At 45.2% G+C, this 134,344-nt stretch overlaps 9 protein-coding genes, 1 long non-coding RNA gene and 1 other non-coding gene across 12 annotated transcripts; 8 read left to right on the forward strand and 3 right to left on the reverse strand.

Moving 5' to 3' along the window:
* The first annotated feature begins 4,507 nt into the window (after positions 1-4,507).
* txn2 (thioredoxin 2) lies at positions 4,508-9,769 on the forward strand. The gene is made up of 4 exons (XM_061089927.1): positions 4,508-4,577; positions 8,408-8,688; positions 9,270-9,393; positions 9,588-9,769. Exons 2-4 carry the CDS (start codon positions 8,408-8,410, stop codon positions 9,702-9,704), a joined length of 522 nt encoding a protein of 173 aa, XP_060945910.1. The 5' UTR covers positions 4,508-4,577; the 3' UTR covers positions 9,705-9,769.
* A 7,001-nt stretch (positions 9,770-16,770) lies between these two features.
* Positions 16,771-45,050, forward strand: LOC133022552 (myosin-9-like). Of its 2 annotated transcripts, XM_061089373.1 has the most exons (41): positions 16,771-16,924; positions 27,599-27,930; positions 29,506-29,662; positions 30,477-30,504; positions 30,634-30,727; positions 31,404-31,424; positions 33,297-33,389; positions 33,500-33,563; positions 33,670-33,768; positions 33,873-34,016; positions 34,102-34,197; positions 34,684-34,955; positions 35,034-35,207; positions 35,348-35,521; positions 35,639-35,753; positions 36,725-36,912; positions 37,003-37,124; positions 37,222-37,291; positions 37,397-37,557; positions 37,703-37,811; positions 37,905-38,036; positions 38,163-38,369; positions 38,454-38,591; positions 38,700-38,823; positions 38,935-39,106; positions 39,249-39,461; positions 39,557-39,701; positions 39,786-39,992; positions 40,086-40,190; positions 40,364-40,516; positions 40,664-40,912; positions 41,030-41,242; positions 41,323-41,535; positions 41,650-41,811; positions 41,906-42,034; positions 42,139-42,227; positions 42,319-42,442; positions 42,544-42,752; positions 42,973-43,081; positions 43,277-43,449; positions 43,576-45,050. In XM_061089373.1, the coding sequence occupies exons 2-41, from the start codon at positions 27,604-27,606 to the stop codon at positions 43,682-43,684; spliced, it is 5,883 nt and encodes a 1,960-aa protein (XP_060945356.1). In that variant the 5' UTR covers positions 16,771-16,924; positions 27,599-27,603; the 3' UTR covers positions 43,685-45,050. The 2 variants fall into 2 exon arrangements, with proteins under 2 accessions (XP_060945356.1, XP_060945357.1); XM_061089374.1 differs by lacking the exon at positions 31,404-31,424.
* A 171-nt stretch (positions 45,051-45,221) lies between these two features.
* Positions 45,222-49,566, forward strand: LOC133022554 (mitochondrial glycine transporter A-like). Its single transcript, XM_061089376.1, has 9 exons — positions 45,222-45,330; positions 46,260-46,322; positions 46,841-46,942; positions 47,210-47,334; positions 47,562-47,646; positions 47,754-47,933; positions 48,085-48,253; positions 48,331-48,491; positions 48,605-49,566. Exons 3-9 carry the CDS (start codon positions 46,928-46,930, stop codon positions 48,725-48,727), a joined length of 858 nt encoding a protein of 285 aa, XP_060945359.1. The 5' UTR covers positions 45,222-45,330; positions 46,260-46,322; positions 46,841-46,927; the 3' UTR covers positions 48,728-49,566.
* Positions 49,567-50,776: 1,210 nt separating this feature from the next.
* rpsa (ribosomal protein SA) lies at positions 50,777-53,657 on the forward strand. Its single transcript, XM_061090113.1, has 8 exons — positions 50,777-50,824; positions 51,738-51,908; positions 51,985-52,103; positions 52,366-52,611; positions 52,888-53,016; positions 53,107-53,266; positions 53,364-53,423; positions 53,520-53,657. Exons 2-8 carry the CDS (start codon positions 51,776-51,778, stop codon positions 53,612-53,614), a joined length of 942 nt encoding a protein of 313 aa, XP_060946096.1. The 5' UTR covers positions 50,777-50,824; positions 51,738-51,775; the 3' UTR covers positions 53,615-53,657.
* LOC133023872 (small nucleolar RNA SNORA62/SNORA6 family) lies at positions 52,149-52,289 on the forward strand. The gene has a single exon (XR_009683095.1). It is a non-coding gene; the product is annotated as a small nucleolar RNA SNORA62/SNORA6 family (small nucleolar RNA).
* Positions 53,658-55,574: 1,917 nt separating the features above from the next.
* On the forward strand, positions 55,575-64,744 carry ubn2b (ubinuclein 2b). Its single transcript, XM_061089375.1, has 16 exons — positions 55,575-56,203; positions 57,419-57,547; positions 57,666-57,767; positions 58,040-58,171; positions 58,395-58,498; positions 58,774-59,272; positions 59,500-59,570; positions 59,655-59,784; positions 60,065-60,171; positions 60,298-60,408; positions 60,636-60,830; positions 60,915-60,957; positions 61,052-62,302; positions 63,086-63,290; positions 63,735-63,803; positions 64,008-64,744. Exons 1-16 carry the CDS (start codon positions 55,883-55,885, stop codon positions 64,052-64,054), a joined length of 3,516 nt encoding a protein of 1,171 aa, XP_060945358.1. The 5' UTR covers positions 55,575-55,882; the 3' UTR covers positions 64,055-64,744.
* trir (telomerase RNA component interacting RNase) lies at positions 64,707-66,412 on the reverse strand. The gene is made up of 4 exons (XM_061089377.1): positions 66,337-66,412; positions 65,614-65,941; positions 65,262-65,333; positions 64,707-65,174 (listed from the first exon to the last, which is right to left on the reverse strand). Exons 2-4 carry the CDS (start codon positions 65,902-65,904, stop codon positions 65,067-65,069), a joined length of 471 nt encoding a protein of 156 aa, XP_060945360.1. The 5' UTR covers positions 65,905-65,941; positions 66,337-66,412; the 3' UTR covers positions 64,707-65,066.
* Positions 66,413-67,178: 766 nt separating this feature from the next.
* Positions 67,179-81,256, reverse strand: hook2 (hook microtubule-tethering protein 2). Its single transcript, XM_061089570.1, has 23 exons — positions 81,175-81,256; positions 80,325-80,582; positions 78,666-78,748; positions 78,139-78,211; positions 77,964-78,014; positions 77,518-77,650; positions 77,361-77,428; positions 77,155-77,220; positions 76,351-76,431; positions 74,581-74,747; positions 74,185-74,325; positions 73,488-73,689; positions 73,235-73,345; positions 72,010-72,097; positions 71,642-71,708; positions 71,187-71,324; positions 70,587-70,674; positions 70,026-70,060; positions 69,862-69,944; positions 69,654-69,757; positions 69,296-69,397; positions 68,926-68,997; positions 67,179-68,818 (listed from the first exon to the last, which is right to left on the reverse strand). Exons 2-23 carry the CDS (start codon positions 80,367-80,369, stop codon positions 68,690-68,692), a joined length of 2,127 nt encoding a protein of 708 aa, XP_060945553.1. The 5' UTR covers positions 80,370-80,582; positions 81,175-81,256; the 3' UTR covers positions 67,179-68,689.
* LOC133022699 (uncharacterized) lies at positions 71,176-73,683 on the forward strand. Its single transcript, XR_009683025.1, has 3 exons — positions 71,176-71,333; positions 71,988-72,136; positions 73,250-73,683. It is a non-coding gene; the product is annotated as an uncharacterized LOC133022699 (long non-coding RNA).
* A 31,372-nt stretch (positions 81,257-112,628) lies between the features above and the next one.
* junbb (JunB proto-oncogene, AP-1 transcription factor subunit b) lies at positions 112,629-114,402 on the forward strand. The gene has a single exon (XM_061090177.1). The coding sequence runs from the start codon at positions 112,956-112,958 to the stop codon at positions 113,955-113,957; it is 1,002 nt and encodes a 333-aa protein (XP_060946160.1). The 5' UTR covers positions 112,629-112,955; the 3' UTR covers positions 113,958-114,402.
* Positions 114,403-126,185: 11,783 nt separating this feature from the next.
* On the reverse strand, positions 126,186-132,808 carry rtbdn (retbindin). The gene is made up of 5 exons (XM_061090913.1): positions 132,649-132,808; positions 132,463-132,562; positions 131,552-131,680; positions 130,825-130,921; positions 126,186-126,536 (listed from the first exon to the last, which is right to left on the reverse strand). Exons 1-5 carry the CDS (start codon positions 132,806-132,808, stop codon positions 126,186-126,188), a joined length of 837 nt encoding a protein of 278 aa, XP_060946896.1.
* Between the last annotated feature and the right edge of the window lie 1,536 nt (positions 132,809-134,344).

Below are 134,344 nucleotides of genomic sequence, written 5' to 3' on the forward strand. Positions count from 1 at the left end.
GGATTCACACTTCACAGGACGTGCGGCTCCTTCATCACAGCTTCAAAGCTTTATTGCGACAATCCTGTTTTTCCCATATGTTTTTATATAAATGTATATATGTCTGTACACATATAGCATTTGGTCTGACTGACTATAATCAAGACATAGTGTACATATGAGGAACAGTCAATTACAGGCCGAGTGGAGGAGTCACAACATTTAAAGATGATGACAGAGCAGCAGAAATACACAGAGAATACAGTCCTACACAAACTAAAATAAATACAAGGTCATTATGAAATCAAGTCACATCGGCCACTAATATTTTTGTGCTTGTGAAATAATGTTGTAGTTGTATGTCAACTTTTGTAACTGTAGATGTGTATTGTACATATGTGAACGTTTTGTAGCTGTAGAATTGTTCTAAACGTGTTTCAAATGTTTTTTTAGATGTGTAAAAAAAGATTTTTAGCAGGAGAAATATTTCTGTAGCTGTAGAAATGTTTTGTACACGTTTAATTTTAGGTTTACAGCCCAAAAGGCTTTTTACACAAAGCAGGTCTCAGTGACCCTGACCCGACTGTGAGGATCTCCCGGCTCAATCCGCTCAGCAGCAGCCACCTTGTGCCACCTCCGCTGTTATCAGCAAATAAAGACATCTGGGTTTAGGAAGAGAGTGAACAAAACTCTCCCACAAAGACAGAGCGGGGCAGAGAACCCACACCCTGCCATTCATGCTGGCTTTGTCAGGGCCGGTTATGAAACCTCAGCTTCCTCAATGGCTTTTGTTTTCCCAACAGCTGCCAGGAAAAGAAGCGAGGTGCGGGAACACCGCAGGAGGTGAACGGTCAGGTGCAGCGGTCCCGGCCATCCTGAGAGGTGAGTCAGGAAACTCTCGGTACGGTGTCCCTGCGTCACACAGTATAGCTTCCTCTTGACCTTTGACCCCTGACCACCCTCGGCTCCCTCGGTGACAGGAGGGGTCAACGTTGGCACGCACTCCCGATGGGGTCAAGGGAAACTGGGTCACCTGTACCTGTTTGTCAGTGAATATGCATCTTGCTAATGGCGCCCACCAACCAACCAAGGCCAGGTCACGCCCTCCGTGCGGGATCCCCCCCCCTGCTCCCTCCCTCCTTGCGTCCTCGCCCTCCCTTCACCTCCGAGGTGTCACAGAGAGCAGCCTTGTTCCCGGCCCTCTCCTCCTTTCCACCGGGACCCCTCAAAAATCCCAGATATCCCTGCAATTTCCGGTGCAATGTTTATTTGGCATAAAGACGGAGGGGAGGGGGGGCGGGGGGGCTGACTGCCTTGAAAAAAGAGCCTCACTCACAAACAGTTTGAGGGTAAACATGTGGGGAGCGGTAAGAAGCACTGAGGCCCGTGTGTTCAGGTCCCGACACACAGATCCCACCTCAGCAGGGACACAGAGTGCAGCTCTGTTCAGGCCCCAACGGCCTCCATCTAATAAACCACCACCCAGACCCTCCCCTCTACCCCCCACTGTCTGTCCTCGGGACAGCGCCCCCAGCTGGAGAGACGAGGGCACGGCAAGAAAATAACAGGAGCTAAGAAGTAAACCCAAAGAGCCTGAAATAAAGATCTCACTCAACACATGGTTATTTCATGCGCCGCTGAAAAAGGAATTGGACACAACATCACAACAATATTTGTATTTTATCTAATGTGCTACAACTATATACATTTCTCTCTTTAGCAGGATTACGTAAAACTTCTGAACAGATTAGCACGAAACTTGGTGGAAGGGTCAGGAAATAACATTTTTTATGTGGATCAGGATCAGGGAGCAGATCCAGATGTTTACTTTTTAATTATTTAATTATATTTCTTGAAACTTCTATACGAAACGATACCATTTCATTTTTCCAAATGTGTTATTATTTTTAAGTGAATGCTCTATTTTTAAAATAATTTACCTGTTATTGTTTTGATTGTAAAGTTAGAAATCGTAATAATAACCAGCAGAACATAAATTATGTATCAAAAACTAATATCAAATTCTTCTACAATTTATCCATTAAAAATGTTCAACTCATTATCTATTACCTCAACCATTCATCTATTTTAATCATTTATAACTAACTATCATCACCAATAACTATCAATTTAGCCAACTTATGTTTAGCTATTCTGCTACTTTTCACACTTAAAGATATATTTATATTATATTTTGTGAGCAAAATAAAATAAATATCCACTAAAACTAAATAATACATTTATTAAACTAATGAAACAAACACATTTAATAGCTCCATCAACAACAGACCAAAACCTTTTACATATCAAATTGTTCTATGTTGATGTTCTTCTCACTTTCAGTCTTCATTTGAATGAAAATACAGATGTGTATTTACATATTGAACAATCAAGATACATGAAAATAATGTATTAGAATAAACCTCACAGATTTCCAAACATATCTGTTATTTAATTCTTTAAATAAATCGTTTGAGAGCAACTGAGAACATAAAAAAATTGTGAAACACGGTCGGTACCAAGAGCCACGAGACCCAAGGAGGTTCAGCGGTCGCTCTTCATTGGCTGCGTCTCACTTCCTCCTCGATGTGATTGGCCGCAGCGGTGGTACAGGTAGGGAGAGGACGGGGGCTTCTGGGAAGGTGCAGGGTGAGGGTGGGGGGGAGTTTTCTGGAAGCAGGAGGGGCACATGCAGGAGGTGGTCGGACTGACGGATGGGAGGCAGGAAGTGGGGGCGTCTGTCTCTCCTGTGACTCTCTGCTGGGTCAGTCCGTCTGAGGCCTGTCTCTCCACTGCACCCGGACCACAGCTGCTTGCTTGAGTCCTTCTCTCTATCATCTGCCAGGTCCAGACTCTGAAGACAATCACTGAGCCCGGCGTCTGTCTCAGTGAGCGATGCCGCTGCACAGTCCACCTTCACCCTGTAGCTCCTCTTCCTCCTCTTCTGATGCTGCTTCTCTTTGATCGCAGGGTCCTGTGATGTCTGAAGTGGAGTCACCGATCTGCCCTGCCGGCCCACGCTCCTGCCACTGACTCCTGCAGGTGGACAGATGTGAGAAAACAGCGGTGTGTCCTGCTTCCCAGACCAGGTACCAGCTCTCCTGTGTGGATCATCCAACACCGTGCTGGACTGAAGATCCTCTGACCCCAGTGGGCACAGAGTTGTTGCTGGGACACGGTTGCTTGTCAGTATGTCTGTAAAAGTGTGAACCTCTGAAGCTGCAGAGTTGTGTGTGTTTGCAGGCAACACGGCCAAGGACCTGCAGAACAGAGAGCGCAGTCGTCTGTGGGGGGGGACGCCGCGCCCAAAAGGTCCCATGCTGGGAAACAGAGGAGGAGGGCGAAGGGGGGAAGAGGGTGTTGAATCTGCAGCTTTCCTCTGAAGTTTTTTATCCATATTAATATCTGGAAATGTACTTCACGTGTCCCTCAGATGTCCTCAAAGTATACGTCTCATTCCACTGATCAAAAGTGCATAAAAATACACCACAGTCCAAAGTGAAGTCTTCTTTAAAGTTGTACTTGTTTAAAACCTCAGAAAACATACAAGTGTCCATATGGAGGTAGTAGGTTTTTGGCAAAAATAAAAAAAATGCCTGAAGAAGATAATATGACAACAGCGATAACAGTCAGACTCTTCATCTTTACAAGAAGATGCTTGTGGTCTTCATGACAAATTACAAAGGCTTCAAATGACTTAAAGCACCTAGACTCATCCTCCTCCATTAATGTCAGCTCCTCTGCCTCAGCTCATCTGTTCCTCTCTGTCGGATGTTCAGTCTGTTTGAATCTGACTTTTTTCACTCAGCCATGGACGACACACATCCCTGTTTGGAACGACGCACCCACCTTCTCTCTTTCATCGCGCTGCCCTACGGGACATGAGACTCCGTCCCTCCACCACACAACTCCACCTCTATGGATTATGAACATGAAAGAAGAGAGGTTGTTTATTTACATAAGAAAATAAGAGCCGCACATAGGTTATTGCTGATATATTGTTTATACACACAATAACACATGAAGGCTTCACCCAATGCTCATTATCTAAAATGATATTCTCCCGGGCAGTTCCTGACTTAAAAGAAATGATCGACTGAATGACTCAATTAGATTTTGTCCTTTGAAGATCAAAGGTCAAGGTTACGATGACCTCATGTTCTTAGGAATGGGATCCAACAGGTACACGCACAATCACATAGTTCAACGGCTCTTATCCGATAAACACATTTCATTTACCTTCATTGATTCTTGCTGGACGTGCTTCTTTTAGTAAGGTGATGCAAAACAAACATTCTATAGTCTTCTTAAATGTTCTTTATATTATAATTTAGCCAAAATTTAAGACCCTTCAGTTATCTATTGTATTAATTTATTTTACTTTAGCTAAAGTTTGTATTTGAGTATTTTCAGTAGAATAAGAAAACATTTGACCGACATATAGTTCCGGACCTGGCCGGAGGTGGCGCTGCTCACTGCACTGAAGAGGATCAACCTCCTCTCGGTCTCCTCTTGTTAAATCTACGGCATCAGACCGGAAGTGATCGTTTGTTCCGTGAGGTGAAGATCAGCAGTAGAAGACAAACGTAAACATTAAGGTAAAATCACGCGTTATTTCTCCGGTGTGCGTGAGTGTGCGTGAGTGCGGGGCTCAGGGCGCGTGTTCGTCAAACTGTGCGGGAGCGTGTGCGTGAGTGTGCGGGTCACAGCGGGAGGGGGGGCGGGGTGAGGTCAGGACGAGGAGGGCAAAGTCACACGTAACAGATGGTAATGGAGGAACCAGGCTTCCGGTAGAGAGACAGGGGGACACCGGGGGAGAGACAGGGGGACACCGGAGTGAGAGGGACAGAGAGTCCGGTAGAGAGACAGGGGGACACCGGGGGAAGAGGGACCAGGCTGCTGGTAGAGAGGCAAGGGACACCGGGGGAAGAGGGACCAGGCTGCCGGTAGAGAGACAGGGGGACACCGGGAGAAGAGGAGCAGAGAGTCCGGTAGAGAGACAGGGGGACACCAGGGGGAAGACGAGCAGAGAGTCCGGTAGAGAGACAGGGGGAGAGGGACAGAGAGTCCGGTAGAGAGAAAGGGGGACACCGGGGGGAGAGAGACACAGAGTCCGGTAGAGAGACAGGGGGACACCGGGGAAGAGAGGGACAGAGAGTCCGGTAGAGAGACAGGGGGACACCGGGGAAGAGAGGGACACAGAGTCCGGTAGAGAGATAGGGGGACACCGGGGGGAGAGGGACAGAGAGTCCGGTAGAGAGACGGGGGGACACCGGGGAAGAGAGGGACACAGAGTCCGGTAGAGAGACAGGGGGACACCGGGGGAAGAGGGACACAGAGTCCGGTAGAGAGACAGGGGGACACCGGGGAAGAGAGGGACACAGAGTCCGGTAGAGAGACAGGGGGACACCGGGGGAAGAGGGACACAGAGTCCGGTAGAGAGACAGGGGGACACCGGGGAAGAGAGGGACACAGAGTCCGGTAGAGAGACTTCAATTTTTAAAGTTTACTTAAAACTGTGCAGGACACACAAACACATGGAATCACATAGACTCAGATGAATCCATGAAAGAAATATAAAAGCATATCTAAGATAAAGTGGAAAATAAAAGAGTAGTAATCGAACATAATTAAATAGGAAATAATCTAGTGAGTGATTCACCTAGAGCTGGTGTCACCAACCTTTTTTAGACTGAGAGCTACTTCAAAGGTACTGAGTAGTACGAAGGGCTACTTGTTTCCAGTGGTGGGAAGTAACAAAGTAGAAGTACTTCGTTACTAGTAGAAAGTAGAAATACTTCGTTACTGTACTTAAGTAGATTTTTCACATATCTGTACTTTACTTGAGTATTTATTTTCCTGACGACTTTTAACTCGTTACATTTGAGCACAAATATCTGTACTTTCTACTTCTTACATTCTCAAAACTGGCTCGTTATGCAGCGGAGGTTGGCGGAACGTGCACCTTTACACACGGCGCACCTCTCTCTCGCTCTCTCGCTCCTGCAGGAGCTCGGTTCAGTCTTTATTATTAGGGCCCAGGCACTGACAGACATGAGGCCCTATTGAAATTGTAAGGATTATTATTCAGGCAAATGAATTGGCTTTTTGAGGGCTTTTATTAGGTGACTTTACATAATTTTTTGAAGGTATTCCTTTTTCGATTCACATTCGTTTTCCCTTTCCTGCTTCGTGTCAACATCTGCACATAAATACATAGCTCGAAGCAGCAAGTGGTTAACTTTTCTTAAAGAAAATATTGGAACAACTTCAAGCAGGGTTGTGTCTTCACTTTGTCGTCCCTACAGGCAAGATACCCTACAGGTGTATTGTCACCCTGCTTCCAACAAATGCAAACACAAACACAGGCCCATTCAATGAAGATAGTCTAATGATAAATAAACAGGCTTACATGTAGATGTGTGGACAACCTGGCGGGCAGGATTACAGGCAGGTAAACATCCAGGCAGTTACACAATACAGCTAATAGACACAAAAGGTTCATTTGGTCTATTAATGTTCTTAGGTAGAATCAAGAGGCACTTCTTTATTCTGTTGTGTTGATTCTTTGTTGTCTCTAGAAGTTCAGATGCACTTGTCCAATACTTTTTTAACCTCAGCATCTCAGGTTCAAAATTTGTAAAATTATACAATATATATATAGTGTTGTTATAATTTTTCAGTCAGTCGAAATAAATCCTGAACTGAACAAGGCCTACTATAAAAAGCACTTAGCATTTTTAATTTTGGTACTTGTACTTTTACTTTTGGTACTTAAGTACATTTCAACACCAGATACTTTGGATACTTAAGTACATTTAATATGAGCAACTCTAAGACTTTTACTCAAGTCATTTTCTGACAGGTGACTTTTACTTTTACCGGAGTCACTTTCAAGTAAGATATCTGTACTTTTACTCAAGTATGGCTTTCAAGTACTTGATACACCACTGCTTGTTTTATACAAACGTCCTGAATAATAGAGTTGCACAGATCACCTTTTAATATTATTAATAATATATGTGAAGAGACTGTCTGATCAAGTTAATGTTAATTATTCCTCGGAATAATTATTAACAATGATTTCCACAACAATGATTGTAGGAAGCAGATATATTAATACATGCAAAATGTATTTCTGTTAAACTGTTTCAACTTTGCTTTAATTCAACTTAATTTAAGTACTTTTGGTGACATTTATCACTACATGCCTCCATCAGTCTGTTCTTTTTCAAAAGTAGATAAAAAATAACCAAATAACCACTTATAAGCACTTTGTTACAAGATGATAAAGCTCAACCAAAAATAACACATTCATATGACTGGGGTGTAATGTTTCTAAGTGTCTTCTTCATTTTTTGGGTCTCATACTGTCAGCTGCCAGAGTTTTCAGACCTAAAATCCATACAAGTCTCTCCTCATGTCCTCCTTCATTCACTGTGAACCCAAGAGCAAGACAGGCTTCATCTTACTTTCTTTTCAACTTGGTGACATTTATCACTACATTCCTCCATCAGTCTGTACTTTTTAAAAAATAGAGAAAAAATTAATTCAATTAAAATCACTTTGTCACAAAGATGATAAAGCTCAACCAAAAAGAACACATGCATGTAACAGGGTGTAATGTTTCTTAGTGTCTTCTTAATTTGTTTGGTCTCATAGAGTTTTCAGACATAAAATACACACTTGTCTCTCCTCATGTCCTACCACATTGACTGTGAACCCAAGAGCAAGAAAGGCTTCATCTTACTTTCTTTTCAACTTGGTTTTTGAACACTGTCTCTTGTTTGTCCCTGACCGGCTGCCTCACGTGAACGATGCTCTCCACTGTGTGTGTCTCTGAGCGAGTGGGTGGGGGCGGGGCGGAGCCCCGGGGCCTGAGTGTGTGCGCGACGTGCACGTCACTGCACAGGGAGCCGCTGCAGAGGAGCTGAAGCCGCGGGCTGCTGACCACTGGCTACTGCGAAAGAGCGATTTGTTTACTGCTCCGCCGTTAAAGAGATGCAGACGTCAAAACATTAGTTCGGCTCTAATAATAGTTGCGCCTCACATTTCCTCCTAACGGTCGCGCGCCCCACACAGTTTGAGAATGTGCTGTCTGGACACACACACACACACACACACATGTCCCCCTCCCGGTCGCGCGCCCTAGCTGTTTGAGAATCACTGGCATAGAGTGAGATGGCGGTTTGACTATTTTTTAAATTTCAAATTTAATTATTTTTTGGTTGTTTTTTTTAAAAATTTTTAGGCTTTTAATTTAGAGCATGCCTTGCGGGCGACCAGGTGCCCATGGGCACCGTGTTGGTGACCCCTGACCTAGAGACATAAGATAAGAAAAGTTATTATTATAATTATGACAAGCCAGTGAATGAGCTAACAATGAGCTAACGATCACTAATCCTTCTCCTCTCATGTCTTGTTACAGATGGCTCACAGGCTCCTGCTCCGTAGAATTTGGACGCTGTCTTCGAAAGAGATCCGCTGCCTCCCGTCCTCCACTGCCTCCGTCGCCTCCTCCTCTTTCTCCTCCTCCTCTTTCTCCACCTCCCTGCAGTCCAACACACCCCGGGGGCTCCTCCTCTCTCCATCACGCACCCTTCCTCACACCTTCAGCCGGGCCGTCTCCTTCAATGTCCAGGACCACGACGACTTCACAGAGAGGGTCATCAACAGCGAGCTGCCCGTGCTCGTCGACTTCCACGCACAGTGAGTAAAGTCACGTGTGAATCTTTTTAGTCTTTTAGTTTGAGAGCAGGACGTATTGATTTCACGTTCAGACTTTATAATACGGTCTTTGAAAACTCTTATATTGAACTTTAACCTGCAGAAACCCTGATTCATGCTCTTTCTAAAGACCTTTGATTTACAGATCTCTTTTCTCTCGACTCTCGGGGACTTGAACCTCATGACTACACATGTTACAGTGTGTGTTTGTGTTTCGCTGTTTAAAAATACACATGCATGTACGTACACATGAGAACCACTGTGAGGGATTCCCCTGACAAGTCGTGCAAGGTTACACAACAGCTCCAGTTACAGTCACTGGTTGGACTGGGAACTGTAGAGGGGTCTTCACCTCACTGAAGGGTCTGGATTTGTTATTGCAGATTCTATTTCTGGTGCTTTCTGACGACAGGAGTGAACCTCAGTGTGTTTTACGTGGATCTAGTCACAGTTGTATTCCTCCTGAACAGCTTTCACAAAATAATATTTTTATTGTTGTATATTTGTAGCAGTCTAACTCCATTCTGTTGTAACGTTTGTCGTGTTTGTGTGTTGTTCATCAGGTGGTGTGGTCCCTGTAAGATCCTCGGGCCGAGGCTGGAGAAGGCGATAGCGAACCAGAAAGGCCGCGTTGCCATGGCGAAAGTTGACATCGACGATCACACAGACCTCGCTATTGAATACGGGGTGAGAGTTGTTTTTATTATGTTAGCGTCTAAACTTTGAGGTTTGTAGTTTGTGTAGAGAACAAATTGTTAGTTGCCGTGAATGAAATTGTGCTAAAATTACACTAGCTGTCAAAAGTGTATGATTTAAAATTGTTATAGTTGCATAACTTAAAGTTGTTGGTTGTATGTCACATGACTTCCTGCGTCCTCCAGGTGTCTGCTGTCCCGACAGTCATCGCCATACGCGGGGGGGACGTCGTCGGCCAGTTTGTCGGGATCAAAGACGACGACGAGCTGGAGTCGTTTGTCAGCAAAGTCCTTGAAAAGTGAAGCATCCGTCCCCGCCCCCCCCCCACTCACCAACATACTTCTTCTTTCTTTTGTACGACTCCAACATGGCCGGCAGCCCTGCGCCGCCATCTTGAACCTGTTTAGCAGGCGCCAACAATAATTACAGCCACGCCACCATCACAGCTGGCAAACTCTCAAACTCTCAACCGCTCACACCCACAGATAGACACACTGCCTCAGCTGCTCCCGTCTCGCTCTGCTTCCTCTTGTCTAGCGCTGGGTGTGCGCCTCCATTAGCCTTTTAGTTCACGCTGTGCTCCATTTTGGAGCGGCTCCATTTCTCTTGAATAATGTGACGGCTCCTCGGCTCCTTTCCATAACCCTGGAGCTGCCGAGCTGGTGTGGTGTAACAGTTTCATGTTAAAGTCTGTAGAAGGGAACGTACACAGCTGTTACGCACTTATACTGTTTCACATGAGGGACGAGCATTTGTAGTTTTAACGTTGAACAGGATTTAACTTAAAACCAGACGATACTGAATGAGAATCGTGACAGTGTTAACTGTAGTTCCTGCTTTTCTCCAGGAGAGGGTGGCATTTCTTTAACATGGCAAAGCCACACATGGTCATTTTACACCATTATGCCTAATACTGTGAGAGGAAGGTGTGTTTGTGTGTGTGTGTGCGTGTGTGTCTGTGTGTGTGTTTGTCTTTAGGTCCTGACTGTGAAGCTGACGTCGAGCAGGAATTGCAAATTCTGACTTTTATTTAGTTTATTACTGAAATGAACTCTATGTACAGAAAGCATGTGATAAAAGTCAATAATAAAGAAAACGAAAGATGTTCTGTATTCAACTTGTGTTTTTTCCTGCGTTTGAAAAAAGAAGATGGTGGTTTTACTTTGATCACCTCCGCCCAGGATTTGATGTTTCTTTACCGTTTGTCTGTGTGTTTGTCAGCAGGATTTACTAAAAACTACTGAACCGGTTTTCTTGAAACGAGCTGGAAGGTTTGAGTTTGTTCCAACGATAACAAATTAACTTTTGGAGTAGATTCAATTAAAGGGGCACAGACAGGAATGTGAAATGTAGTGTGTCTCCACATTGTTGTGGATTCGTATAGAAATAACCAGATATCGTTAGGTAAAAGAAATTGAATGTAAGAAGCCTGCTGGGCTTTGGTAGAGGTCAGTGCTCTCACTGTTATTATAGTAAGTTCATGTTTATTGTTTTCAGCCCATTACTTATGCGCTGAAAGTTACTATTTGTGCTCAAGATAATTAAAATGCATAAGAAATATAGTATAGGGGTAAGTACCTTGAGTTTTTGTAGCATCACCATAAGTTCAGTTTATGTTTTCTGTTGTAGTTGTGGTGAAATTCTCAGCCTATAACTCAAACCCTTGAAGTTTCTGGAAACATCCGAGGTAGGAGATGAAATGTCTTAGATCCAAAAAGGGCGTTGGTCAACTTTGCAGCAATGGAAATTAAGTTTATTGACAGAAGGCTGATTCAAATCTGTTGTATTTCATCTGCTGGTTTTTTGTGCATCAGATGGTGAACTTGCTTTTTAATCATAGGAATGTCAAATGTTGTAATGTTTTCACCCTTTCTGTTTGTTTGTAAGCCAGATTACACAAAAACTCCCGAATGTGTTCACAAGAAACTTGTTGGAAGGAAGTGTTCTGTGTGTATTTATTGAATTCAAGGGTCCTTGGCAGAGGAATGTGCTCCACTGACAATCTCGTTTGCTTCGGATTTCACTTTTAGTCATTCAGACATCATTTTATAGTCATTCAGCTACTTTTTATTACTCTGTCTCTTCAGTGGATTCGCCCCTTTGTTTTCTCTTTTAATTGAATTGTGTCCAACTTGTTCATTTGCTGCACTTTTAATATATATTTATATATATAATAAACTAATAATAATAAGGCCAGATTTGAAGAGCCTTGAGTAAACAAGGTGAAATGGGGCTGAAGCAGACAGCAGCCAACCTGCAGTCAGACAGTTATTACATCATCATTCCCTCCTCTCTCAAAAAATCATTATCCTTCCCATCCTGGTGCATGAAGTCATCCCCAGCTGACAGAATCATGCACCGACCTGCAGACGCCTCTGAAGAGAGATCATCAGTTGACATGTTCCCTCTGCACGTTCACTGGTCCTGGCTCCGAGTCGCCAGGGGACAGAATCCTCAGCAGCAGCCAGAAGCACAGACCCGGTGGTATTTGTTTTTTTGCAAAGAGGGAATTCCACTGGCATTACAAAGGCAGGTGATGAGAGAGGGAGGTGATCCAGATGTACAGACATGGCTGTTGTGAGCCGGATGAAAGACATTCTTGCAGAGTGTGTGGGTCTGTACCACAGCACCTCGGTAAATGATCTCCCATTTTAACCAGCGTCGACCTTCTTCTTCTTGTCAGCTCGTGTGCGTTCCAGTAATCACTGACTGGTCTGCAGGCCGCAGGGCTCATGACTCAATCTGCCCCCCCGCCCCAGGACACACATATCTGTCTCATCCTCATTGTCTGACCTCAGACACACAAGCGAGGTGAGTGTGGAGATGACGACAAGCTCCAAAGGTTCAAGAGCAGCAGTAACTCTACACCTTTTGTGTAAAAAACAATAGACCACACCTCCACCCTGGCTCCCGCTGTCTCTCTCTCTTACTCAACCACTCTTATGACCATATAAGGCAAAAAAAAAGACAGGGGAAGCCAGTGGCTGCTGCTGCTGCTGCTGAGCAAACCGCCTGAGAGACGCTGAGGGGCAGAGTTGCAGAATTTTTCTGGTGCCTCCGTCCTAATCTGCTTCGCCGCTCTCTGCGCCTGAAACTGTGAATGTTTGCTGAGAGTTTGTTTGAAAATTAAAGTGCCTGATGACACGGAGGCCAAATGCTCTGGCTGCGAGGTCGAGACATGGCCGTGGTCCTTTCTGTGTGTGTGGGAGAAACTCTGCAACAACAGATCTGCTGCAGCCTGAGAGAAATCTGTGTTTATAGTAAATATGTTGCTGTATTTGTGTTAGAAACACACGCTGCCCTCCAACTTGTTCGGCCTCGGCTCTGCTCCAGACTAAAACCAGCCTGAGACAAAACAACCTCTGCTGCTTGGTAGCCCTCCATCTTTCTCCCATGCATCATAACAGCACTCAGGGCTCACGATGACGTGTAGGCGTGCATTGGCCAGGTTGTGAAAGCAGTTCAGATGATGAAGGAGGAAAGAGACGGGTTAACAAAAGAGGGGAAGCTTTGCGTAGTTTCCCTTGACTTCACATTCCTCAGTTCTGTGAGTCAACATGTGTGTTATCGCTGCTTTTAGTGAGCTGATGACTGTGGAAATGAAGAGGAGGATGGAGGGGGGAGCAGACAGAATAAATGGCTGAAGTCTTATTGTTGCATAAACTTAGAAGCTGAAGTCGATCCTGATTATTCTTTGTGGTTCTCGACTGTTCGGGACACACACACACCAGCATTATCATGTCAACAGAATAAGTGGTTTGAGCAGGAGGGCGTTGCACATGCTGGGGAAGGATGTTGAACAAAACACAAGTTGTTGGAATGAGCGGCGACATGTTTTCCCGGGGATCCCATTAAAAGCATGTGTGTGTTGGATTGTGTCTCAGTGCAAGTCAGGTAAGAGGTTACAGCTGGAAGGTCTCAGATCTGAGCCTCTGTATATTTATACACATTTCCATGTTCATGGATGAGGGCACGCACACACACAGACACACACAATCACACAGTCATATTCTCACAGAGACACTGGAGCATGAACGTCCACACACATGAATTCACACAAGTAATTACACGGCGGGAGCGGTCAGTGAGTTAACATGGCACCCTTTTAATGTGCTGACACTGAATGGGTCCTTTTTCCCCCGACTGGATGATAAAATGGCTTTGCACACCCTGAATTACAGACACACCCTGCTGCTATTACAACCGACTGAAGGAAAGAGAGAGAGAGAGACTAGGTCACAGTGAAAAGGAGGGCGTGAGGTAGATAGAGGGAGGGAGGGAGGGAGGGAGGGAGGGAGGGAGGGAGGGAGGGAGGGAGGTCAGAAGTGTCCATATTTGGTCATTTATCCCAGCGTTTATGCCTTTTTTAAGCCCCATTCTGTGTCTACATGTGTGAACTTTCTCTCAGTTTAACCTTAAATCCACAATTGTTTACTTTTTATTTATTTGTTCTGTGCACACAGTCTCCCTCTGTCTCCCCCCCCCCCCCCTCTCTCCTCCGCTCGGCCCTCTCTCTCCTCTCTCAGCATCTGGTCCTGCTCAAGTAACAGGCCACGGCGTGATCTTTGACCCCTGAGCTGAAATTTCAGATATTTCCCATCCGTCCCGAACCCAGAGAGTGTGTGTGAGATTTATAGATTCCTCCAGCTCGGCAGGTCGAGACGTCAAATGTTTTGCCTTACATGCTCACATGTGATGCCCGGCTGCTAAACCTACAGGAGCTCACATTCCTGTCATAGTGACTCACAATGTGCACGTAAATCACACGTGTCACAGAAAATGTGATTTTCCTGCGTTTATGAATGGACGCCTGCCACGACTGAGGCGCCATTATACTGCCGGTGTTGTTTTGTGCGACGTGAGGAATGTGTAGTGGACGTCACCAACGGAGAACAGATTCCCTCCAGGTCGTGTTACAGGTTTGTCTGTTTCGTGTTCTGGCCTCTTGTCTGGCCTCAGCCTCCAGGTACAGAGAGGAAGATGGAGCAGAAAGAGGTCACTTCCTTCCTCTGAACCCTTTATACCCACAGACACATCTGTTCATGAACAACATCAATCCTGTGACGTGTTATTTTGACCTAATTTTGAAGTATAGATGAATACAATTATGGTGGGTCCATTACTTTGAGCTATTTCAACTGTTTATGTACTTTAGCTACATTAATAATCACCAATTATGCATAAGATGTTGTTGTTAGTGTTTAGTTTAGTTTAGCGTGAATCTTTTCAATCAAATCTTATTATTTCTTCCAACAATCTTTCCCATGGAGGAAGCAGATGCACGATAAGCCCTGGATAGGAGTCGCTGCTTTAAATTATCTTCTGGCCTCAGTTTGTTCTGATCAAAGCTGCTTAATTTTCAAATATGTTTCATTTGTACAAAGTGCTAAACCTTTTATTTTCCATTGCTAACGTCTCCCTGCTGGTTGTGGCATGTGAATTGGCTCCGTGCCTCCAGTTCCACTCCACAAACTGGGTTTCAGATCGATCCCAGAGGAGAGTTGAAGTAAACAGGTTCTCATTGTATTATTTCCTTCTCCTGCAAGGATTTTGGCAGTTGCCCCTCTGAACCATCGCCTCCAACACCCAGAGAGACCCGTCCTCTTTTCACACTGGTCTCCTATGATTCCTCTTCTTTCTACATCCAATTAACAACTGTCTTTACAGACATCTCTTGCTTTTTAACTCGAGTTCACCTCCATTGTTTATCTTTTCATCATCTCCTTCACTCTCATTTAATAAGGACGAGTTTAAGCCAAGTAAAACAAACGTCAGGGTTGATTTGTTGGACTGAAAAAGAGTTTCTCCCACTCGTAGTAATTAGATCATCACCTGCAGCGGTTCCCAGGTAATGTGAACGTGTCTCGTCATGAACCTGGTCTGACTTGCTTCTATGATGGGAACCCGTGTAAATCAAATACCTGTCATGTGCTTTATCTTTATCTCTGACAGGTTAACTGTTCAATAACATAACAGCACAACATCACTGTAAAATTTAAGAGTGAGAGTCCTGACAGGACATTATGGGAAATCCAGACGTTTTTACACTTGGATCCAAGAGCTCAGGCAACTTTTATGAGGTAGATAATAAAAATATTTCAATTCCCTTGGTGTGAAACAGAGACCAATGGAGTGAAGTTACATTTTTAACAAGAACATGCTCATGTTTTAAATTGTTCAACCATTTTCAGGCCAGAGTCTGAGGAGCCAAAGTGTCAGACTCAGGCCTAATTAGGTTGAATGGTCCATTTAACCTCTGACTTCTGACCTCTGACCTTTTCAACGGAGGGGAGAGAAACCATAATAATAAACTTAATTTGTATAGCACCTTTCATTAAACTAACATGTATGAATATATGATCTTCATTCCAACATTGGACTGAGGAAAGTGTACAACTGTTTTGTAAGTTTTATTCTAACTCTTATATAGTTTTGTTATAACAACCAGTCTGACTGAGTTTAAATATGAAAGTATAAATATTTATTTATTCCAAGTGCTTGCTCGTTCTGGGAAATGTTGGGTTCCTCTATAATTTTGTCGGGTCTCTATGTGATCTGCGGCAATGCAAATATAATTTAATTGAGTCAAGTTACAAACACAGCAACGTAATATGAATTCCTGCTTCTAATTTCAAATGACATTTAATGCATAGAGATGTTCTATTTTCACGTACAGATCAGAGAGAAACTGCATTTCAACCCTGTCTACGTCCTGCAGAATTGACAATAAAGTTGACTTTGACTCCTTGTTTTCTCAATGGTCAGACCTGGTTACACATGATGGAGGCCCTGGGTGATGGAGTCCATCCTGAGAGCGGCTGCTACGTGTCTCTCATGTTTTTGTGTACTTATATATTCTGTCTACACAGAGAAACTGCATTTCACTCCTCTTTATGTCCTGTGCATGAGGCAGAATTGACATTAAGAAGACTTTATCTCCTTGTATCGCCGGTGGTCGGACACATAATGGAGGTCCTGGATGATGGAGTCCATCCTGAGAGGAGCTGCTACTTATAAGGGCATAAACCCCCTTGCTGTGCACATACCTCGTCCAGTAAGCAGCTTCATGTGGGACCCTCTCCTCTGCACCTCCTCGACTTCCGCTGCTCCCTCAGCGGCTGTCACCCTTTCAAACCCTCAGAGCCCGCCCCCGGGACCCGCTGATTGGTCCCAGGGGGAGTCGATCAGCTGAGCGAGGCCTCTGATTGGTCCGGAGGAGGGAGCGGATCCGGGCCGGGACCCGCCTCGGAGCTGGACCGCACCCCGGCGCCGGCTGTCTGCGCACCGGGCGGAATTACGCGAGGCCACCGCGCAGCCCGTGGAAGAGCGAGGGAGGGAGGGAGAGCAGGAAGAGGGTGAGAGAAGAAAAGAAAGAGTGAGAGAGAACCAGAGAGAGAGAGAGAGAGAGAGAGAGAGAGGAAGCCACAACTCTCCGCGAGGCTCCACGGGAAAAGAAGTTCGACTCACGGCCCCTCGCTTGTTGTTCGCAGCCTCTCATCGGCCCCCGACCCCCTACGAGCAGGTAAGTTCCCCGGGATTCAGCTCCTTTCCTCGGCCATGCTCGCCCTCCTCTGCCCGGTCGTGACTTCCAGCAAGTGCAGCGAACCAGGAAGCGAGACCAGGCGGGTTAGAGACCTCCGAGCCCCGGGTGGCTGCTGTGACTTCAACCCGCTAACTTACTCACTTTTTAAATCATATATTATTTATGCTTTATTAACCGGAAGCAGAGATTAGTTTGAGGAGCTGGAAGCTAAAGTAAAAAGTGCCCAGACAGGAAGTGCTTCGCTTGAATGAGCTGCAGGAGGAGGCCGGGGGGAGCTCGGCCTCGAGCGGGATGGAGGGGACCGAGGAGCGGGCACGGAGCTCATGAGGGCCCGGTGGGTCGGTTCTGATGGTTCTGATGGTTCCGATGGTTCTGATGGTTCCCGCAGAAGTTTAGGATTATTATGAATAGTTTGTAATGGCGGAACTTTTCGTGTTTGAAGCGTCAAGAACAAGACGACGTGTGTGGCCGGTAACGTGTCTGGCTGGCGGCATGACGTCACCAGGTCACCAGTGGACCCCCCTTAAAAACTTATTTAAACATAACTTAAACTAAAATATATAAAATGATGATCTGTCTGTGATGATCAAAGAGAACGTGCACATGTGTGTTGACCATTGTTGCATGTCAATGTAAATTACATGTAAAGTACATTTACAACAATCCCATTTAGTTCCCAGGTGCCCCCCACCGCCCCTTTTATAAACCTAAAATATAACTTATACATATTGTTTAATATATTTTGCTGTTGTCTGGGATGATCAAAGTAGAATATACACATGGATCTATCTCATAACCATTTACGTAAATATAAATGTTTTAAATGTAAAGTACTTTTCGAACAATCCTATACTGTAGCATAAGTGTAAGATGTGCTATGTCCACGGCTAGCGGCATGATGTCACCGATGGAGCCCCCCCCCCTTTCTTTATAAACTAAAATATAACTTAAAGGTTCAGTGTGTAGAGTTTAGTGACACCTAGTGGTGAGGTGTCATGTTGCAGCTGTATACCCCTCCCCTTCTGGACATGAAGGAGAACCTGTGGAAACATTATAGAAACACAAAAGTTTAAAAAACAACATGGCGGCCTCCATAGAGTGGACCCGCTCCCGATGTACACATCAAATATTTAAACATAAATGGCCCGTTGTGGGGTAAAGAAAACCAATGGTACAATTTAGATAATTACACAATGGTGAAAACATCACTAGGATTATTTTGTTGTGAGTCATGCTATGTCCATGGCTGGCGGCATGATGTCATCAGGTCAACCCAGCCCCCCCCCCTCCAAAAAACAATCTGTGATGATCACCAGCAATTCGTTCTGCATCAGGAAGCCAAGCAGCTTTAGTGCGAGTCAGCACTTATCAGAAATGGCAGATATACGCCAGGAGCCGGGTTGAAAGCATCGGTTAACATTACAGCTCGGTGAGGAAAGCACCAACAAGCTCTCTGAGATGATTAAACTGCAGAGGAGGTGATTGACACGTCACAAAAACAACTCCAGCCATAGACTGGACTCAGGAGAGCTAAGCAGATAACCTCACATTCACTGGGTCATATAATAATTACAGAATCAAAAATGCATCAGTTGTTGTTTCGTGTAGATTCAGTGATGCCAGCTGAAAACTATCAGGTTGGCCTTCTCCTCAGAGCGCAGTCCACTGTGATGACTATTTGCTTGGCAGCATGAATTTTCCACAGCTTAGGAGATTTTTATGGGGTATATCAATATCCAGCCAAGTTAAGTACATTTTTATTTATTTACCACAATGTCACAAATCTTTCTGGGAGAGCTTCTTCAGCTGCAAGGCTCCCCTCTAATCTTGGAGCCTTGAAACTTAAGGACACATTGAGTCAAGCGGGTTTCAATCAGGAAACGCATGTCAGAATGTGGGGGGGAGTAACGTTGATTCAAGCTGTGTATAGTTTGTTCGGTCCAATCTTGCAGTTGCTTCTATCGGGACAGTTTTCCACCCTTCACTTTTAGGTGGTACATGGTGGTGTTTGCTCCCTGGGAAGCAAACACACTCTGGTATGCCTGCAGACCCCTCAGAGTTTGAGGAAGGGGAGCTGCGTGGCTCAGTATGTGAAGCATTCTTGTGAACTTAAGCTCAAGTCAGACTGGGCATTGTGGCACTCGCAGCTCCTGCATTCCTCCTCCACCAAAACCTGCTCCTCCATCGAACAGAGTGTGAGTGGTGTCAGGGAAGGTGAGCACACAACCTTTCTCGTCCTGCTTTCAGGAATCAGAACCAAACTCTCCGGTCCGGCTTGGGTTCTCTGCCAAGAAGCCATTAAACTACAGTGGTATAGAATGATTTGCTTACATGGTGCGTCATGCTGAAATACCCAGAAGCTTGTGTGTGTGTGTGAGTCTAGTCGTATGTGGCATGTGTGTATCTGTTTCTATTCAAGTCATCAACTCTTATCCAAATCAAGTGTGGATAATAGATATTTGCTTGTGTTGTTTGACAAAGGCACATCTGTCAACACAATGGGTGACATGTACGATGTCATATCCTGTTATTGTCTTTGAGTCACTGAGATGAATTCATTCTTGGCAAAGCGTTGTGCAATAAAGTCTCTGGAGGCCCGATCCCTGCCTGGGTTGCCAGGTTCCGTGCAGATGTGGAGCCTCCCGCAGAGATCGTCTCATTCCAGCGTTCACCCCCCCCCCCCCCCCCCTCGGACTTAGATGCAGATATTTAAAAAAAACGTGAACATGGAGCTGGTATGTGAGTCTGTTGAATCCTTGCTGAATCCAAACCCGGTCTGGGAGAACATGCCTGTGGATGTTTGGGTGTTATTGCCTGGTTTGTCCCGGCTGAGCCAGATGACTTGCAGACCTCCTGCTCTGGTCGCAGATGAGGAGCGTGGGGGGGGGGAGGAGGGCGAGGTGACACCGTCTGGCACAGCACGACCCGCAGCTGTCTTCTGTTATGAAATCTCAGCGTTCTTCAAACAAATGTGCCGTGTTTTGAAAACTTTTATCGGTTGTTAGCGTGACCTAATTGCATTCATGGACTCAATTATCCCCTAACCTCAGATGGCCAGACGGAGATGAGAGAAATGCGTTTTATGCCACAGGCTTCATAAACACTTTTTGCAAATGTCAACGGCATTTTGAAAAACTAAAATAATCTCTTCACACGACCGTTTGGGCTCGGCATCAGTTTTAAACCCCGTCTATACTAACACGGCTGAAAACTCTCGTCACATGAACACTCGCATACTCTGGGCATGCGCCTGTAATAACAGCCTGAAGAATATCTTGTCTCCTACACATGTAAACAGTTGTTTCATTGTAAAAGGCAGAATTTAACTGCGCAACAGCCGTCACTTGTGATTGATCCTCCATGTTGTGTTCTCCACACTGGGAGCTGAGTCTAGTGATGCTTGTGTTTTTCTGGAAGGGGTCATGTGATGATCAGAGAAGATCCAATCGGGCGTGAGCGTCTGCGTCATCGTTCCCAAACATTTCGGCTTCAGTGGCTCTAAACTCCACAGAATGGATGTAGTCAGTTAATTAATTAATTGCTGTATCTCAAGAAGAGAGCTGACATCTTGTTCCAGCTTTTCATTAGCTGCCACCAGTCCGGGGCCAAATCCTTAATATGCTAACGTGTTAAAGAGCAGAAAGATGACGCAGCCAGTTCTCTTCTGAGCACATACTTGTGCATTTTTCTAGTAATACTTGGTGCCCATAGGCCAGTAATGCAAAGAGTCATGCTTATCCCAGTTTCCTGCCCAGTCAGCTGACATTCACTCACTCAGGCAAATAAACAAATCCAGTCAGTGCAGAGACTGTTGAACTGTTTCGTTCACCGGAGCCGATCAGGCTGTTTCTCAGTATGGAGTTTTATCGTGGCTTGTGGTCACAGGGTGAGATTCACAGTGTTCACCAGGATTCAGAGAGCATCAAGATTCAGAGAGCATCAAACCAGAAACACTTCCGTCCTCACACGTACTGAATGAACTTTACATTGGGCCCTATATGACTAATGATGCTTTTCACTTCAGCTCCTTAAACGGATTCTTTTTTCTTGAATATCTGGTCTATTTTCTGCCCATTCATCATTTTCCTTCTGCTTGACAGGAACATGATAATTAAGATGCCTCAGTCAGGCTGGTTTGAGTGTCTGGGTTTGAGATGAATCTGCAGCCGTGTGTGTTGCGGGTTACCTACTTCCTGTCGCTGATTCTTGTTTCTTGCATTTCCTTCTAGTCTCAGTTTCCTCACCAGACCTTTATCGTCGGTCTTTGTTGCCCTCTCACTATGTTCTCCTTCACTTCCTCTGCTTGTGTTTTTTTTACCACCCCCCCCCATCCTTCCCTCCATCCTCCCCCTCACGGCACACACCTGTAAGATTGCACTGCTTCCAGACAATACAAGGAAATGGCTGCGCTCCGACTCGGACCGCCTACAGGACGGACTCAGTGCAAATGTCTGATGTGGGAGGATGGACCTTGACCCGGGCACAGTTTCTATTCTGTGGTATTATGAGGTCATACTTAATCACAGATTAGTGACCCACAGACCAGCCTTTCTCAGACTGACACTTTATTGATCCAGTTTCCTGTTGGTGACATTTACGTGAAAGTGAGTCTGGACTTTCCTGCACAACTTCCAGGTGGAAAAGCATTTCTATTAGTCAGAAAAGTTCTTAAGACTGTTGGCATGTGTTTGATCTAATTGGTGGTGAGAGTGGTTCATTTGTTTTATTGTATAGCAAAAGTAGACTTTGTCCTTAGGTGTGTGTGTGGGAGTGTTGCACAAATCCACACACCCCCTGGAGTGTAACTGCAAATAAATACTTTTCACATTGTGCAACACATTCACTACAGACTCTTTAAACTCTGCACCGTGAAGCTTAAAACAAGCAGTGTAATGGTTCTCTCCCGACTCCTCTTGGACACGTCCAGGTTTTCAAACTCTCCTGTGGCCCAAACACATGTTGTCTGAGGAGATGATTGTTAAAACAAAGATTGCTTTGTGTGGTCGTCTGATTAACTCCAAAGGGAGGAACCCAGGTAGAGATAACAAGTGATAAAGCTAAAAAAAAACTAGGCTGTATAATAGTCCACCAGGATAACGTAGGTGGGAGGGAGGAGCCGTCTGCTGATAGGATTGAACACAGGAGCTGAAGTGAGTAGGGAGGAGCAGATTTTCATCATTGATTCAGTCAGAAGTCGAAACAGTGCTGCATTCCTGAGACTAGAGAAGAATGCTGACAAAAAAGAAATGTGTATCTTATCTCCACTTAGAAATACCCCCTCTCTCTCTGTTGAGGGGTTACGTAAACGTCTAACAGTCAATACCGCTGGAGCGTTTTGTTAAAAGGTCAAACTGGTGCTGCACAGAAACCTGCCACGGTTGAACAAACAACCAGTCGATGCGTTCAGTGGTGTAATCACGCAGCTGTTCTGAAAGATAGGCGTGGAATTTGTTCTGTGACCCTGAAAGTTATGAACCTATCACACAAACACACTTATCTCAATTATCTCGACCCTGTGATTTGCAGTAATTGGCCACAAGGAAAAGTTAAAATGAAACGATGAGCTTTATGCTGAAATCACTGAAGGTTTGACTTGCACTAGGGATTATTGACCACTTGCAACAGCGCCACCTATAGGAGGCCTAATGAGAAACAACTGGGTATTACTCAGGTTTTTCAATAATGTCCTTTTGTGGCAAAGTAACATTATCGCAAGTTTATATTTAATTATACGTTGACTTGGATGAAATGGCCTCTTAGCTAATTAGTTTTTGTGATTAATTTGTTTTTTTTGACCTGTGTAAGAAAGTGCGTATGGTCAGAAACTCACCACAAAAGTTCAACTCTTTTCCATGGACATTGAAGCAAGTTCTGGACCGAAAAACCCACTGGAGGAGGAATTTCACAACATCTGGGATCATTGAGGTTACCATAGGAATGAATACACTTTAAGTCCAGCTTCTGCTGCTCTGAAGTGGTATTAATAGTACAGTACGTCTGTGATAGTCACATTTTATACAATAGTGTTAATAATTCCAAGTGCTAACAGCTGAAACATGAGATGATGGGTTCCAGAGTTCATCAGACACAAGGCTGGGATCCACTGGTGCAGGTCACATGCTGAGGGCTGCAGTGAGACCTATAGTCTGGACCTCTCCAGTCGTAGATGGCATTGGGTAGCTCTCAGTTCAAAGTGAAATAAGATCCTGGTCGGGGCAGGAATGTGAAAAGTAATGTGGAAAGTGATGTAGATCTGTCATGCAGTGCGGTTATTTTCCAGCAAGGGCTTAATTTACGTCTCACTCCTCTGAGCCGCTCTGCGTGCGCTGGAGAAAACGCCACATTCCCTCCTCCCTGAAAGACGCTCTCTCACAACAAGTTCCACAAATGGGCAAAATAGTTTTCTGGGTTTGTCATTTCCTCCTTTCTCCCGTCTCTTCCCCGTTGCCCCACCCTTCCCACTGTGGGAGAAGGAGGGCGAAGGGGCAGAGAGGGAGTCGACATGTGAGCCCACGATGGATTCTGACTCGACTCGGTTCCTTTCCGGTCCACGTCTGGCAACCAGGAGGTCTTTCATGAGAGGGAAGTTTCAGTTAGATCATCAGACAGTGCACACGAGAGGGAAGCGCAGATGTGACTCAATACGAAACAACAAGATCCAAACAAACCAGGCTGACAACAGTGGAAAGTCAGATCTGGCTCTGCACAAGCCAGGCTTTGCATTTGGTTTTAATAGCGTTATTGACTTTGCTGTTGATGACCTTCCTGTCTGTTGGGAAGTTTATGGCTTCCCCTCAGCTGGAGCAGGAGGCTTTGCCTGTACATGGTAATGCTGTGGTGTCTCCTGGTTTTTACAGTAACTCTGGGAGAGTCAGTGAAGTGGAAAGGAATGAGAGGGAGTCTGACTGAAGGATGTATGGCCTCCGCTTTATTAGGACTAAGGTTGACCTGCTTTCTAAACAGGACGAATGGGACTGAGGAGGATGCTCTGGAGCTCGTCCCTTTTCCGTTTCTCTCATCGTTCCTCCTCCACATCTTTCTCAAAGTCCTGGCCTGTGCATCACTTCCTCTTTCTGTAACCACACACTGTTCTCTGAGGCCAGCTTCTAAAACAGGCCTCTGTTCCCTTCCTGCTGTTATTTACTTTATGGTTCCTCTTCCTCTTTCAAGCAAACCGCTTGTGCAGGATACTCCTAACTCTGTTGTCCTTCGGGAATTTACAGAGTATATAATCCTCGGCATCTGTCACGCTTCATAAAGTTTAGGAATCTTTGCCAAGGATTGGTTTCAGGATGACGGTGTGGCCATGTATTTAGTTAATGAGTAATCCTGGTTTTGAATATCCAGAGCAGGTAATCTCATTGTAAAAGCTCCTCTGAGGAATAGATAGGGAACGGTTTCACAGCTGATCAGTGTTGAGAAGTTACAAGTAATCAAGAAAACTGGGATTCTTACAGGATTAGAGGTGAGGCTGCAAGAAGGAGGGCGGGTGTAGAACTCTTCACCTCAAGTCAACATCCCCGTCTGACTAGGAAAGGTTTAGAAAAGTCTAAGTTCTTTATCCCTCCTTTCTTCTTTCAATGTAGTTCAGCACTTGCCAAACCAGAATAGCTCTTGGAGTCATTTTTAGTCCTCGTGCCTCTGGAGACGCAGTTTGAAGTGTGTCACTGAGTTATCTGTGTCAAGCATGTGTGTCGGACTGTGGCGCACAACAGCAGACCAGACTCGGACTCGTGTCTTTGCTTCTTTGATAACAAATTAGTATGAACAATTATTCTGCAGCTCTTTCCTGGATCCATCTCTTGTAAAAGCAAATATTATCAGACTCTAAATGAAAGGTTTTGCAGACAAGAACAATGATTGAAGTCATTAGTCGTGGCTTTGTTTTAAATTGATTTTCTGACATTTAAGAGGCTAAAGCTGCAAATGAATAAATTAGATCCACTTAGTTGAAAAGTGGTGCATGTAAAAGCCATTCGAGTGCAACAATAAATGGTCTTTGAGTATTTGAGATGCTGTTTTCATTGGAAATAGCCTAAAGAAACAGCTTTGGGTGTGTTCAGCCTGTCTTTATTTCACAACAAGAAAAGCTACTGGGAATGTAGTCGATCATCCTGACTTGCACGCAGCCAATGCACTGGGAGTAATGGTCGGTGGATTTTAAAGGTGCAGGGGAACAGACTGAGACACCTGTAGTGTTTAAGATATTCTCGGGTGTGCGACCAGTGTAAGGTGATGCTGATCTCTCCTGAGTGGTGAAACTCCCACACATGACCTGCTGGTGTGACGGGAATAAGGGAAGGAGGGGGACAGGAAGGAAAGCCAGAGAGAATGGGTCAGAGAAAGATGTAAGGGCGGAGGCATAAAGGGTAGAGTACAGAAATGTGTGGAATGCCTTTCCTTGCCGTCTCTCCCTGATAAAGGGTGAGTATGGGAGGAATGCGACCCTGAAAAGACTGGATAAACACAAGGGGAGGGGGAGGATGACGGCCGGCAGGATTCTGCAGAGGCAGAGGAGGGTGACCGAAGGCAGAGAGGGGAGTGTAGAGCCAGCTGAGAGCTGTAGCAGGACTAATCTGCTCCACGTTCTGTTGCGGGATGGGGTCGGTCCACCAGGGATGAGCTGGGGAGGCGGGGGAGGCGGCAGCTAAACCGTTCGTCTGTCAGCGGTGATGGAGGACAGAGGGATGCAGGGGTCATGAGAAGAATGGTTCTCCCTCTGCGTTCTTTCTCACAGATCAGGGTTAATGTAGTGGAACAGACAGGACACACACAAGCCTGTTAAATGCAGCAACTGCTATTCTCTCTTTCAGGAGATTCTTAAGGGTCTGCCACCTCCTCTTAGCACAGTCCAGCTTCAGAGTTCGTCTAGTGCATCGTTCTAGCTTAAGGAACTGAGAGTTTTTCCTAAGAACCCGTGAAAAATGCAAATTTCCTGAAATAGATTTGTGCAAAATCTGTTAAAAGATGTTTGCAGGATCTGTGTCTTTTGCACCGATATGTAAAAGAAGTGTTTGATAATATTGAGCATGAGAAATTGGCCCCAGTTTCTCCCACTGGGCCTCATTGTAATTTGAAATTACCCTCATGGCATTTCAAACACTTCAGTTACTCTTATTCCAGACATGATGGTAACTGTACAAGCTGAACTTGACCTCTGCAAAGATTTCTTTCCCCCCTTGATGTTTGCATATGAGCGCACAGCATATGCAAACAAGTTTGTGTGTGGCAGCTTTTCGCGTGTTCCCTCTGAGGCGAGGGGAACATAGAGGAGGGCTAATGACCCTGGCACTGCTGGGAATACGTTGTCATGCTCCTGCTGTGTTGGAATGATAATTGAGACGGTAAAGTCTGGGGCACCGGTGTCAGTGGAAGCACAACATGTTCAGCTCCTCGCTCAGAGTCTCTGCACTTGCAGAAGTCGGGGAGGTTTAAATCTGGCTTACTCATCTTTTTTCTGTCACACTGGTTTAACCTGTCTAGTCACTTTCTATAAAGGTTCAAACGCAGCACTCCCTGTCAACAGCTTGTTATTCATTAGCTTTCACAGGTGAATGGAAGCCAGAGCCGCTTTGGCACAGCTTGTTACCTGCTGCCTGCGCCTGGACAGGAAAAACCGTCCGTGTGCTCATGTTTGATGTGAAACTCGAGAACTACCCTCTGACCGAGTACTGCAGTTTGTACATAAACTGTGTATTTAAAGTCACGGATACTTCCTTTGTCTTCTTTGCACTAGTGCAATAACCTGAGTCTGGTTTTTGCTACTACGTTTAAAAAGTCACAATTCCAACCATGGTATTCCCTGATGACCCAGGATCATGAAGTTGAATGGAGAATCAAACATATAGCAAACTACATGTAGCTTGTATACGACATCCTTGTGGACAAAGTGGGTTAATACGTTCTTTTTATATTTTATCTTTTACCCTTTATCTCTACTGTTCATGTCTCCAAAAAATGGATGGATAAAATAAACTTGTTTCCTGATTTGCTTCTTGGGACGTTTTGGTTGCAACAGACCATAATTCATCCCGGATCCCTCATGGTTCTCTCACCTCCCCCTGACTGACCAGTAGGGACAGCAGAAACATGGACAGGCAGGCTTCCCACCAGTAAACAGACACTTGGGTTGTGGTTGAAGTAGCAGTCAGCCAAACTCCGGCAGCTCTGCTGGGAGGTGAACTTTAGATCTGTGTGATCCTGGTGAATGTTTTTCTTCTCACCCCGATGGTCACTGGATGAAGTATTCACAGCAGTTAGCCAGGGAGCAACGTGGGGCCTCATTGGACACGGTTGTGTGTTTTGTCGACTTGACCTAACGACAGCAGCGTTTTCCTGTCGTACATCACATCAGTGTGACCTTTGCATGCCACAGAGATTGCGTGTGTTAAGATGGAAGCAAAGGTCTGGTCCTAAAACCTTAACAAGGAAGTCTATTTTCTCCCAGATATTATGTAAGACTTGCAGCGCGACACTTAGATAAGATAAGATAATTCTTTATTAGTGGGTTAGTTTTAGTTTCATGATGGATAAAGAACATGTAAATGATGAGCAGCATGAATGTTTGTAATGTCTGAGTTTCTGATCTACCATTGATTTTTCTTACTTCCCGTTCACTGACCACAAGAACCTCTTCTGCTCTCTCCGAAACAGCCACCATGTCGGACGCTGACAAGTTCCTGTACGTGGACCGCAACCCGGTCAACAACCCGCTGGCGCAGGCGGACTGGGCCACCAAGAAGCTGGTATGGGTTCCCTCCGAGCGCCTGGGCTTCGAGGCCGGCTCCGTGAAGGAGGAGCGCGGCGACGAGTGCGTGGTGGAGCTGGCCGACTCCGGTAAGAAGATCAGGGTGAACAAGGACGACATCCAGAAGATGAACCCTCCCAAGTTCAGCAAGGTGGAGGACATGGCGGAGCTCACCTGCCTGAACGAGGCGTCGGTGCTGCACAACCTGAAGGAGAGATACTACTCTGGTCTCATATACGTGAGTGTGGAGCGGACTCACACAAATCCTAAAAACAAAAGCATTGATTCATGTTGTGTATTAAAAATAACCAGTGTTACACTTCCTTCCTCTTATGTGCACACACACTGCGGTGCAACCAAACTCCACAAATTATTTCTCAACTTATGAGGAACACTATAAAAATATGAACGATAAATATCATAATCCATTTCTGCCCCTAAATCACTCACTGGTGCTTTTTAAAATCCCACTGGCTTAGAGAAAACAATCTGCGATGCCCAGGAACCTCCTCATTATCTCATTAGGCCCCATTGTTCAAGACAATCCACTCTGTTCAAAGAAAAATGTGCAATTTGTGAACATACTAATGGTATGGCCCTTCATCCCCTTCCTGTTGGTCTCTCCCGATTGCACTCTCCCTCTTTCTCTCTGTGCTCGGAGTCGTCTCATAAACAGGAAGTTGAAGGGAACAATGCACTCAAGAGCATGAGAGGGAGAACGGTGTGAGGGAGCGAGGGAGCGAACCCTTTCTGCACAGATGCACATGGAATGTAAAATGTGTTGTAGCTGCTATTACTGCTCCCATTATTAATGTTATTTATCGCTGGTGCTCTGGGCCGGGGGGGGATTTCATCTCCCTGGCGCTGTGGTGTGACCGGGTCACATCAACACAACTCGTTGTCACATCCCTCGCTCCCCCCAGAGAATCCAGGCTCCTGTGTAGTTTCTAGATTTCAGCGTCTCCCAGGGGAGAGAGAGAGAGAGAGGGAGGGGGGTGTACGATCGAGGTAGAGATGCCTGGTACAGAGATATTAGGAGGGCAGCACAAGAATGCAGCACGTAGGGGGGAAAAAATCAGAAGTTATGATTGGAGGAGAAATGAGTCCAGACGCACAGAGAAAATGATTTAGCGGAGTTCATAAGGAGGAATGAGGAGGATTTCAAACTTGGCCTGGAAGCAGAAGAAGATAACTCTACCTGTTGGATCTCAGATAGGACTTGGCAAAGCAGCCGCAGTCACGAAGCCAAGGTTGTGTCAGTCTAAACTTACTACAGGGCGGGGTTCAGGTTGCGTAAGAGAGGCGGACGTGAAGAGTCCGAGCAACTTCCAGCTCGGTGTCGACGAGAGAGAAGAATTATTCTTGAATCGAGAACTTCTCCTTTTTATGGAGAAGCTCGTTTTTCAGGAGGCACCTGCACTGACGTCAGAACAGGAAATGAGTAATAGGGCTGAGAAATACTGAAGCTTCAACTGTCGCCATGGTAATAGACGTTCAAACCAGCATTCAATGCAGTAGCCCATGATATATGAATTCATCATTATTCCTTATGCCTCAACATAAGTTAATAACTTTCCAATTTGTGAACATGAATCCCAGAAAGTTGATTCCCAGATACGCCAAAGGAAACGGTCAAAGACAAAATTCCCAAACTCCATAAAGGGTTTTTGTGTTCAACTGACTAAACAGAGTCTTTGAATTAGTCTTTTCAAGTACATTTAACATTTTAAGTATCAAATTCATTGCTCTCTTTCTGTGGTATCTTGTATCTCAGTTTTCTCTGCATGTTTTTAAACCTCTCTCCGTTCTGCAGACATACTCCGGTCTCTTCTGTGTCGTGATCAATCCCTACAAGAACCTGCCCATCTACTCGGAGGAGATCGTTGATATGTACAAGGGCAAGAAGAGGCACGAGATGCCGCCTCATATCTACGCCATCACCGACACGTCTTACAGAAGCATGATGCAGGGTAAGTCCTGGTCCTTAGGAGGATGGATTTGGAAAGATGAGGGGGGAAAAGCAAATGTCTCGGGTATTGGACTTTCTCAGAGTTTCCTGTGCCAGCCTCCCAGTAGAAACTCTGGATGACGCTATACATGTGGAAGAGAAACTCCTGAGAGTCTGGACCCCATGTTGTGTGTCCTCCAGAGTTCAAGTCTGCAAGCGGCTCATGTTTTATGCTCACACGCTGTAATACTGGCCCCATAATTGCACCAGTGCCCCTCTCTTTAAAATCCCATTTAGTGCACCAGTTTGTATGTGACAGAGGCTAGGGACCCATTGCACAATACTGGTGGGAATCTCCTCACCAAGTATTTCACATGATTTACTTGCTCCGCAGAAAATTCCAGATGCTGCAAACTCTAAGTTTTTTAGTAAATGAGGCTGGGTGTCTCCTGTGCAGCTATTTCATCATACTCAGTGTGAGGGGGGGTGTACACTACATCTGTAAGAGGTACTAATTGTGTAGAGTATTTCATTTTGTACACAATCTACAGATAAGTGCTCATTTTTTGCATGTTGTTTTGGGACATTTACCTCGTCCTCGTTACATAATTGTCCCCAAAGTGTTCACACTGCATAACAGGGGCTTATGGGTAATTAACCAGTTGGTTTGAAACGCTGGCAGCGCCTCTCTCCAGTTACCCGAAGCCGGATATGGATTTCCTGTCTGTGGCCGTGTACATCCTGTATGCACTGTCGTGATAACGTATGCTCGCATTGAATTAGCAGCTTATGCACGAAAAGCATAATCTGACTTTTGCACATTTATTTGTTTGCAGATCGTGAAGACCAGTCGATTCTCTGCACGTGAGTTTCAGATGCTTGCACACGCAAAGACACACACAGACACACACAGACACACACACGGAGAGAGATGGACATGACTCATCCCTTTCTCTCAAATCTGTTGACGGTTTATTTGTCTGTCTTGTGCAGCGGAGAGTCTGGAGCTGGAAAGACGGAGAACACCAAGAAGGTCATCCAGTATCTGGCTCACGTGGCCTCCTCCCATAAGACCAAGAAAGATCAGGTGCGTCCCTCATCGACTCACCTCGTCTTCCTCCACTTTCTCTCTCATCCTCCATTAAAGCCTTTTATCTCTCACTCCTTCTTATCTCACTTACTTATTTCAGTCCTCATTTTGGAGCCAGATTCGATCCCTATTTCCTCCCAGTGTTTTTATTTTTACAGGCTTCACATTATTCCTGTTTCCATCAACCACTTTCTTTTATTGTGTAAGTGCACTTGACTGTGCACATGATTGTTAATCCATCATCATCACACTGCTGTTTTCAAAACGGCTTGTTTTCAGCAGCAGGAAAAGAGGCGGCGTCAGGAAAGTAGCTCTGCAGGCACAGAAACAACAGTAGAGCAGATTTAGACTGGTTCTTCACCTGTGGTGGTTTCTGCTTTCTCACTTCATATCCTCATATCAGAGATTAACATCACTCTACTATATCGTAATCATTGTTTTAAACCCTCTTTAACACCAGGATTAGCGAGTATACGTTTTTAAACCTGCTAAAAGAAAGGTAGTCAGTAGATTTTAATTAACATTAACATCAGACTCCACCATAGAACCGCTGTTATCTGTCCTGTCAGCCTTTTGAGTCGATGCTGCTGAAAGCAACACAGTGAGGTTTGATGAAAACCACATCCATCATCCCCTTTTTGAGGTTGTTGTATTTCTCTCTTCCCATCAACAGAACAGCTTCGTCCTGACACATGTGAGTCCACTCGCTCCCTCCATTCACCCTTCCTCCCCACCTGCTTCTGTCATCACCCTCCTCCTCCCTCCTCTTCCCTCCCCCGTGTTAAGGGCCGGGGGTGACATGCCTTGCCGGCCAATTGGAGGCAAGGAGGAAGTTTGTTTGCAGATCAGTGGCAGCCATTTGTGTTCCTGTGAAAAATTCAGCTAGACAATGGTGGGATAAAGGGGTGGGGCCTTTGCTGTGGGGTAAAAAAATAACCCAGCAAATTTTGTTTTATTGCATAGACGTGATCACATATTTGTCTGGTTGAATTTTTCATATCCTTTATCGCTACTGTGTGTTTGCACCTGAGTCCAGTTGCTTCTCTCTCTTTTGTTGTATTAAGTTTTGCTTGGTCATTGTGTGTATGTTTGTACAACGTCTGGTCCCAACACACACAGACACACACACAAACACACACACGCTGACATCTCATGTAACACACATGTCTTGTGATGGCCTGGTTTTATGGTCTCAACGTAAAACCAAGTGATTAGTTATGATTTTCATTCTTAATCAGATTACTCGGTCAGAATCAGATTCAGCTGTTTAGATTTAAATGTGATGACACGGGCGTTTCCATAGAGAATATTCTTTGAATTCCCTCTTCAATGGGAATGTCGGCTTTTGGACTTTAATTGAAGTCACATTGTTTGCTGGATTTGACGTCATCATCAGTAAATAAAAGAAGTGAAAAACCCTTTTGTACGAAAATCCAAGTAGCTGAGACTAACGCACATTCTCATCAATCACTTCGGGAAAAGGATTTGTCGTCTTTCTGTAATGAAAGTTCCTAATTGTGAGGCAAGTTTTGAAAGCAACTTACCAGGAAGTCGGTGAGAGCTGCTGAAAATATCAAACCCACTATAACCACCACTGAAATCAGATCATGACATGATTGTTATCTGTGTCACATTGTTCTTTAGAGCATCAGATACGTACACTGAATACTTTTATTAAAGACGTACTATATTATATTACAGCCCCTTGCCTGTAGGGGTCGCTGCAGCCCCCTTAGGGCCCCTACTTCCAGCGTCACTAACCGATGATGTCATGTTATATTTCACACAATGGTTCACTGTATTTGTGCAGACACACACACAAACACACACAGTGTAGCTCCAAAGGAAAAAGTCAAATGTTGTAATTGAAGCTGACGTTGTTCTGTGTTGGTTCTGCTCTGGGAATCTGGTGACGGGTCATCGATGAGGGTCACGGGGTCTTCGGGTGTTTGCAGATTTGGGCACTAACTGGATGTTGTGTGTGTTTGTGTGTGGAGGTGAAATGCTTTGGTGCAACGTGTGTGTGTGCGTTGCTGGTGTGTACATGGTATCTCTTTTGTCACTTTATTGTTTTGAAACGTTTTGCACAATCCATGATCTCTCTCATCCCGGTACTTCGTGGGCAAAGTAACAAAGTATGACGGAGTATTAGGGCAAATTAAATGGGAAAAGAGACTTTGGATCCAGAAAGAACAAATTTACTAAGCACAGGTTTTCTCTGCTGGTTGTGTCCTAAAAGAAAAGTTATTTTATTCACAATTTTTTGTAATATTGTGATATTCATCTAATTGAATTGACTTTATTCTCAAATCTCAGAGTTCTTTTCTTCAATGCCCTGATGCTCCGTCGTAACAAAGCAGCTGTCATCATATTTATATAAGGAGCAAATCATTTTCTTGATTGATCTTAATTTGAGGTTCTATCCCTGCATTGGAATGAGTTTTCAGCTCTGGTGATGAGATCTTGTCAGATCAGAATCCATGGCTGAGAAACGTCCAGATTCACCGGTGAAGAAACCGTCACTCTTCATATCATGCTTTGCTTTTTTTATCTTCCTCTCTACCAGGGGGAGCTGGAGAAACAACTGTTGCAGGCTAACCCCATTCTCGAAGCCTTCGGAAATGGCAAGACGGTCAAAAATGACAACTCCTCCAGATTTGTAAGTCTAATATGAATAAACTGATTTTTCTCTTTATAAACTTCCCTGTTTTCCGCCTCTACTGCTTCAACTACTTGTTTTTTCCAACACTGCTCTTGTTTCTCTTCAAGGGAAAATTCATCAGAATCAACTTCGACGTCAACGGTTACATCGTCGGGGCCAATATTGAAACTTGTATCCTTGTGTCCCCGGCTGCTTCACTTTGTTCTTGTTCATACACACAATGTTTCAAAAAGCTTTATCACAGAAGTGTTAGAAAACTTAACAGATTGACCACTAGACCTGTTGGAGAAGTCCCGTGCCATTCGCCAGGCCAAGGACGAGAGGACCTTCCACATCTTCTACTACCTGCTCACAGGAGCTGGAGACAAACTGCGCAGTAAGACAACTCGTTACTCAACTAAATGAACGAAGACCGAGTGAGGATCTCTGAAGGATTTTAGTTTCATTCCTTTCTCTCACGACAACTTTTTACCTCTTCAGAGGAACTCCTCCTGGAAAATTACAACAACTACCGTTTCCTGTCCAACGGGAACGTGACCATTCCCGGGCAGCAGGACAAGGATCTGTTCACGGAGACCATCGAGGCCATGAAGATCATGAGCATCCCGGAGGACGAGCAGATAGGTGAGGAAGAAAGCAAATCACTTTAAATCAACTTTTAACTTTGTCCTGGCGGTAGATAACCCATGTTTGTTCTGTTGTTGTGCAGGAATGCTGAAGGTGGTGGCCTCTGTGCTGCAGATGGGCAACTTGACCTTCAAGAAGGAGCGACACACAGACCAGGCCTCCATGCCAGACAACACAGGTGAATATCACAGTTACTGCAGTTGTATATTAACCCTTTAATAGAAGGCGCTGAGTAGAAAGGCACAAATTACAAAAACTAGAGTTTCGCAGCTTAAACATTCGATAACTTAATAATTGGCTTTCGTTGTAAATCACTGCTGTTTCCCTAAAATTCAACTATATTAAAAAAACAAACCCGCAAATCTCCCTGAGATCCCTCTCTTCTTCTTCTTACTCCTCAAACACGTCTCATAGCGACTGATCAGCAGTTAGAAGCTTTTCTGCAGGTTAAGAGCACCAACAAATAAACTAAACTACATTTCCATTGTTGCATTCTGCTTTTCTTTCGAGTTTTTCCACATCATGACTGCAAACTGCGAAGGGAGAATCAAGCGAACATCACATCTGGTCTAAATGGATGAGATCTCATTGTCCTGCATGTCTGTCTTCAGCTCTGCTATTTCTGTGTTGCTAAATGTCTTCCTTCCCATTTCCTCTGCCACAGCTGCTCAGAAGGTTTCCCACCTCATGGGCATGAACGTCACAGACTTCACCCGAGCTATCCTGTCGCCCCGGATCAAGGTGGGCAGAGACTACGTCCAGAAGGCCCAGACCCAGGAGCAAGCAGAGTTTGCTGTGGAGGCTCTGGCCAAGGCCACGTATGAGAGGATGTTCCGCTGGCTCGTCATGAGGCTCAACAAAGCGCTGGACAAGACCAAGAGACAGGGAGCCTCTTTCATCGGCATCCTGGATATTGCCGGCTTTGAGATCTTTGAGGTAAACAATCGAGGCAAACTGTAAAAACTGCAGAATCTTGTAACAGTGATCTGACCCTTTTTGGTTTTGTCCCTCCAGCTGAACTCGTTCGAGCAGCTCTGCATCAACTACACCAACGAGAAGCTGCAGCAGCTCTTCAACCACACCATGTTCATCCTGGAGCAGGAGGAGTACCAGAGGGAGGGCATCGAGTGGAGCTTCATCGACTTCGGCCTCGACCTGCAGCCCTGCATTGACCTCATTGAAAAACCAGTGAGTCTTTCTTTGACCTCTCAAGCTTTCATTTCTTTATTTCCAGAAGCATTGCAGCCTCTAATTTCTAATTTAAATACTGAATTTTATACTTAAACATCTTCATGCCTTAAGATCTGCACTTTTCCTTCTGCCTCCAGGCCAGTCCCCCTGGTATTCTGGCTCTGCTGGATGAGGAGTGCTGGTTCCCCAAGGCCACCGACAAGAGCTTTGTGGAGAAGGTCGTGCAGGAGCAGGGAACTCACCCCAAGTTCTTCAAACCCAAGAAACTGAAGGATGAGGCTGACTTCAGTGTCATCCATTATGCCGGCAAGGTAAGCTTGCAGAGTCGGTTGTAGAACACGTACAGGACTTTTGTTTTCACTCATTTCAGAGTTGTACTTCCTTTCATTTGTCCAGTGCTCAAACGTTGTAACATCTATTCTCCTCAGGTGGACTACAAAGCAGGAGAATGGCTGATGAAGAACATGGACCCCTTGAATGACAACGTGGCCTCGCTGCTCAACCAGTCCACTGACAAGTTTGTCTCTGAGCTGTGGAGAGACGGTGAGTCCAGACACACATTGACTCAGTCGCAGTATCACAGGAATCACTGCTTCTCTACAGGAAGCTCTCCATGTGCTCCTGTTCCTGTTTTGCATTTCATAGTTATTTTTCTCTTTTGGTGTGTGGACCTTTGTTTTCTACCTCGTCAACTCCCGTTTGTTGTTTTCATCCATTTCTTCCTCTGTACGGTCCCGGTCTGTCTGTCACTCTTCTTTTCTCTCACTGGGCCTCAGAGGTACAGAAATGTCAGAGAGCCTATTTTTATCAGCGTTTTCCTTTTCTACACTCAGACTCAGGTGATGAGGTTTCTTGTTAATTTCTTTGTTCTTTTCCCTCTTTCTCCCGATGTCTGGATAAGTGATATAATAATTCCCAACATGTCCTCCTCTCCTAAAATGATCTTTCCCAAGAAATGCCAGTAAATTCTGTTGTTCCATTGTCTTTAACCAGCTCCGTGTTCAGTAACCATCTTCTTCATAGTTGTTGCTCTGTCATTGAACTCTCCCTCTCTCCCTCTGTGTGATAGCGTTGTTTGGGGCCTCCTGGTGTTGATCATGGGTACTGCAGCAATGGGTATATACTGCATGGGTTTGGTTGTTTGTTTGCTCACTGCAGCACCGTTTGTCACCACAGACAGATTCAAGTGAAGCACCACACATAGTTTTCACTCTGAGAAATACAAAGCGTTTTTTTAGTATACAGTGTGTGTGACCTTCCCACAGTTCACCTCCCTTTGCTTCCCTCTACATTCACTCGGTGTGTGTTTGGTGTTTCACTCTTTATCCTCTCCTGGTGCGTGTGTGTGCCAAGAGAACCTGGAGAGACAATGGTCACATTCATTCTTCCTTGTGACATGCATTTGGTTTGAATTTGCCTGGTTGAATATGTTTATTGTTAATTTAAATCCCCACCGACTTCTTCTGACATAATGTTCCCTCTTTGTGTTTCTCCCGTGTGTCTTCCTCTTTCAGTGGACCGCATCGTGGGTTTGGATAAGGTGTCTGGCATGTCCGAGATGCCCGGTGCCTTCAAGACCCGTAAGGGCATGTTCCGCACGGTGGGCCAGTTGTACAAGGAGCAGCTGTCCAAGCTCATGGCCACGCTGAGGAACACCAACCCCAACTTTGTCCGCTGCATCATCCCCAACCACGAGAAGAAGGTATGAAACACCGGCGTCTATTAGGCCATTTCCAACCCAGGGGCGTTTCAGAGTCAGGCAAACCAACCAGCATGTATTCCCCTCCCACAGGCTGGTAAACTGGACCCTCACCTGGTTCTGGACCAGCTCAGATGTAACGGTGTCCTGGAGGGAATCCGTATCTGCAGACAGGGCTTTCCCAACCGCATCGTCTTCCAGGAGTTCAGACAGAGGTAACGGAATAATCATTTTAATGGTCCCATTCCAATTTATTGTTTTCATCCAGCAATACTTCAGAAAGACTCAATCCTAACATCTGCTTTCCCCCAGGTATGAAATCCTCACTCCAAACTCCATCCCCAAGGGCTTCATGGATGGAAAGCAGGCCTGTGTGCTCATGGTAATGCAGCTGCTACATTCTTGCGAGTCTGAATAATAATACTAAATAATAAACACATAAATCCCTGCATGATGCGATTGCTCATCACGTTTCTTTACCTGTCAGATTAAAAGCCTGGAGCTGGATCCCAACCTGTACCGCATCGGCCAGAGCAAAGTCTTCTTCAGAGCCGGTGTCCTCGCTCACCTGGAGGAGGAGAGAGACATGAAGATCACAGATATCATCATCAGCTTCCAGGCCTGGTGCCGAGGCTTCGTGGCCCGAAAGTAAGAAGAGACTATCGCCACGTTTCAGCTTTTATTGCTGAGGGCATAAAAAACACTTTTTACTACGCAGCTGAATCAAGGAATATATAATTTCAGGGCATTTCTTGAACTGTTATTAAATGTGATTTGATATTTTTCTTCGCAGGGCTTTTGCCAAGAGGCAGCAGCAACTGACTGCAATGAAGGTGATCCAAAGAAACTGTGCCGCTTATCTCAAACTCAGGAACTGGCAGTGGTGGAGGCTCTTCACCAAGGTGAACTTCTACAGCATCTTACTCAACATACTGCAGACTTTACCTTTCTTTCCTTGTCTTTGACTAATGCCCCTTTATTCCCCACACGTGCAGGTGAAGCCTCTGCTGCAGGTCAGCAGGCAGGAGGAGGAGATGCTGGCAAAGGATGACGAGCTGACTAAAGCTAAGGAAAAACATCTGTATGTTGAGGAGCAGCTTGTGGAGATGGAGCAGAAACAACACCAGGTAACATGAAATGTAGAATAAAATCCCCGGACTTCAATATAATATTCACCAATGGATGATAAAGGAGTTTGCTTTGAGTGTCAGATAACTGCTGATAACTCATCCACCCTTTTACTCTGCTTGCAGCTGAGTGCTGAGAAGACGGCCCTGCAGGAGCAGCTTCAAGCTGAGACGGAGCTCTGTGCCGAGGCTGAGGAGATGAGAGCCCGTCTGGCTGCCAGGAAGCAGGAGCTAGAGGAGATCCTCCATGACCTGGAGGCCCGAGTGGAGGAGGAGGAGGAGCGAGCTTCCCATCTGACAACAGAGAAAAAGAAGATGCAGCAGAATATCTCAGTAAGTTGATGAATGGAAATGTGAAATGGTGCATAAGCAGACATTGTATAGGTTAGGGTACTAAGTGTTTGATTTGACCCTCAGGACCTGGAGCAGCAGCTGGATGAGGAGGAGGGGGCCAGACAGAAGCTCCAACTGGAAAAGGTCACCCTGGAGTCAAAGATGAAAAAGATAGAGGATGAGGTTATGATTCTAGACGACCAGAACAACAAACTCATCAAGGTGAAGATCAAACTGATTAGAATGTGATTAGATCTGTACTTCTAGAGGAGTTTTGGTGCCTGCTACAGTGCTCGATCTGAGCCTCTCTGCCACTGTTTGTGAACACAGGAGAAGAAGTTGATGGAGGAGAGAGTCTCTGAATTCACCACCAATCTGGCTGAGGAGGAGGAGAAATCCAAGAGTCTGCAGAAACTCAAGACCAAACACGAGGCCATGATTACAGACCTGGAGGGTAAGAAGGAACCATGAAGGGGACATGGTGCAATATACATGAGCCATCATAGATCCTAGTGGCACATTTTCCCCTTCCTGTAATTTACCGATTGTTCTTTGCTTCTGTCAGACCGCCTGCGCAGAGAAGAGAAGCAGCGACAGGAAGTGGAGAAGAACCGACGCAAGCTGGACGGTGACTTCACTGAGGTTCAAGACCAGATTTCCGAGCTGCAGGCCCAGATTGCTGAGCTTCGTGCACAACTGGCCAAGAAGGAGGAGGAGCTCCAGGCTGCTCTGGCCAGGTCTGTGCGGACTTCACGGCTCCTTGTTTTGTTATTCGTAATAATTGTTTGTCCTTTTTTGAATAATGGTTGATAATTTGATTTTTATTCCATGGCTCCTGTTTCTTTTTGTCAATTTTTGCTGACCTATTCCTCCCTTCAGGATTGAGGAGGAGGCGGCACAGAAGAACCTGGCCCAGAAGAAGATTCGCGAGTTGGAGGCCCAGCTCTCTGAGCTCCAGGAGGATTTGGAGCTGGAAAGGCAGGCCCGCACCAAGGCAGAGAAACACCGCCGTGACCTGGGAGAGGAGCTCGAGGCCCTCAAGACCGAGCTGGAGGACACTCTGGACTCCACTGCAGCCCAGCAGGAGCTGAGGTAGACAACCGGTTACGGGAGAGGAACAACAATGAGGTGTTTCCCTTTCGTGCTCCACGGTATCAAGGAGATTAACCTCTGCTCCGCCTTCTCAGGTCCAAACGTGAAACGGAGGTCACACATCTTAAAAAGACTCTGGATGAAGAGGCCCGAGTCCACGAGCAGCAGCTGGGTGAGATGAGACAGAAACACGGCCAGGCCTTCGATGAGCTCAATGAGCAGCTGGAGCAGGCAAAGAGGGTAATTACAATCTATTTCAGAGCCTCTGTCCACCCAATGGTTTTCTTTTCTCTGAGTCTTAAATGTTTCTGTCCTTCCCTGCAGAACAAAGTGTCAATGGAGAAGGCCAAGCAGGCTATGGAGTCGGAGAGGAATGAGCTGGCGATCGAGATGCAGACGCTGATGCAGGGTAAAGGAGATTCCGAGCATCGCAGGAAGAAGGCGGAGTCCCAGGTCCAGGAGCTGCTGCTCAAACATTCCGAGAGCGAGCGGCAGAGGCTGGAGACGGCTGAGAAACTGGCCAAAGTGCAGGTAGAGATCTGAGACAGAATGATGTCTGTCTATGTATCAATGTTTTAACAGTTGTGGATGTTCAGGGGTTGATTTGTTGTCTTCTCTCCACAGGCTGAGTTTGAGAATGTTAACTGCATGCTGAGCGAGGTGGAGGGCAAATCCATCAAAGCAACCAAAGACTGCTCGGCTGTGGAGTCTCAGCTGCAGGACATCCAGGTACACAGACCTGCACACTGTTTATACCGTGCTATGTTCTCAGAGACCTAAAAACCAACTGACTCTCCTGCAAAAAGATCACGAGAGCAGAACAAAGGAACCATAGGTGTGAAAACACCTTCGATCATTTGAACTTCTTCTAATTTAGCTTTGTATGTCCATGTTTTCAACAGGAAATACTCCAGGAAGAAACCCGCCAGAAGCTGTCCCATGGCACACGCATGCGCCAGCTAGAGGACGAACAGAACAGCCTGAGAGAACAGCTGGAGGAGGAAGAGGCCTCCAAGAAGACCGTGGAGAAGCAGCTGCTGACTGTTCAGGCCCAGGTAAGAACATGCATGTGCTGAGAACCTCTCACACCAGTGGCTACTGAAGATTTAAGGAACTAAAGCTACTTCATCCAGGATGTATTATGAACAGACCTCTACGTCACAGTGTCAAACTTGTGAGTGACACCACCTCTTTCCACACAGCTTGCTGAAATGAAGAAGCGGGTGGAGCAGGACGCAGGGTGTCTGGAGACGGCTGAGGAGGGAAAGAAGAGGATGCAAAGGGACATGGAATCGATGAGCCAGCGTCTGGAGGAGAAATGTGCTGCCTTCGATAAGATGGACAAAACCAAGACGCGTGTCCAGCAGGAGCTGGACGACCTGCTTGTGGACCAAGACCACCTCCGACAGATCGTCTCCAACCTGGAGAAGAAGCAGAAGAAGTTTGACCAGGTCAGATTATCTGTATAGTGTACATACAGGGCCATGGATTTTAGTAGACATTTTGAGTAATGAGATTATTTAGCTTCTAGATTTGAGTTTTAAGCCCTTCACCCTGACTGTCTCTAGATGCTGGCAGAGGAGAAGAACATCTCCGCCCGCTTCGCAGAGGAGCGTGACCGAGCTGAGGCTGAGGCCCGTGAGAAGGAGACCCGGGCGCTGGCATTAACTCGTGAGCTGGACTCTCTGATGGACACAAAGGAAGAACTGGACCGCAACAACAAACTGCTGCGTGCTGAAATGGAGGACCTGGTATCTTCTAAGGATGACGTTGGCAAGAGTGTAAGTCTGGGATATTAGGTTTGTGTGTTAGTGTGTATTTTTGCCTATGTGGTCTTCATCACTAATCCTGCTCCCTACAGGTCCACGAACTGGAGAAATCCAAACGCACCATGGACCAGCAGCTGGAGGAGATGAGGACTCAGCTGGAGGAGCTGGAGGACGAGCTGCAGGCCACGGAGGACGCCAAGCTGCGTCTGGAGGTCAACATGCAGGCCTTGAAGGCCCAGTACGAGAGGGACCTGGCAGGAAGAGATGAGATGGGCGAGGAGAAGAAGAGATCTCTGGTCAAACAGGTACTAAAGCATCTGTAACGTTTGTCAGCTGTTGTCATCTTTGTGGGCATTCGGCTCTTTACTATCAAAGTGTAGAAATAAGCACATGGCTGAGATGAGTTGTGCGTCCTCCAGGTGCGAGAGATGGAGATGGAGCTGGAGGACGAGCGGAAGCAGCGTTCTGCAGCCGTGGCTTCGCGCAAGAAGCTGGAGCTGGACATGAAGGAGCTTGAAGGAGGAATCGACATGGCCAACAAGAACCGGGACGAAGCCCTGAAGCAGCTGAAGAAACTCCAAGTGAGTTGGTTGTTGAGATATCTTCAGTAACTCAAATATACTGACTGCAATGACTCTGCTAAGTAATTAATTTCTTTATTCTCTCTCTCCTCAGGCCCAGATGAAGGATCTTATCCGAGAACTGGAGGACACTCGCATGTCCCGGGAGGAGATCCTCGCCCAGAGCAAGGAGACCGAGAAGAAGCTGAAGGGCATGGAGGCCGACATGATCCAGATGCAGGAGGTCGGCTCACACACCTCCTCAGCCTCCTTTTCTCGTGTTAATGCTTTTAAGTGAAAGTGATTTGAGCCAAGAACTAAACAAACTGCTCTGTGGTCCTTGTGCAGGAGTTGGCCTCAGCAGAGCGAGTGAAAAGACAAGCCCAGCAGGAGAGGGATGAGCTGCAGGACGAGATCAACAACCAGGCCACCAAGAAGTAAGACAAACCAAGTTGTTAGTCGTGTGTATTTGTTGTTTACCCATCGGTGTGTTTGTGCTGTACTCACACGACCTTTCCGCCATCTCAGTGCTCAGGTTGTAGAGGAGAGGAGACGGCTGGAGGCTCGTATCGCTCAGCTGGAGGAGGAGCTGGAGGAGGAGCAGTGCAACACTGAGCTGACCAACGACCGTCTGAAGAAAGCAATGCTGCAGGTCTGTAGGCTCCTGTGTGAACTTTATCACTGCAGGTTTCCACGTGACTCTTCCTTCCTGTGTTCAGCCCAATCTGACCCGTCTCTGTCCCTCTCGTTCAGACTGACCAGATGAGCGTGGAGCTGACCGCAGAGCGCAGCAGCTCTCAGCGTGTGGAGGGTGCTCGCTCTCAGCTGGAGCGTCAGAACAAGGAGCTGAAACTGAAGCTGCAGGAGCTGGAGGGAACCGTCAAGTCCAAGTACAAGGCCAACATGGCCGCCCTGGAAGCCAAGATCGCAGCGCTGGAGGAGCAGCTGGACATGGAGACTAGGTGAGTCTCAGATATTCACCAGTAGAAGAGATCCTGTATTCTTACAAGGAGATACTCAGAGAATACATGAACATATTACCCAGGGGCTGGCAGGTGAAGCTGTGGAACTGGCTCAGACATTCATGTTCTCATTAGGAGACTGAAACACTTCACCACTGACTGACCATATGATGTACTGTGTAAAGACCTCAGCCTGATCGGTGATGTTCTCTTGACTCAGGGAGAGACAGGGTGCCACCAAACTTGTGAGACGCACAGAGAAGAAACTGAAGGAGGTCATCCTGCAGGTGGACGACGAGAGACGCAACACCGAGCAGCACAAGGACCAGGTCAGAGTCTTTCCTTCATCAGCACGCTCAGCTCTTATTGGTGAAATGTAGATCAATACTTTGCAAAACCTGGTTAAAGGTTGTGTGATGTCATATGTAGAGTCCTAAAGTTATGGGAGACGATTTAGTAAGTTAAGTAAGTTTCAAAATGCAAAGTTTTATCTTTAAATGTTCTTTACTCTGTCCAATTGTCAGGTGGACAAGTTGAACTCTCGTATGAAGCAGCTGAAGCGCCAGCTAGAGGAGGCTGAGGAGGAGGCGCAGAGAGCCAACGCCAACCGGAGGAAACTGCAGCGGGAGCTGGAGGACGCCTCGGAGTCGGCCGACGTCATGAACCGTGAAGTCACCACCCTCAGGAGCAAGCTCAGGTGGGAGGAGGGACCTGTCGAGACGTCACAGCTTCGACTTTCATCCAACTTAACACACGAATAGATATTAATCACGAAGATATCTCAGGCGATGTGTACTCACTTTGTTTCTCCTCTCCGTTCCAGGCGTGGCGACCTCCCCTTCACCGTGCGCCGCACCGTGACCCGCGCCGGCATCGAGAGCGACGAGGAGAGCGAGCCCAAGACCGAGACGCCCGAACCCAAACCCGAATGAACCTTCCACTCTGCTTCTTTAGAACTGCATCGTAAATAGACAGACCCAAACACCCATGAGCTTACCTTACTGTACCTGCTGAACAGGGAGGAGCGCACACACACAATCATGTGACCGTCTGATCTCTTTACCGTTGACAATCTTTGCATTCTTAACACACAGACGCCGGTTAACTCGGACAATCACATGCTGACAAACACAAGTTATTTTTTTTGGGGCCAAATTTTTTCTTTTTGCTTCCTTTTTCATTTTCTGGGGAAAAAACAAAAAAAGAAAAGAGATATTTTTATAAGGAAACATTCCAGTTGTAATAGTCCTGATTACGGATCTATTTTTCTAATTGAAGAAAGAGAAAACAAAGAAGTATACATGATGAAGACCGATTACTGGAAGGGGACCAAAGTAATATCTCGAACTATAGAGTTGTATTTTATGCAGAAGTTTTTATAATGGTTAAGAATGGAAGTGCTTCATGTTTATTACGCTCGCGCTCTCGCCTCAGTTTATAATGAAGGTTTATATGCTGAAATGTATTCTATCAATTTAGCTGCAGTTAGCACTTGAGACTACGCTTTGGGCTTAATAATTTGATTCTTACATTTCATGTGGAAAATGAAATTTTGAGGCTGATTTCGGGCAATAATTAGAAACTCATTGACGTTAAAGTGAAGGCATTTGATTGTGACTGTGCTGAAATATCTTTAATTTTGCACTGACATGGAGAAAAAAAACAAAAACACTTTAGCCTCGACATCAGAAACCACTTTGTGTGCTTGATTGAAACGGTGACGGAGAAGGAAAGACTGTGCACGTGCTCGTGCACACTCTGCCAACACACACTAAAGCCTTAAAAGCAGCAGAACTTCTACTGGGCGCGGTTGTTGGCTTCTATCTGGACAAGCTTTGATTTTTATGTTTATCACTATCAGTGTTTTCGTTAATGTTCAGGGTTCAGTTTAATTGGGTGGTGGGGTAGTAAAGTACTCGCAGCACACAATGTATACTCAGGGCACAGCTTTTCGAGGGGGGGGGGGGCAGATTCGGGATGTAGGCGTGTACTTTGTTACTCGAGTCCATGTACACTTTACTCTGCCTGGCCGGTGGATCGTGAGACCCCCCCACAGCTCGTGCCCCGGGGGCTTTTGGCTCACACTGCTGGGAAGTGAGAGGAACCTGTTGCTGCAGAGCAACGGTTCACGGATCAAAGGATCAAAGGATCACATCTTTCGCACTTAAACACAAAGAACATCTTGACAAAAAACTGCATCTTCTCAATTATGTTGTAACGTTGGTCTGACCGCTCCTCTGAAATGGAAAACATGTGAAATGTTGGTATTATTGCAATTAAAGAGGCTTTCTAAACTGCTGCATGTGCACCCCCCGTGTCTTTATTTCATACAGAGGAGAAAGTTGTGATGTGATGAAACTTCAAATTGTTGTTATGATGCTTCTTCAGCAGTGGGGGGCGCTATGGATCCCAATCCAGATGGAACCAGTATAACACGATCAGGTTCTAACTGGATCCACCAGAGTAAGAAACGGTAAACAAGGAGGAAACTTGTCAGAACTCTCTGGTGTTGTCTCGTTTCTGTTCTGAACTCATAATGATATGAAGACTCTGACATAGAGGAAGTATTTGAGAAGCTGTAAGTAGTATTTTATATACTTCTACTATATAACTACATTTGTGTTTCAAATATTCGTTCCTCTGGTTCTTTAAAGCAGTAAGTACATTTACAAGAGCACTTTTACCTCACTGTTTGACATCTATAGTTGCATTTTCAATATTGGTAATAAGTATGTCTTCAAGGAGATTTAAAACGTTATTCTGTAAATGAACAATACCACAGCGTGTAAATAATTGTGATATTTATTTCTTCACCTCGAGCTACAACATTAAGATGCTGCTCACACAATACATCTTCATTAGTAGTGATGGGATGGTAGACCATTTATATATAAGCATGATTTAAATGGTAAGGTTTGGGTTGTTATTCTTCATTACTGATTTATATCAAATTAGAAATGAACTTAATAATGTTGACTTGTTTTTATTTTACACGTTTCATTGAGTCTTTGTGTAATATGTAGATGAGGTTTTGTTTTACGAAAAACCTTTGTTTTACCTTAACTGGGACGTTGTGGAGTACATGTTGGATCAACATAGTATTTGTAACATCAAGTACTCCGAATGTACTGTAAATAAAACATAATCCCGCAGACTGTACATTTAAATAAATATTTGCCATAAACTGTGTTTAAAGATGTAGTCTCCATACACTGTATAAGTGTTTGCCACAGACTGTATAGATCTATAAAGGACTTGAAATTAAAGTACTTAACGTAGACTGTTGAAAATAGTATGCTGGATAGTACATATATTTATAAAGTAGTTCTAATACACAGTGTGAAGAATAGTAGTCCTAATATTGGTCAGCCAATCAGAGCCGTGTATGGGCGGGGCCATGTCCTCACTAACCCGGAAGTGGCAGGTTGAAGTATTTATGGTTGAAGTTACCAAACAGAGAGAAGCCGGTTGTAAGGGGCGAAGTGACCAATCCGCTGTTTCTTTCAGCTTCACTGACCGGATCCGGCATTTAGAGACTTTCACTCATCCGAGCTAACGAGGGACAATCAGGTGAGTTCAACTGACCCGGGACACAACGTGCAACACACCCGGGATACAGCGTGCAACACACCCGGGATCAAAGCTCTGTAGTGATCGTATAAAACACTAAAAGCTTGTAAAACACTATCAGGTTTCTTCTTGCATGACCTTAACCTGACTTTACGATATTTCCTTATCTAACCCTTACCTTAACTTTACCATCACCCTACGTCATGCAAGTTTTAAAACATTATCTAACAGTGCAAACAGATCCAGGTCCCCACAACATGAGTAAGACCTGTACTACACACACACATGATCCATGTTCACACTCACATGAAAAACAGGACTAACACCTGATCACTGTTAGTACAGAGCAGGATGATCTGAGGTTGGTTAACAAGGAGCTGTGTGTCGTGTCAGGTGGTCGCTAATAGGAAGCACAGTTTCAGTCTGGTGCTCTGTATTAAGTGTGTGTGTGCATGTGTGTGTGTGTTTGTGTGTTTTATCAGCAGCCTAACACAGATTGTGCTCTTTGTCTGGAGCAGATTCTCTGTGGGACGGACCAGTGAACAGCAGAAGACAAGAAGAGGACAAGCAGTGTTGGATCTAACGAAGCTTGGTCCTGAAGAAGCATGGAACTGTCACTGGTGAGTTTTATAATCAGAATATACACTTACTTTAACAGTAGTATGTAGTATGTTTGTGTGTATTACCACTTTTATATTGTAAGTGTCTGAGACAAAGTTGTACAAACGATGCACTGGTTTGTTTACCTGATATAAATCATTATAAATAATAAATCGTCTGACTCCAGGTCGGAGCCTCCTGACATGTTTCTAACCTCTACCCTCCGTCCGCTGATGATAGTCTAGGATACTTCATGTCTCCTCTCTCCTTGTCTCCTCCCTCCTCAGGCTCACCCGGCTCTCAAAGCCTTCATGTGCGGCTCGGTCAGCGGGACCTGCTCCACGCTGCTGTTCCAGCCTCTCGACCTGATCAAGACCCGTCTGCAGACGCTGCAGAGCGGCGTGCAGCCCGGGTGAGTCAGCGTACACTTTCACACACACACACACACACACACACACACACACACACACACAGACACACTTATCAGTACCGACTGAGTGCATAACCTGACCTCTATAACCGGCTTTATTGACTGGACGAACATCTCATATCACAGCTGCAGCACCCGGGCTCCACATGCAAGCAGATGCCGTTTTATACCTTCCTTCTCCTTCATGTTCCTTCATGTTCCTCCTCCAGGTCGGGCCGGGTGGGGATGGTGACGGTGCTTCTGAGCGTGGTGCGGACAGAGAAGCTGCTGGGACTGTGGAAAGGAATCTCACCGGTTAGATCCTGTCACTCACAACCACACATATTCTCCTTCTCTCTCTCATAATGATGTTCTTGATTTCCCTGTTCTCACTCTGCTCTCTCCTGCATGTGACCTTCCAGTCCTTTGTCCGGACCATCCCGGGCGTGGGGATCTACTTCAGCACCTTCTACTCTCTGAAGCAGCACTTCCTCCAGGACGGCAACCCGGGGGCCACGCAGGCCATGCTGCTGGGGGGCGGGGCCCGGGCGGTGGCGGGGGTCTTCATGCTGCCGGTCACTGTCATCAAGACACGATTTGAAGTAAGCGCTGGTGAACGAGTGTGTGTGTACAGCTAGACTCTGAACAAGTGTGTTTCTGCAGGAGCAACAGATTCAGTATCTACGACATCTATGGGTTTGTCTCCCGGTGTGTGTGTGTGTGTGTTTCTAATGGTCTTTGTGTGTGTTTCAGTGTGGCAGGTACGGGTACAGCAGTGTGGTGGGGGCTTTGCGCAGTGTGTGTCGGACTGAGGGTCCTGCCTCTCTGTTCTCCGGCCTCATGGCGACTCTCCTCAGAGACGTTCCCTTCTCCGGTATCTACGTCATGTTCTACAGCCAGGCCAAGGCCTCGCTGCCAAGAGGTACGTCAGGCCTCAGAGAGAAATATGACTTTTAACATTTACATTGAATATTCTAACACAAGCTGTATTCCCTCAAGAAATCAGCACGTCTCCGTCGGCCCCCCTCGCGAACTTCAGCTGTGGGATCCTGGCGGGCGTGTTGGCCTCTCTGATCACTCAGCCGGCCGACGTGGTCAAAACCCAGGTGCAGGTGAACCCACAGCTGAGGACGGCCGAGGCTGTGAGATGCATCTACATGGTAACTGGGTCCCTCCTCTCATGTTTGTTAGTTCTCCTGGACATCCAGCTGAACAGCACGTAGCTGCGTTATTCATTTCAAGGTCTGACCTCCGTGTTTATCCGTTCTTTCAGGAACATGGCGTCCAGGGCTTCTTCAGGGGGGCAGTTCCTCGGGCACTGAGGAGAACCATGGTGGCCGCCATGGCGTGGACGGTGTATGAGAAGATGATGAACCACGTCGGACTGAAGTCCTGAAGGGGAACGTGGACGAGTGAAGAGACAGAAGAGAATCAAGTCAAGTCGCTGAATGAGGACGGTGAATGTGTGAAGAGGAAGGAACTGTGTGGAGACGCTGACTCGTCGGAATGAGCGGCGTGCACGTTGCCACAGAGCTGTGGAGATTTATATATGAAGTGTGTCACTGGGTTGCGGCTGAAGTTCAGGAGTCCAACTTCCTGCCTGTGCAAAGTAACTTTGGAGAAACTGACACTGATTATATTTTTTAATCACACAACAAGTTTTTAATCTCAGTTCTGGAGACGCAGTGGAACTTTCCTGTATCTGTTGATTTCAAGAAGACGTCAGTGATGATACAGCTCAGACATCTGCGATGCACTTTAACCTCGGCCGTTCTTTCAGGGAACAGTCTAACACCTGGAGAGACTGGTAAAGCCTTTCTAATAACACAGTGTAATTTTTATGTTCTTATATTTTAATGTGCAATTGAATATGTGCTTCTAATCTGCCTTAAAGTACAACATGTTTTAGTATTTTATCTTTAAAACAAACAGGACTCTGTCAGTGTGTTGAATGACTCAGCATCTAAAGAGATGAGATGGAAACATACTGCTGTCAGAACGTAACGGCCAAAGACTCGTCACTGTGGAGCAAGGAAAAGCTGTGGGGGGGGGGGGTGACCAGGCATCAAATAGTGAATAAGTACAAGGTGGAGTGGAGGAGGGTCAGGCTGAAGTTAGAAAATAAAATATTTCTAGTGTCTATCTGCTGGAAATGGTTAATTATTGATTGATGACATGAAAAATGCATACAATCTGTGTTTACTAAACTTTATAAATGAACTATGACTTTTTTTATTTACTGTGTCCTGTTCTTTACCTTCCAACTTTCCCAGAATACCTCATGTCAGTCCTTCAGATGCCGTGCTCCTCTTCTCTGACCTTATTTGTTACGTCCTCGACGTTCACCCAAACCCCGAGTTCTGCAACCACATAGTTTATGTGAAGGTGTAAAGAGTCCTCACATGTTCACAGGAAGAAAATAAAGTTTGTTTGTAATCATACTTTTCACAGAGACAACTCACAAAGTGCTTTAAAGACCCGACAGGTTAAAAACAGTTACACAATACAAATATAAAAACATACACAGTGGTACACACAAACCACCTGAAAACCTGTTGAAACACTTTAGATCATACACAACTTTCTACTTGTTGTGTAATTGTGTCAACACGAGGATCTGTAACTGGAACTCTTTATCTCGAACAAATAAAGTCGCTCCACAGGTCATTTTCCATTGAGTCGTCTCCGCTGGGTCTTAATATGGTCTTTCCATCTTCTCCTCTTCTTAATATGGGATTCACACAACCGACCTCTGGTTACCTCTGTGTGTCCGCCCACCTTCAGGACTCCACCAATCACAGACGTCATTACGCCACCTGAGGATTGTGGGAAGTGTAGTTCTTCTTCTCGTCTTTGGGAATTAAACATTTTTCATTCATAAATTGCACTTCTGTTGATAGTGAGTTGTGGAGAAAATAACAAAACGAATGTCAATAAATAAATATAAACAACTCCAGTAAAAAAAACAAGTTTCAGTGCATTTTTATAAGTTGTGTCTTAGGTTGTCTAGTAAGATTGATCTAGTATTTATATCCCATCTGTTGATGTTGGGGCTTCACTGTTAAATAATTACAAAAAGCTAAATAAAAAAATACAGAATAAGGACATGAGACAACACAGATTTCACCACTTGTATGTATATACAAATGTATAGAAATGCCAAAGAGCATATTTTCTTTCCAGCTGATCAAGGTTTGGATGGAAACATTTTGTCCTAAGTTTCCTGATTCAAGAGGAAACTCTCAGATCTTCGTATTTAAAGAAACAACCGGATTTATCTGTTATTTTAAATAAATAAATTGAATGTGGCGCTCAAACTGAAGCGCGCGGGAGACAGCACCACCCTGCGGCCACGTTGTAGACCCTACGTCATCTCCGCTTCCGGATAACCAACCAATCACACGCCTGGAAGTGTACAATATAAAGGACGTAACTTCCTCCCTGCGCCCTCTTTTCACCGTGCGGTCAGATCTCCATACGGCGTTGTCTCCTGGTGAGTTTCAACTCGTTGAATTTAACTGATTATACCGGTGAAATCCGCACAGCGATACAGTGTAGTGATGAGTTGTTGTGTTAATTCACAGCAGGTTGTTACTAATCCTCCATGTTGTGTCTTTAAAGCCTCTAAATATCGTTGAAAAGACGATGCTAACCTCCATGCTAACACGCTAGCTGCTGACACGCGCTCCTCCCGCTGTTGTCCCCCTCGTGCCTGATCATAAATACTCAGGGAACCGTGTAATCGGAATTTAACTATATTTTAAAAACTACCCGACACGTTTTAAAATGTGAAATATGATGTGAAGTCTGTACAATGTCGTTTCAGGCCTTTCAGTTACCGGGCGCCTATGTTGGTTGCTCTTAATGAGCCGGGGTCCTTTTTAATAATTGATCATCCGTCAGAAAAGGATTAAACTTCCTTTATGACTTGTTTTATCCCCTTGAGTTGATTTAAATATGTATAAATCAACCGGATCTTTGAGGCATGAGGTAAAAGTCCTGAAGAATATTGCTTCTTTCATTCATACTACGGAGGCCGAGACAGCTCAACGCAATTCAATTTAGGAAAACACAATCTAATAGCTAAACAAACGTGCAAATTAAGAACATTATTTTGACACGTGCGCTGTAAGTCACAACACATGCAAATTGAGAAAACAAAGGAAATCTTCCAGGGGACCCATAAAAGAGGTGAACCTGCTGTAGTTCGATGCTTTATGAAGTTAAATCACAACTTAAGCAGTCTGAGACAGACTGCACCCAAATGCATGGGCCTTCTCTGAAGTTTTTCTAAACTACTAAAATAACTCCTTGGCTCAACACTCATGCATATCTCCACATGTTGAGGTTTAATGACAAATCTGAAGCAGATTTTCTGACAAATCCACTCTTTTCTTTTTTCCCAGCTTCCCAATAAACTCGTAACTCAGGGAAAGTGGTCACGATGTCCGGAGGTCTAGATGTCCTTCAAATGAAGGAGGAGGATGTGCTGAAGTTCCTGGCGGCAGGAACCCACCTGGGAGGAACCAACTTGGACTTCCAGATGGACCAGTACGTCTATAAGAGAAAAAGCGACGGTGAGCCCTCTCACTGTGAAGTTAGTCTCTGTGCTTGAGTTGCAGAATAATCAAGACTCCTTTCTGTTATCACCAGGTGTCTACATCATCAACCTGAAGAAGACCTGGGAGAAGCTTCTGCTGGCAGCCAGGGCCATTGTGGCCATTGAGAACCCAGCTGATGTGTGCGTGATCTCCTCCAGGAACACCGGACAGGTAACATTCAACACTTTAAGAAGAAATTCTGTACATTTACTTGTATACGCACACTTTTAAAACCTGGCACCGCTGTCGGTGTTACGGCGTCGGATGTGTGCAATAGTAATCTGGCCGGGTTTTCGCTAACATCAGTAGGACGGCTGGTCCCATGACTGGAGTTTGATAGTGACCTGAGCCACAGTGCAAACTGTTGAAGATAAAGTACCTGTAATTCAGCTGAGATTTAGAATATAACTTGTTTTTCCTCTGCCCACTTCAGAGAGCTGTGCTGAAGTTCGCCTCTGCCACCGGTGCCACCACCTTCCACGGTCGGTTCACCCCCGGTACCTTCACCAATCAGATCCAGGCAGCTTTCAGAGAGCCCCGCCTCCTGCTGGTGACCGACCCTCGTGCTGACCATCAGCCCCTGACTGAGGCGTCCTACGTCAACATTCCCACCATCGCCCTGTGCAACACCGACTCCCCACTGAGATACGTGGACATCTCCATCCCCTGTAACAACAAGGTGAGAACCACCAACTCCTGACGTGACTCCTCCCCCCCCGATGCACACCGTTAGAGCCCGGTACTGTCCTGTCTGTGCAGTGTTGGGTGTAGGATGTGTGCTAAATGAACGTGCTTGACCTCTAGCCACTCCTTTCCGCACCACTTGGAGGGAAATGGTTGGAGGTCTTGCCACAGAATCTCAATTATACATTTATGTACTTTGTGAATATGCAATGGAAGCTACTGGTTGTTTTAATCTTATGTTGTTCATAACTAAAGTGTAATTGTGTCACAGGGTCACCACTCTGTGGGTCTGATGTGGTGGATGCTGTCCAGAGAGGTACTCAGGATGAGGGGAACCATCTCCAGGGAGCACCCATGGGAGGTCATGCCTGATCTGTACTTCTACAGAGACCCTGAAGAGGTGAGACTTAGTTTACAGCAGCTTGATGTTGCCGTGTATAAGTTGCACGTGTCTGATCGCCTGCTGTAACACACCATGTTATCTCTGCAGATCGAGAAGGAGGAGCAGGCCGCGGCTGAGAAGGCTGTTGGAAAGGAGGAGTTCCAGGGAGAATGGAGCGCCCCTGCTGCTGAGTTCACTCAGCCAGAGGTCGCTGACTGGTCCGAGGGCGTTGCCGTGCCATCTGTGCCCATCCAGCAGTTCCCTGCCCGTAAGATCCCTTTTAATAACTCTGATCCAAACTTTTTAATGCTGCATCTTGGTCTCTGACTCTGAACGCATCATTAAAACCTTTCTTTTCTCTCTAGCTACAGCAGCCGCTGCAGCAGCTGCACCTGTCAAGCCTGCGGAGCCTTTCCCAGCTGAGCGTAAGTGAAGTCTTGACTTATGTAAACATGAATACTTTTGAATAGAAGTATAAAGTTCTGCTTGATGCTAAATTTTGTTTTTTTTCTTTCCTGCAGAGGACTGGAGTAACCAGCCCGCCACTGAGGACTGGTCCACAGCTCCCACTGCCCAGGCTTCAGACTGGGGTGGTGCCCCCGCTGACTGGTCTTAGATCAATGACACTGGCAACAATAAAACTGTTGTTTAATCTCTGACTATGTGTTTGTTTCATTTAATATTTACTGAAGGTCTGAAATTCATCCAACATGAGATGAGCCTTCATTTGTCCCACTATGAGGAACTTTTCAAATAACTTCTGCAAAGGATGGCAAAAATTTAAATTAAAGTAGCACAAGCAAAGGAATATAAACTGAAGCAACTGTAAAATACAGAAATGCTGTCTACAATATTTTGTGTTGGTGTATGTATATATAGTATAACATGATTGCACATTATACATGTAATTTACACAATGGGAAATGGCTCAAAATAATAAATCCAGCTGAACTCCAGCCATATCAGTACTGCATGTAGCAAAACCAAATTACAATCTTATCCTCGGGTCAATAACTTTCAGCACTTTGACATAGCTGGAATATTGTAATTGCATAAAACCTCTTAGGTTGGTGTAAAACTATAAATGTAAATTGAGGTGGACACAATCTAAGCATCCTGCAGAACAAGTTTCTGACATTTGCTGGGTTTTAGGCAAGGTAACATATTTTACTATCTTGTCCCAAATGTTGCACACTTATTTAACACAGTGGAAGCAGTGTATATTAGTGAATGGGTAGATGATGGAGTTAAACAAAAGTTCTGCATTTCGCTGTGTAGATGGGAAGTTTGACCTTCACAGCTGATTTTATAGTTGCAGGTGAAAATTCATTTTTACAGAAAGCAAGATTCTAATGTTGAAGTTGTAGCCTGAACTGTCTTTTTATTTCCACTTTCAGTAGAAAACGTTTTACAAGACAATACACTAAAAGATTAAAGGGACAAACCAATGAAGGTCAACTTCCTGTAACTGCAGCTAGAAAAATATATATGAATCAGAATTCTAAATTGCTCAATCTCTAGGATATTAAAAGGAGAACTCACATATTTCAGTACAAGAAAAAATACCCTCCACTGGTCAGAAATCGTATCTTTAATTTTATTACAATTATATTTCCACGGCTCCATGTCCCCTTGCAGTTTTATTGAATTGAAAAGGCGATGACGATAAAATAGAAAGATTAAATTAGATTAAACAAACTTGACTGATCCCAGCCAGGTTTAACTCGTTACAGCAGCAAAGGTGGAATAAAATTAAAGAAGAGAATTAAATTTTTATTACATTACATTACATTACATTTCATTTAGCTGACGCTTTTATCCAAAGCGACTTACAATAAGTGCATTCAACCCCGAGGGTACAAACCAAGAACAACAAGAATCAAGACAGTACAATTTCTTTGAAATAAAGCAAAACTACAAAATGCTATAAATAAGTGCCATTTTAGTGCTACCAAAGTGTTAGTTTCAAAAAGTGGTTAGGTTTTTTTAATTTTTTTTTATTCAAGGTACAGTGGGAAGAGGTGTGTTTTTAGTTTTCGGCGGAAGATGTGTAAACTTTCAGATGTCCGGATGTCGAGTGGGAGCTCATTCCACCATTTAGGAGCTAGGACAGCAAACAGTTGGAATGTGTGAAAGAATAAAAATAGAGTTAAATACTAAATATATTTATTTATTAATGAGTATGTGTTAATGTATGTGTGTGTATTATTTAGTGTGTATTACTAGTGTATTGTTGAGTATATGAATGAGAGTGTACTATTGATATTGGTTGTGTATTATTAATATATTATAGATAGTAACTGACTTTGGGGCTTGGGGGGTGGGGGTTATCTCTTCAACCTGAGCACGCGCCTCGTCCCGCTCGCGCAGAACAATCGTCTCCTCCACGTTCGCGCGTGTGTGTCAGGTGGGCGTGTTCCGGCCCTGTGATTGGTCGGCGGCTCTTCTCCTCTTCCCGTCAGGTGGGCGTGTTCCGGCCCTGTGATTAGTCGGCGGCTCTTCTCTTTCCTCCCCGGCTTCCGCTTTCTCTCTACGCGCACGCCCTGCCCGTGAATAATGATAATAATGATCAAGATGGCTCCTGAGGACTCCCAGCGGTAGCGACCCGGGGATTTCATGGAAGCGCATCAAACTCCGGCCGGTCAGAGTTCGAGTCCCTCGTAGGGGTCGGGGCCGCCGCGGGGATCGAGCTGTATGGATTAGACCGGGTCGGGCGGAGATCCACGCCGCTGTGTAGTCTGCTTCTCCCGGGGAAGCGAGCTAGCTCCGCCGGGGAGGTAAGCTAGCTCCGCCGCTAGCTCCTTGTACTCGTCGCCCAGCTCCGGGTTCAGCTCCGCGGCTCCGTGGAGCATCGTCCTCCCGGTTCCCGTGGCCGGTCGTCGGGATGGCGGAGCCCAGGAAAGTTCCCTTCGTCACCATCTCGTCCTTCGGCCCCGCGGCCGCCGCCTCGACCCCGGAGTCCGGGAAGAAGCGGCGCCGCGAGGACGAGGCCGTCGAGTGCACTCCGGGGAAAGATGGAGGTGGAAGTGCGGCGGCGCCGGGGTCAGGAGGTGGCGGAGCTCCGTTCGGGATCGACCCGGGAGCTGAGGCCGACGCCGGGGAGCCGAAGCCCACCGTGCGCCTCCACCTGCCGCTGACCGAGCCCAACGAGCGGGGATCCGCGGAGTTCAACTACGGGGAGCTGGTCCACCCCTCCGGTTCTCAGGTAGGCACACAGCGGGCACCTCGACCCGGGAAGAGGGGCCTCGAGCCGGCTGCAGCTCTGGAGAGGCACCGGGGGAGAGATGTCACATTCACGAATGATCACAACCAAACATCTGTTATCTTTAGCTTTATTTATCATCACTGCTCTTCCAGATGTTTGTCACCGGATGTTTACTCGGTTTCTACAACTTAACAAAGAAAAACAAATAAATAAAACAAAGACAGAAAGTGACGTTCAGGTCGAAGGCGGAACAGCAGCAACAACATCCGGCTCAGCTCCGTGTTGACTCGAGCACATGTTAGAAACTCTACTTCATTTTATCTGAGTTAATCAAAACAAACATGATCTCAGAGAACTTTACACATTGAGGGCGAGAGCTTATAAAACTACATGTGCATCGACCGGTAGGCGAGGGAGAAGAAGGGGGGGGGGCGAGAGAGACCAGCAACCGTCATATCTAAGTTCTCTGAGGCTGGTGGTTGAAAGAAAACAATAATAAAAGTGATATTTCTAAATGCCATGCTATAATTAATGATAATAATGAAGGTTACATGTTCTGGATCCTGCAGCTTAGTGAAACCTGCAGAGTGTCAGATAGCGAAAGAACAAACCACAAACCTGTGATGATATAAACTCAGTGTACTGTCTCACATCATCACTATTACAAAGGCAGCTTTCTATTTATTATAAATAAAAACTAAACGCTTGCATGCATTCATCTCCAGCAGATAAGATTACACTCTTTTGCACTTTTTGCAGATCATCCAAAAAACACAATACATAAAATTGCTCCAGTGCCGTAAAGACTTGACATCAAAGTGTTACTGCTTGTTTACAAGGCCCTAAATATAGTTTAATATGAAGTATGAGTAAAAGTACCTCTGTGAATCCACAGCTGCTCTGTTGTCATGTGGAACTGAATCTGTGAAAGTTCCTGTAAACCAGAGAGTTTATCTATTTATGTCAGAGAGCAAAACCTCCATGTTCACAACACAGGACTACTCAACACAATGAGTTCAAAATATAACCCTTAACTGTGTATCCATTAAATCGGAGTTTAATCCCTTTGACGAATGTAACTATATCTAATGAGAAGTGACTCTGTTCCATTTTCTGTCACTTCTGTAATTGTGAAGCACTGAGTCATAATTTCACAACTTTTAGAAAAGTGAAGTCTGTGTTTCCAGTCTGATCCGATGTCTTTCCTCTCACCAGGTAAAGCCCACAGCTTCAGTAGCCCCTAAAGGACTCACCCCCCCGCTGGACCCCAACGACCCCTTCGCTGACGACGAGAAGGAGAGACGGCAGGTGGAGGCCATGGCCAAGAAGTTTGAGAGCAAATATGTAAGTGTTGTGATGTCCGGATGCTTGAATATGTTGTTCCGGCTGTGACGGCTCTGCACCCGAGATGTATGTCAGATATTTAAAGGTTTTTGATCCTGTGTTTTCCGTCTGTCTATAGGGTGGCGCCGTTAAGAAAAAGAAAAAGGACAGACTGCAAGATCTCATTGATATCGGATACGGCTACGATGACACTGATCCCTTCATAGACAATTCAGAGGCTGTGAGTTAAAACAATTGCAAAGCGCACACAGTAGTTTAACAGTTAGAAAGCTATGAAACATATTCTCCAACGTCTGTGCCTCACTTTTTCTTATTCTTATCGTAATAAGATCTGAGGAGTTGTACTTTTCTGTTTTGGGCTGAGAATATCGTCAACAAGGATCAAGAGTAGCTTTGTCCACACGTTGTTGATCTGACCAGCACAAAATCACATGACGTGTCCTAAGTTATTGAAGTCGACTCACGCAACTTGTCCTTCTCGGTTGACCTCAGTACGATGAGCTGGTTCCTGCTTCTCTCACCACGAAGCACGGAGGCTTCTACATCAACACAGGCACCCTGCAGTTCAGAGCAGCCTCAGACTCCGAGGGAGAGAACGCTGGCACTGAGGAAAATCCCTTCAAGGTAGCTTCTTGCTTCTCTACTGTTACAACAAGAAGGACACTGTTTTATTTGGTTTTATTTCCTTTTTTTAACCAAGATCCTTCATTTATACCCTAGGAAATGGTGAAAATGTAAAAAAGCATCTTATCTCCCAGTGTTACAGAAAGTGAAATTCTGTAAATCCTTATCTGGGCTTGAATTTTAGTAGTTATAATTGTTAATTTGTCCTTTTCACTCATTGTAGAAGATGAAAGATGGTGAAGAGCGGGTGATTAAGAAACGGCGGAAAAAGCCGGATGGAATTCTGGAGGAAAAGAAACCCAGGAAGAATAAAGTACCAAAGTCTGGGTGAGTTTAACATTTTTTCCTCTGTGTTTAATTCTCAGATAGTTTCTTTGTATAGATTTTTGTACGTGTCATTTCCTCTTTTCAGATATCTGTGTCATATTAATTCACATGTCTAATAACTGTGCGTTAGTAAAGACTGAATCACGGAGTTCACTAATTGTGTCGTGGTTTTCTCATCACATTCTAACATCAGTTCAGGTCCCAATCCCGACTCAGTCCTGTGTCTCTGGGTTAAATGTCTCTTCTTCTTCTTCGTGCGTCTTCTGTTCTCGCAGTGTTGGGTCCCTGAATGTCCATCGTCCAGAAAAGAAAAAGAGGAAGAAGCTGATGAAGGACTCGATCCACCTGGCCAACATGCTGCGGCGCTTCTCCAGGGAGAAGGAGCAGATGCGCAAGAAGAATGTTTCTGGTCCCAGTCTCCCACGTCCCAACGCCAAAGTGCCCACTGCCAACAGTGCACTCCTCAACGCCCACCCCAAGGCCGCTGGCGGCAACGACTGCACCATCACCGACCTGAGCGCGGACCCGTCTGTGATGTCACTGCTGGGCTCGACCAATAACGACATCCTGCAGGACATGATGGGGGACCTGGACTTCGCGATGCTGGACTCCCCTCAGCCGTCCAGCCCGGCGCAGGGGGAGAACGGATCTTTCGGGACGGGACACAAAGCAGGAGGCAGCAGAGTGTCGCAGGCTAGCATGATGACTCCTCCCCCCCCTCTGCCCAACGGACTCCCAGGGCCGCTCACCAAGAGGATCGAGGACCTGAGAGCGGTAAGGACCTCATCAGTAGGACCGAGTCACACAAACACGAATCTGAAGCGGGTCAGAGTTTGAATGTTTGAGAGGAAACTGATTGGAAGTGAGCAGGAAGTGAAGCTTGGCTGCTCTAACATTTGTGTATGTGTGACCGTGGCCTTATTGTGCAGCTCATCTATCAATCCAGTATAATGTGTGTAGCTGTAGAAGTGTCTGATGGTAACATTCAGCTCTTGTCTCAGGCGTCGCGTCTGTTTGATGAGGAGGGCAGGAAGAAGTTCTTCACGTTGGACATGAACAACATCCTGCTGGAGTGAGTAGCTTCAACATTTACACACACGCAGCAATCAACAACCATCAATGTGTGTAGATCTCACCGTGTGTGTGTGTGTGTCAGTATTGAGTTGCAGGTTCAGGAGCAGCCGGCGGAGGTACGTGCAGCTGTCTACTCTCACCTCGAGGCCTTTGTGCCCTGCAATAAAGAAGCTCTGCTCAAACGCCTTAAGAAGCTCAGCCTCAACATACAGGTGAGGAGGAGAGATCATCATTTATATATATTTTTTATTATTAATAGACATAAGGACACAAATGTGTGATACTTTAAGACAGAAGTAGCATTGAATAGTTGAGCCATAGAGCTCATAGGCTCTCACTCTACAAGCCCTCCAGTAGAGCTTGTAGAGCTTGTGTCTTCTGGCTTTTAGTCCGTTATCTGGTTCTATATTTAGCACATCAGTTTACCATCCCTGCGTGGGGGGGTGGTGTGTGTGAGAGAGACTTCTGACTGTGCTTATCCCTGTCGCCCAGGATGACCGTCTCCGCACGCCCCTGCTGAAGCTGAAGCTGGCCGTGTGCAGCTCGATGCCGGAGCAGATCGCTCGCTACAACATGGATTGTATCGCCAAGGTGGCAAAGTAAGAACACGTCTCCAGCGGCTCCTGATGTGAACACAGTTCTGTGTGTCTGCCTCTCACATGTTTCAGTCCACCTTGTTTCTGAAGGGGGTTTTGATGTGTGATAATCTGTTGATGTGTTCACAGGCAGCAGTCGGGGGAGGGAGAGAAGAACGGCTCCGAGGACGATGATGAGGAGAAACCAGGGAAGAGGGTGATGGGACCTCGGAAGAAATTCATCTGGGACGACAAACTCAGGTCAGTGTCACCGAGGAGGGAGAATCACTTCTAATACAAAATGATGTCGTGCCTTCAGCTGGTTAAAACTACAGGCACACAGACAGCTAACTGTCCACTCACGCTACGTGCTGCCAGAGCTGTATAAATAACTTTTATTATTATTAAGGATATTATACAAGTGGCAATAAATGTACATTACAGTCAGAATCACCTCTGAGTATTAATGATGCTTGTCTGTCTTCCAGGTTACTGCTGTGCAACCTGGTGCGGGTGAAGCTGGGCTGCTTCGAGCTGGAGGGGAAGAACACGCTGTCTCTGGAGGATTACCTCCGAGCCTTCATGGAGACGGAGGTGAAGCTGCTCTGGCCCAAGGGCTGGATGCAGGCCCGGATGCTGTTCAAAGAGAGCATCATGGCTCATGGTCACCTGACAGGTTACACGTGAGTCAGGCAAACACATCTCATATCTCAGGACTGACTCTGGTGCTGTGGCTTGTTCTCACTTCTGTTGTCTTCTCACTCCAGAGCAAAGAGGAAGATGGTCACGACTCCGAAGGCCAAGCCGAAGGTGGGACTGTTTCCTGTGATCTGGTTGGTTGTGATGAGCAGTCCGGTCACAGCTTGGTGTGTAAATGTTATGTTTGTGTTCTCTCTGAATCCAGGAGGCGGTTTGGGTTCGGCCCTCACCCTCAGCGGGCGCCACGCCCTCAGGCCAGGTTGCCAAGCGACCACCTCAGTCCCCGTCTGAGCCCATATGTCTGGATGATGATCTGTCGACGCCCTCCCTGGACTCCATCTCCCAGGCCCTCGCCATCCTCGGCAACGCTGCCAAGGGCCTGGCCCAGGGGGACAGCCCCCCCTCCCCCGAGCGACCCAGGACCGTTGCCAACCCCATCTCCCTCCACGCCTCACCACACCTTCAGCAGCCGCAGAAGAAGAACTCTGTCAGCACTCCCAGCTCCAGTGCACCTCACTACATCTCTACCTCTTCGTCTTCCTCCACCCCTCTGTCTCGGCTTCCCTCCATCACGACCTCCCCTCTGCCCTCCGTGAGGGATGAAGGGCTGGCGGCCATCAAGGCCATCGCTCAGGCGCAGGCCATGGCGCACAGACACTCAGTTTTGAACACTCCGAGACCTTTGGGTGCAGCAAAAACCATCATGTCCGCCTCGCCGTCGCAGCTGAAGCCACGCCCCCCACCCACTGCATCTCCACTCGTGGCCCCGGGGTCTAAGTCGGGGGTCTCCACTCCCCCCTCTGGCCTCCTCAAAGGCAGCAATAATAAATCCAGCAGTGGTGACACTCTAATCCTCACTTCACCTCAGTCTCGCTCACACAACCTTTCCTCGCCCACGATCATCAAAACCTATCAGGGGCCTCGACTCGCCCACACCCTGCAGAGTAAACCCCCCCCCTCCCTCTCCCAGTCGCTCTCTGGAGTTCAGCCCCAGCCGCAGTCGAACTTCATCACCCCTATGCATGCCACGCTCACCAAATCCACACACAGCAGAATCCAGAACATTGTCAAGCTCACCCCCCGCACCATCGTCACCACAGTCTCCTCCTCCATCTCTCAGAACCCCAGGTCTCAGGCAACCCCCACCATCCACCAGTACTCCCCCCAAACCATAGCAGGGTTCCGCCCGCAGTTCTCAGGTGTCAAAGGAGGAGTGACCAAGCAAGGGCAAGTCAGCTACACTCCTCCAGGCGGCCAGAAGACCCCCAACCACAGCACCAACAACATCAGCCTTATTAACGTGTCATCCATAAGCAAACATTCAGGGTCCAGTGCCTCCCCCACCTTGGTCTCCGTCAACCTCGGCCAGCGTCAGAGGCCCGGGGGGGTGACGCCTCAGGGGACCAAGTCGGTGGCGTCGGTTTCATCGTCGTCCGTCTCCTCGCAGCTGCCACAGGTTTGTAGCGTCAGCGCGTCCAGACCATTTATTATTTAGCACATTTACACACACTGTAGAAATGTGATCATTCACCAGGTTTGTTAGAATCTCCAGAAGTAAAACTTTAATTCAAAATGTTACTCTTTGAGTTCAGTAGCTCAGGAAACATCTTTGCTCGTGGGTTTTTGATTCTGTTCCAGACTAGTCAGCGTTTAACTGTAAATACAACACATTAATTAACTGATTAATTTGGTTTCCAATTGTGTTATTCAATATTCATGTGCACACTGGAGCTGCTTTCAAACACAGACTTTCACCAGAGTTTCTCTCTGATGTCGGAGTCTGTGAAGTTTGGTGCAGCCGGATTTTGAAGAGACTCTAATTTCTATTTAAGATGAATCGGTTCCTCAAATAGTTTAACAACAGAAAATGAAGAAGCAATTATCTTGGTAATTTAATTATCCTTTCAACTGAAACAGTTGAACATTCACTTCTTCTCCTTGGTGATAATTTTTCATTTGTGACGTCATTTAAGACTAAGATTATCTCTGGGTTTCGAAATGATCAGTTAATCAAGAACAAAACCTACATTATTACAGGTTAAACTATGACACAAGCGATATGAGTTCTCTCTACAACCCTGTTAATCTTTATGAATCTGTAGTTATACCTCTAGTAGTAGAAAACATATCTATTGTGATTTGATTAAACGGTAGAAGTTACAGAAATGGGAGGAGCTCCGGAGGAACCAACTTTCATTTTGCATCAAGACTCGTCTGATCTGAATGTGTTTGTGTGCAGGTCTCCACAGCAGGAGCCGGTGGTCTGCTGAACTCCGCCTCGTCTCTCACCCTGGGGTACGGGATGCTGGGGGGCCTGGTGCCCGTGACCCTGCCCTTCCAGTTCCCCCCGCTGCTAAACCTCCCTCCGCTGGGAACGGCCGGCTCCAGCATAGCAGGCGGCTCCGCGGCCAGTAGCAATGCATCGTTCTCTACCCTGACCCAGAGTGAGTGAAGAACGCAGGACAGAAACATGGAGGATTCACACTATGCACAACGATCAGATATAAAACTGGGGACAGACACTAAATGTAATATACAGAATAGTGAGCGAACACTTTTCAAACGGTTCTGGATCCAGAAGCAAACTTTGAGCTCTATAAAGAGTTTATAGATTTCAGTAGCAGACTGTGTTTGTGACGTCGAGCCGTTGTTTGTTCAGGACTCGTTTTGTGTTACATGTTAGAGCATCACTTCTTTATCACCATATTGTGTGTTAGATGTAAGCTCGTGATTTGTCTCCTGTTTGACATTTTCTCATTTCTTTCTGTCATTCACACCTTGTCTTTATCATCATCTGTCCTTTATCTCTCTCCTTTCCCCATCCATCTCTCCATCGGTGTCCACGTCTCCCCTCCCTCCCTCCTCGTCCCCCTGTCCTGTCTCCTCAGATCTGTATAAGAGTCTCCAGGCAGGGTCTCAGGTTGCTGTGCCTCCTCACTTGCAGCTCGCCTACTCAGGTAAACATGTGACCCTCCCTGCTTCTCTTACTCCCGTCCTCACTCCTTCCGTCCTCTCAGGTGTTCTGTCTCAGTTCGTCCTGTTCTGTCTGTGGCAGCATGTCTGCTCCTGGAGTCATTTCAGCTGTCCTCTAATCTCTCGTGTATTTAAAATGTCTATCGCTTCTTTTCACTGATTTCAAGAACTGTGCTATTCCCGTCCAGATGTCAGTCAAAACCAGGGAGGAGACGCTAAGAGGAAGAATCTATGATGAGGCTGGTTTCCTTCCCCCGGGGGACGCTGGGACAGCGGACAGACGGACGGACCACTGACACCAGCGGGCTGACCTCGGACTGGGCTTCACTTGGGACTGTTGATCTGGGATCAGCTCACGTTTTTCATAAATACCACAGTTGCATATAACTTTTTTAAACAGTTTGATAAATTTGAAATACTATTCTTCGTAGAATTGTTAAATGAAATGACAAATGCTGTTTGTCAATGTTTACAAGATAGACCTATATCACTGTGGACAGGGAGGAGTGAGTGGGTTTTTAATGCGAGTGTGTGTCTGTGTGTGAGAGACTGTATGTGGGGCTGAACGCGTGCCTTTGTGTGTCTCCCTCTCTGATGCATGGTCAGTGTCTATTCGGTGCTGTTTTTATCCTAATGTTATTATCACTGAAACCTGTAAGAATTGTAAACTGCAAATTGATGATTTTGAGCTTTTTTTTTGTTTTCCTCCAATGAAAGATGTAAACTTTTTCATTGTACATAAATTCTTTTCTGTATAGAACTCAAACTGACTTAATTAAAAATCTTTGCTTTCACAACAGACTAAAAATTGATGCGATTCAACAGATGCTTGTATGATTAAAAACCCAGTTTCCTCTGAGGGACAGAACGGAGGCAGGACAAACACAAATAGGCAACGTGAATTTAATCGAGTTGGCGTAAAATCAAATCACGAACGAAACCGAACATAAACCAGAAGTGAGAAAAATTGGGGGGAAAAGGTTGAACAATAATCATGAAAGTCAAGTTTTCAAAGCACCGTTTGACACCAGATCAAATCACCGACATCGAACAAATACGCAACACAAAATAAACGATACAAAAAAGGGAGTTTGTCAGTATGAGCAGTTTGTGATGAGACGGGTCATTTGAACTGTCAATAAGAAGGGGCGGGAGTGTCCGGACCCCCCCAACACGTCGTCTCCTAGGCGATGCCCCCCCCCATCCCTCCTCGCAGCAGCGTCGCTCCACGTTCACCTTCGTGGACTCTACTTGACCAGTGGCCTGGTTTTATCGTCGTCGCCGCACTGGTGGGCTTTGTACTTTTTCACCTCGGCCATGTACGATGCCCAGGCGTCACTCTTTCCTGGCACAGCCTTGGGATGGGGGGGAAAGAAGAAACAAGTCAACACACAGGAACACACATCATCACCACAATGAGCCGCAGCAGCAGACCCACTCACCTCTGAGTCGTCTTTCTGCTTCTTCGCAACCATGCCGGTCTTTAGGAACACGCCTCCTCTGCGCTTCCCCACCTGGGTGAGGGGATAGAAGACTCAAACCGTTACAGGAGCTCTGAGGCGGGCGGCCAACGAAGGAGAAGGTTCTACATTGTGTGTCCTGCCGGGACCCCCGGGGACCACCAGCAGCAGCAGGGGGTCTCCCTGGACTGCACCCGGCTGCTGTGTGTTACTTGTACAGTGAACAACAATGCAAGTGTGCGTGTGGATAACACTGACTTGAGATCAGGGTGTGTTACGTGTAGCTCAGTGTGTGGTGCTGTCGTTTGGATGCATGTGGATCTGAACCCCTTACAAAGCTCGTCACTGCAGGGGGCTTCTTGTCCACGGGGGTCTGTCCCTGTTCTGAGGCTCGGGCGTCTCCTCCTGCTGCTCCTCCTGCTTGCTGCTCCTTTCTCCTCCTCTCCTCCGCCTCCATCTTCTTCTTGAACATCTCCATGAAGCTGCCGTCGTTGGCGAACGCGTTGCCCCCGGGCGTCGCGGCTCTGTCCCCGGGCGTCGCGGAGCTGCCGGCCGGGGACGCGGGGCTGGAGTCGCCGCTGCTGCCGCTGCCGCTGGTCGCTGGAGGTCTGCGGTTTGGATCCATGATTTCCCGGAAGTAAAGTTCATACACGAACCCGGAGCTAAAAGAAAACAAAACAGCAGACGCTCTCGCGTTTTTAAATGAAATGTGGCTCGTTAGCAAAGTTAGCTTGAAGGAAGAAGCCGCCGCGGGACGAGCCGGAACCAGGGACTCGAACCTTCTGGACCGGAAGTGAACAGACACTTGGTCCGGTTTTAAAAAAGAATAATAAGTGTTCGCTAAAGAAAAGAGTTAAATAAAGCAGCTAACAGGTTTGTAGCTCCGCCCCGGACAACAACAAAAAGCTCCGGTGCTAACGTGCTAACACTGCGGGCTAATGCCCGGATGAGCGAGGCCTTTCCGGGACAAACTCCTCAGGAAACTGCGGCTGAAGTGACGGGTCGTTCCCCTGGTGTTCGGATTCAACTGTCCACGTTCACCGCAAAGTTCAAATACCTGAAGAAACGCGTGAAAGTCCCGAAGTTCAGCAGCGCCGGAAGCTAGCGCTAGCCTCCATCCCACCGTCCGCCATCTTTACTCTGCTGACGTCATGTGGCGAGCTGTGATCCACCCGGTGACGCCAAAAATAAAAGGAGCGACTTTTATTTTATATTCCTTTATAATTAGATAATATTTAACTCCTTCTGGTTTATTTAAATACTCACAACTTGCATTACATGTTGTATTTTACTATATAACTATATTTCATACACTCTGAATTAACGAAAACAGTCTATTTTACTTTAAAAATAAGAGAATTATCGGTTTGTCAGAGTATTTGTAGGTTTTCTGAATTAATCAGTTTTTATTTGATGATTTGATCACTTAAAAAATAAATCTGTTTACTTGAAAATTCTGTTTTTCTGAACTAATTCGATTTATTATGTTTTCATGAGAAACAAGAATTTGAACCAAAAAATAATAATTTCAGTCTTTGTGAATTAATGAGATGATTAAAGTCTTTTTTTAATTTATAGTTTTCACACGGAAAAAAAACTAAATCAGTTTACCTGTTTTTGATGAGAATAAATTCTGCTGTTTGTTTTTTTAACTACCAAGATTATTTTCCTATTTCATGAGAGAAAATCTGTTTTTAGAGAATTCAGTGATTTATCAAACAAAAGTTACCAACACTATCTGGGCTGTTTGAAAGTGAACCTGTCCAGTCTGACTAACCAGTCTGGACCAGTTTAAAGAATGTGATCAACTCAAGTCTCTCACATCCTCCTGAAAAAGAGTTTGTTTAAACTTGTCGAGTTACCTTTACACATTTTGACGAAGAAAACACAAGACGACTGTTCTTAGGATCCCATTTATTTGTTGTGCAAAACTAGAGCGTTACAGGACTACAAATCTTTAACTTGCCTCAAATCCCTGTGTGAAGAACAGTTTGCTGTAATCTACGAGACCATCATGATACAGACGCTGACAAACACAAACCCTCCAGCCATGTAAATGTGCAGCAAAGATAACAACAAGACACCATAAATATAAACTCAAAACAACAAACCACCAGTTAAAAGACGGGTGCACACACAACAGCAGGATTCTGGTCCGTGTAGATCACAGCACAACTGGTCACAGGGACAAAGACACAAAGACAGCAGCTCTGATACGGGACGATCTAATGTTACTACTCCTGCTGAGAAGGAAAAGTATGAAGAGACGCAGAGCGAAACATTAAAGGTTCGACCGTTTGTTTCTGCTTCGGACTTCCAGTCAACAGACGACAAAAGAATTCCAGTGTATCGATGAATCTTCCAGTTCAGTTGAACTCTAAAATGAGTCTTGAGTCTTAGTGTTATTATAATTAGGGATTCTGATCACATAGTGTTTCAATGTAAAGTGGTGAGTGCAATTAGGTCCAACCCACAACCGGCATCCTGCTTCAATCTTTGGGAGGAGGGAACGAGAAAAATTAAAATTCAATAAAATCTAAAGAATTAGCACCGAATGAGGACATGAAACAGAAGTCACATCATCACAAGACATGAAAATTAACCATATTTTGCCAAATAGGATGGAGAACGTCCAGGTTTCTTCCACAGTATAATACAGATGATGATGACGAACCCCCCACCTAAATAGAAAGTGCTTTGGTGTAACTTCTGAAAATTAGAGTCATTTTTAAGAATGAGTATTGCGTTTAGAGAAAAACAGTAAAACGAGACTTTAGCAAATTAAACAAACCTCATGGTTTTGACAATTTTCTTTCCTTCAAATCAAAAACCAAACAAAAAAATAATGGTCTCAACACACACGATCTACGAGACAAAAATAAAAACTGATGAACAAAACCAAAGAGGTTTACTAGCAGCTATCGTCTTCTTCTGTTCTCAGTCTATAACTTGTGTAGCTCCATGTCCTCTAAACCCTAATAACACCGCCCTGGTCTACCAGGTTTAAATAATAACCTTGATAAAACTAGCTCCTAGTTCATCCTAGTGCTAAACATAATAGATTAAAAAAAGATTTAAAAGAAACCTAAAAAGAAACAAACGCGTTCAAGACTAAAGATGAAACACAAGTCACCTTAGAAGGTGATTCAGCCTCTTTTCAGGCTCCAACTCCTCCTACCCCAGTTTGTTCTGTTTCTGAGGCTTAACTCTGGATAAGTCGAGTGTTTCTCCGCTGCGGCTCAGCAGGGAAAATAAAAAATGATCTTGTACCATTAAGAGCCAGCAGGGAGCAGTAGCAGCATGGAAAAATACTCCCGAGGTGCAGCGATCCAGTGAAGGCATCAAGGCAAAGTTTCAGAAGAAGTTTGTCGTAGATCATTTCATCTTCTTGTCAGCACGTGTGTGTGTTTCTATCTCGGGTGATGTCGTGTCAGGCCTCTCCGGGCGTTGGTGGCCTGCCGCTGCTGGGCGAGGAAGGACAGGGTCTGGTGGGACTGGCCCAGCCGTTCGCCGGACACCTTCTGATGCAACGCCATCCCCTGAGGAAAACAAACGTTTGTTCAAACTCTTTCTGTCCAGGAGAAAAACCTTAAAACTTATGAAGGCGTTTTCTCTACCAACGTGTTTCTATATATTTGTCACTTACCATGTTGTACCAGGCACTAATGAGGAGTTTCTCCTCTTGGTCGTGTCTGGATCTGTTCTTCTCATAGTCGTGCTGCAGGAAGGGAACAGACCATCATGCATTTGTGAGATTTGTATCTGCTGCACATTATTTAAAAACATGCAAGTCCACAGACATAACAGATGTAACTGATTTAATGTTTTAGTCGTGAGAACTCAGTCGAAACACAGGACCACACTTTAAAAAAACAATTTCTGATTCACAAATAACAGGGAACTTTAAACAATCACAATCAATCCAAACGTTTGTCCTCTTTTTTTCAACCGTGTGGTTCCAGCATGAGCGGACCTAGAGACACCTCATTGTGTCTGTGGATTTAAATGGTTGCTACCTCCAGGTGGTGGATCCTTCGCTCCTTCTCCGTCAGCTGGTTCTTCAGAGCCTGGATGTGAGGAGCCGCCGGCAGCTGCTTGGGATCCATGGTTTTGATCACCTGCACAAAGAGAAAGTTAGTGTTCTTCTCCTGTAACACTGTTGTGTACTGTCAGCTCTTCATTAAACGATGCAGTAAGATCAACAGGTATGGTCTTTTGTCAGATTTGTTTGTTCTTTTGGCTTCTGATGTGCCCTTGAGCAGATATAACAATTTGAACATGTCCCTTTAAATCAGAGAACAAGAACAACCCCTCATATTGACTTATTTCTATTCAGAGCCAGGTACTGAGGATGACCTGCTCAGGTGGACTGACCGTTTTCGCCTTCTCCACGTAGCGCTTGTACCGCTCCTCCATCTGCTTCATGTCCTCGTCCTTCCTCCGCAGGATCTCCTGGAGTTCATCGATCTTCTTCGCCACTGAGACAGAGGAAAAACAAAAAAGTGTTTAGAGGAGAAGGAGGAGTTGGACAGAGGCAGGTGTTCCCGGAATCAGTTATTATTATTTTATATGAATGACTTACTGCTGTTGTCCACTTTGGGCTCCAGGTCGTCGATGACCTCTCGTTTCTTTTGAAGGTCTGAGTGAGCTTCATGGAGCTTCTCTCTGCAACAAGCACATGACAAGAGTGTTGGCTCATGTTCGGGGCAACACATGGAGAAATTATGCATTCGATTTTTTACTTACAAATGCTCCTCGAGCTTCTTCTTCAATAAGGACGACTACGAAAAACGGGAAAAACACATTAAAACCTAAAACTCAACAGGTTTTCTAAATGGCAGAGAAGCATGCACAAACACAAACATGGTATCAGCATCAAAAAGCCAAGCTGTCAAAGAGTTAATCATGGGCCAGGTGGACAGAGGGAGGGCCGTACTTACGATGGCCTGATTTTGGCAGAGTCGACCGATGGGGGCAGACGAAGAGAGACAGACAGAGAGGGGCAGGCGTTAACAGTGAATCACCACAGCACTCGAGTTAAAGTCCCACACAACATGTATGATAAGTAAAAACACTGCATTCATTGACAGCTGTTCAATATGCTCACTCAGTGTGCCATGCAAATGTTTTATGATTCAATAAATACTTCTACTATTCAAGTGTCACATTTTTGCTCATCCAGGTTCAAAATTTAACACGGATTGATTGTAGGAAACTATGATTTATGATGAGTAAAGTTTTGGGTGTGAAGTGACTAAAGTCGACAGAGGAGGAGGAGGAGGTGGAGGCAGCTCTCGCTCCACTCACATCTTCAGTCTTGCTGTCCTGCTCCTGCATGGCCTTCTGGAGCTCCTCGATCTGAGAACGCAGCTCTGAGATCTGCTGCAGGTTCAACCTGGAAAACAGACGAGAAGAGGGAAGGGACACGGAGAGAGATTAGAGGGAGAAAGAGCATAAAAGGAACTCAGAGAAGGTGAAATGTAATGTTGTCGAGCTGCATCTCTCCTGTCCCTGCTCGGCTCTACTGAGCATGCTCCCCCCCCTCCTCTCCTCCTGTTACTGTTGCTGAGGATGCTTCCCACACCCTGGGCCTCGTGTTGTAATACACACGCAAAGTCCACCCACATGTCCACATGCCCGCCGGCATGTAAACACACACATATACACACAGTCAAGGGACAATCTGGCTTTCTGCTGTCCGTCCTCCAGTGCAGCCCACACAGCTCAGCTGAGCACACAGTCCAGAGGGTGAGTTGACATTTAGGCAGATATCACTCCTACTGTCAGCCAACAACCTGCTCCATGTCCAGGAACACACAATATGGCGACCTAGAAATGACTCAACACGAAGTTGGCTAGTATGTTAAAGGGCACACACACAAAAAACACACACACACACACACACACCTGTTCTGTGTTTCCAGGGTGTTTCTGCTGCGCTGAGCCTCCTCCAGCTCGGCCTGCACCTCCACCAGCTTCTGCCTGTTCGACTCCTCCTGAACGCACAGCATCTTGTTTTCACTCTGCAGACGCACAACTGTCTCCCTGCCGCAGGTAAGAGGAGAGATGGGGAGTGGGGGAGAAAAGAAAATGGAAGAAGGATGAAGTGGGTCAGAGAGTGGTGGGACAAAACAGATTCTGCAGAGTTGACCAAGCCCGTTGAAGGACAACGCCCCGGCCAAATGGGGCCGACATGTGTCGCTATTTCAGGGGCCAACTGCGCATTCAAGTTCTAAAAATAAACTTTGGCCGAGTCGTTTATCTCAGAAGATGAATACGTGGTGGAAGTGGGCGAGTCTCATCTGTTAGGAACACATCATCCACAGCTCACAGACGTACAGAACAATCAATAACAAGCTTACTTGAGCTCAGTCGGCATGATCTCTGCAGCGAGGTTTCCAACTGGGTCCGCACTGTCACACAAGCTTCCTGTGGAGAGAACCAGGGACGTCACCGACTTGATTAAACAGTTCTAAAGAAAATAGTTAATATCCTAAAAGATGAATGGTCTCTAGGTTTCATGATTTGATTCATTATAACAATAGTGGGTCGTCAGGACTAAGTCGAATTGTGTTTGTGATTTCTTTTACCAATATTGTGATTTGTATTATACATTTCTCTACAACAAGTCTACAGCCGGACGACAGGAATAACCTGTTTTACATTATTATTACATCAGATTGCAACTTGTTTATTATCCATTTCAAGGCCGAGCGCTGTCACTACTCACCAGCTCCACTGAGACCTCTCTGTTGGACCTGTGCACACCTCAGCTCGTCGTTCGTCTCCCGGAGTGTGTCCCTCTCCGAGATCAGACGCTGAGGAAACCAAGCACAACACAAACACGTCTCACTTTGGTTTGTACGTTAGAGGATTTAACTAAAAATCAAACTTGAAGCAGATTACCCCCCCGAGTCTCATTTCAGAATTGATTTGAAGATATTGTTTATTTCTTTCTTTTTTTATTGCCTCTTGAATCAGATTATATAAAAGTGGATTCTTGTAAACCCCATTTATTTATCCGTCTTAATTATTTTATTTTGTTCCATTTTATTGAATTTGTTTTAATTATGATTGGTTAACATTTCAACAGCGTTTTTGATTCCTTATATCAATCGTCTTGTGAAGATCTTTGCAAATCCAGGATCTTGCTCCAGGGATCCTTTCTTAATTACTCCCACAAGCAAGCGAGGACATTAATCACTGATGTCAGATTGCAGAAGGTGCTAGAACTGACACTGGACGTGGGAGTCCACTGAAGAATAGTACAATATCTGCCTGGCAACAGCTCCTCCAGGCGTTCTGTAAGCATCACAACAAGAGCTAGTGTATGTCTGGACCTGGGGAGCGGTAAGCGTGTGAAGCCGAGGACGCAATCGAAAACACGTGTGAGCTTTGTAAACAGTTACTTCCAAAAGTGAGGAAAGTAGCTAAAGCTCGAAAAGTCTTAGAATGTCAGTAGATGATGCAAAATACAATAATTGGAATAAATAGAATAATGAAATGAATCAAACTCAATGTGGAAGGTTTCTGTGGGTCCCGATTTTTATTAAATGACGGATTAAGATCTTAAGGCTTCATGTTAACCAGCAGTTTCTAAGCTGCACCACACAAATTAAAAGGTTCTAGATTTGTTGTTGATTTTACTGACGGCCAGAACTTCTAGATTTGCTGCTAGAAGCTTTAAAAAAGTCACTCCAATTCTGGTTATCTGCTAAATAAATTCATTATTAAGGTATAATTCACATTATTTCAGTTCTCAAATGAAGAACTGAAAGACTGGCAGCCTCTTTTATCGAAGATGCTGAATTGGTCAACAACTGTTATTTCTAAGGATGTCCTTGCTGTTGTGTTCTCACCAACAAATGTTGATCTACACAAGGACATTGAAATAAACTTGTTGTTTCCTCCCATTCACAACTTAACGTTTACTTCCTGACGCTCTTCCAACTCACTTCTTTCTCTTTCAGCTGTGCGTCATACTTGTCGTGAAGGTTCTTGTACTCAAACTGCCACTTCTCAGCTTTCATGGCCTCCGCCGAGTGCCTGGTGTGAAGCTCATGCGCCTGCAAGTCAGAGAGCATAGCAACAGTCTGTGTTGGCAGGAGCGCTCTTTAAAAACTGAAAACTTTTCCACAACACGTGCTGAAGCCAAGTGATGTGTTCAACTGGGAGATCACCACGAGGAGCCGGCCTCGCTCGGCTTGCCTGTCTCTTGTAGGTGTCCAGCTGGTTGCGGACGGCGTTGGCTCGGCGGAGCTCCTCCTCCAGCTCGCAGGTGCGCTGCATGTACACGGTGTTGCGCTCCTCCAGGAGGCGCACCTGTCTGCGCAGGTCTCCCAGATCCTCCAGCTTCCTCTTGTACGTCTCCACCAGCGCTTCCAGCTGGTTCACCCGGTCAGACGAATGCCTGGGGGGGGGGGGGATGTGTAGGAAGTGTTGAGTGCCGACACAGGAATATGACGTTTAGTTAAACACAATACATCCGTGTGGTTATGTACTTAACTGCTGAAAAGCAACGACTGACGCAAGCCAGTGTCAATGCATCAAATTCATATTATCAACACAGATGTCAGAGAGAGGAGCTAACGGACGTCTGTGTGTGGGCAGCGTGGGAGCTGTTTCTGTGAGTGTAAAACGATAATAAATGAACTGCTGCTTGTGAAAACCTCCATTTTGGGTATTGTTAATAAATCCCTTGAAAACATCAGATGAAAACTGAACAATGTGCGATTGAGGAACATAATAAACCTGAAGAATTACGAAGCAATTGCGAGTCTTCCTGTAAATATGCATCAAGTCCATGTGGATGAATGGTTGTCATCTAGGACCTTCTGTGGATTTGCAGAGTATAAACTTAGGTAAACAAGTAACCATCAGTACAGCCGAGTACTGGAGGTCTCACCTGAGAATATCCATCTCGTCTTTGAGCCCTTGGGCCTCGTGCGCCAGGCTGTTCAGCTCCTCGTTACGCAGCTGCAGGACGACCACCTCCCGCTCCAGGATCTCCCCCCGCACACGCATGTCATCTCTGCTGTTCTCCAGTCTGACACATGACAGAGGAACAGGGGTTAAATATAACTGGATGTGTCACTATAGCTGTTTTCAAACATACAAACAACAAATAACATGTCTCTTACGTATAGGCCTGATCAGCGTTACTACTGATGCATCCCTGGACTCTTTCCCTGGGTATATCTGTGTGTGTGTGTGTGTGTGTGTGTGTGTGTGTGTGTGTGTGTGTGTGTGTGTGTGTGTGTGTGTGTGTGTGTGTGTGTGAGTGTGCGTGTACTGACGGTACCTGTAGTTCTCATCCTGAAGCTGCTCCATCTGACTCTGCAGCAGCAGCAGCTTCTTGCCGGTGATGGCGGTGGACGAGGTGTCCAGAGAGTCGCGGAAGTGCAGCTTCTCTTTCAGGGTGCGTGTCTCCGCCTGAAGGGCCGACTTCTCCTCCAGCGCCACTGACAACTGTTCAGGGGGAAAGAAAGAGAAACAGATGTGTTGCAAAACTGAGGCTTAAAGACGGAGATTCAGTTTTAAACGGCTGAGACGTGATGAAGATGCAATAAGCGACAAATCTGCAGCTGTAAAAAAAGGAAGGAAAGAGGAAGATGCAGAGAAATCTGCATCAGAAAAGTCCTCGATGCTGATTTACAGAACAACATCATCTAGAAAGCTGATAAAAACGATCTTAATCCAAAATAAAGTTGAGTGCCACCGTTCGAGCGCTCGTCCGACTCAAGGAGGAAAAACACTTAACACACTCACTTAGTGCAGAGGAGCTGGAACACATGCTCGTTCTCTTCTCACATGCTCAGTAGTCAAAAGATAGTTAGTCAGCTGGTGTGCAATGGTCTCAGGCAGATGACACGTTCTCAATAGCGCGTTGTTAGTGTTAGCCTTAGGGTCCGAACCAGACCCTCATGATGTAAACAGATGAATCTGCATCGCTCACTGAGGAGCAGCAGTGATTTGGGTTATATTGTTATAGTTGGAGGGCAGAAATGTTCCAACTTCAGTGCTGAGGAAGGTGATTTGAGTGGAGACAGGGAGAGAATGTGCAGTTTAGAGTCGTTTTTACATCAACGACATGTTTGTGCTTGAGGTAGTTAGAGAATCTGGTATTTCAGTTTTAAAAAAGGGGAACTTATCCTTACCTGCTGCACCTCTTTCCAGTTTGAATACAGCAAAACCCTTCACTGAACTTTAAGCACAGATTGCATGCTTTAGCACAGGACCAGTAAATAGCTTTCAAAACAACACAAATGACTAATCCCTAATGCGTGGGCTCAGTAAGTAAACAAACAGGTGGGCTGAGAGCAGCACAGATTATTGTTGGCTCCAGCTCCGTCCCGAGGCAATGTGTCAGCTCTGTCTTCATGTTATGCAACTATTGACTAAAGTGGGTCTTAAAAAAAATAACCCACATTAATCCCTCCTCAGTCAGTCGTGCACAAACAAGGCAGAGGAGCTCAAAGTCTCCGGCGGATCAATAAGAGCTGAACACATTTAAACATCTCGACTGACGGCTACGTGAGATCGAAAACATGAAACCAAACACCCTCGAAAACATTGTAAAAGCAAAAAAAAAAAAAATATATATAAATAGTAATCGAGCAGGAAACCAAACCTAGTTAAGCTCGAAAGCTTTTCACCATTAGCCTATATTTTCAAACCACAATTTGCCTTATTGGAATTAACAAGGTTCAACAGCCTCTGATCTTAACTCTTGACTTATTAAACTTTCTATAATCCAGTGTAACTTTTAATCAGAGTGACTGTTCCCTCTGCTTCACATCACAGCTGCATTAACTTCCTCCGACACGCACCAAACATTTCTTACAGTATCGCATTAACAGAGCTGAGCCAGTGAAACATGTGATGCTTTTATTGTGTAGCAGTCACAATAAATGGTTTGTACTGACAATGATTATTGGTTCACAAACAGCCGTCACAGTGAGAAGCTACATGCGAAGCACCAGCCGTTACCAGACTGACCACAAGTGTCACCACATCAACCAGGGCGGAAATCTTACTATTATAATTTTAAAGAGATAAGTCATAAACGTACCTGATGTTGCAGATGTTGACAGCGTTGGCTCAGATCCCCCTTCTCGTCTGCTTCCTCACTCAGAAAATAATACTTCCTGGACTGCAAACACACAACAGAGAGACAGAGGAGATACTTACTGGTATATAATGAAATTAAATAATGAAAAAATATATAGCAGATCCCGGTTTGTATTCCAGAAAACAGATTAAGTGAAAACTGACTTTGTTAAGGCTGAGACGAGGGAAGCTCTGGGTTTTATGATCCAGAAACAGAGAGACTGGAACTCACAGTCAGTTCCTGTGCTAATTAACACTGTGAATGTATAACTAACTTCCTGGAGGTGTTACTCCAACAAACCCTGTCTTCTCTGGCTGAGACTGAAAAAATCATCTGACACCACATTTAATTCCCTCATTCACAGTCAAAGTGCATTTCAGAGAACATTCATTTGCAGACCTGGGAGAAGATTTAAACTCCATCGGACATTAACTTGTCGCTCAAACCTTCTAACATTACGTCTTTTATCATCCATCAGTCATCAATGTGAGGACAGAGACAGTGACCTCTTACATTCATCCGTCAGGTCGACAGTTTCTCCTGCACTAAAACATATACATAGATTAATACTGAACATTTAAATCACCCGTGTGAAGCTTTAGATACCAGTCATGCTCATCATAAAGTTAAGGACATTTCATGGACTATCCCATTTGGGCCCAGGTTGAAAAGCACCAGAATTCCCCTTTAAGCTTTGTTAAACCTGCTTTCTGAAACAGGCCCCTGGTGAGAGAGGGGGGTCAATGGAAGAGCTGAAGGTTTCACCTGCGAGTCAAAGTCTCCATAGGTCTCTGGGCTTCCTGGTTCAGAGGAGGCTTCCTTCGATAAGAGCTAAGAACACAAACAGACATGAGAAAATCAATAAGATCAATAAAAATATGAGAAAGATACAAGAGCATTATCTGGCCAGCTTTGTTTGTTAAAACCTGGAATGTACTTGTCTCAGGTTTAATGTGTTTCCAGAAACTCACCTCTTGAATGGCCGTCATCACAACATGCTGCACCGATTCCTCAAGGGTCATAATTTGCTGAATTTGCTCTATGTTTAGGAGAAGAAATAACAGATTAGTGATACATCTTTGACTTAATCATGCTTGGTTTTCTTTTATTCTGCAGCCGACAGCTCACCTTGTTTTTTCTCACAGCTGACGGCACAGCCCAGGACAAGCTGCACCAGCTTGCCCAGCTCGGTGACATCACCCATCTCTCCGATGAGGCTAACATCTGGCATGTGCTCATCTGACACCTGATGACCGAGAACCTGTTGATGGAGAGGGAAGGTGAGACAGAGGTGAGTCTGGAGACGAGGGAAAGAAGGAGAGAGAATCTAGCAAAGGAAAAAAAAGAAACTAAAGCTGCTTCCAGACATGAACTCAGGATTAATCTCCTGACATTCTCATTTAGGGCTGTATGTGTAACTGATGTCCGATTGGATATCGTCCATTTGAGCCCATAGCAGAAAACCACAGGAGATTCTGAAAGGTAAACGTCTGACCCAGTTGTGCGAACAGTCTCCAGAGTTCATGTCGGAAAACAGCTTCAGAAACAATGCAAAGAAAACACAATCTTCTTACATCGTGATAATACTCCATCATGCTCGTGAGGATCTTTTTCAAGTTGCTGACCTGAAAGAACAAAACAAGAGTATTAACTTTAGATTCTCAAGTGAAAAAACAACAACCCTACAAATATTGGTTACTCCTGTTTGCTTTAAGGTACCATGTCATATCCTGTTGTTTCACAAATTACCTTGAGGCGCCAGTTGGCCCCGCTCTCCTCCTTGATCCTGCCGAGCCATGCCTCGTTAAACCAGGAGGGGTCTCTGTTAACGAGAGGACACGAGAGGACTCCAGTGACAAGGACAACACATTGGTGGACATGAAGATTCACAGGAGGCCACGGGGCAAACGAGGCTGTTCGCTTCGGTTCTACTCAGTGCGATGACATTTGAATACAGCAGTTCATTAAAAGTCATAAGTCACATGCGGGGGGTGATGCTCGAGAGGCAGTTAATGCAACCTCAAATAAGAACACATCTAGATTGATTCATACATTCCTCAGTTGTGTATTTATCAGCAGGGGTGTGGGTACAAGAGAAATTAGAGTTTAACAAAAAAAGATCACCTCACAAATCCAGTAAATATATTTGCATAGATAATGGTTTGGTGCAAATCACATCACACAGATATGCAAATCAACATGAGTAGGTCCTGACTGAATTTCTCAAATTGTACATTAATAAAATACCATACAAATATAAATACACATGTGCTTACATTCTGTGCAGCACATGTGCGATGGCCAGTCCGCTCGCCAGGTCGTACTTGCTGCTGCACGATGGCACCTGGAACGTCTGCAGCTGAGAGGGGAGATATCAAACATTATTAAACATTAGATAACATAACACTATAAATTTCATGCACAGACATATTTTCTTAACAACTAAATTAAACCAAACCAGCAGCAACTCCTATTATATCAGAATATACAGCCACACTGTCACAGATATGAATGAAATTGGGGATGCTAATTTGGTTGAATGTGAAATCTATGAAAACTATATTAAGGGAGAATTGAACAATCAAATTTACAGAGTACACCTGAAAAGATCAAACTCTGTGATCCCCTTTCTGCCGTAATTAGGATCCAAGACACATTTCAGTTCCATGTGTTTCTCAAGAGACCAAATCAGCATTAAAATGTAATTTAATATCTGTGACTGTGTGGCCCAAAAGTGTGATGTGTCTCAGATTCTAATTAAGGGAGATATGGTCTAACCAAGGTAGAACTTTTTGCAGTGACTCACTTTGATTTTTAGTTGCCATTTCTCCTTTAATATAGGTCACAGAGAAATGATTCTCATATAGTAACAAAGCTTTTTTCAAGCAGTATATTATCCCCAATATAACAACATGCAGCACTATGATTAATAAAAGTTAAAGCTGAATTGCAAGATAAATATATTCTAAAATTTTTCTGATTTTCACCCAAGTTAGATCATAATGTTATTTATACATCCATAGAGATAGGGTTTGGTTTTTTAGTTTGTTGCCAATATAAAGTATATAAAAGAACCATTTCTCTGTGACACATGTATGTTAAAGAACATGTTAAAGAAGATTCACTCAAAGTCATGGTTCAAAATCAGTTGAAGCTTCAGGTAAATAATCATATCTCAGCAACAACTCACCAAACTTTCTGGAGTTTATTTTAATAATATTAAAAGACAAATTTGATGAATCTGACCCATTATTTGGGGCAACTCAACCCTTACTACAATAATCACTCATGATGCTGTTATTTTAATATTAGGGACATTACTCAGTTTAGATAAATATATGTTAAAAACAATATAAAAAACATTTCCTGGACCTACATTAAAAGGATATGACATGTCAGCCCCACTAGTTCAAACTTAGTTATCCCACATCTCCATTAATTAAGATCTGAGACAATAAACTACAATATTTCAGGTTCCACTGGAATGTGAAGGTTTATGTGGAATGTAAAGACTCTGATGAAGACTCTGGGTCAATCCATCCATTGCCTGTGTGAGGAACCAGTGCCAAACCAGTGGATTTCCCTGGTTCTGGGCCCAGTGGCTGTGTGGGACACCACGGACACACACAGCTGCCGGTGAGCTGTGTGTGTCCGTCTGTGTCACTGGAACAACAAGCTAACAAAACACAGGGCAAACTTCCACTGCTCCGGGGCTAGCTAGCTAAGTTAGCTCCGGTGGCTAGCGACAGTTAGCCTCAAAACACACACTTTACACGGGCTCGTGGGTCAAGTCACTGAGGGAATCGAACCAAGTGTCAACTCACAGGAGCGACGCCATTGCTGTCCCCTAGTTAGCTGGTTAGTTAGCTAGTTAGTTAGATAGTTAGTAAGTTAGCCACCTGCTGTCACCTGTTAGCTGCTGGTAACACACTCACCCAGGTTAGCAGAGAGTCACACAACTCCGCTTTGTCCAGACTCATCGTGTAGATCTCGGGTCACGGACACACACACAGACACACACAGCAGGTTCAGCCCGAGTCCCTTCACTGGTCGGGGGTTCGAGTCTCCACGTCACTCATGATCCGAGGCCTCCTGCTGCTGCCGCTTCGCGTTTCACCTCCTGCTCATATCCTAGCGGGCACCCGTACTCAGTGCGTTTCCATGGAGATGGGACTGGTTTCGGGTCAGCGTGTCTGCTCAGACAACAAAGAATAAACAACAACTTAATAATGATGAGGATATTAATACTTATAGTATTACTGTACAACTACTCCCTACGAATACTAATACTACTATTTATAATAATAATGATAATAATATCACCAACCATTTTATTTAATTTTTTATTTATTTATGTAAATAAAAAAAAGAAATTATACAAACTAACTACTATACAAAGTATTATTTACAAAATGATGAGGGAAACAAAACTTAGACGCTATATTCCAAAAGGGGTGAGAAGAAGTAAACTTCAATTATATTCAATACTACTACTACTTATAATAAGAATAATAATGGTAATTCAGTAGAAAAGTCGTAATGGGACTGATCTTCAGAAATGAGAATTCAGAGGCTCTGGAACAAACTCACAGAAGAAATACAGCAGCTGAGTAAAAAGCTTCCTTTGAATCAAAGCTTAAAATAAACTTACTTTTCCCTGATTGTACATGATTCTAGTTTTTATCGTTCTGATGTGTGGTCACGCTTCGATCTGTGTCACATGTTAATGGTTAAAAATCTTTTACTTATACTTGTGTTGTTGTTGTTGTTGCTGCGTATTTTTACCTTTGTTCCTCGTCTTCCGTCTCTTGAGCTCCAGAGGTCCGGCGGTAGCCACACTTCTTATTTCCTGTCTGCACATAGAAAACAAGGAGTCATCTCCTGCTGTGTTTTCACATGGACTTCATCATCCTACAGCTGTTCTCATCAACTACAAAGTAAAAGCTTCTGACCAGCTGGGGGCAGGTTTGGTCAGACTTAGATTTCCACAGACAATAACAAAATAATTTAATATAATTATATTTACATGACTTTTGGCCTTCAAACAGCAAAGTGATTTATCCTAAATATACAAATGATGACATGGAATTTTTGATTCTTTTTACTGTGGAGAACTTTGTGAACTTCCAGATGAAGGGAAGTGAAAACCAGTTCACGCTTTATTTACTTGTTTGTTCGTTTGTTTGTTTGGATCATTTATATCCCATTACGAACACTTTTCACAGGATAAATAAGAATTCCATGATTATACTTAATTTTTATTTAAAGGGAGAATCCTCAGTAATGAATTGTGGCTCCGCTCTCTTGTGAAGGCCTCATTGTTTTGCTGTACAAACTCTAGTTCCCTGATGCACCACTGGATGGCTCTAGTTGACAAACAGCTTCACAGAAAACAGGCTGTTGAACAACTGGCACTGCAAACTACCCACAGCCAACTGTACCACAGGTGTTTCTTGTACAGACATGTTCTCTAGGCAGCCAGGATTTTCAAAATCAAGGAAGGAATAAATCAACACTCACTTTCCCAATAAATAAGGAATTTCCTTTTATTCTATTTGATATATCACAACTTTTTTGATTGTGTATGTTCCACGGTGGGAGTTTATTTTTCCATGAGGACCCCTACACTGTGTGAGGTGTCATCAGAAGTGTGGATAAACCGACCAGTTCACACTGGTTTGTGATTGAGCAGCTTCCTGTCAGAAGCCATCAACATGCTGTCACACACGTACTCCCGATTCTTGGTAATCGGCATATCACCCAGTCCACATGACACCTTCCTGCGTTCCCTGTCATTGGCACAAATGAAACTCTTTGCTGCCCACTGCTTCCTGTTTGCTGTGGCAAGCCCCGCCGGTGACTGTGTAAATCCACTGTGCTGGATTAGATAAATTATTTACTATACATCCGGTCCTTCCCATCAGAAACCAGTCCGGCCACAGCATTGCTGTACAGCTGGCTTCACCATATTTGTGTGGCTGGAGTTCCTGTTTTTCTCGATGGAGGAATGTTCTTGTTTACTCATTCCCCCGGAATCGCTGTTGCCCTAAATTATACCTTCTTATCTCTAGGCTGATTAAACTTTGGATTTTTATATTTCTATCGTTCCATTGAGATTCCTGTTTGTTCATCTCAGTCTTTTTCAAACCAGCAGTGATCTGTAGCTCCAGTCCCTCACTCCCTCCAGTGTAAAAGGGCAGTTGTATATCTCTTCCCTTAAGGAGAACTCGGGGGTCTCGAGCTGTGTGACCCCCAGACTGGATGAAGACACCTGGGAGGAAGTGAGGTTCACGACATTGGGGCTCAGTGGAGAACTTAGTCACCCGGCGAGGGATGGGTCAGGGCTGACTAACGCCCGAGCGGCGGGGGGTGTGGTGCAGGGGCTCTGCCAAGGCTCGAGCGGAGGCTGACTATTTTTGGCCAGCTCCTCTTCCTCCACTCTAATTCCTCTTTTCACCCGTTCTCTCTTTCCTTATTCCCCAGATGTGTTTCCTTCCTGAAAGTCAAAAGGCTTTACTTCTCCTCTTTTCCAACCCCACACTGACGCACACGCTTCTCTCTGGGGGGAAATGGAAGGGTGGAGGTGGGAGGGCCAGAAGCTAAGATTGAGTAATTATTCCTTTTTTTTATGGCTGTGGTTTTTCTTGCTTGGAAAAAATAACAGGGATAGTTCCTTTTTTTGAATAATTATTTCAGTGCATAGAGCAAACAATCTGCTTTCTACACACAAGGTCGCATAGTTGTGTGAAATTCTTCTGATCCGTGTAAGAAATTTACAGATTACTCACATTTAAACTCGGCTCAACAATGTGTTTTGCTTATTGTTGCTTCATCTGGATGTTTGACCTCGGCTGGGCAGAAGAAATGTGAAGGGTTAGAAGCTACATGACCGGTTTCACGTTCATCAGCTGAAGGTGGAAAGTTCCTCTGATAAACATAAATCTTGTGGGTTAGTATGAACATGATAAGCAGAGAAACACAGAATTGAAGCAGAGCAACCAAAACTGATCTAACTCTGCCACGAAATGGGGATTTATGATTCACATCTTTTATTGTATGAGGCCAAAATAGTTTTCAAAGCCTTTAAGAATTTGTAATTTGTGGAAAATAAACATTTCCGATGGAAACAGAGATCTTTAAAATATCTGGAAGGGTTTTTTGAGTTTCAGGGACTTCATATTTGTTTGTGTTGTCATATCTCAACCACAAACCAACAGAAATCGATAAAACACCCACAACAACAGGAACCCATTTTCCACAAAGGTCCTCACATACATTTAAAACAATGGCGTGGTCTGGGGAGACAAAGAAACGCTGCACCTTTAAATGAAAGAATGCCAGTGATGTGCATCCGTGCCCAGGCATTTCCAGCAGGAATGTGCCGGAATGCTGGCAGCGGTTTGTTTCCCCCTCAGCTTTCCCAGGTGTCAGAGGGAAAGGAAAACAACCAAACCGCGGAGCAGAAATGGACGGGCATGAATAGAAGAGAGGGCGTGGGGCTGGAGGTGAAACACACGCAGGAGTCTGATCAGATTCTAGACATGAGGTCACCCTCACAGGTACATGCTGTTAGGACATGTAAACCAGAGAAGGGGGGCGGAGGAGAGATTTATGGGGCCTGTCTCTTATCAGCTGTCTCAAACCACAGATTAATTTCTTTGGTAACGACAGGTAATCATTAATAAACCCTCCTCTGGAACCTGGCAGGAAGAGGATCTGTGTTTATGAAGCACTTCTTTGTCTTGATGTCCAGTTGAAGCACTTTTATAGGCGAGCTGTTGACCCACAGAGGAACATTACTGCCCTTTAGAATCCAGCCGAACTGTGGGAGCACGTGTGGAACACATTTCACCAACACGATGGAATATTCAGCCAGTTGGTTCAGCTCGGCTCGGGTGACTCAGTGGTTGTTGTGTCTGTGCCATTTGAAGTACGTACGCATGTTACGCAACATGGCACCGAACCAGCTCTTATACTTATGGATCTGGGTCTGAACGTGACTCATAACAACAGCAGGGGAGTCAAACCCCTCCGTGTTCTCCAGGTGACCCACTGTAACATCAAGCCAGAACCTGCTGAGGAGGAGGAGGAGGAGGAGGAGGAGGAGGAGGAGGAGGAGGAGGAGGAGGAGGAGGAGGAGGAGGAGGAGGAGGAGGAGGAGGAGGGGGATCAGCTGTGATGTGCAGACATCCTCCATCAGTGTCACGGTACCAGGTGTGCTCTGCTCCCTTCTACTCTCACTGCACAAATGAAGGGTTGAGTTTTGGCCCCTGCTTCTCCCTGTCTCGCTTTCTGATGCCTCACCCCCCCGCTCACACACACACAGGCAGCACATGGCCAGCGAGGGTGAGTCACAATGGACTGGTAACAAGTGTCTCTTCTCAGGGAGAGTCCCTCCATGTGTCCTTGCGATTAAGGCCGATCCCCCTGAGTGTATCAGGTGCACCGGTCTGCAACGTGAGCCTCGGCTCCGCTGTCCCCGAGTCTCCACGTTAGAGATCAGCTCATGCACCAACACGCCTCAGACACGTGATGCATGTTCAACACAGACAGACGGAGGAACAACCAACAGACAGCGGCTCTGGGGTTTGCTCCAATTCTCTGTTTTTGCTAAAGTTTGATTTGACATATAACACTTGTGCATGTAAAAATAGAAATGTTGAAGCGTACTCTGTGAGACACTGGAGCTCTGGAGGATGCAGCTTCCTGCACAGAGATGACTGGACTCACAGACAGGGGGGGGGGCAAGCTCTGTGCCTCCACACAATATGATCACCGGCCTGGAGGGTACAAGAAATAAATAGATCTAATGATTTGTATGGTAACTTTGTCTGTATCTAACAAGCAAAAACAGATCGAGGACAATTACCAGAAACTCACTTTTTACACACGACACAAATTATACTGACCATGGTCCTTTATTTTATATTTCTCATATATGATCATGATCCTGTTTTTCATATTTTTTCATATTAATTATATCAACAATCCATCAACAAGAGGAAGCAAATCAGCCGTGCTCACAGCTCTGTAAGGCAGAGCATCAATTATAATATAGATATTAAATATAAAGTAAATCAATGACATGAAACATTATATATAAGAACATTTTGCCTTTTCACAATATACAACTAACACCCTACAAGCACATGAAGCTTGTTTATTTTATTTATTGGCAAAAAGGGCACAAGAACATATAACTGTCATCAGGTGTAATTATAAAACGTTGTTTGAAAACATCAGGTCTTGACGTGCGGTTGGCACTAATCTGAATATTGGGGTATTTAGTGGTTATGAATGCAGTAATTATACCGTGTGGTGCTAATAACAGGCTGGATGGCCAGAGCTTAATCCGGCTCCTCCCAGCACATGTTCACAGACGATGGCAAACACACCTCGCACACCCACGGTCACCTGGAACAATGGAGCGTGCACGGCGCTCCACCTCAGCTCCTCCACCCTGTTTGCCTTCTAAGAAACTCTCCACACACCCAGGAACACCGGGTCCTGCCCCAGTGCTGCGTGCGGAGCCGGAGCCGGGGGCCTTGTCATACTGGTGCTGGCTGGGTTTATACTGGTTATAGGGTGTGTGGCCTGTTCTCCCAGTTACACAAGTCATCAATTTCAGTTTTGCACCAAATGGGAAGGTGTTGCTAAGGTGGTGGAAACTGACAGGTTGTGTGGAAGTGAGATCTGTGTGTTGAAGAATAGATTCAGGAGGTTATTTCATGTTTTCATGTGCGTTTGTTTGTTTGTGTTTTAGCAGAATTACACGAAAAACTAAATCAAATCCAATTTTATTTGTAAAGCCCATATTCACAACTCACAATTTGTCTCATAGATATTAACAAGGTGCAGCAACCTCGGTTCTTAACCCTCAACAAGAGTAAAACTACCACACAGAACATTAACAGGGTTAAAAACTGGATTTATTTCTTACTCTCTTTAAAAATTGCAGGATAGGACAGATAGTTTTCAACGTTTTGAGTATAATTTATGGATCTTGATGAATGAAAAAATCTGGCATGTTAGATGGACGGTTATTTAGTGTGCAATGTTGTAACTGTATGTGATGTTTGTGCAATTTAGTGAGGATCCAAATCAATTTCAATCTGGTTCTATATGAGGCCTCGGCGGAGGTGTGTGTGCTCTCAGTGCTCGGCTGCTCAGCTGCTGCCATTGTTCCCTACAGGCCTTGAAAAGAAAATGTTTATAAAGTTAATCCACTTTTAGTGAGACCTCAGACTTATAATCGGCTGTGTTAAAAATAAATTTGACGCTTCATCAGTCAGACAAACCAGAGGGGATCTTCCTTAATGTCAGGAATTGAACCTGTGACTAAAGCAGAGGAACAGCAGCGATGTCTGTTCTGATTTCATGTCGCCTCGATGTCGCTGATCTATAAAACCACCATTCGAGACAGTTTGTGGGGTGTGAGATTCCAGCGAGTTGTCAACGCCAAAAAACATCAACCACACCTTCAACCTTGCACAACTTCCCTATTCTCTTTCTCTGTGTGTGTGTGTGTGTGTGTGTGTGTGTGGGTGTGTGTGCGTGCACGTTCTCAGCAAACACACCCAGACGATCCTCACCCTCCTCTCAGTGTTCTGCAGCCAGCGCCGGCTTAATTGATGCCCTTCCCTAACAGCCAAAATTACACAGCCGGGCTCTGAGGGCAGATCCTGGTGTGGCCTGAGTGAAGCTGCGGCCCTTCACCCGCTGTGACACTCCACCTGACTCAGCAGCACGCAGCCGCTGTTTACTGGACCTGTCCACCGCAATCAACGCGCCTGCATCGGGCCTGACTGTGATTCCACTGTTAACCTCCTCAGTGCTGTGAAGGGAAGGGGCTTATCTACCCCCCCTACCCTCTCTCTCTCTCTGTCCTTCCTCATTCACATCATGCAGTTGGGCAAGCAGAGAAACAAATTAGGCCAGCACGCACAGGGCAAACACTTCTCCTCACAAACACACACACAGTGACAGCGTCTGCATAAATCATCCTGGAGAAAAGTATTAAGCTGAGCAGCGGTTTGCTTTGCTGCACACACCTGCACAAAGAGGCCAGCGGACAAAAGGGTCGTTCCTCCAATTAAAGCCAAAGTCAAACGAGAATAAAAGCTGTTTTTAGGGCTTCTGCATATTTTATCATATATAATAAAGCATTATCCTGCAGTTAAATACAATTTGTTGTATTTTTTCGGTATGTATTCCTGAATTTACTTTGGATTCAAGGCTATTATAGTTCTTTTTATATCTATTATTTTTATTTACAGCATTATCTTATCTTTGTGCTTCCTTCTGTATTTTAACAAATTAAATAAATCTCCTTGGTTTCCTCATTCTCTCACTTCCTATATGTTCCCTTCACAAGGCAAGTTGTGTTGTCATCCCTGTTTGTGTGTCAGCAGCATAACACAAAAACTGTGAGAGAAAATTCCATCAAATTTGACAGAAGGATGAAACATGGACCAAGAAAAAAATATGTTGACAGGGATCCAGTACAACACCACTAATTTTAATCTTAACACAGAAGTTTCACCTCCCAGAAGTTTTTAATTGACTGACCATTATAAATCCTGCACAGGAAGAACTTATATTACATTATTAAACAGTACAGATGAACAGACGTGTGTTGTTGTGTGTGCACACTTGTTGCCGAGCCTCCTACAGCGTCAGCACGAAGCTGGAGACTGATCCACTCAGACAACATCTATAGTCACGGATTGGAACTCAGGTGAACTCTCTGTCCGCTTGGCTCACGCCCGGCGGTGATGGAGGAGCCGCTCCACTGACTGACACACGCTGGAACAGGGAAAGCTGCTGACCCCACATGTTGTCTAATTTCTTACGCATCAATCATCTCCAGAGTAAACTTGCTCTGAACTTGTCACGTCTCTGATCTGGGATCCCGGCCGCTGAGTGAGAAGCCGAGTGGGAGCTCTTTGAAGAGGGCGATGCCTATCACAAGGTAAACACACAGCGAGAGGTCTCAGGTCGACACACACTCCGTCACACACTCCGTCACACACTCCGACAAAGAGGTGCAGCAACAAAACCGAGCGATAGCACCTGCGGTCGGAGGGATGATTACAGGGTAAAGAGTAAAGGCTTGAAAAAGAAGGTGTCATGCAGGATTAGAGCCGCGTTGAAGCCGTGACCTTTCAACCCTGAAGGTCAACTCCTGCAGCCGCCCCCCCGCCCCCCTCACCACAAACAGCCAGATGCTCCCACTATCTGTTTTCTGAGGAATATTACCACTGCAGTTTACTGTCTTCACTGATAACATCTTTAGAAGAAACTGTTTTGACTGTTTGACCAGTGACTCACTGACTGTTGAGCAGAAGCCAAATATTGATTCGGTTTGATGTCGAAAAAAGGAAAATCATAATATTTCTGTGCATATGGAAAGAAAGAAAATAGATGTTTAATACATAATTAAAGTGTATTGTGGCTTTCTGGTTAGAAATGCAGTAAAGTAAACTAGTAAAGTATTTAATATCAAATAAATAGATACAAATCCATAAAATAAATATTCATTTGAAGGATTTAGGTGAAATAAATATAAATAAATCAATAACAAACTGTGTGGTGGTTCCTCCGAGACACAAGACGTCAATCTCATTGTTGTAAATCTGTCCATTACAGACTCATGTGTCCCATGAGGCCTTCTCCTCCCCCTCAACTTCCTGTCTGTCACTGTTTTTAAAATCCCCTTCACTAGAAGTAACAACCACAACAACCTCCGTGCCACGGCCGCTGCAGCAGGGGCGGAGCAAAGCCGACAGTTTGCCAGGGGGTCCGAACTGAGGGGGGGCCGAAAAAGATTGAGTCAGCAAGAGCTTGTGTCATTGCTCCCTCAGATCTTAGAGTTTCTACAACTCTCTTGGACGTCATCTGGAGCCGAGTTGATGTATTTTCTAAATGAAGACGTGTGCACACTGTTTACGACCCCAGATCTGTTTCTACAAAGTGCTCAAGCCCAACACAACAACAGCTGACCAAATCCCTTTAAATGGTTCAAACAGTGCGGTTGATTAAAATCTCATTTTAAGTGATCCTCTAATCTCTGTCGGAGCGGTGAATTAATTTGGCAGCTGGCAAATCCCGACCCCCGGCAGCGTAAATCACTGGGAACGACGCAGAACAAAAGCTTATCTGTTTCTCAACAAACTTTCAAACGTCCGCCGCGCGTAATTAGACGCGTTAGGCGGGACCGGCCGCCACAGAGGAGGGATTAAACAATCCCACAGACAAACATTTAACCCGGGGCCGACCTGGCCGCCTGTCAAGAAGATGAACGTCTGAGAGAAAAGAGAGAGAGAGAGAAAGAAAAACAGCATTCCCTTTCCCGTAAAGCAGGAAGGGGGAGGAAGGGGGATTTTGGGAAGTCTAATGAGTCATCACTTTTTCTTTTCTGCCGGCGCTCCCCCCCCCTCTGGACTCTCAGCATGGAGCTTGAATACCTCCATGGCAGATTGCCCTGTCACACTTTCTTTTGACCCTTTGGAGCTTTGGCATCGATTCCAGAGCGGCAGCTGTCCAGAGCATCTCCAGCTCTCTGCCTTTGAAACCTGAGGAGATAACAAGCTACAACTCGTAGCAGGAGGAGGAGGAGGAGGAGGAGGAGGAGGAGGAGGGGGGTGAAACAACTTGAACCACTGAAGCATCGAACCTTCGCTGTGTCACCCGGGCTTGTTCTTGTTCTTGTGCATGTGTGAGGGCGCTGAGCAGCTTCCCAGCGATCAGGTCCAACACCGAGGGTCAGAGATGATGAGTCAGTGGACGTCTGCTAACCCGCCCGAAAAGTTTACAACTCGCTAACTTCTTCTCGTGTGACAACAACCTGCTGACGAATGCTTGTAAATCGATGACGCTGCTTGAACATGGGAGTTTTTACAGCGTTTTAAACACAGCTCATAATGGAAAGTGCTTAAGTTCTCGTCGGGAGCGAAGCCGCAGATCTTTTTACTGCTCCACTTTCTTCTCCTGCTTTTATGTCAGCTCTTTTGTGCGACCACTCATTCGTCCTTGAAGTGCTCTGTTCCACTAACTGATCATCAACAGGGGACTCTCCACACTGCCCCCCCCACCACACACACACACCGCACAATAACACCCTCAGCCCTCCATCAGGGGCCGAGCTCTTCTCCCTCCACTCTGGATATTTATCACGCTTTAATGACAGACTTCACAAAGGATGATGTCAGCGGCCGGAGCAACACAACAGCAACACAACAGAGAGGCGGCCGTCCCACTCTGCTCTCAGCTGGACCGCGGTGACCTCACTTGATTGATAGGCCTCATCCTCACTGAGCTCTTTGTGCCCGAGCGGCTGTGGCGGTATGTGGCCCATGAGGCCTCCATGCCGCTGCCGCTGCCGCTGCCGCTGCTGCTGCTGCTGCCGGTGACTCAGAGTGAGTAATGAAAACAGTCGTAGAAACCAGCCAGTTTCACAAAGACAGTTGTTGCCATTAAAGTGTCTCAGAGGACTGATTTAAAGTCGTGTTTGCTCTTGTGGAGAAGCATCTGTTCACTGCGGGAGACGGTCGGTGTGTTTGTGTTGTGTCTGTGCACGGTTAGAATCGGTACAGTCTAAATATGTGGCAGGAAAAGTGTGTGTTACCTTGAAGTTTGTGTCAGGCTCATTCATAAACACACAAAAGACTTCATGTTCACAACTAATCCTACATTTCTCTTACATTTGTACATATGGTGCATTGTGTGTTCCTCTGGACATGGTAATATTTAACAGATACATGAATATTAAACATTAAAATAAGTTTGTATAGTTAGTTTTCTCTCTTACTTAATCTCATCTCTCTTTTATCTAAAAACTTTTATTTAACTCTTTTTCTATTTGTCTTCTCATTTTCCTCTAGTTTAGTTTCCTAATTTGGTTTTAATCTCCATTTGTAGTCTCAAATTGTTTTAAATAGTTTTAATTGTCTGTCTTCTCATAACCTGCATGAAAGGTGCTACATGAATAAAGTTCGATCGATTGACAAATCACTATATTAAAAGTCGAACATCAGCTCAACAGATCAATGTCAAGAGAATAATGAGGAGGTGAATATCAGCTGACTAACTTCTCTTGACTCCTGTAAGATCTGGTCGTGAATCTCTTTGTACCTGTAAGAAAAAAAAGGATTTGATGAATGTGATAACTCCAAACTCCAACGGCTTGAATTTACCATCGTTACAATAATCAGTCATAAAAATCCCCTTTACACACAAAGATATAATCTAAAAAACACCACTTTTGTCAAAGCTGAAAGTGAAAAATTCAGTGGAAAATGCTTAAAATAAACGTCTCTCTCTATACCTATCTACACACACACCGACACACACACCGACACACACCGACACACACACACACACACACACAAACACACACACACACACACACACACACACACACACACACACACACACACACACACACACACACACACACACACACACAGAGCCTGTATTAAGCTAAGAGAACGAATATCGGTTACACAGCCATTAAACACAGGCTTCTTTCAGTTTCCAGTAAAGGTAAATAACTGCAGCAGTGTTTCTCTGAATTTGTTCCCTTGTGCATAAACGCACATTTTTAACTACTTCACTCATCAAAGTCCTTCCGCTGAAATGCATTTAAAAAAAAAAAGGAGAAAAAAGCAAAACCCCAACAACCTTTACGGTGATTTATGAAAAACAAAAAAAAATCCATTACTTCTCCCGCTTGCGGTTTTTCTTTCAGATGGCTGCTCTGTCGGCTGACTCACAAGCTGACTCTGAGGCAGAGCGGATTTCCACTTCCACTTTGGCCCGCTCATCTGAAACGCTGCAGAGAAACAGAGAGGAACAGAGAGGAAGAGGAATGGAGGCAGGACGAGATGGATCTGGAAGCCATTAGACGCTGGCAGCTGCAGGCCCGGTGATTCAGGGGAGAGAGAAAGAGAGAGAAAGAGAGAGGAGGGGATGTACGGCACATGATTGACACAATTAATTTCATATCTGTGCATGTGTGGGTCGTTAATGCAGAGCCTCGGGTTCTCACAGCAGGGGGGGGATGGGGGGGATGGGTAATGTCAAAAAGTAATTTCCAAAAAGACACGTTTTCCTTGTTACAACTTCCACTGCTCATCACCACCGGGGACGAATAAAGTGTCTGTCTTCTACTTACTTACTCTTGGAACACACACACACACACACACACACACACACACACACACACACATTACACACAATGATTTCCTGGAGGCCTACCTTATCCTTAACTTAAGTTTATCCTCAACCTCACATTAAGCTGAAGGCTCGGGGCCCCTGACATGTGACATGTGACACGGGGGGGCCCAGTGAAACTCTGGGTTTCCACCTCTGACTCATCCTCATAAATCCCAAGGATGAAGTTCATGCGTCTCACTCCAAGCCGTACGAGCCCTGATTTCACAAATGCAGATAATGTGTGTGACATGTTGACGTCACACACACACACACACACACACACACACACACACACACACACACACACACACACACGCACACACGCACACACGCACGCACGCACGCACGCACGCACGCGCACGCACGCACACACACACACACACACACACACACAAAATGAGGATGTAGGTATTTGTGGTTGTGTTTTGAGTGACGGAAGCAGTTTCCAGGGCAGTGACCTCAAATTGTGAAAAACCATGAAATCACAGTGTCGGTTGTTAGAGGTGAAAATAAAGAATAGATTCAAGATTCAGATTCACTCCTTAGAGGTGAGTGAGTGTCGTGGTTCAGTGGGAACAACATGAGACGTTGGGTTCTGTCCCTGCATCTTCATCTGATTCACCTCTCTGTGCTCGGCTGCTTTCTCTGTTACCTCTCGTTTTCATGTGGTACTTGAACATCTCTGGTGGTCTGATGTCATCACTGAGGTGGTCCCACCGGCGTGTGGTCCTCCGGGTCAGGGAGGGGAACAGAGACACTGATTGGGTCAGAGATGACACACAGAGACACACACACACGCACACGCACAGACAGACACAGACAGACACACACAGACACAGAGAAGGAAACTATGTGGACTAAGAAGAAAGGTCCTGAAATTTAGGTTTCCTGCTTGACGGCGTGATTTATTATTTTCTTTGCATAAGTTATTAATTTCAAATATTCCTAGATCACAACACAAATTCCTTGTTTGAGTTTCTTGAAGAAGTTTTATTTCCTCATCAGCTCCGGATCAGTGACGTCATAACTGAAGCGGCTTCTTGGATGAGACCAGAAACGTCTTCACACAGGACCAACCCCCTAATATCACTTTAAACAAGTTATAATAAAATATAAACATATTATATTTTAAGAAGTTGAGATAAGTCAGCGTGAACCAGAGAAGTTGGTGTGAAAATGTCCTGTTTGTAATGAGGGCACAGTTTGGACAGAACGATGCAGAAGTACAAAACAAATCAAATCTATCTATCTGCATATATGTTCACCTTTGAGTTGTTTCATTTTCTGTGCAGTGTTGTGATCTCGTTCACCTGCAAACAGGATAGAGACTGAAACAGGTTGTGAGTGAGCCAGGAGAAAGTTTCACAACAAAAATCTGAAAAGATCAATCTGCATTTTGATTTGTCTGATTCTGAATGTTGAAGCTGCTCCTCAGTGCGGTGACTCCTGTGAGAAGCTGGAAGTGGTGGGAGAGAGAACCCATGACCCATCTGGTGTCGGGGGTGAACTTCTCCTGACACACGGACGTCAGAGCTTAAAACAGAACCACACCAGTTCCTTGTAGGATTATTATTAGAACACATTGTTGCACAATTAGCCTAAAATAGAGTTCAGATCCAGCCGAGCGTGTTGAGGAGGTCTGATGGATAAATAACGTTCATCATCATTTTAACTCATCACCAACTCAAACAGCGCCGGATGAATGTTTACACACATTCAACTACGTTATTTAAAATAAAAAATGGGTAAATTCACTCTGAGCTAAGGTCAGTTTCAAAGTTTCATTAAGAAACAGGGCAAGAAAAACCACATGTGGTAAACGTCACCTTCTTCCAGAGAAAAACCACCGGTTGCAGCCTCATGACTCACATTGAGAAGTTGTTCTTCTTATCATCTCTGTTTCTTTATGAAAGATGTCGAGTTCTTCTGAACTTTGCACGTATCTCGTTTACATCCCCTCCTCTGATGATCGTCACCAACCTGAATGCAGCTGAGGTCACGACTGCTCAGCTTGTGAGACGGTCGAGCAACTCGGCTCATTGACGCACACACAACTCCAAGCTGATGACTCCACTGGTGAAAACTCCTGGTGTGCGTCCATGTGTCAGGTCCGTCTCCAAAGGGAAAATAAATACAGTTAATCATAACGTGGGAGGAGGTCGTGGATCTGCTCAACGACCACAGAGAGACAATCAGAATCAGAAAATATTTATATTTAGAATCAGAAGATATTTATTGCCAAGTAGGTTTACACCTATACCTGGAATTTGCTTTGGTTATTGGTGCATACAATGAACATAGAAACATAAAAACACAATAAATACACCACACATAAGAATTCAATAATAAACAATATATATTAACTCACTATTTACTTCTTATTTACTCACTTTTTCTAGTATTTATACAAAGTAACATTTGTTTAGACATAAACATATCTATATCAAAATATAAAAGTGAAATGCAAAATGCAACATGCAAAACAGACCAACGACCACAGAGGGACAACGACCGAGCGGTGAGGGGACAACAAAATGTGGATTGTTAAAAAATTCTGCTTAGACATTCACGTTCCCTTCAAGATGAACTGTAGCAACTCTGGTGACCCCCTGACCTTTCCTCTAGCGCCACCATCAGGCCAAACGGATAGCCTGTTAGATACTTCATGCTTTATGATAAATACAGTACTAAATTGTATTTATTGCTGAATACATCCACCGAGGAGTCTGTTTGTTTGTTTGTTTGTTTGTTTGTTTGTTTGTTTGTTTGTTAGCAGGATCACGCAAAAAAACTACTCACACTACTCTGGACAATGCATTTCCCAGCGTAGTGGAGTGGATGCAGCCGTCGTCTGGTTCCAGCCACAGTCTCTGATGCTTTTACATTCCACTGCACTGTACTGAGAGTTGTTTCATGCATTTTGTCCAGGTGCATCATTTAAATCTATTCACACAAAGCCGCCTGTGCCTCGGAGGCCGCTGCGTCTGCCTTTGCTGAAGGCGCGGCGAGAGTGGATCGGACTCGGCATCCTGCCACAGGAGCCGCTGCTCTCGGGGCCTTTCTGGTAAATTCGTTGTGAAAGCTCTGGGGCGGGCGCACCGGGACGAGGAGAGTGAACATGAGAGTGTGGTCGGCTGCCATGCGAGGGAAAGACGGAAAAATACAAAGACAGGGGGAAAGGCTTTTTGCCAAGACAAGGGAAAAATCCAGGAGCTGTGTGGCCTCTCTCACCGGGCTCGGCTCCCGAAGGCAAGAAACACCAATGCACTTGACCTGAGAGAAAAATAACAACAACACGTTAGAGTGATGGTGTCGGTTGATACATCTGCAAGAGAATAACACATGACACCTAGGAATGAGATATTAGATCAGAAGAAAAATTATGCATTGTGTTCAGCATTCCAGTCTCAGGTATCTGATTCCACACATCTATTGTTTGTTCTCCCACGCCCCTGTGTGTGTGTGTGTGTGTGTGTGTGTGTGTGTGTGTGTGTGTGTGTGTGCTCACACATGAGAAGCTCGACAGATCCCTGTTTGTTTTCTCAGCTCATGATCAAAGTCAGGTGGCCGCACAATTAGCTCGGAGAGGTTTGCGTTGTATGTCAGCGCTGAGTAAAGTCCCAGAGGAGCCGGGTGAGCTCTTTAATGTTGATCCAAGGACCAGACTTTCCACTTGGTATAACACCATTACCTGGTGAGAGCCGCGTCGGCCTCCTTGAAGCTAATCCCCCCCGGTGAGCCTCCGCCGCGGCACAGTGAATACTAATGTAATGATTCCCTCTCCATCCTGTTAATTTGTGGGGATAAGTGATCCAAACTCACATTCTGCAGGAGACGAGAGGCCCGTGGAGGCAGAGCTATTCTCAGTGACAGAATCGGATTATGTGGCGATCCATATGCAATCACTTTATGCCAAAGGGAGAAGACAGACGTGGAGGAGAGGTGGCAGAGGGAGGAGAGATGAGAGGGAGTTGTGGGGGCGTGAGGAGGAGGAGGAAGAGAGAGGAGGAGGAAGGAATAGCGAGGTTGCCAGGACTCCAAAGCTTGTCTGTCATTCTGTGCGTCAGTCAGCCTATTCCCAGGCTCGGACGCAGGTACAGTATCTGCGCGTATGAGAGTCGGCCTCCACACACACATGCACGCACACTTTCTCACTCTGTCAGGGAGAGCTGGAAATATCTCTTTTCATCCTCTGTCACAGTCTAATTAGATTCCACCACCAGCAGCACCAGCCATCCTTCTACCCTCCACATTTCTCTCTCCTCTCTTACCTCACTCGGGCTCTCTGCCACACTGGAGCGCTGCAACCCTTCTGGCTGTTTCCCTGGCAACAGCTGCTTCCTGTTTGTCTGTCGGTGTTGCCATGGAGCAAGGGTGAAGGGGGTTGATGGCGGTCTGGCTCCCTAATGACGAGGAAGTAGTCCTGAAGTGGACACCGGGGCTCAATCGTCTGACATTGCAGTCGGCAAACGCTTCTCAGAACAGGAGCAGCAGGATCAGCAGGAGCAGCAGGAGCAGCAGGAGCAGCAGGAGCATCAGGAGCAGCAGGAGCAGCACTCGGGCCTCTGGTGATGCTCATCCTACCTGAGGAGTGGTTCACGTGTTCAGGAGGGAGCAGTCACATCCTCTTGTTGTTCAGGGTAACACTCGTCCTGTGAACTGTACGATACTGCAGCTGCTCGACTGCAGGCCGAGTCCATAACACCTGCAAGCTTCTGTTCTGCAGAGACAAACCTCGGATCATTCACCGCTGAAGAGTCTCACTCATGTTCCACACACAAGCAGAAAAGCGTGAAGTCGTCTTGTTTCTTCTCCTTCTGGTTGGATTGAGGCTGAAATGAGACATTTGGTACAACTCTCATCGAGGATCTAGGATCTTTCTAAATCAGGGGCCACAATTTACACAGAGGGGCCGATTGTGTGTTCAACTTCCATGTTGGATCCTGATTGAGGAAGCTGCACATTTCTGCACTGTTCACTCTGAAGCTGTGAGCAAAGCCACACATCGTTGAGTATATTCTTCCTTGTTCAAGCACACTGTGCCCCGCCTCGTTTGAAATCACTGAACCCAACAGTTGAATGAAATCTTCAGCCTGTTTTCCAGCGTGCTGTAAATCACATTATGTCATACTAAAGATGTACAAAGATTGTTAATAAATGATTTGCTCTAGAACATAGATGCAGGCCCCTGTGGATCAGATGAGCCGGCTCGTGGCCTTGAGGCAGGTCATCGCCCGTCAGCTGCAGATCAGACCCCAGAGTCCCTGTGAGAACACGTTTCTGTGATCACTGAATCAGAATTATTTTATTTGCCAAACTGCCTTGGTGTCATTGGTGCACTGAACATAAAACAACAATATAAAAACAAGAGCTGGCGCTGAGGATTAAACCGTACAGACATTCCTAATGAAGCATGATGTGTTAACGCTGCTCATCATGTCTCTGTCACACTTTGAATCTCCACAATTCTACGCTTCCATGAGAGAAACTCAATCGATGCAGATCTTCCAAACTTGAAATTGACTTTAGAGTTATTGCAGCTGCGTTGTCTTCAGCTTTTTTTCTTTTGCTAATTAACCGATCCAAGCGAAACGTGTCGTGATTTTCATCTCTTAAAAGTGGTACAAAGACACATTTTTCCCTTTGCGTGTTGTTGCCTCCACTTGTGCACGACTCATAGGTGCAGAGCGAGCGAAGCTGAAAGTCTTTAGCTGAGGCCCAAACCTTTGAAGTAATTGTGTCTTTGTAGAGCAAAGGGGCCGTAATGACACTCGGCATATTTGTCTAAGAATACCAGACGTAGCTGAGTGCTGCTTCACACCGTGTTTGATGAAGACCTGGAACAACATCAGAACTCTGCTCCTGGGGCATTTGTTTAAAGAGGAGCTCTCTCCGCCAAGAGCCACCGCAGTGTTTTGGCAGGCGGTGGGTGGGTGGGTGGGGTGGGGGGGGTATACCCGTATCCACCAAAAAGAAAAAAACAATAGCTTCTATTCTGTGATCTTCTCAAGTTCACAGGTACAACACATGGTTAGTAAGTGTGTATACGGGGCGAGTATCTTGTTGCACACCAGCAGCTTGTTTCCCCCCCCCACTCGCACTCTGTCAGGAGATAAAAAAGAAGAAACGCAGCCGAGCGAGAGCGGGACACACGGAGCGACTTCAAAGCTGCACAAGAATTTCTTTAAACATGGTTCTCCGAAGACCACATCAAACACAGGGGGGTGGAGGGAGGGAGGGAGCTGGGCTGGGTTCATGTGTACGCATGTGTGCATGTACTGTAAGTGTGTGTGTGTGTGTCTGTGTGTGTGTGAGTGTGCATCATAACATGGTGCAGAGTTGCAGAGATGCATCCAGGCTATGCTGCATCAACCAAAGTGTGGACAAGAAAGAAAAAGGGGCTGTCAGCTCTGATAAAGAGTTTGGAGTGTGTGTCTGTGTGTGTGTCTGTGTGTGTGTCTGTGTGTGTGTCTGTGTGTGTGTCTGTGTGTGTGTCTGTGTGTGTTTCTTCTCATTCTGGGAGGCCTCTTCAGCACCCAGAGAGCACTTCAACACAGAAGGCTGCCAAGGAGACGATCAGAGGGATGGCCCCGCAGCCCACACACACGCTCACGCAGACTCACACACACACACACACACACACACACACACACACACACACACACACACACACACACACACACACAAACACACACAAACACACACGCACACACACAAACCTCATGCTCTTATATTGTGTATAAACCAGAGTGGATATTGATTGTTTTAAACAGAGCATTTACGACACAAATGCTATTCCTAGGGCTTAAAGTACACCCACACACGTTTTCCCCCATGATGCACACACAAAAGCAACACAAGCGCACACACACACACACACACACACACACACACACACACACACACACACACACACACACACGCACACACTGAAATGCACAAATAAACAGAAATGCATTAAAACACACATTCCTGACATCCCTGTTAAACTCTCTGGTATCATCAGCGGACAACACAACATGATCACATCTGACTGGACGACCTCTGTCAGGAGCAGAGGTCGTCCATGGAGCTGAAGACGTTTCCGGCCTCACTTGTTAACTGGTGGAAAAAATAAAAGGCTACTTGACTGGAAAGTGTGTAAAGTATTCCAGTGTCTGACCCACTGGCTCCTTCTTTTCCTTTTCTCTTCATGGTCTTCTTCCTACTTCTCTGTTATTCTGGCTCTCTGGTAGACGAGCCATTGTGGCGCTGCATCCTTCCTCTGGACCTTTCTTTCATTGGGGTCTGAGCGTGACCTTGACCGTCTCCTCGTCTGTCTCCACGTCTCCTCGTCTGTTCTGCTTTGTTTTCTCTTCCTGATTCCTCGATTGACCTCAATATTTAGTTATTTGTCTCAGTAGCTGAATCCAGAGGCTGCATTTGAAGACACCGTGGCGCCACTAGGCTGTCCCGTTCCCTAGTGTCCCTTATTCCCAAGAAATGAAATGAAAGCTCCAATGTGTGGATCCGTCTCGCCCCGACCTTTCCCAGAATTCATTGCGCTTCAGTGATGAGTCGTTTTTCCAACGTAGGCGAGCGACAAACGTCCAGTTCTTGAACGTACAGATGATGGATTGATGGTCAAAAGTCCCTTTCAGTTTACTGGAATGCATTCAGATTGCAGAGTTCTTATGAAGTTGTGGTTAACTTGTGGGAGATGGAAATCTGAAGGTCCTGGAGAGATAATCTAAAGAGCTGAGAGTCCTTTGACGACAGCGGAATCTATCGCCATCGCACATTAGAGTTTACATCACTTTTTAATCTGTGTCTTCCATTGAAATAACAACAGGCGCGGACGTGAAAACACACAAACGCACCCGACCACAGGAAGCGATCACATTTGAAACATCCTCTCTGCCCCCTCAACATCCTGTGTGAAAACCCTGCTACCGCAGCCTCACAGGAAGTGGAGTCTGCGAGGAAGGACTTGGGGGGGGGTTGGACGGGTTGGACGGGACGCGACGGGGACCACGTCGCACTCGGAGCTGAGCTGAATGAATGAGTGACGCAAATATTGCAATTCAATACTAAAAGAGTTTGGGTTCAATGACACTTCCTTCTCGCTGCCACTCGCGAGCTGGGAGTTGAAAAGTGTCTGACAGGCGCCGGGTGGAATCCATTCATCGCCTCACGAGACACGTGACCTGCGTGAAGGAGTCTGAGGGTCTGATGCTCCAGATGATTCGCTTCAGGACATTGTTGTGCTCTGTGATCCTGCTTAATGGAGACGTGCGGATGTGGGTGGATGGCTAACGCAAGCAAGGGGCGAGGGAGGATGATGAAGAGGTGGAGGAGAGAGAGGAGGGTGGAGGAGGCACCTGCTGGGTCCACATGGCTTTGAACGGCCGAGTTTAAGTGGCTGCGCTCACGCACGCCTCGGTCTGAAGCGCGGCGCCCGCTGTGAGTAAACGTGTCCGTGAGCATGTGACGCCTCTGATCAAGGCGATTGGCCACGTGGTTTGTGTTAGAGGGCGAACAGGAGACAGTGGCCAGGAGGAGACACACAGGTGCACGTTGTAAAAGAACGGTAGAGAAGAAAGAAACAAGTAAAAACACACAGAGGTCGGAGAAGATCAAATGAAAGTAGAGCAAACAACACGAAGAGGAGAAGAGGAAGGTGGCAACATTTAAAAAATTCTGCCTTTGCACAAAATCTACGCATGACGATCATGGTACGGTTTGAGGGGAATTCCAGTATTTTTCAACTTGGGGCCTATTTTTTATAAATATGTGTGAGGTGCTTAAATTTTTAACCTTTGGAATCAGTTGAGTAGATCGTGTTATTTTATGGGGCGACTAAGACAGTCCAGTAAAGCATCAAAACACGGGAAGGACAAAGCTCACGACAGTTTGATGAACACACGGGAGAATTTAACATCTTAAGAGTCAAAGATGTTTTGCTTCTGAGTCACAAAACAATCTGTAACTTCCGAGTTACAATAACTAACCCTTAAATCATAGTTTATTTAGCTTTACAGAAATATTTTCCTAACCCAAAAGGGGAATTACGTTATTTCATAACTTGGGCCTTATGTCTAAATTAATGGGTTTTGCAGACGGATCTAGAATCAGTCACGAGATCACCTCAGATCTTATGGGGCGAATGAGACTTCTTTTTCTCATCATGCAGCCAACGGCTCAAATTTTTATTCTGGCTCTTTGTTAAGAGTCTGACAGTGAATTGTAAATTCAGCTAACCATCCCAACTACTTATCACACATATATAATTGATATTGATCTTAATCGTTCCCCTAAGAGTCTAATTATTCGTTTAAAGTTGTCCTCTGAAAGACCTTTGGCTGCCGGTGCACGTCGGTTCAGTGCTGCATCACGAACCTGAACCATAACAGAGAGATGTCGAGTTGCCCTTTGACCTTCAGGGTGTTGCAGTGGAAAAAGTTTAATAAGCATCACTTCCTGTGCAGCACGGGGATTTTTGTCACTATTACAGATGATGCTTATATATTTATTCCAGAGAGTATGTCACTTAACTGTGACCTTATCAGCATTTCTTCGAATGCAACCCGTAGTGCTCTGTGTGTGTATGTGTGTGTGTGTGTGTGTGTATGTGTGAGAGATAAAACAGTTGATAGGGGAGATAACCAGTAAGTGTGTAATGTGAGTTTTCAACCCACTCACTCAGTACAGACGCACATCTGTGTCTGAATCCACCTGCATGCAATCATCTCCAGTAAACACAACATCCGCGCTCGTCCGTCACAAACCAGCCGGTCGGCTTATCCGGGAACACATTCACACACAAAAACTACTTTTTCCATTTCAACACTCAACCGCCGTCCGTACACACGTCCATGAATTCAGCTTCGGATGTCAAGAGATTTCTGAGTCATGGATTCTGAATGCTTGTGATCTTGGCAGAGATTACAGCCGCATAACATCAAATGAAAGTTGGGCTGACACACACACACACACACACACACACACACACACACACACACACACACACACACACACACACACACACACACTCACATACTGCAGAGTCAGTTATCGAGTGTGTGTTTCAAGGTGAAGCCAACGGACTGCAGACTTCCAGCCAAGTTTGCACGTCAGGTTTCTTTGGAACGTCTGACACTGAAACTCTTCGAGGTCGCTGGGCGTTGCAGCGTCTCAAATAGATGAATGGAGCTCAGAGCTGCTCTCAAACAGTCGATGCACCACAGCGTCGTCTGAGAGCGTCGGGGGGGTGAGGCTGCGACTCTCGAGATCACTCACAGCACAAGAGAAAGTTGACAACTCCCTGCAGCTGCTTTGATTTACCAGAGAACCTTGATTACCACTTCAAACTGAGATGGACAAACACGGCACGCTTGTAAATAAGTCTGAGATCAGCATCTCTCTCTGACGAGGAGTTTTAATCAGACCAAAGTAACAGAAAAGCCAGAGATGTGACCCAGAAATAGAATAAAATAACAATATGAAAGTGAAGCCAAGCTAAAGCGTGTGAAATGAGTCCGTCGTACTGTATCTGTATCTGTGTGTGTCTGTAAGTCAGAGATGAGAGAGTGAAGTGAAAACAGCAGCAGCCGATGTACCTGCTGTGTGTGTGTGTGTGTGTGTGTGTGTGTGTGTGTGTGTGTGTGTGTGTGTGTGTGTGTGTGTGTGTGTGTGTGTGTGTGTGTGTGTGTGTGTGTGTGTGTTTGTGTGCATATGCAGTGTGAGGAGAGAGCGCTGGGGGGAGACCACCTACACTTCCACCTGCTCTGCCTTTTAGAGGGGCCCTCTTCAATCACAAGGCTGGGGTCATTATGGATGCGAGCCTCTAGCCGCCAGGCATTGTTTTGCTATTTCTATCCTCGCACTGTGCAGCGAAGCATCGAGCAAGAACCCATTAAAACCTGCGCTTCAGAACTCGAGCAGCCTCGGCAGGAAACATCAGGTGCTGAACATCAGAGTGTCCTTTTCTTTAAAAAACCTCCGCGGTGCTTTCTGAGGCAACATGTGGACTCCGAGCTTCGTGTTTTCCCAGATTGTCCTTCTGAGGAATAATGTTTCATGATTTAACTCTGTCAAGAAGCGTAAAATGGATTCAGCTCTGCGGAGATGCAGCAGACTTGTCTTTAAAGCAAACTTTAAAGTTATAACAGGAGAAACGACATGTCTGTTATTGCCACCCGACAGAGCTCCTGCACAAAGTGACGTCCAACCAGAGCCGGAGGATTTAACGTATTGGTTACGTGTACGAATCCTCTTTTTCATCCTGAGATTTTGTCCTTATCCAGAGTTTTTAAAAGGGGGAAGAAGAATCTCCGGAGAGTCTGATGTTCGGAGATCATCCAGAGTTCTGTTCATGTCTCTATCCCACCTGTTAGGATTTGCTCTAGACCCACAAAGGATAATCAATGTAGATATAATAAATGGATGGATGGATGGTACATACAAGTGATAATAAATGGAAGACACTTCTAACTTTGCCCAGACTGACACAACGATGAGGAATGACAGAGCAGTGTGAAGATGACTAAGTCCAAACTTTCAGAGTGAGAAACGAAGGAGGAAGATGTTGTTTGTTTCTCCACTTCAGGGAAAACAACATGAAAGCCTCTGACAACTTTTCTTTCCCCGACGTTTGTGAACCTGGTTTACAAACCACGTGTTTTAACACTGTTTTGATTTGAATAAGTCGTTCTCAGGGTTTTCAAAGTTGCTTCCGATCTTCTCCCATCTGGCCAGATATGTCCTCCGACTAGAAAACGCTAGCAAACAACTCTTCCATGAAAACAATTAAACAGTAATTTGCGACCAAAGAGACTCTTAAATTGCGCAGTGAGAGTCTATATTTGGAGCAGGGCTTCCTGAGCACACTACTTAAGGTAAACTACATTAAATGTGAGGTAATTAGTGCGCCACACAACAGACCACAAGCTGCTAATTGTGCTGCCTGTGGTCTACGTGCCTCCACCCAGAGGAACCTGCAGACTGAGCTTAACACCAAACCTCAGCGTCGAGTCTGCACAGGATCATCGTCCCGGCGCAGGAACACGCAAACAGTAATTGTCAGGTGAGCTACAAAAACATGTCTGAGAGCCGAGGCACAGTGTGTGTGTGGGTGTGTGTGTGTGTTCAGTACAAGGTGGAGCAGCAGTAAAAGTGAATTTACATACGTGAGTAAGAGTGTGAGCGAGAGTGTGTGTCTGTCTGGTTGTGTGTGTGTGCGTACGTGGATCTGTGGGTGTTTGTGGGGGAGTGGGATGAATGTTACAGGCCCAGATTCACCCGAGGGCGTCTGTGTCCAGGCTTGTTCCAGACGTGCCAGGTCCCGGGCGTCGGGAATGCCTCCGAGTTACGGGATCACGCAAACGCCGCCCGAGGCCGAACAGGAGTTGCAGACGTAGTCCAAAAAAAAAGGAGAGATAAATCTGTGGTCTTTTCATGTTGACAGTTAAACCTGCATGTGGATGTTTGCCCCCAGAAAAGTGCCGACTGCTGCAGCTTCTACTCTGAACCATCTCCAACCTGAGAAAGTCCCTGAGGATATCTGTGACACAGACCCACTACAGCACCATAATAATGAGTAACAGCACATGTGTGTTATGCTGGTTGTGTTGCTGTTTGTTGATTTCACTTTATGATGTCTGAGGGTGTGTGTGTGAGATCCAGAAGTTACTCACTCGGCTGTCATCGCCGTGAACTCAGCACCTCTTTGTTTTTACCGACCGGTGACTTCACTGCCATCGAGGTCGTGACCTTCCCGACATCCCCCCCCCCGCCTGAAGGGATTCCCTGGGTCTGGTTTTCACCTCTTTGGCACCGTGACATCCTGGTGTCTGGCGCTGCAAAGTTTCCGCCGTTTTTATTTGGACACTGACTGAGAGGGAAAACCAGGAAGAAGACCAGACATTCGAAGAGGAGACTCAACACAGACACGAAAACAACAACTCTGCTGACTGGCAAAGAGGAAAAGGGAGGTTTGAAGGGGCATATGTGACTGCACACACACACACACACACACACACACACACACACACACACTTCTGATCTGTTGGTTAACACAGTGATGTGGGATACAGTGAGAGCAGCTGGAGCAGCTGCGTTCAAACACGCCTGCGTTCACAAACTCCTCCACAGAGAGAAGTAACTGCTCCGGCTGATGATTTATATTATTCCAAAAAAAAAAATACCCCCAGATCACGAGCTCGTCTGAGGCTGACAGGGCAATTCTCTGGAGGCATTTCGTTTTAATAAAAGCCAAAACCATGTTTCCACCATGTGGCAGATAAAGAAACCAAAAGGAAACACACACACACACAGACACACACATAGCGGCGGTGGCTGCGGCGGCGGCCTGACTGAGCCAAACCATAACTGAGAAGACCCACTCAAAGGAAATCTCAGAGTCGCTTGGCAGACGGCAAAAACACACAAGGATCAAATGTGTGTGTCGACTTTGGGGGAGAGGAGGAATTCATGCGACAGTTCATTTGCCACTTGAAGACTGTGAGGATAAAATGTCAACTATCTCAAGTCCCTGCCCTACACACACACAAACACACACACACACACACAAACACACACACACACACACACACAAACACGCACGCACACAGAGGAAAGATCTGGAGCCAATTGTGCGCTCATGCCACAACACCCTCACCCCCGCATTCCCCTCTGTTACTCTAAATGTCCTCCTGCGCTACAGGCTCCCGAGCTTTTAACTTATAACTCTGAAGAGGCCGAGATCATTACGAGCACATTCTGTATTCATTACCACCACGGCCTGTTCCTGCACCGCAGCCTAATGTGCAGAGGGAGAGAGAGAGAAAGAGAGACCGAAGGATGGAGGAGGACGAGCGATGGAGGGAAGACTAAAAAGGTCGAACGGATCGGTTGGACACGGACAAACAGGTCGACCTCTGGCTCTGACATCGGTGACCCGGACTTTTGACCGACCAACAGCTTCTCTATCCCTTCTCCCTCTCTCTTTCGTTCTCTCTCTCTCTCTCTCTCTCTCTCTCCCTCTCTCTCCCTCCTCTCCCTCTCTCCCTTCAGAGCGTGGCGTGCTGCGGGCGAGCGAGGCTGCGGTCAGCTACCTGACTCACGGCTCCTACAGGCGGTTTCAGGTTCACTGCGCAGGACGGACACGGGCCCTTGCCAGCGAGATCTCAGAGTCCTTTTAGTTAGCGTGGGGGGGGGGACGCCGCTGTGCGTGAGAGCGTGTGGCAGCCCAGCAGGCTTTTCTAACCCCCACCCCCCTACCCCTGTCCTGTTTAGCATGAAGAACTGTGACTGTGACAGGCCCAGAGTTAACAGATGCACACACTTGTCTCTTATTCTGAAGAGGACGAAAGAGACAAGTTGTCCCTGCTTTTGACTCGGAGATGATCAAAGGTTTTGCTCGGTGTAAAGTGCAAAAGTGAACAAGTGTGCGGCGTCAACATGGATTTCATGTCATGTAAAAGATGAAATGACTAATATAAAATATAAATTTCGGTGACATGATGTTTTTCTGCCATGAGCGTGGACGTAGGCGTCTGTCTCTCTCCGACAATCTGACCCGAACCCGTCGACCAGGTGGTGGCGCTACAGGAAATCAAGAGAATAAAGAAGGGCAATAGAGTTCGGTGCTTTTGGGTCAATGTAAGTTTACAGTAAAAAACGTCCGTCTCTAGTCGACCCACCAATCAACCGACTGATATTTCCGTCCCCGGAGCACTCGCTGCTATTGTGGCTAAAAATAAATCCCATCAGGGACACAAATGAATCCATCATGAAATTCTCTGGTTTTATTCCTGCAAAATACTTCAGATGAAATATGGTGAGGTCCTTTGACAACATGTCCTGGTTGAATAGGGCAATGGGACTTTCACTGCAGCACAATTTCAGTTCCTCATACAAAACAAAAATAAAACAATTTCAAAAAGGAAATTGGATGACCTCAGATTTCTTCTCTCTTGATGCTGTCGTGCAAAATGAGACTTGCTGGTGAATGTCAAGCGTCTCTGATTAGAAAATATCACAAACTTCCACCTTTAGATGAACGACACGCGACGAGCAAAACACCATCAGGCCATCATGTGATGTTGACGAGGATGAAGATGATGAAGATGATGGATCACTCTATTAATAGCCCTGGCAGCAGTGACCACACTGACCACAGTCACAAAGGAGAACAGCAGCGCCTCGGATGAGAGGCCCCATTATGTCCAAATGAAGGAGTCAGCCGCTCTGTCAAGAGGACACTTCACAAACAAACCTCATCTGACTGAGCCCGTCTTTATCTCTCTTCTCGCCCGCCCGCTCGCTCGCCCCGCGCTGCCACCACCGCTCCTTTCTGCTGAGTGGGTGTTTGGAGGAGTTGCGAAGGTCAGGGGGAAAGACTCGGGGGAAAGATGTGAGGAGGGAGGGAGCTCGGGGCCGTGACCTCTGCGTGACCTCGGCCGGCCCGAGCCCGGCTGAGTCACAGGGACGGAGCGGACTCGCCGACCAGAGAGAGGCCGGCGCTGCGGAGAGAGAGAGGACAAGCAGGCTGCAGGCCGGCGCTGACAGAAGGAGTTGTTGTGCAGAGGTGGCGAAGCACAATGGGACGGTTTGAGAGGAGGAGGTAAGGACGGCTCAATCCCCCCCCCCACCCTCCGTAAGCACCTTACTGTGAAAGCCTGCTTTGTCAGGAGACAGAGAGATTCAGGAAATTAAGGGGATTTTCCCTCGTGTGTAGGAGCTGTTGACATTGTGAGAGAGAGCAGGGAGAAGATGAGAAAGAACAAGGAAATGTTTTGGACAATCTGAAGTGGTACATAGTGTTAATATTGAGGTGAGATAATATATAGTAATTGTTGTTTTTCAATCATAAATACTGACGTCTGTAAATCCACACTTAAATATATTTCCCATATTATAACACTCATTCTTGCCAGAGGTGCCTTTTGAGTACTTAATGCTTTATGTACTAATTTCTAGATTTCTAGATTTTTGCCCTTTCACTTTAAAATAAACTTCTGCACATCTTAAACTATCTTCCAAATTGTTGTGAAAATAAGATAAAATGATACAAGTCCAGCCTCTATTATCTTTCACTTCACCGATAAGTAAATGATGTGGGAGACAATGGATAAAAATTTCCACTGCATGCAGATGTGGTCAGAAAGAATCTGACTCCCATGAACACTCCACCCTGAGAGAAATACGTGCTCACACACACATACCCCCCCCCCCCCCCCACACACACACACACACAAACACACTCGCGCATTGCTTAATCTTACGGTAAACAGCTTCCTTCCACCCTCTGGCTTTGCCTTTCCCAGGAACGAGAGCAGGTAACACTCAGTTGCTTTTGGCGCTCGTCCATCTGAACCCAGCTGTTACCAGCGAGTCTGTTGCCAAGCAGCTCGTCCTGCCCTGCAACTCTTTGTAAGTTTGCCCAAAAAATATGCATAACAAACAACAAACAAACACAAAATCCTAGAGTAGTTCCCGGCGATAACGAGGATGTGTATTTATATATATATACACACACACACAAAAAAGCAGAACTCGATATCAGGAACTTCGGTGCTTGAGCGCAGAGAACGACTCTAAATCTAAACAGACTAAACAGAGATGTGACTAATCGAGATGTGACTAAGACGTCTGCAGCTTCTTTTTGTTTTTTGTTTTTTGCAAAAGCTGAAACCTGATAACTGAATGGTTCCAGCTTCTCGCCACAAGTCGTTGTTTCAGAGCTGAATCCGGTCCAGGACTCACACCACCGCTGTTCCTGGTTGACATGATGATTAGCAGAGATTGTTTCAGGACACAAACATCATCACATATTAATGCACACATCATGTTCACACATCTGTCCCTGGCTGGGTAAGGGGAGTGATCCTTTTGTCCAACATTTGGCCAGATGGCAGCGTGCCACCTCACGAGCGTTCCCGTAAACACTCGCTGCTCTGGACCCTGTGCTGCCAACATGTCACCAGGACGGTGGTCAGCCTCCACCGCAGCGCTGAATAAAACCTGAACCCAAACCGAGCGGAGCAGCAGCAGCAGGGAACAGCTGCACAGAGAATAGAATTTATAAGGGAGGTGGCAAAGTGGAGGCACAACACTGCCAGGAACTGTTGTTTTCCTCTGTTTGTCCATATTCCCATGGATACCTACAAAAAGGCATAGAGTTTAAACAGTGGCTGTGGATACCAGAGAATTACCTGGGATGAAGTTAACTGAGATCGGGCATGGAGACCCTGAAACACTCAGGTCAAGGACATGCTGAAGGAGCGTGTTGTCGTCTGTGAGTAACTTGTGTCCTAGCAGCACTTTTCCCTTTAGGCCAAAACATGATAACAGGGTCTGTCAGAGCTTATGTCTCCGTACATGCTTTTTTAAATCTCATGCATGTTGTTACAGGGCAATTGTGAGTGTTCACTGCCAACAGGGGGAGCGAGATGGAAACTTGGCCCTCGACTGCAGGACAGGCTGGAAACACTGACACTGATCTGAGAACCACGGAGGGAATAATCAACAATGGGGCCGATATTTAAAAATCAGGGCATTATTGTTTATTATCGTTTATGTGGAGTTTGCTATGTATGATCTCTAGTACATTTACCATATATATATATATATATATAAACTGTATAAGATTTACATATAAGTGTGTGTGTTTATGTATTTTGCAACTTTATCCACTTGTATATATTTAATACTAGTCAATATACTGTACAGACAATGTATTCGTCAGAACCAAAGACCTCATGGGATAGAGGGGACAGATAGATAGATAGATAGATAGATAGATAGATAGATAGATAGATAGATAGATAGATAGATAGATAGACAGACAGACAGACAGACAGACAGACAGACAGACAGACAGACAGACAGACAGACAGACAGACAGACAGACAGACAGACAGACAGACAGACAGACAGACAGACAGACAGACAGACAGACAGACAGACAGACAGACAGACAGACAGACAGACAGACAGACAGACAGACAGACAGACAGACAAATAGATAGATAGATAGATAGATAGATAGATAGATAGATAGATAGATAGATAGATAGATAGATAGATAGATAGATAGATAGATAGATAGATAGATAGATAGATAGATAGATAGATAGATAGATAGATAGATAGATAGATAGATAGATAGATAGATAGATAGATAGATAGATAGATAGATAGATAGATAGATAGATAGATAGATAGATAGATAGATAGATAGATAGATAGATAGATAGATAGATAGATAGATAGATAGATAGATAGATAGATAGATAGATAGATAGATAGATAGATAGATAGATAGATGTCGACCGCTGATCTTGATTCATCTGCTCATTTTAATAAAGACAAGTGCATCTGGATTTATTCTATCATTCACGTCTCCAGTTGTCTCCAGTTCTCGTCTGTAAACTTTATTTTTGCTGTTGAGGTGTTTCTTGGTCTAACCGGACATTGAAGAGATTCCTCCCTCAGGTAGGGAGGAGGCCGGTGGATTGAGTGAAGCCTCTCGTCTGACTGGTTGTTTCTGTGTGGGGACACAGGACACACAGCTGGAGGTGTTTGTTGTTCTTTTGGAAGTTTGAAGACAGAAGTTTACTTCTCCTCGACTGAGACAGGTGCACCGCTCTCTCCTCTGCACTCTCAGAGATTTAACCTCAATTCCATCGCTTAAAATGAAAAGTCATTTTAATGAAACCTCACAGATCAAAAGGATGAAGTACCGGGTTGATTAAGTGGGTTTGGCTCGTCGCTGAAGCAGCTCGGCTCTATTTGCCTTCAGTGATCAAAGCAGCGTTACTGTAGGCAACGTGCCCAGCATCAGCAGCACCTCGCAAATCTGTTCTGTCAGGAGGCTGGAGGAGTTCCTCCTGTGAGTGATCACAGGCTCTCTGCTGCAGTGCTGCGTGTGTGTCAGTCCAGGTCACACTGGAACAGAGATACATCATAGTTTAATATTCATATCAGCAATATTAAAAATGAAAGAAGGGACTTAGGCTGAATAGAGGCTGTTTGAAAGTGACCAGTCAGTACAGATGGATTTAACCGAAATGTCTCAGGTCACTTCTGTAAAACTAAGCAGCACATTCTAAAGTTATTGATTTGAAGTATGACGCATTTCCTGTATTATTGTTATTATTGTTGTTGATATTAATATTATGTTGCAGTAAAAAACTAATACTAATTGTGAAAAATGGAAGAAGTTCACAGAGTAGGACAGACAAATATATACACTTTTAATTTGAAGTATATGATACTGTAAGTACTTTACAACCCTATGATCATATAATCATTCCCCATTTATTTATATTCATGTTTTAATTTGTCTTTACTTTGCTTGTATGTTCATCTGATTAAGTAGAATTTGCTTGTGGGAGTGTATCAGATAAAGTTCCTCGTTCTAAACACACACACACCCACACAGACCCACACCTACACAAACACACACTCACACACACAGACACACACAGAAGGAGCTGGAATGCTGCTGGAATGAGGCCCTGGTGGGCGTGGCTTCCCGGTTCTCCAGGAGAGGAACTGCTACGTCAACGTGGCCATATAAGGAGCGCGGACTTCCTCCACAGGTTTGCCTGACAGTAAACAATCCGGCGTCTGAGCAGTAAACACGTTTCTTTAAACCTCTGGAATATAAATCATCATAAAGTAACGAGTCCCAGCTTCCGGCTGGAGGAGAACACACATCTGGATTCTGAGAAGAACACATCTGTATGCGGAGTGAATCTTTAAAAAATGAAACGAAAACTAGATCTCACCTTCTCCAACAAATACATATTCAACAAATCCGTGCGTTCGATTCCTGTCCCCCCCACAGCGGCCGTCCCGCCCCCCCTCCCCTGTGCCCGGGCTGTGGTGCCTTCAGGCCCCGCTGACAGCCGCGTCTTCCCGGCATCCGCGTCACTCCTCGTCGGATCCCTGAGGGGGCGTGGAGAGCGAGCGGCTCGGCCAATCAGCGCGCGGCTCCGGCTCGTCTCGTGCACTTGCCTTTATAAATAACACACGCAGCGCTCCTCCTGGTACACACACCTCAACACGCACCCGGGAGCAGCACCGCACAGCAGGAGGAGCTCAGACCCGAAGTTCACTGAGGAGCAGAAAGTGACAGAGGACCAGTGGAGAACCAGTGGAGAACCAGTATAGGACACCACAGCTGCCGGGACAGAACCTTGGACTTTCACTCCTTCTTGCTCCGGAGTGATTTTGATTTCCTTGAGGAACTCTGAGCTGCTGAATGATCTCAGCTCACTGTGACATTTGTTGATTTCCCCGGACCCGGTGTTTCCAGATCAGCTGGTAAGGCTTCAGCTCCTTTTCCCTCCCTACACGACTTTATGTCTACAAAGATGGAGCAGCCGTTCTACCACGACGACTCCTTCCTGTCGGCGTACGGCCACTCGGAAGCAGCCATGCACGACTACAAGCTGCTGAAGCAGAACATGAACCTGAACTTGTCCGAGTCGTATCGCAGCCTGAAGAGAGCCGAGGCGGAGCACTACCAGGGCGCGCACCACCAGGGGGCGCACCACCACCAGGACCTGGGCTCCCTGAAGCTCGCGTCCCCGGAGCTGGAGCGGCTCATCATCCAGAACAGCAACGGGGTGATCACCACCCCCACGCCCGGTCAATACTTCTACAACCGGGGCATCACGGACGAGCAGGAGGGCTTCGCGGAGGGCTTCGTGAAGGCGCTGGACGAGCTGCACCAGATGAACGAGATGCCTCCACCCAACGTGTCCATCGGAGCCGGGGGAGTCACCTGCTCAGTGGCGGCCCCTAGCGGCTTCGGCTCCGCGCTGCAGCCGGAGCCTCCCATCTACACCACGCTGAACGCGTACTGCCCGAACCCGAGCCTCTCCTCCGCCTCCAGCTTCCCCAGCGCCACCATCAGTTACCTGCCTCCATCGCACCAGCACCCCCCCCACCTGCAGCCCTCCGCGCACGGCGTGCATCACTTCGGGCACGCGCTCCCGGGCTCCGGGCTCCATCCTCAGCGGCTCCTGTCCCTGAAGGAGGAGCCGCAGACGGTCCCGGACCTCCTGAGCAGCGACGGCTCCCCCCCCATGTCCCCCATCGACCTGGACACCCAGGAGCGGATCAAGGCCGAGCGCAAGCGGCTGCGGAACCGCCTGGCGGCCACCAAGTGCCGGCGGCGCAAGCTGGAGCGCATCTCCCGGCTGGAGGACAAGGTGAAGGGACTGAAGACAGACAACATGGGTCTGTCCAACACGGCTTCCGTCCTGCGGGACCAGGTGGCCCAGCTCAAGCAGAAGGTGCTGACCCATGTGAGCAGCGGCTGCCAGCTGATGCTCACCAGCAAGATGGAGGCGTTCTGAGCCCCAGAGACTAAAAGAGACTGAGAAGTAGAAACACTGGAGTCACGTTCTGCAGAAGCAGCACTGGATTACCGGCTGGTGGGTTGTCTGGGGGGGTGAAGACAACTCTGATGAGGCTATGTGGGGGGGTGAAGAGACTGATTGAAATGGTACTTCCGGCTGCTGGACACCTCAAGGGACCATTGAACCCTAGAACCCAGGGCCGCATCCAGACCGAGCAGACACTGAGCAACACGGGCCCCACGCGGGCTCACTAATGGTAGAAAAATGGGAAAAATGATATTTGTACTTTTTGCAGCTGATGTCGTCAAGAAACGCTGCATTTATTCATTGTGTAAATTATTCTGTTTGTCCGGTTGATCCAGACAAACTTAAACACATCCAATGTTTACAATGTATTTTTTATTTTGTCTTGTGTATTTAAGTAAAGTATCTTGAAATGAAACTGAACATGTGACCTCGAGTGTTTGTTTGAATTTATATATATATAGAGAGGAAATTTATAACTCACATAAACAGCAGGAAAGCTGTGATGTTGTCATGGCAACGATAACACAGTGTGTTGTTACGCACAGAGCGCGCTTGCGTAATACGTAGGCCTTTCCTTATTACGCACGGGCTTGTCCATATATGGGCATGTTGGTGACTAGCTCGTCACAGGGGAGGAATTCTGGGAACCCCCGCCCAGGTCGAAGCTAGCTTCTGTCAGCTCAGCCCCCCCCCCCCCCTGCTGTATTAGAGAGGGGTAGCGGAATTTCCTTTTCTTATCGTAGACCTTTAGGACCAACCTGCCACACGCACGCAGAGCAAAGTGCAACCACGCTGCTCTATCTTCCGGGATGAGGATAATAAGTAACCAGGGCAATAACATCAAACATGTGAAGTATTTGAAAACACTTTAAGAAGAACCATGAAAAACAACATCAAACACTCTTTATGAGACAATCCCCCAAACAGCCACATTCTGAAACCTCAATATCACTCCCGCATAAAAGCCAATTTAGCCTCATTTGATGTTGGTATGAAACATAAATCGCACACGAGAGGGGAAGTGACGGTGGCTTCAGGAATGTCGGGGGCGTCTCAAGATGCCACGCCGACTTGGCACAGCACCGGGGCGTGAGGAGCATCTGTGTGGATGCATGGAGACATGGACAACATTCTGCTGGGACGCATCACCGGCCAAGTATGTCTCGCACCAGGGGCTCAGGGGACGGATATAAAAGGGGGAAAGTCCCGCGTTTAAAGATGAGGATGACTCAGTAAGTGTCCACGCAGGGGTCAGTGGCCCCAGAGTGCATGAGACAAAGGTAGTCGATCAATCAATCAATCAAATTGTATTTGTATAGCCCATATTCACAAATCACAATTCGTCTCACAGGGCTTTAACATGGTGAGACATTCTCTGTCCTTAACCATCAGCAAGAGTCAGGAAAAACTACTAAAAACCCTTTTAACAGGTACAAATACGTAGAAACCCCAGAGAGACACATGTAAGTGCAACAGATGTCAAGTGTAGGAAAACATCATCAGGATAAAGGTTTTGAAACATTTTGAAGGATAACTTCAGTAAAGCAGACCTGCTGCAATCATAGTCTCTGGTCATCAGCCAGCAAGATCATGATCCACCATCAAGACCGGATCCACTATAGTCCACAGTCATGGTCCACTGCTGCCAGTTAGGATCCATCATCAGCTGCCACCTTGGTTGTGGTCCACAACATTATCTGATGCCAACGCGATAATTAGATTAGATTCAACTTTATTGTCTTTGCACAGTATACAACGAAATGCAGTTTAGTATCTAACCAGAATTGCAAAAAAGGCAGTAAAAGTGCAGAATATTGTGCATATTTAAAGTGGAATATGTAAATAAATAAGATGTGTACAGTAAGAAATATACTTATATCTATACTATACTACCATATATACACATACACATCCATGGTAAGAGAAATGTATACTTATATATATATACAAATACCTATACTATACTACCATATATACACATACACATCCATGGTAAGAGACATACTTATATATATATACAAATACCTATACTATACTACCATATATACACATACACGTCCATGATAAGAGACTGAGATACATATGGAATAGTACAGTATTAAGAGGTATTGTATGATATGATATAAGAATGATGAATACACTATGAGCAAGATAAATATATATAAATATGAATACACTATAGGTGAGATGATAGGACTATAAACTGGCCTTGACGTCTGGAGATTCCCCCTGGAAACTTGAGATGAAGTGGTTCAGTGCGTAAAGAGCAGTGGGTACGATGAGGTGAGCGTTGACCCAAAGAGAAGTGTCGACCTGGTCTGAGGGAAACTGGAGGTGGGTGAGGGTTAGCCTCTGACGTGCACGTAAACAACAGGGGAGTGAGAATCCGACTCTCAGTAAAAGAAACCACTTCAAGAGAGCGTGCGTGTGAGAGCTGCGGTCCGCGCGCACGCTCTCACCTCGAGTTGTTTTGGAGACGAAGGTTTCTCGACGTCCTGTCATCTAACGCGTATTTAAATCGCCTCATTTCCATCAATAACAAGTCCCCGGTCTGATTTTTGTGCCATGAACGTGGAAACTAATCCGGGTGCACCCACGTAATGTTTCATTTTCTGTGACTTTTTACCAAGAAACCTGTATTTCAGGGGATTTACATTCGTTTGAGCTCATTGTCAGTTTGTTTTTTATGCTTTGTTCAAATAACCGACATGTCTGTTGTGAGAATCATCTCAGAGCTTCACAAACCATCCTTCAAATCTGTTGCCCTGAAGAAAAAAGGTTTTATTTCTTAAAGCTTGAATTATTCATGATCGTTAATGACGTGTCTCCTAAATAACAAAGCAACAATCCTCACAAACATCACATCTTCCAATCAAAGACATATGAGAGAAATATCCCCAGTGTCTCCATTTACGCACACAGCAGGCCCACATATTATAATCCACGCACACGCACACGCACATGCACACGCACACTCCAGAAACAAGCCAATAGAAGCCATACCGGCTCTCAACGCGCCTCGGCCCACAACCCACACTGAGTGTCTGTGGGAACATCTGTGATGTGAACGCTGACGTCTGAAGAGCTCTGGGTGGGTTTGATTTTCCTCCATCAGGCCCCTTCCCCTCCCACACACACACGAACACACGCTCACACACGCTCACACACACACACACACACACACTCCGAGGCCTGGCTCTGTCACTCTCCCTCTCTCCGATCTTGTGTTATCTTCTCGAGGACCGTGAATATTCCTCCCACCTTGCCGTGGCCATCTGAGGTTCCTACAGAAGTTGGGCATCACTGCATCAGAAGTTCTCCACCAGACTTGGTTGGAGGAAAGTTTGCTACAGTTGCAGAGAAACACACGTGAGGATCCACACGTTTGTACTGGGAGTTGTAATTATTAGATTAGGCAACAGATTCATTAATCATCTGTGCCAGGAATTGAACCCAGTCACACACTCACCACCTGCTCCCGTCACCAGTAGAACGTGTCAGGGCCTCACACACGAGGCCTTCACAATAAAACAAGACAAACCTGTGTCTCTCTGAATACAGGAAACGTATTTTTGGGTTTAAACTGCATAATTTATGGCTATTAACTCATATTCTCCTGTGTTCAGGCGGTTTATCACCACAGCAGAGCTCAGGCCCAGAAAGCAGCAGCCTACACGACAGTGGAAGGTTTTCTAAAGGTGCACATCGCCACCTAGTGGAAAAAAACTGAAACAGCAGCTTAAAGCATTAACCGTAAACAAAGATTTAGACTCAGCAACAACAGTCCTACTGTCAAGCATTTGTCTTTCTATGATCCTGGTTGTTATGATGATGATGATATAATAATGATTATCACTTCTAAAATATTCTGATAATACTATATCCACTATTAGAGAAATATACCCTGTTGTGTAATATCCTTTACCTATACTGTGCATGTGCATTTTATAATTTACATAAAGAATTATGTTAAAGAGTATGTTTTCATTTTCCTCACATTTATATTTAGTAAAATCACATATTTTAAAAAGCCTAACTGAATTAAATGTGCCGCAATATTGAGGTTCAGGCTTAAAATGAAATAACAGACAAATATTTAAAATCAAAGTTTGTCATTACCTCATCTTTCTTTTTTTGTTTATACAAAGGCCAGGTTTCTGAAAAGTAACATTTAAAAAATAAATGTTACATCTAAAATAATTAATCCTCACATAAATACGTTTTTTATGGCGTTTACGTTTATGGCTTAATTTTCAGGTGCAACTAGAACTTTACTAATTAAGGGGGAGTTTCACACATCCGATCACCAATCACACAGTAAGTTTAATTAGCTGACAGGTGCTATCCAGGAGTATAAATGCTTCCATCAAATATCTAAAACTTGACCAGGCTCAGTACAATTAATGAAAATGGAAGCACCTGGCCAGGGAAATGACCAAGGGCAACTTCCTGCTCGAGGAAGAGGAGGAAGAAGAAGAGGAAGAGGAGCAAGGGTGCGTGGTGGTGGAAGGGGGGGAAGAGGCCGAGGAGGACGAAGACAACAAGCTGTGCCAGATGAAATTCGGGCTACACTTGTGGACCATGTGGTCAACCATGGCCTCACAATGGCAGAGGCAGGTCATCGAGTTCAGTCTAATGTGCCACGCTCTACAGTGTCCTCTATCATCCAAACATTCCGCAGGGAAAACAGGTATGTGGTCAGTCAACTATGGAATTAGTGATGGTAGAGTTAACTGTAGTATTCAAATGTATTGAACTAAAGTCAAAGTAAAACAACTAAATACAAATGGTAATAGTGTCTATTTGTGAATTCTAATGTCTAGGATTGGACGACAACCTTGTGCGGGTGGCAGAAGAGCAATTTTCAATCAACAGCAAGAACAAAAAATCTGCAATATTGTAGTGGCGAACAATGCTATCACACTGAGAGAAATCCGGACCACAATCCTAGAGGACAATGCTGGCATCTTCCAGAACGTAAACGCTGTCAGCATCTCGACAATTGACAGGGTCCTGTCTAAACATCAGATGAGTATGAAGCAACTGTACAGAGTACCATTTGAAAGGAACTCTGAGAAAACCAAGGAGCTGCGCTACCAGTATGTACAGGTAAAGCAGTGGTGTGCACTACGCCTAGTATATTGTACAGTGTTGTGCGTTGTATATCATTATGACCTGTAAGCAGTGGAGCATAGAGCCCAGTTGATGATTCTACTGCATAACCAATTTACAGTAATATTTTGTTTACTGTAATGTAGAGAATAATGGAGCTGGAGGCGAATGAGACCCTTCAACCTGGCCAAAGGAAGACGGCGTGGCCTGAATGTTGTCGGCCACAGGGCAAAGGTAAATGTCCCAGGCCAGCGCGGGGGCAACATCATCATGTGTGCTGCCATTTCAGAGAATGGTGTAGTCACCCACATTCCCAGTCTTGGCCCATACAATACCCAGAAGTTCTTTGTGTTCTCTGACCGCCTGCACTCTGATCTTATCCCTCTACATGAGAGGGGTTTGGTAGGGCCTCTCTTGCCTACATTTGTCATTGTGTGGGACAATGTAAGCTTCCACCGTGGCTCGCTCATCAGGGCGTGGTTCACTGCCCATCCAAGAATGCTGATGGCGCTCTTATCACCTTACTCCCCATTCCTCAATCCTATCGAGGAGTTTTTATCTGCATGGAGGTGGAGGGTCTATGAGCATCGGGCTCAAAACCAGAGGTCCCTTCTCCAGGCAATGGATGCTGCTTGTGGTGATGTCACAGCAGAGCAGTGTCAGGGATGGTTGCGGCATTCACGCCGATTCTTCCCCCGTTGCATAGCATCAGATCATCTGATGTGATGTTGATGAAAATCTGTGGCCAGACGGACTTGAGCGCGAAGATGAGCAGGAGAGTGAGGATGAAAACTAGTGAAACTCCAGTTTTACTTTAGTTTCTTACTGTGTGTGTTGTCAGTGTAGGCTATACCTAATTTTAGTTTTGATGTGCTTATTGTTTGACATTATATTGTGCTGTACACATTTTCTGTTACTGTAACCACGATGTATGGCAATTACTGTACCAATTTCCATGGCAGTATGAGTGCAAAGTATTTTATTTGAAACCTTGTATTAATCCTTTTTCTGTTTGATACACATAGTATTCTGGAAAGAAAACATCTACTGTAACCATTCAGTGTCAAAGGACTGAGCCAAGATTGAAATGTGCACATGAAGGATATGTCTATGGTCAGAGATGGGCAGTATTTCTATTACTTGTATTTGAAATACGTATTTCAATTACTTTGAGTATTTTGTAATTTGTATTTGATAGGGCCGATAAAAAATCGAACGTAATTTGTAACAAAATACTTTAGAGTGGAGTAATTTTGTATTTAAAATACTCAAAATACTTTCTGTGCGAATCAAAAAACAGTTCACGAGTATGCAGCAATTAACAAAATGCAGTGAATGAACAGAAGAGAAATCTAAATCAAATCAATATTTGGTGTGACCACCCTTTGCCTTCAAAAGAGTATCAATTTGTCTAGGTAGACTCGCACACAGTTTTTGAAGGAACTCGGCTGGTAGGTTGTTCCAAACATCTTGGAGAACTAACCACAGATGTCCTGTGGATGTAGGCTTCCTCAAATCCTTCTGTCTCTTCATGTAATCCCAGACAGACTCGATGATGTTGAGATCAGGGCTCTGTGGGGCCATACCATCACTTCCAGGACTTCTTGTTCTTCTTTACGCTGAAGATAGTTCTTAATGACATTGGTTGTATGTTTGGGGTCGTTGTCCTGCTGCAGAATAAATTTGGTGTCAATCATACGCCTTCCTGATGGTATTGCATGATGGATAAGTATCTGCCTGTATTTCTCAGCTTTGAGGATTCCATTAATCCTGACCAAATCTCCAACTCCATTTGGAGAATTGCAGCCCCAAACTGGCAAGGAACCTCCACCATGCTTCACTGCTGCCTGCAGACACTCATTATTGTACGGCTCTCCAGCCCTTTGGCGAACAAACTGCCTTCTTCTACAGCCAAATATTTCAACTTTTGACTCATTAGTCCAGAGAACCTGTGCCGTTTGAGTTTCTTTTTAATACTTTACAGTGAGCTGGGTTTAGAGTCCTCTGACACCAACATTCCCTCAGTTAACCAGGCCGTGGTAAAACGTGTCACAATAGCTCCTGAATCATTATATATTATATACCCTCACTATTTATTAGAAAGTCCCCGCCCCTAAACAAAATTCCCAGTGATAGGTTCAGAAGTTTTCGAATACTTCAGCTGACAAACAAATAAACAGCAATGAAATGTAACTTTGTTGATAGATAACGAGAAAGAAGATCAGTTTTATTTTAACATATTTAGTTTCTTTCAGTGTTGATGCGTCAACTCTTTTGATCTGGAGTCAACTTCAATTTTTCACTCATCAGTCCAGAGCACCTGCTGCCATTTGTCTGCACCCCAGTTCCTATGTTTTCGTGCATAGTTGAGTCGCTTGGCCTTGTTTCTATGTCGGAGGCTTTTTGGCTGCAACTCTTCCATGAAGACCACTGTCTGGTCTCTGCCAGTTCTGAGCTGATGGTACTGCTGGACATCTTCCGATTTCGAAGGGAAATAAGCTTGATGTATTTTTCATCTGCTGCACTAAGTTTCCTTGGCCGACCACTGCATCTATGATCGTCAACGTTGCCCGTTTCTTTGTGCTTCTTCAAAAGAGCTTGAACAGCACATCTGGAAACCCCAGTCTGCTTTTAACTCTTAGTCTGGGAGAGACCTTGCTGAAGCTCTATAACAACCTTGTGTCTTGTTGCTGTGCTCAGTCTTGCCATGGTGTATGACCTGTGACATCAAACTGTCTTTCACAACCTCACATTGGAAGCAGAGTTTGTTCCTCACCCAGTTTGAAGCCTCCTACACAGCTGTTTCTGTTTCAGTTAATGACTATGTTTCAACCTACATGTGAAATTGATGATCATTAGCACCTGTTTGGTATAATTGGTTGATCATACATCTGTCTATAATCCTACAAAATCCCTGACTTTGTGCAAGTGCACCTATAAGAATTGATGCTGGTTTGAAGGCAAAGGGTAGTAACACCAAGTATTGATTTGATTTAGATTTTTCTTTTGTTCGCTCACTGTGCATTTTGATATTTGATGAAAATAAACTGTTAACACTTCCATTTTTCAAAGCATTCTTAGTTTACAGCATTTTCACACCTGCCTAAAACTTTTGCGCAGCACTGTATATATACATAATCAATAAAATTGTTGTTACACTGACATTCTGTGACTGTTCTTCCTTTTTTGGGGTTCACCAGAGCTTTGTGTACATTATATAGCCCAAACCGGAATCCTCTGCTATACCAAATTGTGAGAAAACGGAAAATCCAGAAAAAGTATTTTCTATATTTTAAATACAAAATACATGTATTGTATTTTGTTACATTTTCTGGCACCAGTATTTTGTATTTTATTTTGCTACATTTATTCAAGGGGTATTTTGTATTTTGTATCAAAATACATTTTGATGTATTTTTGCCCATCCCTGTCTATGGTCCACTGTCATACTGACAAAACATCTAAACATTTTGACCTGTAGTGTTTAAACAATGCCAAAGGGACTTTTCATTTTGGGGGCACTGACTGTTTGTGTGAGAAAAGGATTTAGTTTTGACTGATGAGTTGTCTGTTTTGGGAGAGATATGACCTTTTGCAGGTGTGCCATGGAGTTTTGATGAACCATCTAGGTTATATTGGCAAATGTATTTAAAGTTTTTAGAATGTCCTTTTTTTTCCGAGAGATGAGCCACAGCAATCGAGAAGGAACTTTTCATTTTTGGGGCAGTGACTATTTATATGAGAAAATGATCTGGTTTTGAAGCTTGAGTTAAATGTTTTGGGTGAGATATGACCTTTTGAAGGTGATCTATGTAGTTGTGCTCAACCATATAGGCTGTATTGCCAATTGCACTTAGAGCTCTGAGAATGTCATTTCTGTTTTGTGAAATGAGCCAAAGCAATGGAGAAAAACTGTAACAAACCTAAAGTAAGATGTGACATTGTACAGAAAATGTCCGAGCCCCACTCCAGTCACCGTCTATCACCTGGATAAACAACCAGCAACACAGGATAAATATTAAAAACACACAATTAGTTGTCAGTGGTGTTGTGGTATGATGTGTTGCTGTGTATTCTCACCTGCAGGGGGCGCACACTGCTCCACTATGAGTATCAGTCACTTCTAATGAGGTTGTTTTAAATCCACATTTTCCACTGTCACCTGAACACTTTTGTAAAATTAATATTATTCATTATTCATCCTGACTTATTGGATGAGTCTATTCACTGGATTCAAATGATGCGTCTCACTGTCGCTGCCAAGCTGAATAATTGGAGGAACTTTAATCTTCATTAAAGCCCAAACGGCCTTAATATGAATGTGGATAATAAAATCACATGTTGACAGTGTTAATAAATATTGTGCTGATTCTTATTCGAATATGAGATCATTTGAATTCCTCCCTCACAGCCGTGGAGCGGGTGAGTGACAGCTGTCAGAACAGGAGCGTGAACACGTCAGGATATATCAGTGAATTGGGGCCTGACAGTGTTGAGGGGACATTGGACGGACACTGTCTGCTCCCATCATCGGAGCTGGAGGACACTTCTCCAGACACCAGACAACAATCATCTAATGAGTGTTGAACGAGGAGAAGAAAATAAAAACATAAAGCAGAGTTTCAGTTCTGTCGCAGAAGCAGAGGAACAAAACAAGATATTTATCTGCAGCCTGATGTGTCTCTGTCCAGAGGTTTGATGTTTGTGATTCATGAGGCAGAGAAACTCATTTTTCTCAAGGTGTAATTTGTTTTAAAGGACACATTTCTGAACATTTCTTTTTCAAAATTCATCGTCCTTGATAAAAGACTGAAAAGAAATCATATGTTGCAAGTGTTAAAACTGCAGCTGACTTCATCACTGAGACCAAGGATTCATTAATACATTTTCATATTGTTTTCTAGTGTTTATCATTTCCAGATACTGTTCTATGTTTTTTATTTCTCTATTTATGCTTATTCAATGTCAATAAAACCAGATTACTAGAGACCATTTTTACAAACTCATCTTTCTATGATATCTTTTTATTTCTCTTTTATTGCTTTTGTTCTTTTTATTTATTCGCCGTCGTCTTCTTTGTTTTCCCTATTCTTCTTTTTCTTTTATTTATTTTACGTGATGCTTCCTTCTTATTTCTTAATCCTTTAATAAATTGTTTTTATTTACTTTTTCCAATGTCCATTGTCCTGTGAGTATAATGTGTCCGTCAAAGCACTTTGTAAACCAAGGTGCTATAAGTGAAGTTATTAACATTATCATTATGACCCCAGGTTGCATTGTGAATGAAAACTTGATCAATTGAACACATAGACGACATAATCCACTTTTATAGTGTTAAATAACATCCAGTTTAAAATATATAGTTATGTATAATTATAAAATAAGATCTATAATCATAAGCTTCAGTTCATCCATCAGACAGAAACTTTATGAGCCACTGAAAACATCCAGTTCAGGGTCAGAGGGACATTTCGAAATTTTGTCTTTATTGAGAAAGAAAAGCACAGAAACATCAATTTCATCAGCTTCACCATAAATCACATGAATCAGTATCCTTTGTTTATTCTTACAAAACTTTTACATCTAACAGTGCCTCACTCTAGAAATACATGACGTGATTATAAAAGGAACATCCACCGTGCACTGATGATCCAAAGCTTTGTTGTGTGTGTGTTTCTGAGCATGAGAACCCCCCCCTCAGGTATCAGGTGGGTCATCCATCATCTTCATCGATCTCAGTTACAATCATCTTCATCATCACACACCTCATCACAACAATAACATCAGCATTTGATTCTCTGGCAACAACCTCCACCTGACAACATGTGACTCCAGGGTCTGAATGGACATTGATTTTGGATGAAGATGAGAAATGATTGGATGTTGAGTGAAGGAGTCGAGGTGAAGATGAGTCTCGGGAGGAGGGAATGAGGATGAAGGGATTAGGATTAAGAGATGAGGGTGAAGAGATGAATGTAGGGATGCGGGAAGGAGGAAGGGAAGGAGGATGAAGGGATGAGGATGAAGAGATGAGGGAAGAGAAGATGAGGGAAAGAGGGACGAAGAGATGAGGGTAGGGATGAGGAAAGGAGGATGAAAGGATGAAGATGAAGAGATGAGGATGAAGAGATGAGGGTGAAGAGATGAGGGTAGGGATGAAGGGATGAGGGAAGGAGGATGAAAGGATGAAGATGAAGAGATGAGGATGAGAAGATGAGGGTGAAGAGATGAGGGTAGGGATGAGGGAAGGAGGATGAAAGGATGAAGATGAAGAGATGAGGATGAGGAAATGAGGGTGAAGAGATGAGGGTAGGGATGAAGGGATGAGGGAAGGAGGATGAAAGGATGAAGATGAAGATGAAGAGATGAGGATGAAAGGATGATGATTGGGATGAGGGAAGGAGGATGAAGGGATGAGGGGTGAAGGAAGAATGGTATGCGGATGGAGTTTCTTTTTTAAAACTTTCTCCAGGGAAAGTAAAGGGTGGGTTGGAGATACCGAGACAAGCGGAGCGTCATTGGTTGATCGGTCCCATGGGGGCCGGTGATTAGGGGCGTGGCTGAGGACCCTGGAGTTACCTGGTTAACTAATGCTCAGATTAAAGTCATTTGACCGAGGGGAGGAGCCTGGTGGCGCCGCTTCATGATGTCAGAAACTCCACATGTTTTAACTTCATGCAGCAAAACTCCACCCACGTCAAACCGGAGCGTTGAGACATACGACGCAAATAAAAGACTAACTTCGATTTAAAAAAAACACCTTTTAAGATAATTTGTGCAAACATCACTTGATACCGAGTCTTGTGACCGGAGTCCGAGCCCTTACACAAACACCTCAGTTTACTCTTTACTCTTTTCTTCTGAGGTTGTTCTATAGAACCGGAGACAACTGGTTTCTCCTCTGCCACATACAGAACTATTTAAAACCATTGGATTATATGATCATGAGAATGGGAGCTCAGGTTTGTGTCGTAAGGTTAATTACAGGAGCGAGTTAATGACCACTCCCTCTCAAGAGATTTCTGACATTAGGATCTAGACATTTAAATCTAAACGTGTTCCCTTCTCTCTCTCTCTCGCTGTTCTCTACAAGCCGCTGCCGCTGCCCTCCACGTCGTCCACGACCAGCGAGCGCTTACGCAGCACGGAGTTCCCCTTCCTGCCGCCCCTGGCCTGCAGTGGCAGCTTGGTCTGGCAGGGGGCGCGGTACTGCGGCAGGCCCGTCTTGGTGGTGTCCAGCTCCTCGGGGTCGTCCCTCTGAGCCCTGAGGGCGGCGATCACGTCCTTGTCTGACGGGCTGAGGGTCAGGCAGCCGCAGGGGCGACCGCCGTCCCCCCCCACATCTCCGGCCTCTGCCACGTCCTCTTGGTCGTCCTCAACCGCCATGAAGGCGTCGCCCCACAGGCTCTCGCACAGATCCCTGCCGTGCTGGTACATCTGCACACACATGCAACATGTTGTTAGCTTTATGAAGAATCATCCTCTGAACTTTACTCAAGCAAAATACAGGGACACAAGGATCGAACCGCTGATATTCTGGTTAGTGGTCGACCCGCTTCACCCCCTGAGCCACAGACACCCCCATGTTGTAGACCTGTAAAGTCACAAATCTGTTGCTGGGTGACTTTACCGTATAGTGGCAATGCCAAGAGTTCTACAAGTTCTATAAATGACTCCTCATATTTGATTGGTGCAATTTTCCACACGGCTTCTTGCATTGTCCAGTAAATTAGCAGCATTTGTCACATTCTTGTCGGTCGGCCTCTTTCTGCTTGTGAACATCCATAGAAATAAGTGGTTTTGGCCTCTCAGGGCAACTTTTGTCCGCCTCTCTCTCTCTCTCTCTCTCTCGCTCGCCGCACCTCGTCTCCACCGACCTTGAGAGCAAAGTACAAGAGAAACGACCTTGAAAACTCCCGCTGGCATCTGAAAGATTTCATCTCTCGAGGCATAATGACGACTCTGTCGGGCTTCACAGATCCAAACAAACGGGAAAGGTTGACCTCGGGAACCTTTTGTGTTGCTGTCGGACGGGAAAAGTCGTTTAACTTTGAGGGAGAAACTTCAATTAATGCTGAGATCAGCTCGGTGGGAAAAACGTCCACTCCTCTCTAATAAGACACGTATGAGGATTATTGCATCACGCTGCAGAAACACGTTGCAATTCCACATTTAAGCCGTTTAACTGTAAATAGGCCTGGACTCAGATGGGAATGCTCATTAGTGAAGTTTCAGGGGAGGACAAACACGCTGCTTTCCTGGGTTTAAGCCTCATTCTGTCTCTGTGGTGTCTGTCTCCGTCATTAGGACGTTCGGCAAAGCTCCTACTATAGCTCACTTTGTCAAAAGACTTCCACTGTACTCCAACCACCCCCCCCCCCTTCCCACCACCACCACACACACACACTTCATTCTGAGTCACTTGTGCTTATTGCCGCACTTGCTGTTTGTGTATCGCTCTTAGTCTCTCTCTATCGCTCGCCCCCACCGGTACGTCTGCTCCCTCTCATCCTCCCTGTCTGTCTGTCGGGGGGGGGGGGGGGGATTAAAGCCTGAGTCACACAGGGAGCTCAGAGAAGAAGAAGCTGTAATATATTTACAGGCTTGGAAGGACAAAGAGGATGAGTGCAATTTCTCTTCACTACACACACACACACACACACACCGTCTGTCTGGAGCTCAGGTCTTATCACAGACACACAAACACACACACACACAGACACACACACACACACACACACAGACACACACACACACAAAAACAACAAACTTGTTTTTTCTCTCCATTAAGACTTGTCCCCATAATGGGACTGTGTAAACAGATTTACGTCCCCAGAAAACATGAGGAAAACCTGGACCACATGCACCTACACACACACAGACACACAGACACACACACACACAGACAGACACACACACACACACCCACACTTCACTCCCCCCCCGGCTGACCGTATTTGCTGCCAGAGCTAATTCCGTACAACAACAAGTGTCATTAGACGACATGGTGTGATGGATAAGTGAGATAGAGAAGTTTTCCTGGGGCAGAGTTCTCGTCTCATCCAGTCCTGCTTCCCCCCCCCCCCCGAGTAATATGACATCACACCTGGTGGACAGAGGGACGCCGAGAATAGGAGCTCGAGATAAACACTTTAATCTGTAACAGCTTAGAGGCAACGATCTGCTGCCGTTACTCTCTTGGCCAAAGGTCAACTATTTTTAAACAAAAGAAGAAAGTAAAGAAATATCTCAATGATTATAAGAAGTATATTAGTAACTGCTTTATTTTATTGCTCTTGGTATTTCTGTATCCTTGTCATATTCTATTGTTGTATTTTAACTGCATCATTAAGCATCTGTCTGATTTAAAGCCTGTAAACACAAACTACTAATGATTATTTACTATATTTTGTCTCATTATATATTTACAGCATCATATAACTCAAAGGAATTATTCGTAAGCCTCTAACTCTATGTACTTCTTCCCTTTTAACAACTGATATGCACCCGGTATATAATACCAGTATAATATCAGTAATATACCACTACATACTACCTGGTACAAAATATGTGTACAATGTAAGTGTTGTAATTGGCAGTGGCCTGGTGTGACAGCTTCATATTCCTGTGACCATTAACCAGTGTTCCTGAAGCCGTGTGTGTGTCGGTGCCAGCGCCTGGCAAACACACGGCCGCTCTTTGCAGATGTAACCTCATTCCCACAAAACCAGGAGCAGAACGAGTGGAACGCCGAGAGAAATCAGACCTTGGCTCACAAATAATGTTACCAGCGAGTACAAAGAGAGGGAGAGAGACGTGGAGTGCCAGAGGGATTTTCGCATGCTGTGTGTGTGTGTGTGTGTCTCTAAATATATTCACTTGTTTCTATGCAAATTGATATCTACTGCAGTCAGCATTTACAAATCCTTTCTGCATCGCTGTTTATTTATTCCACACACATACACTTATGTTTTGTTTCTATCCATCTATCACTCTCCTTTTTTATTTCTTTCACCTCTTATTAATCTTGTTTATTCTTCTTCTATACCTCTGTATGAAATGTGCTTCACAAATCAAACAGCTCTGCCTCTCAGGTGAACCCACTGAGGATTCTGCAACGGTTTAAGGAGGATTATTTCTTCTAAATCACAGTGAAACTCAGCAGTTAATGATTTGAAGGCAAAGCCTCAAACATAATCTTTGAATTCACAGTTAATGCGTGTGTTTCTGTTTCCTGTGCAGCTCGTCTCAGCCGGGTTGAGCCACCGTGAAATCTCCCATCTCTGCCGGCTGAGCAGAAAACAAAATGAAGCTTTACTGCCGTGACCTCCAAAAAGAGGCAGGCGCTTGTTTGCAGCCGCTCAGAGAGGAGATATATATATATAATATATATATATTTATATATTTATATATGTTGGACTTGCTGTGATTCATTCGTTTTGTATTCTGGAGTCGTTTAAAATGCTCAGTTTGAGAACCACTTATTTTGTGCCATTAGTGTCTCTGCATTCATACAAAGGCATATAGGCAGATAGATAGATAGATAGATAGATAGATAGATAGATAGATAGATAGATAGATAGATAGATAGATAGATAGATAGATAGATAGATAGATAGACAGAGATAGATAGATAGATAGATAGATAGATAGATAGATAGATAGATAGATAGATAGATAGATAGATAGATAGATAGATAGATAGATAGATAGATAGATAGATAGATAGATAGATAGATAGATAGATAGATAGATAGATAGATAGATAGATAGATAGATAGATAGATAGATAGATAGATAGATAGATAGATAGATAGATAGATAGATAGATAGATAGATAGATAGATAGATAGATAGATAGATAGATAGATAGATAGATAGATAGATAGATAGATAGATAGATAGATAGATAGATAGATAGATAGATAGATAGATAGATAGATAGATAGATGATAGATGGATATAGATAGATAGATAGATAGATAGATAGATAGATAGATAGATAGATAGATAGATAGATAGATAGATAGATAGATAGATAGATAGATAGATAGATAGATAGATAGATAGATAGATAGATAGATAGATAGATAGATAGATAGATAGATAGATAGATAGATAGATAGATAGATAGATAGATAGATAGATAGATAGATAGATAGATAGATAGATAGATAGATAGATAGATAGATAGATAGATAGATAGATAGATAGATAGATAGATAGATAGATAGATAGATAGATAGATAGATAGATAGATAGATAGATAGATAGATAGATAGATAGATAGATGGATAGATAGATGGATAGATGGATGGATAGATGGATAGATGGATAGATAGATAGATAGATAGATAGATAGATAGATAGATAGATAGATAGATAGATAGATAGATAGATAGATGGATTTGGGGCTCAACTGTTCTCCAGCCCCTCGGCCACTCTGTCTCTTTTTAAATCACACAGCTGATTCTTGTCCACTGATGCAGGACCGACTCTTTTCATGCTTCAGCCTCAGCTCTGCTGTTAACCCTTCGCTCACCTCAGCCTCTCCGGACCACCGACTCTACGGGGACACGGGGTCCGACCTCATGGATGAAACACGCAGCTCAGGGGACAAGCTCAGAGCTCAGAGCTCAGTTCATTGGATTCAAAGCTCAAACGCCTCCTGTGAAGCTGAAGTGAAGAAGTGATGAGGAGGAAGATCGCAGCTGCAGCGGCCTACCTGCTGATACTGGACACAGGATCCAGTGCAGTTCTGTCCCCGGGGGTCTCTGGCCCAGTTACGAGCGCAGGTCATGTCCATCCTGCAGGCGTCAAACCTGAAGAGAAGCAGTGTCGGTTCTTCAATGAGTCAATGTTGTGAAACCATATATTACAACTACTGCACTTTGATCTTAAACAGATGAGACATCGTTGTCATCAAAGTAAAACAACGATGTTTGTTTTTAAAACATTTCCCAGCAGATAAACCAGGTAGGATGAACGCAAACTAGTTAAATGTCGCCGCATCATCAACTGTTTTTTAAAAAGCTCTAAACACAAACAATAAAAACAGACTTTTGATCTAAAATGTATTATTCACAAGGGAAGATAAAACAGAGATAGAGATAGAACATTTGGTCTTTCTGTCTGTGTTGAACTACACTGGTCTGTTTATCGTCCCAGCACCACGAGCACTAACTCAACTGGTTGTCGTTCCCATCTTGTCAGCCACCGTTACACATATTTGTTGCCTCCTTCATAAGAAACGACTCTGGTCTAAGGTTGATGAATGCAGCCTTTGGTTTTATCGTGGTCGTACGGTTTTATGCTGTTTATTGGACACTCAGTCTCAGGATGAGCAGCAGCGAGCGCTGTTGACTCAGAGACTCTGCATCCTTACGGGCGGAGGGGGACACATGTAGTGATCGTGATTTAGGTTTGCTCGGCGGCGTGTTCAACAGCCTCACCAATCACGGCAGAAGCTGTGGCAGAGCGGCACGGCCTGGATGTAGGAGCGGCGGTGGGGGTGAGGCCAGCGGGCGGCGTCGGGGGAGCAGCGGTAGAAGCAGGACACGCGCTTCAGGAAACCTTCACACCTGGGGAGAGAGAGAGAGAGGACAGTCAAAGCTGAGGTGAGGACGAGTGACGTTTAAACATCTGTTGACCTGGAGAACAGCTGCTAACTCCATCGAGTGTAAATAAAGATGGACGACGTGACGTCTCCCTAAAAGTGAAGCCAGCTGCAGAACAGGTCATAAACCTCCCACCTCCATGTTAGCAGTTGGGACGTGGACCAAAGAAAAAAGTCAAATAAAAGATGGTTTCTGTCCTTTTAGGAAGTTCATATCACATTTGATCTCTCAGTTTGTTTTTAACTAGTTATTCAGTGCTATAAAAACGGAGTGAGACATCGTGATTGACAGCTGAGACTGACTCGTAATTGGTCAAGCGTATGTATAGACGGGACCTTGCCACTGAGGCTCCACCCCCTATTACTGCAGCTCAGACTCTGTATCAAGGATATCTTGGATCCATCTCTGGATAGTGGGACGAGTTGTCCTTCTTTATATACAGTATTTACACATCTAGAATATATATAACAACGTTACCAATATGAATGGTTTTGGTCACCACCAACTAAAGTCTTCACTTTGTTTATGATTCAATCACAAACTTTCTTTTCCCAGGGTTTAGTGATATGCAGGAATAACTATGAGAGCTATGAGAGTTAAACAAAAACATAGAGTCGAGGAGAGTAAAGTTGCCAAATACTTTAGTCTCAATTAACAACTGTAAATTTATGAAATATGTACCAGTATACATTATGGATGCTTGGAGGTGAACATGTGTGAGTCTGGATCCACAGAGTGAGACTTACTCGGAGCTCAGGGGTCCGCACTTGTCCCAGGGTTGATTCTCGTTGCCGGCGGCGGGGACGTGGGAGACGTCCTGGATGTTGTCTTCCGTGCAGCAGCTGTCTGTCGGCAGAGAGAACAAGAGGAAACCTTTCAACCACCTCTGACTCAGCAGGTTTGTGTGTCGGTGCACGTGCAGCGTCACTTACTGTCGGTATACAGGGCGCAGTCCCTCAGGTGAGGCTCCGGGCCAGGGGAGGCCTTGTGTTTGCCGTCTTGAAGACACAACCCCTCGGAGTGGGCTACTCCAATCAGCACGGCCGCCAGGTACACACAGACCAACAACTGAGGGCGAGAGGTGACTTCCATGTCTGCAGAGTCTGGGGACGAGTTCAGCACGTTGGACAGCGGCACACACAATACAGACACACAATACAGACACACAATACAGACACACAAAATTGAATGTGATTATGTGATGAATAAGAATCAGCCCTTATAGACACACACACACACTCACTCACACACAGACACACAATCTTATGTGACAATGTGATGAATAAGAATCAGCCCCTATAGACACACACACACACACACACACACACACACACACACACACACACACACACACACACACACACACACACACACACACACACACACACACACACACACACACTCACACTCACACACAGACACACAATCTAATGTGATGAATAAGAATCAGACCCTATAGATACACACACACTCACACACAGAAACACAGTCTTATGTGATAATGTGATGAATAAGAATCAGCCCCTATAGACACACACACACACACACACACACACACACACACACACACACACACACACACAAACACACACACACACACACTCACACACAGACACACAATCTAATGTGATATAATGTGATGAATAAGAATCAGCCCCTATAAACACACACTCTCTCACACACAAACACACACACACACACACACACACACACACACACACACACACACACACACACACACACACACACACACACACACACACTCACACACACACTCAACACAGACACACAATCTAATGTGATAATGCGATGAATGACAATCAGCCCTTATAGACACACACACTCACACACAGACACACAATCTAATGTGTTAATGTGATGAATGAGAATCAGCCCCTATAGACACCCCCCCCAGCCTCCTGTCATCAGCCGGTTTCAGACAGTGAGTCCAGCTCAGCGGCTCACCCCCCCCCTACAGACAGGCTGAGTCTAATTAGCTGGGACTGAGGGACGGAGGCTGAGGTGGACGACGTGCGTCGGTGTTTAATCTGACGGCGACGCTCTGATCTGCTGGACTCGACCGTGTGGCGACAGAGAGAGAGAGAGAGGCTGGGCAGGTGCCAGCGTGCATCTTACACAACAAGCTGGTGAAAACACACTGAACAACTTCGTCACAGGAGTTCACTTCCACTTGGAAATGTTTGTATTAGCAGGTTAGAAACAACACAAAACAGACCACAACTATGTTTCACTTTAATACAATCATGTAGCCACTGGTGAAAGGTTAATTCTTTTCCACAAAATTAATCTATTGACATGATTTGGGCTGCATATAAAAACATTACCTCCTCCGTGTTAGCAGAGGGGACATGGACCATGTCAAATACATTACTAATGCATGTTAAAGTGTTTATTTATATGTTAAGTTTGGTTTTCGTTAGTTATTTGACGCTATAAAACTCCTGATTCGTCGAGAGGCAGAACCTCGATACCGACGCTCCATCGCTGATTAACTTGAAAAGGTTTTTTCAACTATGTTTTCCTTTAATATTATTATTCAGACTATATAAAGGAATGTCATGACACTGGTCGAACACCAAATCTTATTGCAGCTTAATTCTTTTCACC

The sequence above is a fragment of the Limanda limanda genome, chromosome 17, assembly GCF_963576545.1.
Source record: "Limanda limanda chromosome 17, fLimLim1.1, whole genome shotgun sequence".
NCBI classification, from domain to species: domain Eukaryota; kingdom Metazoa; phylum Chordata; class Actinopteri; order Pleuronectiformes; family Pleuronectidae; genus Limanda; species Limanda limanda.

What these genes read in the sequence shown, in the direction of transcription:
- txn2 (XM_061089927.1), top strand. Translation starts at nt 8,408, where the DNA reads ATGGCTCACAGGCTCCTGCTCCGTAGAATTTGGACGCTGTCTTCGAAA. An exon ending in CTCGTCGACTTCCACGCACA is followed by an intron (nt 8,689 to 9,269) that starts GTGAGTAAAGTC and finishes GTTGTTCATCAG; the next exon opens with GTGGTGTGGTCCCTGTAAGA. An exon ending in ACCTCGCTATTGAATACGGG is followed by an intron (nt 9,394 to 9,587) that starts GTGAGAGTTGTT and finishes TGCGTCCTCCAG; the next exon opens with GTGTCTGCTGTCCCGACAGT.
- LOC133022552 (XM_061089373.1), top strand. Translation starts at nt 27,604, where the DNA reads ATGTCGGACGCTGACAAGTTCCTGTACGTGGACCGCAACCCGGTCAAC. An exon ending in TTGACCTCATTGAAAAACCA is followed by an intron (nt 35,208 to 35,347) that starts GTGAGTCTTTCT and finishes TTCTGCCTCCAG; the next exon opens with GCCAGTCCCCCTGGTATTCT. An exon ending in TGAAGAAAGCAATGCTGCAG is followed by an intron (nt 42,443 to 42,543) that starts GTCTGTAGGCTC and finishes CCTCTCGTTCAG; the next exon opens with ACTGACCAGATGAGCGTGGA.
- LOC133022554 (XM_061089376.1), top strand. An exon ending in TCATCAAGACACGATTTGAA is followed by an intron (nt 47,934 to 48,084) that starts GTAAGCGCTGGT and finishes TGTGTGTTTCAG; the next exon opens with TGTGGCAGGTACGGGTACAG. An exon ending in CAAGGCCTCGCTGCCAAGAG is followed by an intron (nt 48,254 to 48,330) that starts GTACGTCAGGCC and finishes TATTCCCTCAAG; the next exon opens with AAATCAGCACGTCTCCGTCG.
- rpsa (XM_061090113.1), top strand. Translation starts at nt 51,776, where the DNA reads ATGTCCGGAGGTCTAGATGTCCTTCAAATGAAGGAGGAGGATGTGCTG. An exon ending in CATCCAGCAGTTCCCTGCCC is followed by an intron (nt 53,267 to 53,363) that starts GTAAGATCCCTT and finishes TTTTCTCTCTAG; the next exon opens with CTACAGCAGCCGCTGCAGCA. An exon ending in GGAGCCTTTCCCAGCTGAGC is followed by an intron (nt 53,424 to 53,519) that starts GTAAGTGAAGTC and finishes TCTTTCCTGCAG; the next exon opens with AGGACTGGAGTAACCAGCCC.
- ubn2b (XM_061089375.1), top strand. Translation starts at nt 55,883, where the DNA reads ATGGCGGAGCCCAGGAAAGTTCCCTTCGTCACCATCTCGTCCTTCGGC. An exon ending in TCCACCCCTCCGGTTCTCAG is followed by an intron (nt 56,204 to 57,418) that starts GTAGGCACACAG and finishes TCCTCTCACCAG; the next exon opens with GTAAAGCCCACAGCTTCAGT. An exon ending in ATGAACAACATCCTGCTGGA is followed by an intron (nt 59,571 to 59,654) that starts GTGAGTAGCTTC and finishes TGTGTGTGTCAG; the next exon opens with TATTGAGTTGCAGGTTCAGG.
- trir (XM_061089377.1), bottom strand. Translation starts at nt 65,904, where the DNA reads ATGGATCCAAACCGCAGACCTCCAGCGACCAGCGGCAGCGGCAGCAGC. An exon ending in CCCCTGCAGTGACGAGCTTT is followed by an intron (nt 65,334 to 65,613) that starts GTAAGGGGTTCA and finishes CCCCTCACCCAG; the next exon opens with GTGGGGAAGCGCAGAGGAGG. An exon ending in AGCAGAAAGACGACTCAGAG is followed by an intron (nt 65,175 to 65,261) that starts GTGAGTGGGTCT and finishes CCCCATCCCAAG; the next exon opens with GCTGTGCCAGGAAAGAGTGA.
- hook2 (XM_061089570.1), bottom strand. Translation starts at nt 80,369, where the DNA reads ATGAGTCTGGACAAAGCGGAGTTGTGTGACTCTCTGCTAACCTGG. An exon ending in CACAGCTGAAAGAGAAAGAA is followed by an intron (nt 72,098 to 73,234) that starts GTGAGTTGGAAG and finishes TGGTTTCCTCAG; the next exon opens with CGTCTGATCTCGGAGAGGGA. An exon ending in AGGACAGCAAGACTGAAGAT is followed by an intron (nt 70,061 to 70,586) that starts GTGAGTGGAGCG and finishes CGTTTTTCGTAG; the next exon opens with TCGTCCTTATTGAAGAAGAA.
- junbb (XM_061090177.1), top strand. Translation starts at nt 112,956, where the DNA reads ATGTCTACAAAGATGGAGCAGCCGTTCTACCACGACGACTCCTTCCTG.
- rtbdn (XM_061090913.1), bottom strand. Translation starts at nt 132,808, where the DNA reads ATGGAAGTCACCTCTCGCCCTCAGTTGTTGGTCTGTGTGTACCTGGCG. An exon ending in TGCGGACCCCTGAGCTCCGA is followed by an intron (nt 131,681 to 132,462) that starts GTAAGTCTCACT and finishes CTCTCTCCCCAG; the next exon opens with GTGTGAAGGTTTCCTGAAGC. An exon ending in CCTGTGTCCAGTATCAGCAG is followed by an intron (nt 126,537 to 130,824) that starts GTAGGCCGCTGC and finishes ATGTGTGTGCAG; the next exon opens with ATGTACCAGCACGGCAGGGA.